Raw genomic sequence first — 144,179 nt, 5'->3', positions numbered from 1 at the left:
ACAATAGCTAAATTATGGAAGTAGCCCAAGTGTCCATTGATTGATGAATAGGTAAAGAAGATGTGGTATATATATATACATATAACAGAATATTATTCAGCCATAAAAAAGAATGAAATCTTGCCATTTGCAACGATGTGAATGGAGCTACAGAGTATGATACTAAGTGAAGTCAGTCAGTCAGAGAAAGACAAATACCATATGATTTCACCCATGTGTGGAATTTAAGAAACAAGTGAACAAAGGAAAAAAGGGAGAGAGACAAACTAAGAAACAGACTCTTCACTATAGAGAACAAACTGCTGGTTATCAGAGGGGAGGTGGGTGGGGCTTGGGGGAAACAGGTGATGGGGATGAAGGAGGGCACCTGTTGTGATGAGCACCGGGTGATGAACAGAAGTGCTGAATCACTACATGGTACACCTGAACTAATATCATACTGTATGTTAACCACACTGGAATTAAAATAAAAGCTTATAAAAAAGAAAATACTATAGTGACAAAAAGATACAGAGGGATACATCTATGACTGCCTCATCTGCCCTGACCATGGGAACATCTGTTGTAACGTGTGGGTTTCCAGGAACACATCTGCCACGTGAAACAGGAACGGACTGGATACGCGTCTCACTCAGTCCTACCGCCAGGCTGCAGGAAAGGACCAGCCAGAGGTCTCAGCGACCTCGGATTTCTTGTTACAGCGACAGACCGTAGCAACGTGGGGCCGTTAGAACAGCCCTATGTTGGCTGGCGTAGCACACGGCAATTGAAATAAAGAGTAACCGAGGCAAACTGACAGTCAGGCCGATTTACAAAGGTTGCCTGCCCTGTTTGTCATAATACCAACCTCCTAAGGTCAGTGCTGCTCACGGTCTGTCACCCTGGCTAACTCCCCCCCCCCCCGCCAACGTCCTGAGGGGCACAGGTGACAGGCAGGAGTGGTGGAGAAGGAAGGGAAGAGAGGTGGGGCAGCCCTGGGGGTGGTGAGCCAGCGCAGGGCCTGACACGGGAAAGCCAGCTGCTGAGAGGCTCCCGGCACATTTTATTGCATTCATAATGGGCCAGAACCCCACTCTTTGGGGTGTGATTGCTCCCCCAAAGTGATGGTATCCATGAGCTACCTTATCGGAATGAAGGTTCATGCCTCACTTGAACAGAACCTCCTAGAATACAGTGGCACCTGAAGGCAGGCCCCACATCCCATGTGAGACACACTGTGGGTGCCCCACAGCCGACCCCGAGCAGAGGGCAGCATGGGCAGTGCCCGGCCACCCAGCACTGGTCCAGGGGCTCAGGAAGCCCTCGGCCTTCCTCACCACGCCACCACAAACCCCTCAACTCTCCTTCCATCCCCTTGACGGGCCGGCCCAGATTCTCCGACGCCCCCTTCACCCCCCAAGAGGGTGGGCATGGCTCTCCCGGGGCTCCCCCCAGCCTTCCTACAGGAGCACACCTGGGCTGTGCCCTGGCCTCCTCTGAGCACCTGCTCTCCTAGCCTGCACCTGCTCTCCCCCCCTGCACCTGCTCTCCCCCCACCCCACCCCTCCGCCAGCCTGCACCTGCTCTCTTCTCCACCCCCACCCCTCCGCCAGCCTGCACCTGCTCTCCCCCCACGCCCATCCCTCCGCCAGCCTGCACCTGCTCTCTTCTCCACCCCCACCCCTCCGCCAGCCTGCACCTGCTCTCTTCTCCACCCCCACCCCTCCGCCAGCCTGCACCTGCTCTCTTCTCCACCCCCACCCCTCTGCCAGCCTGCACCAGCTCTCCCCCCCACCCCACCCCTCTGCAAGCCTGCACCAGCTCTCCCCCCCACCCCACCCCTCTGCAAGCCTGCACCTGCAGTGTCTGAGAGCCTCACTCAGCTGCCTAGGACAGACCCCCACCACCAGGAGCCGCTCACACCTTCTCCACCCCCCCATGCCCACCCACTTGCTGGTCCCCTGCACCCCCACCAGCTCTGCTTCCCCAATCACATCTGTCCCTCTCTCTGTCCCTCCTCAAGAGACAAGTGAACACAGTGACCAAGAGTCACAGAGCCTCGTGGCCATTTTCGGGGACATGAGGTAACGAAGGCAGGAGAGGGGCAGCAGAGAAGACACCGCGCAGGGGCTTTAGGGCACGCTCTGAAGCCACCTAATGAGACGCTGCCTGGTGAAACAGGGCCTACAGCAGGCAGCTGCAGGCAGGCACAGGATCATCTTTCATTTCGTTTCAACATGCTTCATGGTCAGAGAGGGAAACTACAGCCTGATGAGAAGCTTTGCCCTGTTAAACTTAGAGATCCCCAACAGAAAACTCTAGAAGCATATATTCTACGAGGGAGCTGCCAAGTTGTCTTGTTTGAGAGCCGGTCAAGTGGATCCACGGTCTGGTCAGAAACTCAGACACCAGGGGCTTCTCTGATGAGGCAGGGGGTCCCCAGTGTCCCAGGGCAGCGGCGACAGGGAGTCTGGAGGAGAGAGCCAGTACACAGTTGATTTAATCCCGTGCATGGCTCGGGGTTCTCCAGGGGCGCCCGTCTGGTTCCTACAGACCCAATCCTAAATAACTCCTCCTGAAAAACACCTTCAAACTGGGGCCCCACCCTAGAAAGTGTGGACGGGTCACTTAATTTTTTTAAAAAACAGTCCAGATAACACTGCCAGATGGTTTCCAAAATGAAGAAAGCCAAGCTGCAAACCTCTTCCTAAAGCCGGGCGCGCCCCCCCCCCCCCCCCCGCCGTGCACCAGCTGCCCGCACCCCTGCGGCAGAGTCGTCCAGGAGAGCCAGCCTCGCAGCGCCCACACGGGCCCCCTGCAGGAGGAAGCACCTGTTACAATGGCAATAATCCAACGTATTCTACTTTTTGCCCCCAGAAGGGATGCCATGAACTGGGCTTGACCGAGCCGGTTTTTTTATTTAGGAAAGTACACATAGGGTGACCCGAATTGTGCTGAGGGACGGGCGTTGAGCAGGGAGCCTTGGGCTCTGAGAGAAACCAGGGTCCAGGGAGTGTGCAGCCCGCGAGGAACCAGCCCAGCCGACGTCCTGATCTTGGCCTGCAGAGCCGCCAGACCATAAACCACCCAGTCAACAGCAGATTTTTATGGCAACCCTAGCAAACTAATACACTGGCATACAGTAGGTCCTCAATAAAATTTGAAGACTAAGTAAATAACAGTAGCTACTTGGAAAACCCCCAAAATGAACAACAGCCCACAGACTTCTTCTGTCATCCTTTCTCCTTCTTCCAGGAACAAGTCAGAGCTGACCAGTGTCCTTAAGCAAGGTGCACCCAAAGGCCGAGCATATTGCTAGAAGGCAGGCCCCTCGACACCAGCTTATCTCCTGATGACTGTCCCTTTGGAAGGAAGCCCCACGTGTTCTTTCTGCTATGTGCAGATTAGAGAGGAAAGCAACCTGTAACTGGAGTTCTCAGGGATGGACAATTTCTGCCCTGAGAAAAGTAGCAGATGAGGCAGAAAGACATGACAACAACACAGAAAATGGAGAAAACCCCTATTTGCTATTGCTGGCAGGTGGCTGGGCTTCTGTCTGCCCACAGCCTGTGAGGAAGCCCTCTGGGCTCGCTCCCTGTGTCTCCGTGTGCGCCGCCCCCCTGGGGCACGGTGCTGCTCAGATAACTGTGGGTCCCCACCTGGAGGCCGGCCCCAGCAGCAGAGCAAGCCAGACACTGTGTGAGCCTTGCCCTTGACAGAGCATCAAGAGCGTTCCAAACCCCTTAACCAGGTTCTACGATCTCGTTCTCATTGTGATTAAAGGAAGCCAACCTGTGATCCAGTCCAGAGTAGAGGCAGCCCCAAATACAGCACACCCCGGGGCCAACGGCACCTGACTGATGCACACCCGGTAATTAATGGCTTTACAGGCCTGCGTGAGAGTCTGCGGATACCGTGCAGAGTCCTATGACACACACCAAGGGGTTGGTGGCATTGAAGGAGAGAGAAATGTGTTCAAAGGAGATGGAATCCTAGTTGTATCTCCAAATCGGCAGAGGGGGAGATCTGGCATGCCCAGCCGTCAGTGGATGCCTCATCCCCAGCCCCCACGCCGTTCACGCACTGTGCTCACGATTATGGGGTTTTTTTTTAAAGATTTTATTTAGTTATTTGACAGAGAGAGACACAGCGCGAGCAGGAACACAAGCAGGGGAGTGGGAGAGGGAGAAGCAGGCTTCCCGCGGAGCAGGGAGCCCGATGTGGGGCTTAATCCCAGGACCCTGGGATCATGACCTGAGCCGAAGGCAGACGCTTAACGACTGAGCCACCCAGGCACCCAATTATGGTCTTTCTTATATAAAAATACGCTCAGGTTCCTCCCCTGCAACAAACGCTCCCATGGCCTCCACTGGCTACAGAGCAGAATCCCCACACCTGAGCTCAGCACTCCGCGAGTCCAGCCTGGTCCCCCCACTCCCCCTCGGGCCGAGCCATTCCCAGCCCCACCTCCCTTTGCATCATCCCTGTGACTTTGCCTTTTCACACAAGGCCATCTGGGAGCCTCCTACATCCTTAAAAGTCCCTAAAGTTTCAGGTCAATGTGACCCCCCCCCAGTGATCTTTCCATGCCTGAGGACATTCCTCCCGCCCCCCGTGTGCTTCGGAGCACACACCTCCGCACCATCGCCGGATCACAGGTCTGTCTCCTTCGTGAAATCTGAAGCTGCTTTGTCCGGACAGCTCCTGGGGAGCCAGCTCCGAGAAGGTATTAGCACATGGGGGTTTCTTGGGATTCACCTGCTGGGAAGGGCAGGGAGGGAAGGGGGGCATTAAGCCAGGGGAGAAGTTGGGCTGGGGTGCAATCTGAACAGAGACCTCAGCTGACCCTGGGCTGGGACAAGTCACTGGAGGGGGAGCGAGGGGGAGAAACAGGGACCAGGAAATGGGCATGGCCTGGGGGGGTTCCCACAGCACAGGCATTCCTGTGGGGGCTTCAGCCAAGAGCTGCCTGTCAAGGTGAGTCCTTCATTACTGGGGGTGGGGGGAGGTTAGGTGGCACAGCCCTGAATGCACGTTCCGACATCCACCTGTTACTAGCCACAAGAGCATTGAAAATGGCCTCTCACAAATACAGGTTCGTTGCCTTGAATTAAGTATCTTACAAGTAGGGGATCTTCTCATTTCTCATTATCTTTAGGAAAATAGAACATTCCTCTGCCAGGCTGGGTGCCGTGTGGCTGGTAATGAGCTCTGCAGACCTCTTATCTCCAAATGCCGAGCGCAAGGAACAGGGTTTCCTCGGCTGCCCGCCGCCCCTAGCTCTGGAGCCTGCTGGGCAGTGAAGAACATTCCAATTTTTCCAGATCTCCAAGGGTAAGACTGTGCCACCCAGGGGCATAAATCAAGCAGTACTGCATATATTTCTGAAGCCACGGCTCTGTGCCTAAGATGGGTGCATGACAGACAAGTCCCAAGAACATCCCACCAACTTTGCTGCTCTTCGTATCGAAAGCCTGATGCAGGTTGTATGTTCTTTGAGACAACTTCAGTTAGTCTGCTGGTGAAGCTCAGACGCTGGCGAAGGCGACATGATAGAGACACAAGGGACGGGAGGGCATACTTGGTCATCAGACCCTGCAGAGTGTAAATGTGCAGACACTGAGCTTGCAAAGCCATAAAGTGAGGTAAGCAGCTGACGGTTGGGGCTGCTGATGGATGGGGGGGGGGTCCTGGCCACTGTCAGTATTCGACGCTCTGTCTGTCCGTCTGTCTGCTGTTCCACCTGCCACGATTGGTGTCCAGCACGGTGTGCCTGTCATGTGGCCCGAAAGCAGTCTCCTTGGAGCCCCCAGCCACTGCCTCTCCAAGCTCTGTTCTTGTGGGACACAGGGGTGTGTGTGTGTGTGCACAGGTGAGCCCGGGGCTGCACGGAGAAAAGAGAAACAGAGCCAACGGGACGCACAACCACGAGGAGCCGCAGTTCAACCCTTGCCAGGCAATCCTACAGCCGTCAGACTCTTCCTCCGCGGCTTGGAAGAGCCGGGCTGCCACGAGAGGCTCCCGTGTCCCACCTGCCTCCTCTCCTCCTGGGGACCCTCAGCGAGGGGAGGTTTTGGCCGCAGCAGCAAAGACCTCCACCACCACATGCCCAGAAGCGTGAACGGTCACTGCTGCAGCCCCGACACACACACCAGACTTCCCCGTGGTGTCACCTCTCCATCCCCCTCCCAACACTCACCAACAACCAGAAGGCGTTGGGGCCATTTTTTTAAAACTTTGGGGGGGGGGGTTTAACACACCCATTAAAACCTACAAAGCACAGGAGACTTCCATATGATCCTTATCATTACAAACCAACTCAGCAAATTCTCAGGGTTCAGGGTGTCATCAATAAATAAGACTGTGCCGTAGTAACGTTTCTAGATGACTCGTTAGGTCTGCTTATGCATTCGCCAACACCTCATGTGAGCCGTGGTAACCTAAACACTTCCTTCAGTTGACACCAAGGCTTCACACCTTCGTCAGCCGTGAGCCCTGATCACACTTCCTCCTCATCACTGGGAACCTTCCCCGCGCACACTAACTACAGGGCTGAGCTGGTTTCTTCCTTCTCTACTGTCGAGGATCATCGTCCACAGCTGGAGGGCGGCCTTCGCTTCCCCTCTGATGTGCTAAGAGGCTGACGGGCTGGGCCCTCTGACAGGTGTGCATGAGAAGCCAGGGTCTGAGACGGAGCTCCGGGACCTCCCGTGGCCTGCCAGCCCTCCTGGGTTCAGGGCCCACCTCCCCGGCATATCCCACCCAGCCAGGGCCCCAGGCCTAAGAGCAGCAGAGAGGAGCAGGGGCCCTGGACCCTTTGCTCTTGCCTCTGGGTTCTTGTCTCCAAAGAGCTGAGAGGGTCTTACGGGCACATTCGCTCTGGAGGAAAACCGTTTGCTCTGCCACCTTAAATCCCATCTGGTTCCTTACCACTCCATGCAATGATAAGACTTTATAAAGTAAAGGCAACTTCGATTGCAACTCAGAGGCGACCTCGGCTGGTAGTGGGTGCAGCGCTGTCCAGCTGCACCTGCCCTGCTGCTGGGAGCCTGCCCGGAGCCTGGACGCGCGCCGGCCGAGCAGGTGGGTGGCGGTGTGGGGCGCCCTCTGGCGTCCTCGTCTGGGATAGGCAGCCTGCAAATCGCTTCAAGAGCCAGACCCCCGGTGATCACTCACCGGCCACGAACGCTGCAACGACAGGTGCCACTCGCCTCCCGGAACCAGAATTCGGGAGAACAAAGGGAGGAACGAGAGCGAAGGGCCCATGCCTAGCGTTGGCCCATCCCAGCCCCTTCGCATCCCTGCCGCCTTTTCCTCTCCCTGCAACCGTAACAGCTCCATATACATCCCCTAATTGGGAGACCAAGACACCGAGGCTCAGAGAGTTGAAAAAACACACTGAGGTTCACACAATTAATAAAGAGGACGGAGGATTAAAACCCTGGCCTCCAGATTCTCAGGTCAGGGCTTATACACACGATTATGAACTAATGAGTGGAGGAGAGCAGCTGGGAGGCACTGGGGGTTGAACCAAGAGGAGATTCAGTGGTTTGGACAGCATGCATGCGCTGCACCTTGCAGGGTGCTCACTAGTAAAAGGAAAGGAACACACCACCCCATAAGCACCGCCCAAATATTAGATGATGTCGTGTACAAGGAAGGCATTCCATTCAGCGGAGTTACTGTTCGTATGTCTGTCTTCACTTGTGAAATAGATGGTTTCGTTGTGAAATTATTACCAAAGATTAACCTACCCAATGAATCAATAATTCATTCAATTCTACAACCCCTTACACACACACAACCACACACATCTCCTCCAAAAAATGACGCAAACCACTGGTGAATATGGTTGCCACGTTTATTGCCAGGGCATCCAGGTAAATTTGAATTTCAGATGAACAATGAATAATTTTTTAGCATAAGTATATCCCATGTAATGTTTGGAATGTGTCATAAATATTGCATGGGATGTAATGATGCTAAAAAATACTATGTATTATTTATCAGAAATTTCCACTTAACTGGACATCCTGTATTTTATCCGGCAGCCCTATTTGAAAGTTGGCGGGAGACATCTTCAGGGCCCACAGCAGCAGCTGTGGTGTGCGGGGTACGTGAGGAAGAGAGCTGGAGCTCCCAGAAGCTGGGAGGTACGCAGAAAGAGAGGTAAGAGGAAACACCAAGGAACACAAACCTCGGGGCCAGCCCAGTTCACGAGGGAGACAGCTACACGGACAAACGAGCTCATGTGTTACGCCAGGAAGATTAGTACTATGGTGTCCCTTCCGAGCAATAGTCTTTCATATCTGACTACTGTATATTCAGTGGAGGTGGGGAGAAATGACTTTTCTATTGATAAATATTTCACACCTGTTCATATTCAAAATAAGACATTCATTAAGTGCCCTGAATGTAATATAATATTTTACCCTATTGGGAATTGATGGTAATGAATCTTTTATGGATCTACTTCTGCATAAATGGGGCTAAAAATGTACACTTTGTTCGTTATGTCGGACGTGGGGAAACTGGCACTGTGTTTCTGTGTTATTCAAATATTGTCTAAATACGTATTACAGATCAGTGCCTCGGGCAGCTTCCTGGCAAACCCACCCCTTAATCCAGATGTGAAGGGTATCTCGTTCAGAGAGTGTTGTTTATGTCTTTGCTGGGGCAAGATGTTGAAGAACATAAATATGGCAGATGGCTGGTGCTGGCTTCCGGGGTCTTCACGGACTTGTCTCCACCCAGTTCCCTTTCCATCACCATCTCTAACTTAAAAATCGTGAGTTTCCAGCTTTCCTTCATGGAAGGATATGAGCCTATCTCCCACTCATCCACAAAATCATCAAAACACAAACGAGAGGCCAGCCCCCCCACCAATCTTGGTGATGAGGACCAGAATCATTTCATTTGAATAGTGGGGAAAAAAACACAACAGAAACAAACAAACAAAAATGCTTATTCTTGGGGCTTTTCGGGTACAAAAAATAAAATGGGCCTTGTACATGCCAGCCAGCAAGTGCCTAGTCCATGCCTCAGTTTCCAAGTCTAAACACAGGGCATGACAACAGTAATTTGCAGAGTTTGGGGGAAGAATTAGAGGAACTGATTCACAGAAAGTGTTCAGAACATGCCTGGCACTGTACACATTTAAACCAGCCACGGTCATTAACAACAGCTCACGCATGCCCAGAGGGCGTCCAGGGGAGGGTATCTGTGCTAAGGGTAAGCAAAGTTCTGGTGTCTCCCTCTCTTGCAAGCTGACTAGGCAAAGGCCAAGGACCCTCCACCTCCGAGATCGCTGCGCAGTTCAGGGAGAAAGGTCACGGGACGTTTTTGCGAAGTGGCTGAGCATCTGAAATGGTGCAGATCACGGGCTGCTGTGGCCAAAGTCAGCATGCCACCATTTTGGTTTGGTCTGGCAGGTGCCGGCCTTTTTGAAGATTTCAAACACGAATACTGTATTCATTTGTGAGGGCTGTTAACAGAGCACCTCAAACTGAGCAGCTTAAAGACAACAATTCACCACCTCACACTTCCGGCGGCTGGAAGTCCGAGATCCAGGTGTGGACAGGGCTTCTGAGGGCTTCGGGGGAGAGGCGGCTGATCCACAGCGTTCCTGGGGGTGTGGAGGCATCACCCACCTCTACCCGCTTGTAACGAGGATGAAGTGGATTTGTGTGTGGACCCGGCGCATTGTAAATGCTGCATCAACGTTACCCCTGGTTATGACTGCCACTGTCCTGGGCTTTTACAAAGTCGAGCACGGACCATTGCAAACCTCAAGGCATTTAATGCAGCGGGGGAGTCAAGCACAAACTCACGGGAAGGTCGGTCAGGTTAAATCCTCAGATGGCAGAAGGCTGTGCACAGAGAGGCATCATAGTCGGCAGCTGATGTAGGATTTGCACTGAAGGGGAAGGCGTCTGAGGAGGTCAGGAAGCTAGAGGCCACGGTCAGTTACCAATGTTTAAATGGCACGCTTGAGCAAATTGAGATTGAGGGACATTTTTATGAGTCTGGACTTTAGGTACAAAAAACTCAGTCACTAGCAGCCCACAATCCGAAACGGTCCTGATCTGCGAAGGACGGTGCATCCAAGGTCCACTGCTCGCTTTGTCCAGCTCCCAGAACTGCCCCCCGTGTCCAGGCTCCTGAGTCCTTTGCCACCTGTACAAGCCAACAGCAGCCCCAGCGGTCACCAGCCGCCATCCAAGAGGCCGGCGCGTCCAGGAGCATCGGGTCGGTGCAGAGTCACGGCCCCCTGGTGCCCCGTCGGCACCGACCACAGGGTGAGATGAGCAGGGTGGGTGAGGGCCGCGGGGGACGCAGACCCAGCTCGCTCGCTGCAATTGCCTTTCTCTGCACGCTCTCTAAGGCATTTCAATGACTACTTAGGTTCAAAAAGCAAGCCAGCCAATTCCCCTAGTGCCGGAGATGCGTGCATCCGAGCCTGCGGATTTACATTTGCTTCAGACAGACCGCGAATTCCCTTATCTGCCTTTGGCAATAAGCTATTCTTGCAAGGTCTTCATTACTTCCTAATTGTCGGGATTTATTTGCTTCATTTTTCTTGTTAGGAAACATTTAAAAAATTAATCTCCAATCTTGGGCTGCTGTTAATTTAAAAGCTCCTCCTCATTTATTAATGGCATCATTTGTCATTCAATCATCCCCCACAACCGCCACAGCCCCCCACACAGCAGCACGCACGAGCACACCCACGTCCCATGGATTCAAGGTCCTTCCTCTGCTGTCTCCCCTTTCTGGTTAAAAACTCGATTTTCCATCCACCCAGTGAGCGCTGTCTCTGTCGTACCTAGGTGACTGGACGGAGTCGTTCGGTGAACGTTAGCATCAAAAACTGATGGAGCGGATGATCCCCAGGCTGCCCTGGCTCCAAGCTCACGGTGCCCGTGACCCACTTCCACCGCCCCATCGCCAATGCCACCCAGCCCCCGTCAACGCAGTTTATCAAGTGCAGTAGGCGGTGCAGGTGCCGGGGACTGGTGAAGCCGTCCCTGCCTCAGCCCCTTCCCCAGCTCTGCCCACAGCGAGCCCCCAGCCAGGTGGGTGCCAACTGCTCCATACTTCGGCATCAGAAACCCGCCAATGTTAGTGAAAAATTACTTAGAAGTACTTAATATGAGAACAATCATTGGTTTTATTAGCCAACAGCCATAAAGAGAATCCCATAAAATCAGAACGGCAAACAGATTTCCTCTCAAGTGCCAACTCTGAACGACTGTGTTCATGGACTCTTCCAGAACATTCTGAGGTCTGTCTGTGCTGTGCAGAGAGGGGCTGGCAGTTCAAGTGTGTCTGTGCTCTGCAGAGAGGGGCTGGCAGCTCAGGTGTGTCTGTGCTCTGCAGAGAGGAGCTGGCAGCTCAGGTGTGTCTGTGCTCTGCAGGGAGGGGCTGGCAGCTCAGGTGTCTGTGCTCTGCAGAGGGGCGGGGCTGGCAGCTCAGGTGTCTGTGCTCTGCAGAGGGGCGGGGCTGGCAGCTCAGGTGTGTCTGTGCTCTGCAGAGAACAGATCGAATAGGACACGTAGGAGGTACTATTTTAAGAAGCTGGCTCACAGTTGTAGGAATCGGAAAGTGTGAAATTGGGAGGGTTGGCCAGCAGTCTGAAAACTCAGGTAAAAGTTGGCATTGCCGTGTTGAATCTGAAATATGTAGGGCAGGATGCAGCCTGGAAGCTTGGGCAGGAGCTGCTACTGCAGTCTTGAGGCAGGATTTCTTCTTGAGGAACCCTCAGTCTTTGCTCTTAATTAAAGCCATCAGCTGATGAGGGGGCACCTGGTGGCTCAGTCGGTTTCAGCTCTGGTCATGATCTTGGGGTCGTGGGAACGAGCCCCGTGGCAGACTCTACACTGGGCAGGGAGTCTGCTTGGGAGTCTCTCCCTTCCTCTTCCTCTGCCCCTCCCCACGCCCCACTCTCACATGCATGCTTTAAAAAAAAAAAAAGCCGCCAAGTGATCAGATGAAGCCCACCCACATTAGGGAGGGTAATGCCCTTCACTTAGATTGTACAGATCTACACAGAGAACTGCGGTTGCTGGAGGGGAGAGGTGCGGAATGGGCGAGGAGAGGGGAAGGTACAGTGTCCCCATTACAGAACGAAGCAGCCACGGGAGTGAGGCTCAGCATAGCGAACAGGGTATTGTGATGAAGTCGTTCGGTGACAGACGGGAGCTGCACGTGTGGTGAGACAGCCTGATGGTTAGAGACATCAAATCACTATGTTGTACGCCTGAAACTGACGTCACCTTGTGTGTCAACGATACTCAAATGTTACCATTTTACAAATAAACAAATAACTATAAAAACCAAAGTCAACTGATATTGTACATGCTAATCACACCTACCGAATACCTTCAAGGTAACATCTAGACTCGTGCTGGACCAAACAACTGGGTGCCATCGCCTAGACAAGCGGACACAAAACATCACCCTGACTCTTCCCAGTTTTAGAAAGTGCCCCCTCCTCCAGCCTACACCCATCCCATACCATCTGCACCCTTGAAACAAGGCACCGGCCATGCATTCAACAGGCTGTCCACAGGATCAAGCTGACACTTGATCACAGAATTCAGAAGCCCCGAGGAACTCTGTGATCCAACCATAAAGTTCCCTGAGCGCCCAAGAAGCATCTAGTGAGCATCCGGTTTGCTCCTCTGCTTCCGGCAGGATTCCCGTGTGCCATTTCTGAAGTCCTAGAGTCTCCTCCCCGGCGCCTGAGAGGGGGAAGGGAGAGAGGGGTTTAAAGAAAAAGTGGAATTAATATCCAATATGCACTAATAGTTTAATAAGCTGAAATAAATTGATTTTCCATTAAAAGCCAGGAGCCAACAGTCAGACTAAACAGGCCTTCTCCTGATTATGCCCTGTACTCATAGTAATGTATGGATGCAGTAAGACTTAATTGGTTTTGTTGAGACTGCACAGAAGAAAAAAAATCACAGAACCCAATTGCTACTACTAATTAGAATTTCAGAAAGCGCCATTGCGGAAACAGATTACCCAATTCCTCAGTCATTTTCCAATCTTCTTGATCCAATTTATGCACCCGGCCTCCCCAGTTCCTCCCCAGCACACCCCTCCATCAGATCCGCACAATGAGGTCACCCTGGTGGGTAGCTGGACTCTGAGCCCTGGCTGACTGACACAGGGCAGCCGGTCGGTGAGCATCTCCCTTTGCTCAGCTTTGGGGCTCCAACTTACAAAAGCTGCCTTAAGTCTCTAACTCCAGGGGCGCCTGGGTGGCTCAGTCGTTAAGCGTCTGCCTTCAGCTCAGGTCATGATCCCAGGGTCTTGGGATCGAGCCCCGCATCGGGCTCCCCACTCAGCAGGGAGTCTGCTTCTCCATCTCCCTCTGCTGCTCCCCCTGCTTGTGCGTGATCTCTCTCTCAAATAAATAGACTCTCTTCCCCCACAGGGGCCTCCCCAGCCACAGAGCCCATGCAACCACATGCTGTGCTGACCCCTGGAGCCTGACCTGTGGCATCACTCGGGACGTCGAGTAGATGTCTCTGAATCAGAATCGCAAATGTTTAGAATGGTGGCTTTATGTCCCATTCTTCTGGCCAACAAATGCTCCAAGAATGGTGCTCCTTTACACAGACATTGGCCAAATTTAAGCACCATCATAAGAGCAGTGACTTTGCAAAGGGCACGCATTATCCTCACTGCTTCTCTAACATCCCTGCAAGGTAAGCTCCCGGATTCTTGTGCTGTCAAGATGGAGACTGAGTACCAGGCCTTTGGTTACACGGATCACAATCGTCCACACGGGCCTCATCCTGTGGCTTCAACATGCAGAACCCGGACTCTCTTCCACATGAAGCCGGGAGGATCGGATTCCCTTCCAGCTCCGAGTGGGCAGGGGAGGGGTCAGCATGAAACCCCCACGCGGCAGGACCACAAGTGACCAGAAGTGGGCCGAGTGTGCCCCTGGCTTCCTCGGCCTTCCAGTTCAGGCACCTCAACGCCCTCCTGCCCCTCTCTCCCTACCCTCCTGGAGAAAGGCCATTTGTCATTTCTCACTTCAGTCTACAGTCTCAAGCTAATTGCTTCAACAGAACATTTGCATTTTAAGTGAGTTGTTTCTAACTATAAAATTTAAAACTTTGATCTGTTAGACATTCATTCAGAAGTAGGTAGTGTGGACACCTTAAGCATACCCAGGGTTGTGTGGCAATTAGACTCAATAAAGGTGGGGAAAGCTAGTCTACTTGGGGGGTGCCAGTGTGGGAGGGGTCAGAATGGTGGGGCACTTCCTCCAGCTCCTTCGTGCCCCCCAGCCCTCTCCTGGTGCACAGGGCCCCCCACATTCCTCCATCACTCTTCCCCAGGCCGGAGAGCAACTCAGCCCTGAAGATGCTACCAGCCACCTCAGCCTCTCTGCTCCTCTGGCCAAGCACCTTGGAGCCAGGCCGAAGCAAGCACCCCGCCCTGTCCCTCTCCAGCCCACCCCATCCCTCCCCACCCTGCCCCCGTTCGGCCTTCTTCCCATCGGCTCCCATGAGAACCTCTCAACCATTAAACCAACAGCCTCTCCGAGTTTAAGCAGGGATCCAGCTTTGCCAGAATTATCAAAGCATGTGAGCTTCAGGCTCTCTTCCTTCCTCCTCCACTCTACTCTTCTAGGCCCGTTTCCCAAACTTGACTCTGCACACAAATCACCTGGGAGCCTATTAAATGCAGAGTCAGAGTCAGTAGTTCTGGGGCAGGACCTGAGAGGTCACATGGCTCACAAATTCCTGGAAGACGTCAATCCTCCAGTCCAAGGAGTGCCCTATGAGTGGCAAGGCTCCAATCGTCTCTGGACAATCACGTGGAGGGCCACTCTTTTACTCTAGGCCTCACAACCACGAGCTTTTGGAAAATTGGATCTTCTGATTTCTTTTCCTTCTCATTTTTCAAGATCTCGATGCTGCTGGAGAATTTGAAAGCTGGAGCGCGTGCAGGAATGATATTCCCCTAGTTAGTGCACAGCTGGGTCAGTCGGAACAGGTGCCGTCCACCAGCCCCGCAGAGGTTGGCGAGGGGCCCTGAACACCAGCCTCCAGTGTGGACTTGCGCGGTAACGGGCTGACCCGTGTCCCCCAAGAAGCTAGGTTGAAGTCCCAACTGCTGGTCCCTAAGAATGCGACCTCGTTTGGAAATGGGGTCTTTGCTGATGAAATTCAGACGTCAGTTAAGATGAGGTCACACTGGAGGAGGGTGAGCCCCTAACCCAGTACAACAGGTGTCCTTACAAGAGGAGAGACGCGTGCAGACAGACACACAGAGGGAAGATGGCAGGACCACAGGGACCCAGACACCAGCCCGGGGACCCCAAGGAGTGCCAGCCCACACCAGAGGCCGGCAGAGGGCACGCGGCCTGGCCGACACCTGATTTCAGACCTCCAGCCTCCAGAGCTGGGAGAACCCGCTCCTGCTGTTCAAAGCCCCCAGACGTGGCAGTTTATTACAGCAGGCCTGACAAACTAAGACTAATTGATACAATACTAACTCTAGGGAACAAACCGAGGGTTTCAGAGGGACGGGGGTGGGGGGCTGGGGTAACTGGGGGAGGGGCATTAAGGAGGGCACGTGATGTGATGAGCAAGGGGTGTTATATGCAACTGATGAATCACTGACCTCTACCCCAGAAACTAACGATGTACTATATGTTAATTAACTGATTCTAAGTTAATAAAAAAAGAAATCTTGGGGGCCATCCTAGAATTCTGCCTACTACAGAAGGGATAAAAATCTTTAGTAAATGTTCAGAAAAAAAAGAAAAGAAACTATAAGGCTGAAATGAAGGATTCTTCTCAGTACTTCTATGGCCTCGTTCCTACTCTCAGTGGGCTATGTTCACAGGGAGTTAAAAGCCAGCTGTGAGTGCCATCCAGGTAAGTGTTCTATTTCCTTAAGATCAAAGAAAAGAGCTCTAGAAAGCGTCAGTGCACCTGGAGGCTGACCAGATGGACTCCTGGGGAACAGAGCTGAATGTCAGCACCCCTGAGACCACAGGGCAGGGCGGCCCTGAAGCCCATGGGCTGGGAAGGAGGCTCAGCACCATTGTCCTTGGAGTCCTCAACACACCCTTTTTACAAAGAAATCTATAAAAATTGATCCTTCCACTCAGCTGTGGCCAGAGACAGCTCAGGACTGCCCAACACCCACTCCCCTGTTCCTTAATATTAAACCACGGATTCTTAGCAATGCCCGTGGCCATCCAGCTAAATAACTACATTTATCACCACCCCTTGCAGTCAGTTGCTGCCATGTGACCAAGTTCTAGAAAGTGTGGGATGGTGTTTCCATGAGGTATCCTAAAAAGGGAGAAGCCATGCTCTGTCACTTCCTTCACCAGGTGGCCAGAATGCAGGTGTGTCAGCTGGAGCTCCAGCCACCACTTTGGGCTAGGAGAATGGGGGCCTCAATCTAGGGCTGGAAGGTTGGAACATTGCAGGGAGCATGGGTCCCTGAGGTCTTCACAGAAACCGTGATGGTAGCCATGGACAGCTACATAAAAACAAACAAAAGTATGTATTAAAACTACCATCAATGCAGTTTTCTGTCATGTGCAGTCAAAATAAGTAGATTCTTGGGCGCCTGGGTGGCTCAGACGGTTGGGCGTCTGCCTTCGGCTCAGGTCATGATCCCAGGGTCCTGGGATCGAGTCCCACATCGGGCTCCCTACTCGGAAGGGGGCCTGCTTCTCCCTCTCCCCCTGCTGCTCCCCCTGCTGTGCTCTTTCGCAATCTCTGTCAAATAAATAAATAAAATCTTTAAAAAAAATAGATTCTTTTATTTGCAAATAAAAATTCCACTCTTACATCAGTCCAATAAATATGTGGAGGGAAAAAAAAAATGTAGGCCAATTAACTAACCTCCGCTATCCCGGGAAAGCTTGTTTGTAAATAATTAGATTCATGAAATGGGAATATTCTCTGACTTGCCTGACAGGAATCATTACTCACCCTGAAGGAGAGGTTACAGAGCTTCAAGATTAAGAACCACTTAAATTATTTCTTTTTGGTTTCTTCCTGCACTAATCCTTAGATTCGTCTTATGCTTCAATCGAACAGTAAACGTGGGCCTCTGTCTTCAGCTGACCTGGGTTCTCGCTGCTCCTGGTTCACAGTCACTGGGTAACATTTTTATTTCTAAAAGTGTTCGAAGAATGTGATGCTACAAAAAATACAGTTTAGTGCTGGAACTCGCGTTTATCTGTGTGTCCCTCGTGACGAGGGGACGGCTGGGCCAGCTACTCCCTCCCCTAACACCTTTCCCTCGTTCCTCCAGTGTTCTGGTCCCTGCACAAAGGATTCTGACGGTCCCTGCATTCAGGCCCTGTCCTTCGTGTGCTGTTCCCGGGGAGGAGCTCCTGTGCTTTTCACTGCTGCGGAGACACACGTCAGATGCACCCACACCGGGTATTGAGCAGTATGTTTAGGATTAGATTGGTGACAAATGAAGGTTAAAAAAAGAGCAAGGGTCTGGGGAAGCCCCAAGTAAACTGGGCCTTTCAACTGCCTTCCTCAAAGGCAGCAGAATGAGCCACTTACCCAGGAGACACCCCCTACCCAGAGGGCAGGGGGAAGCTTCTTCCTGACACACTTCATAACCCAGGCTGACACTGAAGCCTCACCTCCAGGCCACAGCCAAATATTTTTGGTAACAATAGAGATATACAGAGATGGAAATTTTTATTCCCAGAATTGCAGGGAGCTTCTCCCCACAAGAGAAAGATAGTGTGCGCATGGATGGGACCGTCCCTGCAGGGTGCCTGCAGCAGGGGGCCACTGTTGAAGACAAATGAGCACAGAGGGCCCAGGAGGTGAGGCACAGAGGAGAGACCGTGGAGGTGTGCTTATGGAAATCACTGCACGGGACGCACGCGACCCCACACCAAGCCCATCTGCGTGTGTCCTGCCTGGTCGGGACAGGAAAGCTAAGGCCCATTTCCCAGACAGCCTCGCAGCGGGGTTCTGGGTGGGACCAGGGTTTGTTGGGGCAGAAGTCAGATGGGCAGGGTCCACACGGGGAAATCTGGTCTCTGGCACTGTGGTGGGGGGTGGGGGGAGGGTGGGCAGCCCTGGGTTCTGTTTTAGCAGCTACAGCAGCAGAGAGCTGTGGGGGGGGGGGCGGCGGGGGTGGTGGATCTGCATTTCTGGTTGGATCCCAGACATTTCTCCTGGTAATTGTGCTCCTGGCTTGGACACACATGTGGTATCCCCGGCCCCCCGGGATTATAAAGCCACCTAACACTTGCTCCTTTAAAAAGCTGATTGGAAGCCCTGAAACATGAGAACGTGGTGATCAGAATGTGGTATCTTCTATGCAAAGCCCTGCCCATTCTTCAGGAATTCCGTGCTAAACCTTCCTGCAGTTGGATTTTATTTATGAAAGCATCAACAGCTTTCTGCTCTTGCAAGACTCGGGACCGTCAAAGCATTTCTTAATATCCCCTTCCCACCTAACTCTGTTGAGTTACCTCACTGTGTTTTTAGTGTATTCTGTCTGTAGCCAACACGCTCGCCAGTGGAGAGTCAGGATAGTCAGTTCTGAAGGACAACCTCAACGCAAGGCGCCCCGACTCCAACATTTACTAATAGGAGGCTCTTTGGGGATAAAAAGACAATCTTGCAAAAGTAAAAGGTACATAAATGTTGTTTGAATTGATCAATGCTTATACAAACTCTTGCCTGAAATCTGTGGACACGGTTGTTGAAATCATGTCCTTGCTTCATGTTATGAAGACAAGTCCCCCTTTGTCAATGACAGCCACGGTCCATAACCACCGGATACACTGCCAATAAAATGTACATTCTCACAGATTTTAAAATTCTGTACTTTCTGACTTGTCTGATACAACCACAGGTACAAGCTGGATAATCGATTTGTACTCGGCCAAAAGGAAAATGAAATTGAGTGGAGAAAATGAGTGGGCCCATCGCTGAGAGCGGCCTTGTGCCCGATGCTGTCTCTGTCCCACGGTTCAAAGCCATCAGGGGCGCCTGGGTGGCTTGGTCGGTTAATCGTCTGCCTTCGGCTCAGGTCATGATCTCCAGGTCCTGGGATCGAGCCCCATGTCCGGCTTCCAGTTCAGCAGGAAGCCTGCTTCTCCCTCTCCCTCTGTGTGTGCTTGCTCTCTCTCTCTCTCTGATAAATAAATCTTTAAAAAATAAAGATTATGATTCTAGAGCACAGGGACTATGTACTAAACATCTCTCCAGAGGCCACAGGAATCTGTACATCATAAACAAACGCTAAATACGTTTTAATAAATGAATGATTCCAGAAAGAAGAACCCTGCAGGTGATTATCATTTTCACCCGACAAAGAAGAAAGCTGCAACATGGCTCATGGCCCACTCAGCACCAAAAGCAAATCATGACAGAAGACAAATCATTGCTCAGGGCTGACATTATAACCTGACGTGTGTGTACCCAGGTTTGAGCCCAGCCAGGGGCAAAATGAAAGCCAGGATGTGTGTGGAAAGCCAAGAGACCACTTTCTACCAGTTATATTTACATGTAGGGGCTGCTCACAGGCAGGAGCTTTAGTCTGAAAATCAAACTAAGCGCCCAGTCTCCACCATGATCAACGTCCAGAGCACGACTGGCCGCTTGCCCTCGGCAGGGCAGCTCAGAAGCCCATCCCAACAGAGGGTGCCAGCAGCTGCAAGCCTGTGCTGTTGGGCTCCTCCCTTGGGGCGCCCCCACAGCACCCCTCCCGTGCAGCCCACAGAGCCGGGGCCGCTTCCCCAGCTGCAGCCCAGCACGCCCACCCTGCACTCCTCTTACTGCCTGCCCAGCAGATGGACTCGCCCCCCTCATTCCAGAAAGGCGTGAAAACAGACACTCTGGGGGACAAACTTTACGGGGGGGGGGCGGCAGGAACAGCGGATAAATGCTTCATCCTTACACACCCAGGGGGTGATTCTGAGACAGGGCCAAGTAGATTCCTGGAAATTCTTGGAATTTTGACCTAACAGTTCAGTCAATAGTGTTTGTGGGGCTTGGGGGGGTCCCCATGACCACCCTCAGTTTTGACAATTCACTGGAAGGACTCCCAGAACTCCCTGAAATCTGTTATGTTCACGGCTATGGCTCACGACAGCGAACACACACAGCTTAATGGCAGCCAAGGGAAGAGGCTCCCAGGCAGGGGACACACAGCTTGTCCCCTCCCAGGGCTGCTGTGCACAGTGCTACCTCCTCGAGGCATCCACATGTGGCGACGCGCACAGGGTTCTGCCGACCAGGGAAGCTCACCCAAACGCCGGTGCCCCAAATCCTCGGGCTCAGGGACTCGTAGCCATGACCTTCAATCAGGCACTGACTTTCAGTGTCCAGCCACTCTGGACCCAAGGCCCCCATCAGCATAGACCGTCTGGGGTGGCCCAAGGCCCCAGGGGAACAAAGACATTCCAGCAGGCAGGACGTTCCAGCAGCCTGGAGACACCTGAGCGGTGTCCAGAGCACGAGGAAAAGCACGAGGCTCGCAGGCAGCCCCACGGCTGCTCTGATTTATTATTCAAGTGTAAAGTGTAATGGACCCACTTAAGAAATTAAAATGTGTTTTTCAGCACCTAATTATTTCTCTTCTCCTCTGCTTTACCAGAAGACTCATGAATCAATAAGCACCACGGCCCAGACACCCCGTGGCACATTCATCCATGAGCTGTTTGTCTCCTGCCTGTGCCTCTGAGGGGATGCAGCACTTTTAATAATGGGTACCATTAAGAACTGAAGGGAATCAGTCCTAACTGGAAGCAGGATCCTACAGGATTGGTCGGGGGAGTGGATCTTGCTCTCCCCGTGGGCCCTCAGCTGGAGGCGGCAGCGGCGGGGCGGGGGGGGCAGTGGCCCTTATCGATCAAGTCTGGTTGTTTGGGGCTGATGGCTGTGGGTTGTGGGTGGGAGTTCTGTTGTCACACGCACTCTGGCTCTTGTCTGTTCATATACGGTAGTCTCTGCATTGGAAAAATGAAATGTTGAAAAATGTCCTTGTGAAAAGGGGAGTGTGGACGCTGACAGGTGCAGGGGAAGGCCATGAGGGGACTGGCGTTCTGCAGCCACGAGCCCAGGGACCACCGAGAGCACATCCTTCCCGGGCACCTGCCGGCGAGCCCGGCCACACCCGCATCTCGAACCTCTGGCCCCGGACTGAGGGATGCTGCGTTTCCGTGATGCTGCCCTAGGACACGAATCCAGGTCTGTCACAATCTTCAGGGACAGTCACAGGGCCCTCGTCATGTCCATTTCAACAGGACTCGAGTGAACTGGTTCCCCAGGACCATGCTGCAAGCTAGGAGCAGAGGGGGGACCAGAACTCGGGCACCCCGTCTTCTCAGAGGCCCTGTCACCATCCTGTGAGGCCACAGTTGGGAACCCAAATTCTTTCCAGGAAAGGCATGTTGTATAGTAGAAATGCCTCAGATGTTTCATTTAAATAATGTAGAATCAAGTAACAGCAACAACGGAGCACAGACCCAGGACAGACACGGTCGGTCAGCTTCCATGTTCTGAGTATTGAGGAATGTGGACCAACCATCCACATATTTTTCAACATCTCATTTTTCCAATTCAGAGACTACATATATGAACAGACAACAGCCAGACCATATGTGACAACAGAACTCTGACCCACAACACGCAGCCATCAGCCCCAAACGGCCAGACTTGATGGATAACGGCAAGCTGCCTTGGCTCCCCTCCCGCCACCGCCTCCAGCTGAGGGCCAACGGGAAAGCCAGATCCACTCCCCCGGCCAGACCTGTAGGATCCTGCTTCCAGCCAGCCGCCCCAGCGTCCCCGCGCCCACGGCCCCCGGCGGGGCGCCCCTGACCCCCTTTTCCACCGTGAGGCCGTCCCACCCCGTGCCTGCCTCTGCGTCCCCACCGAGCGCGCACGACGGCGGCGGACCCCCGACAGCCGTGACTGTTCTCATTTGTTCTTCATTTATTTCCACACCACAAAGCTCTGCCTTCTTTACCACAAATTATTTCTCCCAGATCTAAAAGGAAAGCAGTTGCCATTTTATTTTATTTTTTTTTTAAGATTTTATTTATTTGACAGAGAGAGAGACAGCAAGAGAGGGAACACAAGCAGGGGGAGCAGGGAGCCCGATGCGGGGCTTGATCCCAGGACCCTGAGATCACAACCTGAGCTGAAGGCAGACGCTTAACGACTGAGCCACCCAGGCGCCGCAAGCAGTTGCCATTTTAAATTTTCCTCTACAGTCTCCAGAAGAGATGTTGCCGTGACATAAAAAGGCCAGAGAGCGGGAGGCCAAGAAGCAGAGTTCTAGCTGGCTAATGGAGAGAGAAGACACAACACACTGAGAACTGACCCCAGCCTCTGAAGTTACAAATCAAGCAGCCATCTGAATGTAAATGATGGTCACAAACTCTTTGCCCTAACCACAAATACGATGCCCACTAAAACTACCAAAATCAACAGAAATTATTTTCCTCTTTAAGAATGTCCCCAGAGCACACAACTTAATGTAGAGAAAACTGGGGGATGGGTCAGCAGAGCATCATGTCATTCTTACTCTTATCCTGCTCATGAAAGGGGGTTGTTTCCACTAAAAAATAGAAATCAGACGTCAGAGTGATTACCACCCGGTTAATACTGTAGGAATCACTGGCACCTCTAAATCCCTTCCCTTTGGGGCATTTTGTTTATATTTGAGATAGAATTCTAATATATGAAAATTACGTCCTTAAGGAACAAATGTCTGCCTGAACGCAGTCTGGAGAGAGTAAGACAGAACGTCTGCGTTGCCTTAGAGGAGTGTGAGCGTAAGAAATGGTCAACTACAAAAAGAAACGGGACAGCCCATTTTGCTCATCTCTCCTCAAAGTATCGAAATACCCTCTGCCACTTAAATGTTCCTTACTTACCACCAGTGACCATCAGAACCACAATCACGATGTCTCTTCACAGCAAAATAAAAGTAATATTCCAAAGGAAAAAAAAAAACTCCTCTTTAGACCCCTCAACTTCTCTCTCACTCGACGGTCTACCAAGGGCAGGAACACGGGCAGCCCCCCATCAGCAGCCCCCTCTGAGGGCAGCTCTTCCAAGGGGACCCCTCAGAGATGGGTCTCCCAAACTGTGGCCTCTGGAGCCGGGGCCCAAGAGCCATCACCGGCCTGGCGGGAGGTGGCCGACACGGAGGCCTTCATACTACTCCACGGGGCTCCTGCGCAGAAGGACGCCATGCTTCCCCGCTGACTGGAAGCTCTTGTCCACTTGATGAAGAGACATGTTCCACTTGCACACGAGCCTTCTCAAGCAGGTTTGGCCCCGGGACTTGTTTCTCCTACCTCTGCTGGAGCAAGCACACTCAGAAGCCACCCCTTAGTATTACACCACGGCTCACGGTGAGCAGGACTGCCTGTAACTCGCTGGTCTCCTCCACTGGGGGCTCGCAGGTATGACTCCCATGTACCCAGCGAGCCTCCCACCAACCCACGCGCCATCGGTCACTTAGCACAGGTCCTCAAGAGGACGAGGTCATCGGGAGGGGAGGGAGCGGCGAATGGGCTGGTCTGACGGGCTGTGCTTCGTCATCCCACAGACCCATCTCTGACACTGGGGTGAGAACACCAAGCCCACTTCCCGCTCTGCTCAGACTGGCCACGAGCACCGCCTCTGGGCAGGGACTTGAGTAGACAATTCCAGTACTCCCAGCCCCAGGCTTTCCAGAGCAACCCATCATAAAGGTGGAGTTTAAGATTTAAGAAGAAAACCATAAGCTCAAAAATGTATGTCCTTTTGTGTGAATGTATCAATGGGTTTTTTTTTTTTTGACAAGCAAAGAACAAAACCCTGAAAAATAAAGCCCTATCAATATTGTTATTCACCGTGTGATCAGGCACCCACTCTTACCGCGTCATGAATAGAAGGACTTCCCGGGGCGCCGGCACCGCAAATCCCTCACGCACGTCACCGTGTGACCACACTACGCTATCGAGCACACTCCCACCTGGAAATCACGCTGTTTATAGTCTCCATGCAAGTGCTATCGGCCCTTTAAGAGCTACTTGATTGTTGAAATAAGTCAGAGAAAGACAAATACCACGTAATTTTGCTCATATGTGGAATTTAAGAAACAAATGAGCAAAAGGGAAAAAAAGAGACAAACCAAGAAATAGACCCTCAACTACAAAGAACACACTGGGGGCTGGCAGAGGGGAGGGGGGCGGGGGATGGGGGAGACAGATGAAGGGATTACAGAGCACACATACCATGATGAACACTGAGTTGCTGAACCACTATACTGTACACCTGAAACTAACAGAACACTATATGTTAACTACATTGGAATTAAAATAAAGACTTAATTAAAAAGGGGCTCCTGGCTGGCTCAGTCAGAAAAGCATGCGACTCTTGATCTTGTGGTTGTGAATTCAAGCCCCTCATTGGGTGCAGAAATTACGTTCAAAAAAGAAACAAACCTTAAATTAAATTTTCTAAGAAGTTACTCAACAGTCAATCAACCAGGACATAAGCTGTGTATTTCTATAAAGTTTATAATGCTACTGACCTTTGCCATTAGGGGACGTTTAACTCCTGTGCCTATTGCAATAACATTCTTGCACACTCATTCAGAGAGCTGCAATTCTATCTTGCAACAATGTTTCGAGTACCTATAAAGTTTAATTTACTGTGGACATAAGACCTAATGAATAAATGTTAAAACATACTGACTCAGTTCAAGGAAACCACTGCAAGTCAGAAACCCAAGTTCATATACGAGCCCAACTGAGACGAGACACGTCAGCGGAACAGCATCAGTCAGTCGTTAGCACCGTTATACCTCACAAGTTCTCTCTCTAGGTAGCTAATTTCTAATTATTATTATTATGAGTCCTTTCTCTGCACTATGCTGCTATCCAAAGTGCTTTGATAGCTCTCAAATATCACTGGTAATGGACAAATCACAGTAGCTTCTTCTGCAAAAAGAGCACCACGCTAAGGATACCAAAAGACCTTGCTATTTCTAAATACAGCCAGAGAAATTATCTTTCCATTTTAAGACTGAAAACTGCATCCACCAGCTACGTATTTTAGTATCCCTAAACTGCAAAACGTTTGCTCCCTACCTTCACCTAAAGATCACAGGATCTGGGCATTCTGATTTCTGACTCCCTCCTGACACTCCTCCTCAACTCTGCTCGTTGTTTTACAGAGTAAGACAGAAAGCTTTCAGCTTCTCCTTCCTGTCAATGCCTCCCAGGCCATCTGGTCTCGTGCAGACTTCTCCGGAGCTGCCCATTCTCGAGCTCCAGAGCAGCATTCCTGTCCAGCTCGCGTCACCTGCCCTGTTCCAGGTCTGCCCCGTGACTCAAGAAAAGCTACAGCTCTTGGTAGAAACTCCCAGGCGTGTCTGTGTAAATCTAAGAATCCCTCTGTACGGGGCGCCTGGATGGCTCAGTTGGTTAAGCGACTGCCTTCGGCTCAGGTCATGATCCTGGAGTCCCGGGATCGAGTCCCACATCGGGCTCCCTACTCAGCGGGGAGTCTGCTTCTCCCTCTGACCCTCTTCCCTCTCGTGCTCTCTATCTCTCATTCTCTCTCTCTCAAATAAATAAATAAAATCTTTAAAAAAAAAAAAAAAAGAATCCCTCTGTACTTCTTAAGGGCTTTATTCTTAAGAGAAAGGCCAAAACTCTCACCCCAGCCCCGCCTCGGACACCCTTACCTCCTCGCTGCCCTCCATATACCAGGCTATTAGCGCTGCCTTGAAAACTGCCGTGGTAACCTCCTCCTGGACGCCTGCTTCCCGCGCATCCTTCACTGGCCTTCACGCACTCCCAGGATCTCAGCTGAACACCGCTCGCTCGGGAGCCTCCACCCAGGCCCCCCAGACTCCCGTGCTGGCTCAGGTCCTGTGTGTCCACAGACCCAGCACCTCGCCCCCAGGGCCCCGCCATGGTCAGTCACAGTGTGTGACTCTGTAATTAGTGCCCATCTCTTCCCCGGGAGGGGACACCCCATGCCCCTCGGCACCGCGCCCCTGGCTGGCACACCGTAGCTCACAGGCACTTAGAGAAGTGACCTAGGACTCACGGGCCCAACGACCAGCCAGGTGTAGCACCGGGGTGTGAACTCGGGATCTCAGACAACCTGCTCTGTGCCCCACACCCCCAGCTCCACTGCACTATCGTGAGCCAACAACATAGAGCGCCCCTCGCTGAAGCCCTCTAACGTCCAGGCGCCACTGCCAAGCACAAACCAGAAGTGGGAAGAAAGATTACTCGAGGCCAGAGTAGGTCTGGTGGGAAACTATTCAGAATTTATCTGTAGTAAGTGCACATGCGGCCAAGGGTGAATTAAATGGAGCTCTGGTCAAGTATTACAGCTGATCTGACTCCTTAATATTGAAAATACAGCCAGAGCACATCATTTATATTTTGACATCATAAACCCTTAGGTTTGTGATTATTAATTTTTAATAATTTAGAGTTATATTCCTTTTTATCAATTACAAAGTTCTGGAATTTTTAGTAGCAAGTCCTACTAAACTAATATACATTTATTGCACGCACACACACATAATTAGAAATCATCCATAGCAGCCCAAGCTAAAAACAAAAGGGTGAAACCTGAGAAGTCAACCAGGGAATAAACCGCTGACTTCTGAGACATAATACAGGGTAGAAAGAACTAACATCTCAATATTAGAATCCTCCTTCCATGATACCAATATCAAGCTATAGTTTCTTTTCTCCTTTTTAAAAAGATTTATTTCCACCTGACCATGTGAAATTGATGTAATTGCCAATTAGAGACCCACACAATTATTTTGCCAATCAATTTATATTTCTACTTAACAAGCCTGACAGCAACTTTTAAAAGAAACATTATGAAATATTCTTCAATTAAGTAAAGAATTATTTAACAGATAAATATTCTTAATGGGGCTCTCTTGTGGTTTTAAATAAGCTGAGCACTTGATTAACCTCACAGGCTTGTTTGGCACAACCGTAATTTTTACAAATGGGATAGAACGGAGGGATCATAAAGAAGGAATTAATCACAGAACAATCGGTGCTTCAGTCACATGAGAGCTCTTTATTCATATTAGTTAAGTTGGAGAATGAACTGGCTATTACTACCATAAAATACACTCAGGTCTTCAAGATCACCGTGCCCACGCTCCGACACGTGCTACGGCTTCGCACTTCCACCTTCCAGGTACACAGAACGCCTACCAGGGTCACTGTTTAGAGCTAGATTTTATATCATTAGCAGTCTTAAGGTAATGACAGTTAACGTCCCAGACACTGGAAAACCAGCTCTCGTACAAGGTTCCCCAAACACGTAACACTTCTCGGTATAGAGCATATGCAGCCTAGAAAACCCAGTGAGGGAGTCTCCATTTGAACAGGAATTTGGTTCAGTATTTGCTGGGCTTTGGGAGGTGCCGGGCGTACAAAGATCAGTCCCCCGTTTTCAAGGACCTCAGTCTGGGGAGGAGCACAGAGCATCAGCGGTGCATGGGTAAGGAGAAGCTGGCTCAATGGGGGCTTCATCCACAGGGGGTGCTGGAGCACTCCAGGGAAACGGAACCCTTCTGGGGGCCGGTCACTCCAGGATGCTGGCACCGTCCTGCCGCCGAGATCACCCAGTGATATAAAGCTCGTCCGTGGAACATGCCTCACCCAAACCAAGGACATCTTCGTGCTGATTGTAGAAGGAGGGCTCACAGCACAGAGCTCGGTGGGAAGACAGTGGCTGTGCCCACAGCAAAGGGTGACTTTTACAAGGATAATAAAAGTGATTCAATTGTATCAGCAATGTAATACTAAGAAAAGGCCAGGTGATGTTTAGATCCTACAATTCTACACAGAGAGCTTTTTAAAATATTTTCTTACTGAAAGTTCTAAAGGCCATTTTGTTCACGAACCTAAAATTCTTTTCTCCCACCGAAACTATTTTTTAATGCAATTGTGATGAGTAGGGCTCTCAGGACACAATCACTGCTTTATAACGGAATAACAATGGCAAAAATTTATTGAATACTTACTGTGGGCCCAGCTCTAAGTGCTCAAACAACTCTTTTTATCTTACTTGTGAAATACAACAAAGTCAATGCATATGACAAAACATACACTGGCAAAGCGTTATGAACAAAAATGAAAATAATTCAACATCAAAATGTCCTATGTGGGTAGCTTCCTAGAACACATTACTTACCAAGGGATTTGGATTAGAGGGGGAATACTTTATAGCTCCTCATGGCCATTTCCAAACTCTTTTTATTCCAGTATCTAAGGGAATTCATTCGAGAGACTCATGCCGTCGGGTCTGACCACCCACTCTCCCACCTGACTCCCGTTATTCTCCTACTCTTACTGGAATGGTCATGGCACCCTTCAGAACAGATGGAGTCATGACTTCTCTGCTTCCTAGCTGGGCTCGTGAGCAGGCACTGAATTTCTTTCAGCCATGGTTTCCTATGTGAAAATGGGGATCACAGTAATTCTGATATCCTAGGGCTGTTAAGATTAAATAAGGTCCCACGTAGCCTGCACTTAGCCAAGTCGCACCACACACAGTGCTCCCGCGACCACGTGTGGGATGCATAGGTGTGTGTGTCCGAAGGCATACAGATCGGCCCGGAACTTGGTGCGACAGTGGCTGGAGAAAGCATGAGAAACAGTCTAGTGATCCTGAGAACCAAGTGGTCTGAGACTCTCCAGTGGGGAGGCCGAGGGTCTGGGGTCACTGACAATTAATCAGAAACAAGCACGGACTGCCTTCGGCATGGGAAACTTGGATTTCCCCATGCTCTGCAGAGAATTTACATTATTATTCTCATACTTGCTTCTAAACTTAAATAATGAAACTAAATCTTTCTTGATGAAGGCAAATTTTCAGAGAATAAAACCTACGTCATGACTTAAAACAAACACCGTTAACAGTTTAAAAAGTAATGTCCGTATTACACAAAGAATGGAGCAACCCTAAATCTCTCATTTAGCAAAGTACCTTTCAAGCCAGCGGTCTACGCAGCAAATGTTGGAGCAGTTACTAAAAGCTTAGCAAGGATTCTGAATTCCTAGGAAGGGCTGTTGGAAATCCGTAGGAGCATCCCACCCCCCAGCCCCGCCCTCCCACAGCACTTCCCGGACTCTCCCCGGACATTTCCACGGCGTGTCCCCGGTGGGACGGAGCAGTCACTGAGGACAGGCAGTCCTCCTCCCTCCGGGAAATCGCCTTCCGCAAGCTTGGTACCAACTGCCAAATCCTCTAGTGACGGGAAACAGACTTCAACCTTCTTTAAAAGAAGTAATGGGCACGGAGGGGAAAACCAAAAGACCAGCACGGCACAGCAGGAAATCTTTATAAAGAGTCTAAGTGCTTTTATTACGAGGGTGCAAGGCAGCATTTCATCCAACACTCACCAACAGCAAACCGGCATCTTCCATAAAACACTTCCAGAAAGTTCAAACAGGAAAATGAAAAGATACATTATCTGTAATGATTCTTGTACAACAGTGTTTAGTGTTGAAACTTCATGTCACTCCAAGAAAGTGTAATCATTTTCTAGCAAACGTGGCAAAAAAAAGTTTGCTGCTTTATTTTGTTTGCCTACAGACATATCAGAACATGCCTCACAATTAAAAACTTTTTTTTACGGCACTCCATGACACCAATATCTATTCGTGCTTAGGATCAGCCAGTTGTACCAAATACCAGAAAATACAAAATGATAGGAAATATAAACATCAATTTGTATTTCAAGTTTATAACATTTTATTTACAAAAATAGGCTGGGAGGAAAAGGGTTTGCAGCCCCATATTCTTTCCTGGGGGGACTATTTTGCGTCATCTTCTCCGTTTTTCCCTAACGATTTTTAAAGTCGCAGGTGAATTCCTCCAGAATTCAATTCGCCAACTAGAAGCCGGGGAGGCGAGGAGGGGGGTGGGCGGGGGAGGCAGGGGGCGGGGAGGGAAGGGCCGTCGGACAGCGGGCACACGGATGGCGTGCACTGAACTGCCTCATGCACTCGGCGACGCAAGCACGCTTCTCGACATCGACACCAAACGCCACTATTTACAGGAGCTGCGGTCTTGTGTGGGCCCTGACGGTGCCTGCTCACCGGCGCGACGTGACCGGGTGACCGTGTCGAGGCGGACACTAAGACATGACTCCGAAGACGGGGTTGTGGCGGCAGATGCTGGGGCCATACTCCTCGTAGTCCTTCTTGGTGTGGCACACCTGGAAGAACTCGGGCTGGGGGGCAGCGGTTAGAGGGCATCGAGAGACCTTCCCGAAAGGAGGTCAGAGTCCTACACCGTGATGCAAGCCAGAGACTCCCCTGACCCGGCACCCCACTCCTTAGCCAGACCCCTGCGGGAAGGGCTGCGCCCCTCCGAGGCCAGAGCTACGAACCAGGACTTCATTTCATTTCTTTAAAATGTACTCAGCCCCCACTTAGGACCAGCTACATGCTCACCCTAAATTAGCAATTCACTAGTTATTCACAAATTTGAGGAGAAAAAGGAATAATTACTTGAAAAAGTCACCGGAATTAATGATTAATGCAAGATGTCTGAGGTTGTTTCTGGATTTCACTTATCCATATTACCTGTAACCCCCTAATTAGCAAGGATTAGCCGTGCAACTGAAATTACCTCTAAGACATTTTTTCTATCTCCTGGAACTAAAAGTGCCACACACAATTCGAACACACACTATTTAACCTTCACAGGACAATATTTATTCATACTCAACAAAGAACGCAGAAATGAAAATACAGAGCAATCTAAAAAAGGACTTACAGTTGAAGCAAGCATGGAGCCTCCAAACCACACCGCGTAGCGCTGCATATGATGCGTTATCACCTGAACCTCCACAGGCTTCGGCTGGAAAGCAGAGTAACGTAGGGTCACTCGCCAGGCCAGACGACAGGTCACCTGATAACCTCTCCGCAGACGAGCACAGCTCCGCTCTGAGTGCCAACCAATGTGGGGCCTCCTCCCAGCTGATGGCACGAGGCCCTTCCCTTGTGCTCAAGTCCCCCTGTGGTGGCATCAGCCACATGTGGCTCTGAAAGGAAGCGTCTGAGCCACTCCCATGGCCAAATCCACCCAGGCCCGGCCCCTGTCTGGGTGGTGCAGGGAACAAAGCACACCAGTCAAGGAGGGTGTGTCGTTCACAACGCAAAAGGCATTTTTAAACAGTAAAAAATCCAAGCAACTAACCCAACTGATTTTTTTTTACTAAACAAATTAGATGTTTTAGCATCGTAGAGCTAATTCCAAGTAACAGTACGTGTCCCAAAACTACTGTGAAAATGACCCTTTGCCAAGAGTGTGATCCGCTAGGTTAAAGGGTGCATATTTGCTCCCACTTACCCCACACCAGAGCCCAGTCCTGCTTGGAAGCCCAGGGAACATCACCTGCTCATTAAGAACGATCACCTCAGAGGGACACACACTGAAACTCCCTCCTACTATTGGTTATTGTCGTTTAATGAGAATGTTTCCCGAGGACGTGAAGCCCCTCACGGCACATGAACCCCCTCTCCCTAGATGCTGGTCATCACACAACAGACCCCATCTCTCACAAGGCAGAGAAACCGGCAGGCGCAGGTCGGCGTGGGTGCCAGGCGGCTGCTGCCAGCCCAGTGCCCTTGGCCCTAGCAACACTTGGAAGGAGTCAGACAGCAAATCTCCGAACATAATCTCACGGTGCAGCTGAGACAGTGCCTCGAACCTGTTCCAACTTCAGGCCCCCGCCGCTCGCTCATCGGTCAGGGGGAGACCAGCCGTGGGAGCGGGGCAGAGCGGCCAGGCTAGCGTGCCCGTCCCACCCGCCCCCTACCTTGATCCGGCCTCCGCTGAGCTCCTCACTGAGTCTCAGTCGGGCGTCCACCACTCGTTTCAGGTCTCTCTGCAGCCGACGTCCAAAGTCCCTGAACATCGTCGAACCTCCTGAAAGAACGACATTCTAAAAGACACAAAGCAGAGGGGTTTCTTTTGATGAAATCACCCACCCACGCCATCCTGGTAACCCACCCCCTACTCCTGTGAGCAACACCCTGCGACCCACGTGGGAAGATAAAGCTAAAGCAAAGTCACTGCTGTCAAGGAGCGTCCACCGTGTCTTGTTCCTGCGCCACAAATTCGGCCTCTCGGTACTTTTCCTCAACAAGAACCAAGCAAAAGCAGAAAATCTGCTCCACGTGCTCCTTCAGCAATGAGAGAACTTCACAAGGACCAGGAGGCCAAAACACACTATGAACCAACAAACGGACTTGCTAGAATAATCTAAGGCCAAAGGAACAGTGGATCTTTAGTTATTTTGCCTTAATAATTACGTGGTGGGGGGGGAGTCTTCCAATTAATACTTGAACCTTTTCAGAAGGGTGAGGCCAGGGAGGGAGGGTGCCTTTGGGAGCCACTGGGAGCTGCCCACTGGCCTCCACCACTCACATTCTGCTCGGTGGCCAACAGAAGCCTGCGGGGCATGGGGGGCTTTACTAAATCTCACCAGATTTTGATGAGAGACAAATGTGTTCTTTCAGGCTACAGGATATTATTTAGGACAATGAAAGCGAAAGTAGGCATATCCTGACAATTTTTTACAGAAAACATCACTTGAGAAAACTGTACAGAAGGCTCCTTCCCGGAGCCAGAAAGCCCTACTTCATCCAGACCCCGCAGTGACACTAAAGGTGTGGGACCTGCCCCTGCTCTGGTCCCGGCAGGGACTCTGCAGGACTCCTCCGGTAAGCTCCGTCCCGACAGCCAATCCCTCCCCACGTGGAACAGAAGGGCGAAGCACACCTTCCTGTCCCCAACGGCCCAGACCACAGGTGACATGACGTGGCGTTAGAGTACCCCTTTCCTTACCCCCGCCGCCCTTGCGAACGGCGAGCCCAGCACCCACTTAGACTCGGGACGAGACAGGAGCAGGGGCCAGGAGAGGCCACTGGTGATCCTGTCCCCTACCTGTCCCCACGCCGATTCCACCCCTGAGGGTCTGCACGGAGAAATGCCACCTTCATGACCTGCCAGCAGACTGCCATCAATCAGAGCGCACCCTCCAGTCACTGGGCTGAAGAGAACTGCCAGAGGCTGAGGCTTTCAGGGGGCCTTAGCTGGGGATGGGCCGGGGAAGCCATCAGCAAGCGGCCACCAAACTGAACTCACATCTTCTAGCACCTTCAAAAGTCTCATGTACAAGCTACTTTTAAGAACTGATCTGCAGGCGCCTGGGTGGCTCAGTGGGTGAAGCATCTGACTCCTGATTCAGCTCAGGTCATGATCTCAGGGTCATGAGATCGAGCCCCTCACTGGGCTCCACACTCAGCCGGGGGTCTGCTCCTCCCCGCCACCGCTCACACATGTGCACGCTCTCTCTTAAATAAATAAATCTTTAAAGAGAGAGAGAGAGAGAAGATCTGGGCTTGGCCTCTAAGGCCAGGAATGAGGGGGGATTCTGACTTTAGATGTCCATGGCCCTCCCTAGTGGGAGAAGCACTATGGGAGCCCAGAGCCCTGACCTACACCATGATGCTGCCCTCGCCCCCCTTCTTCCAACCTTCTACTGAAAGGAAAACAACGCTGCACACTGCAGACACCCTAGGCAGGGAAGCCCTCCTCAGAGAGCATCTAGGAATAAACACATCAGATAGGCACCGCTGAAGGGTCTCGGCCACCAGAACGGTGCACAGCCAGTCCTCACCTGTGCACTTCAATGCACGCAAACCTGATTGCTCTTGGCAAAGCGGGTGCTCAGTCCCCAGGAAGCCCAGCCTCTTCCATTTCTTGAGGAGCAATCTTCTACTGACTGCCCCCCCACACACACACACACAGTCAGGCACCCGTCTGTTCTTGACAAGTTACAAACCCAGATCTTTCAAGCAACATCCCGTCCCAGGATCAGTGTCATGAATGATCACTGTTGTGCTAGGTCTCCTTGGGGAGAACTCTCTCGGAAACAACAAGAGAGGGTCTGGTTCCTGTCGGAGTCAAGGGGGCATCCCCCACAGCCAGAGCTACGGACACACAGACCTGCGGGTCACCCTGGGCACTGATGCTCGTGCACGACACCACCAAGAGGTAAGACCTGCAGGACCAAGTGCCCGATGGACCAGATAAAGTAAAACCCATCTCCTTTCAGAGAGCTGTTGTCACTTGGGGACACAAACTATGTATCTGTTTGCTGTTAAGAATCACAACTTAAGGGGCGCCTGGGTGGCTCAGTCATTAAGCATCTGCCTTCAGCTCAGGTCATGATCCCAGGGTCCTGGGATCGAGCCCCGCATCGGGTTCCCTGCTCCGCGGGAAGCCTGCTTCTCCCTCTCCCACTCCCCCTGCTTGTGTTCCCTCTCTCGCTGTGTCTCTGTCAAATAAATAAATAAAATCTTTTAAAAAAAAATCACAACTTAAAAGCATTCTTGACATTTTGGTCATCATATGCTAGAGGCAAGCCTCAACTGGCAACTGGTCCTGCTTTCTAAATGCTGGTGAGACCGGCTGACTATTTTCTGGAAGGAAAGACCTCAGCTTCTATCACAGAAGAATTCAGCAGGAGTGTGGGGGGGTGGGAGGGGCCCAAGGACAGCACCTGCCTGAAATCTGACATCTCTAAGTGTGCTTTTACTGACATGCCTTGTTTTCAGTTTTTTGCTGTTGTTTTTCACTTACTTTGATTTCTTAAATCCCACCACAGACAACTCCCCTAAAACCTTTCCAGGCCAAGATGACCACAGCCTTGCTCTGTGGCATGAACTCAAAACAACCCCGTGTCGGGCGGTGCCCCTCGGGTCCCTGAGGAAGCCCGGGTCTGTCTGGGAGCCTCTGATGGCCCATCTCAGTGTAGGGAGGAGGGCCACAGTGGCTCCCTGAAAGTCACAGGAAGACTCTGAGTTATCCTGCCCTTAAATGACTGTCAAAAGATATGGAACTGCTTTTAACTGAATACCCCATACAATGAACCAAGAATTTTCTGCTGCCCAATCTCCAAACTGGGTGGTGGTTATTTTGAAGGACAATGTGAAGAGCATGCAGCACATTCATGCTTCTAAGTGACCTCAGTGTTATTACTACATCAGAACAGGCCATCGGAGAGCTACCTGGGCGCTCGGTGTCCTCTTGGTATCCACCCAAAGAACTATTAATCTAGACTCCCTGCCCTCAGCACAGGCCACCAGACAGAGCAGTGAGAAATTCACTGCCTCTAGTAGAGATGGGTGGAGAAGGTACTCTCAGTGAAGGTCTGAGGAAGCAGCTTCTAGGAGCACCTGGGTGGCTCAGTCAGTTAAGCGTCTGCCTTCGGCTCAGGTCATGATCCCAGGGTCCTGGGATCGAGCCCCACATCGGGCTCCCTGCTCCGCGGGAAGCCTGCTTCTCCCTCTCCCACTCCCCCTGCTTGTGTTCCCTCTCTCGCTGTCTCTCTCTGTCAAATAAATAAAATCTTTAAAAGAAAAAAAGAAGAAGATTCTGGAGAGGTCAGAAAGTTTAGAAAACAATGTCATAAGATCAGAAGGTACTCAACCAATGATAGGAATGTGGAATAGGACAGATAGCAGAACAGCAGAACTGAAGAGACTCAATTAAGGGTGGTCTGAATCCAGGTTGTAATAAGATTTACTTACATAGAATATTCTGTGTGCAAATGTGTATTTAAACTTCACTGTATGACTAGAGATGAAGAAAAGCAAATCCCTGAACTAAGTCAATTAAGACACTCAGAGGGACAAGTGGTGAGATAAAACACCAATGGGTCCCCCTTGTGGACAAGATGGCTCTCACTGACTATGGTAAATGGACAAGATGGCTCTCACTGACCACAGTAAGTGGACAAGATGGCTCTCACTGACCACAGTAAGTGGACAAGATGGCTCTCGTTGACCACAGAAAGTGGACAAGATGGCTCCCGGTGACCACGGTAAGTGGACAAGATGGCTGTCGTTGACCACAGTGAGTGGACAAGATGGCTCTCACTGACCACGGTGAGTGGACAAGATGGCTCTCACTGACCACGGTGAGTGGACAAGATGGTCTCGTTGACCACGGTAAGTGAACAAGATGGCTCTCACTGACCATGGTAAATGGACAAAATGGCTCTTACTGACCACAATAAACGGACAAGATGACTCTCGACCACGGTAAGTGGACAAGATGGCTCTGACTGACCATGGGAGTGGACAAGATGGCTCTCATTGACCATAGCAAACAGCCAAGATGGTTCTTGTTGACCATGATAAGTGGACAAAATGGCTCTCACCACGGTAAGTGGACAAGATAGTTCTTATTGGCCATCATTAAGTGGACAAGGTAGCTCTCACTCTCCATTGCAAGTGGACAAAATGGCTCTCATTGACCAGATCAACTAAGCATCACTTTATGAGAACCTACTGGCTATACTGATTTCACTCTAAATCCTTTCCCATTTCTGCCCTAGAATAGATCATCTGTATCTGGCAGATTATAAGGCTTCTTCTGTTGATTTTGTTGTGGCAGAAAATAGATCAAATACAAAACATAGTTGGTAAAACACAGCTGGGTTGACATTAAGTCCCTGGAGTGATGCCTGAACTTAACAGTGATCCTGTCTTCTTGACTAAGACATACACAGGGATCTTGTGCACAGGGCTCTTAGTAACTTTAAATCACTCACATCAATCAAACTAGGTACTTAAAGATATTTTAAGAAATAGAAACTATCAACAGAAAATTTCAATTAGGACAGTTTACCCAACAGAACTCAGAGCTGGGTTTCAGAGACAGAGAATTTGCAACATAAGCCATCATCATAAAATACTTTAAATATTGAGTAGATTACATCTAAAATGGCCACTTATTTTTCAAGTAAATTTCTATTTACATTTCAAACAAGATAAGCACAGTAACCTAGCTTTTTTTAAAAAATCACCGTTAACGGCTATTTTAATACATTTAATCCTACTTTTTTGGAAAAGGCAAATACTAAAAATTGATGTAATGGATTTTTTTTTTACTTTTTATTTGAAAAGAAAAAACTTTCCATTTGGAAATAAGTAATTTCAAGGTAGCAAAAGTGGTACACACCCTTTATTCAGATTTACCTGCTGTGAATACTTGACCACATCTGTTCCATCGTTGGCACTCTACACACACACACACACACACACACACACACACACACACATTTCTTTACTCATTTGAGAGTAAATTATATGCATCACGGTCCTTTATTCCTAAACACTTTAGTGTGTGTCTATTAAAATCAGGGACATTCTCTTACGTTACCACAGCACAACTGTCAACTTGGTAAACTTACATGAACACAAAACTTTTAGCCAGTCTATTATCCCTATTCCAGGTTTGTCACTTGACCTATTAGCAGTCTTTACAGCATTTTTATCCCTCCAGTCCAGGATCTGGTCTAGGGTTACTGCAATTATTTGTCATATCTCTGTAATGGATTTTTTAATTAAGAAATAATTCACCAGAGTATGAACATGAATGTTCATTAAGATACTTCAGAAGCATTGCAAGATCTTGAGTTGCCTTCAGAGAAATAATATGTAAAACCCAATTTCTCATTCATGCAATAAAAATGCCACTGCATATATATGTAGCCAACTGATTTTAGACAAAGTCGCCTAGGCACTTCAATAGGGAAGAAACAGTCTTTCTCAAAAAATGACACTAGAATAACTGATATCCATGGAAGGATGTGGACACTCACTACCACCCTTCATATAAACAGTGTAACTGAAAATGGATCAGACTTAAATGTAAAGCTAGAACTATAGAATCTCTAGAAGAAAATTTTTTTAATCTTCATGACTTTGATGTTGGCAAAAAATTTCTTTGATGATACATAAAAAAAGTATTAGCCATAAAAGATAAAAATGGAGGGGCGCCTGGGTGGCTCAGGCGTTAAGCGTCTGCCTTCGGCTCAGGACATGATCCCAGCGTCCTGGGATCGAGCCCCGCATCAGGCTCCCCACTCAGCGGGAAGCCTGCTTCTCCCTCTCCCGCTCCTCCTGCTTGTGTTCCCTCTCTCTCTGTGAAATAAATAAATAAAATCTTTAAAAAAAAAAAGATAAAAATGGATAACTGGACTTCATAAAATGAAAAACTTCTGTTCTTCAAAAGATACCACTAAGACGGGTGCCTGGCTGGCTCAGTAAGTGGAGCATGTGACTCCTGATCTTGGGTCATGAGATCGAGCCCCACGTAGGGGGCAGACATTACTTAAAAATAAACAAACAAGGGCGCCTGGGTGGCTCAGATGGTTAGGCGTCTGCCTTCGGCTCAGGTCATGATCCCGGGGTCCTGGGGTTGAGTCCCGCATCGGGGCTCCCCACTCCTTGGGAGCCTGCTTCTCCCTCTGCCTCTCTCTCTCTCTCTCTCTCTCATGAATAAATAAATCAAATCTTTAAAAAAATTTTAAAAAAATAAACAAACAAAAGATACCACTAAGAAAATGAAAAGACGAATCATGGACTAGAAAAAAAATATTTGCCATACATATATCTAACAAAGGACTTGTATCCAGAATGAAAAAAACAACTCTTACAACTCAATAAAACAAATCAATAAAAAAATAGGCAGAAAGTTTAGACATTTCACAAAAAAAGGTACACAAATGATCAACATGAAAAGACAGTCAAAAGCCTCTGTAATCAGGATCATACTAATTAAGTCCATTACAGAGCAAGTTCAGGTTAAGATAGGAACAGATGGCACAACCACTCTGGTCAAAGTCTGCTGGTCTTTATACAGTTAAACATACACTTATCATATAACAAAGCAATTACACTCCCAGGTATTTGCCCAAGGGAAATAAAACACATATCCACACAGACTTGTACCCAGATGTTCAGCACAGGTTTTCTGTGGTAGCCAAAACCCAGAAACAAGCCAAATTCTGCATTGGTGGGGGGAAAAGATCCATTGTGGGGTATCATACAGCAGTGCTACCTGGCACAAAAACGAGTAAGCTGCAGCTCCAAAGCACAAACTGAGTACAGGGAACAGAGGATGCACCATATGATTCCACGTGCGTGCAGCCCCAGAAAGTCAAGTCTGACGTGCCGTGACAGACAGCAGGTCCGTGCTCTCCAGCAGCCAGGGCCAAGGGACAGGGATGGCCGGGGAGAGGGCAGGGACCGTGTACAGGCGACGGTCACGTTCTCTGTCTTAACTGTGGTGCCAATTCTATGGCTATGCAGACTTGCCCAATCTCCTCAAAAATGGGTTTGTTTTATTGTAAGTGGAATTTTTACACACAGGGCAATCCAGTAGAAAGCCATGATGAATGGAGGACTTGCCAAAGAGGCAGGCCCCACACCAGGCCACACGGGGGGGGAGGCCGGAGGGACCTGCGGTCTCTAGACCTTCCCTGCCTTACCACCCTCTGCCCGTGTGAGGAAGGAAGCGCAGGCCCAGATCCAAGTGCATCAAACACTGGACTCCCTCCCGGGGGCTGCTATGCACAGGGAGCTCCAGGCCTGACCCCAGTTCCAAGCCTCACTGGGAGCTGAGAAATTCTAATGTGGCCCAGTAATCTCAACGGACTTACGGAGGACCAACCCTTGACCTCAACCCACTCGCCCACAAGGAACTGCCCCCCCTCTGGACACAGAGCCGTCGTCCTGGAACCCCGCTCCGATGCCTCCCCACCAGCAAGCAGCTTCCTTCACACAGACACATGACACAGCAGCCCCGGGGGGAGGTCTGTGGTGCCCGGACCGCATCACGAGTCTGGCTCTCTCTCTCTCTCTTTTTTTTTTTTAAGATTTTATTTATTTATTCATGAGAGACAGAGGGAGAGAGAGAGAGAGAGAGAGAGAAGCAGAGTAAAGGATGTTGGCTCTACTGAACTCTGGAATAAAGGGGGGAAGGGAAGGAAAAGCACTCCAGCAAGTAACTCAGGAACCACGAATAAGAATATGTAATCGTGGCTACTAAATTCTTGACCCTCAGTAATCTCACGCTTCTCCCCAGGGCACAGGTTCTCAACCAAGGACGAGTTTGCCCCCACGGGGCATTCAGGATTGTGCGGAGATGTGTGTGATAGTCAGGAATGGGGAGGTGGGATGCTCCTGGCACCCAGCGGGTACACGCCGCGCGTGCCGCTGAAGTTCTCACCGTGCACAGGGCAGCCCCCACAGAAGAGGATCATCCGGCCCGAATGTCCACAGCACCAAGGCTAAGAAACTCCGCTCTGGTGTTAAGCAATAAAACCAAAGAGACCTGCGCAACAGCAAGGCGAGGGGCCCCAGGGAAGGGGCGCCCCACTCTGCAGCTGAGCCCAGCTCTACAACAATCCCCAAATCAGCAGCCGCTGCACAGAGAGAGCAGAGGAAACTAGGAAAATCCCTGGGAACTTGAAAAACAGAAAAGTCGATCATCTGAAGCCCACCGTGGGTCCTGAAGATCCATCAACCGGGCCTGGATGCGAGGGCATCTAGAACATCACCAGCCACCATTTACGGAACGTGGTAACGCTGCTTACTACGTGCCTGGTGCTGGTGAAAGCGCTTCCAAGTACCAACTCATGGATCTTCCCCACAGCAGCACCAAGTGGGGACCATATGCCCCATCTGCCGACGAGGATACTGAGGTCCAGTGAGGTCAAGCAGCTGCCGAGGTCACAGAGCTGAACAAGCCATGGCGAGGGCTCAGACCCCACCTCACACACGCACCCCTGCACTGCAACCACTGTGCACACAGCGTCCCTCCCGTCACAGGGAGTTCCGACCCAGCCGCACGGGACGGACAGGAGGTGGGACAGCTGCCCCCTGCACAGAGCTGAACCCCCCCCCCCACCGTGGCACGTGGTCTGGCCACCGGCACCACTGCTCACCCCTTTCCACAAGAGTGCCCTCAGGGCTCCCCACCAAATCTTCCTTCTCAAGTGCCACAGAGCCATTTCCTTCCATCTCCCTCCACACAGCAGCTCCACTAAGACCTCTCAATAACCGGGTGACCCCTCTCTGAACGTGCTGCGGACCTTGATAACAAGCCGCTTCCAGTGTGCCCCCTGCCCCCCGCACACACACAGCACAATCCCAGTGCGGGTGCAGCAGTGCTTAGTATAAACAACTCCAAAGGGTAAACGGAGTCCTGCCCCGGGGGGCCAACCAAGGCCAAATGACTTCCCTTCTCCTAACAGCAAAAAAACACATCGTGGCTATAAAAGCACGACACCCAAAGCAGCAGGAATTAGAGGACGTACTAATTCAAGCCCCCCTGGCGGAAGGAGGGTGAACAATTCTTACAATCACCAACCAGGCTGGACATTACAAACAGGAGATCGAAAATCCCATTTTTCCTTAACTAACCAAGGAAAAAATTTCTCAACATTCAACTATAAAAATACACCTTTCCGGGCGCCTGGGTGGCTCAGTCGTTGGGCATCTGCCTTCGGCTCAGGTCATGATCCCGGGGTCCTGGGATCGAGCCCCGCATCGGGTTCCCTGCTCCGCGGGAAGCCTGCTTCTCCCTCTCCCGCTCCCCCTGCTTGTGTTCCCTCTCTCGCTGTGTCTCTCTCTGTCAAATAAATAAAATCTTTAAAAATAAAAAATTCACCTTTCCCCTCACCCCAAGCAAAATTTGAGTGGCAAAGTTATACAAAGACAAGAAGTCAGACCTCACCTCACCACCCAGCCTCTAGGCCCCCTGCACCTGAGTCAGCACGCTGCTCCTGCCCATGAAGATGCCAGAAATAAGTTACTCAGGAGCCACAATGAGGCCGGTCCTCAGCCCCTCGGCCATGCCCGCCACCAAGCGTTCCTCATCCTTATCACCAACGTGCCATCCACCCTGCTGAGAGCCGGCCTGTCGCTCCTGACACGGGTCCGCGGGATTCCTGATGACAGGACAGACACCAGACGTCCCGGGAGCAGCGGGGCGTGACAAGGAGCCCGCACACGATCTGCCCGGACATTCCCTGGCACTCCTGACCTGCCAACGGTGGCCTGCGTGCAAACAGGGCTGGTTTCCTACCTGGTGTCTCAAGAGCAGCAAAATGGTACCTGAACTTGCTGGTTTTAACCCAAGTGAGTGCTCAGAGAGCTGTCCTAACAGTTCAAGTCTGGCTTTCAAGCAGCATTTGTTTGGTTTACTGCTTGTTTCCCTTTCAGAGTGGGGGCGGGGGGGGGGGCAGAAACAGACACAGAGGAATCGGTGAAATGACCAATAAACATATTCTCTCCATCTCATTGCAAAGAGAGGTGGTAAGGCTCACAGCAATGGCTCTGAGCTCAGAAGCACGGGCATTTACCCAGTACTGTTCTTGCTCCATTCCCACATGGAAGAGTAAGGAAACGTTCTTCGAAGGGAGTCTGTCCACAGGTCACCACAAATAATAAAATTTTAATATTCTAAAATCAAATCCTTTACTGACAGAAAAGAAACAGACCCATGAAGAGATTATCACAGCACACGAGTCTTGAAAGAAAGCTCACAGCAGAAACCTAGCACAGAGAAAGCATTCTAACAGCCCTACTTCTCTAACAGCATTTTCAAAGTTAAAAAAAAAAAAAAAGTGTATCCCACTACCTGCCCTGCCTGTAAAGCACAGGTCAACACGACCTCTTAAAGTAAGATTTTGAACTCAATGTTTATTTTGACAGCTGAATAAATATTTACTGAGCCTAGTCTTCAAAACACTTTTTTCACTAAGATTCTCGATTTGGTCTTAATTAAGTCAAATTTCCTTAGGAGCACATACAAAGGCCCTTCTTTGTTTTTGTTTTTAGATTTTATTTATTTATTTGCAACAGAGAAAGAACACACGCAGGGAGAGGGAGAAGCAGATTCCCCACTGAGCATGGAGCCCAGCATAGGTAGAGCTCGATCCCAGGACCTTAAGATCATGACCCTGAGCCTGAGCCCCCCAGGTGCCCCTACAAAGGCCCTTCCGATCTCACTCCCAGCTACCTGCCCTGCCTCGTGGCCACGCCCACCTGGCCCCTGCAGCTCCATGTCCTCCCCACCTCCACATGGTGGCAACTGTGCCAGGACGCCAGTACTCATCATTTTCAGGACTCACAACACCTCCTCCCCTGCCTATGTATAAGCAGCAAAGGCACCTGTCTCTGAGCTCACAAAGCTCTCCATGCTCTTGTGCATTATCCAGCAATATTTACTGAGATCCTACCATGTGCCAGAAACTGCTGGTCAGTGTTGAACCTAACAGGTCAAAATGGGGAAGGCAGCAGAGATAAGTGCTGTGCAGGACACACTAAGGCAAGGAAGGGTGAAATAGGGTGTAAGGGGCAGGGCAGAGATGCTATTTTCAGCAGGCTGGTCAGGAAGCCTCATGAGAAGATATTCGAGCAAGGAGTTGAAGGTACCAAGGAAGTGAGTCAAGTAGATACCTGGAAGAATCTCCCACAATGGCAGGGATTTTTTTCCCTGTTTTGGTCACAGCTGACCCCAGAGGGCCCAGAACAAGGAGCAGCACACAGCAGGTTCCCCACAAGCACCGCTCAATGAATAAATGAACTGAAGGATTGTGCATGACTCCCGTGCAGGCGCCAGGCGCACCCCTGCCTAAGGGTCTTCGCTCAGAGCCTTCCCTCACCTCAGCCACCCCTTTTCCCACCCAGCTAATGGTTCTTCTTCTGCCCTGGACTCTCAACCAATCAGCTTCGGCTAAGGGGGAATCTCTCTCCCCTGTATGTTCTTAATGCATAGTCTTTATGAAGGCCAAGAAGAAAAACTCAAAATGCATTAATCTGCTGAAAATCATATCAAATCTGATGGCTGCTTTACTAAGTCACAAAATTCCTCCCTTCCCTTGTAAATGAATCAACTCAAATAGAAAAATGCGTATTTCACACGACTACTTCGCTGGAATAAAACAGAACTGCAGCATTTCTGTAGCACTAAACCCACATCAATGTCCTGTCACGTCAGGTGGCCGGTCTGTCCCACTACGGACAGCAATCAGCACCCACACGCTCAGCGCGTGCCCGTTACCATGCTACAACAGGAACTGTCCCATTCAAGCCTCACAACAACATCATGAAGTGACCCTGTCTTACAGATTAAAGTACCAAAGGTCAGCGGTTAAATAACTGGCCCAAAGCCGCACAGCTCCTAAGTCGCAGATCCGGCTCCAAAGCCCATGGATTTGCAGAATATGATAAAATCATAGTATTTACTTAGTACTAAGTGCGTAGTATGCGCTGCGCTTTATCCTTTGTCAGGATTGTCTCCGCGCGTCCTCACAGTAATTCCATGAGACAGTCACACTAATTATGCCCATCCTGCACGGGACCAACAGTCCCCACCCTGTCCCGACTGCTCCCAAGTGGCTCAGGCAAAACAATAACCCAGCAGTTTGGCTCTGGAGCCTGCACTCCTAAGCATTACACTTCTCCAGAAATGTTAAAACAAATGCCAACATTCAGTGTGATTCATTCTAAAGGCAGTTTATTTTGGCAAACAGACCAAGTGATTCCCCACTACAGAGAACCAGAGCAGTCAGGACCGTCTACACAGATGCCTTCCCAATCACCTGCGGCGCCCCCATCCACAAATTCTCCCGTCAGAACCAGCCGGCTCAGACGGCGTCACTAATGACATGCCGCCATGAGGGTCAGATGATGTCCTGGGAAGAAAGAGATCTTGACCTAAGCTACAAAATATCAAAACCCTAATGTAAGAAAAGAGTTGGATACTGAAACAGACACAGGACAGAGCATTAGATCCCGTTAAAAATACTGTTTTTGAAGAATGTCGATTACTTAAGAAAATGTTCACAACATGATGCTACGTTATACAGGATACGAAATATACATGTAGCAGGACAGACCTGTTCATGTTTCAAAAACATGAAAAAGAAAGGTCATCAAAGTAATGATAAGCAATGATAACAGAGGCGTGACTTCGGTTTTATGAAAGATTTTGGTACTTCTCAAATTTTCTAAATGCATTTTAAGTGGTAAATAATCTTCTTTGCTCATCTATGGGGTCTAAGCTTTCCAGACTGAAGTTGTATCTTACGACGTGGTGCCCTGACTTGCTAAATGGCCACAAATCCTCACTGCACAGCACCCCTCTCACTCTGTGTTCGATCTGTTTATTCAGGTCACTGTGGTGGCTGGACTTTTCAGTGGCCCTCGGCAATTACAGTTAATACCTTACTTGGCTGCACAAATGCTTGTTTCATGAGAGCAAATAAAAGTCTCAATTATAAATCCCTCCACACACAGAAAAGTCCTGTCTTTATGATAGGGAAGACAAAGGCAGCACTTGCCGTTGTAAGCACCACACATCACCTCTTGGCCACCTGAAGCCTGAGTCAGAAAGACTTGAAATAACATTATTGTCAGTAAGTTCATTCCATTAACACCTAATATGGTATTAAAAATGGCAAAAATTCCCATTCCTGTAATGCTAAGCAGATTCTGGGCTAGAGACTCTATCCTTATTTTTAACCCAGTTTGACAGACATACACTGCCACCTATCCACCATCCTGTGTAACTTTAACCCGCTTCCTGGGTTCCCTGCAGTGCACAGTACAGTGCTCAAGGGGAGTCTCCCCCTGCCGCTCACTGCAGGTCAGGCTGACAACCCCATCAGAACCTCCTGGGAACCCCCACTGTACTCTTTTTTTTTTAAGATTTTATTTATTTATTTGACAGAGACACAGTGAGAGAAGGAACACAAGCAGGGGGAGTGGGAGAGGGAGAAGCAGGCTTCCCACTGAGCAGGGAGCCCGATGTGGGGCTCCATCCCAGGACCCTGGGATCATGACCTGAGCCGAAGGCAGACGCTTAACAAACTGAGCCACCCAGGCACCACCCCCAACTGTATTCTTGAAAGGCTGTCCCTTTTTTTTAATAATTTTTTATTGTTATGTTAATCACCATACATTACATCATTAGTTCTTGATGTAGTGTTCCATGATTGTTTGTGCATAACACCCAGTGCTCCACGCAGAATGTGCCCTCTTTAATACCCATCACCAGGCTGACCCATCTCCCCACCCCCCCTCCCCTCTAGAACCCTCAGTTTGTTTTCCAGAGTCCATCGTCTCTCATGGTTCGTCTCCCCCTCCGACTTACTCCCCTTCATTCTTCCCCTCCTGCTATCTTCTTCTTTTTCTTTTTTCTTAACATATATTGCATTATTTGTTTCAGAGGTACAGATCTGTGATTCAACAGTCTTGCACAATTCACAGCGCTCACCATAGCACATACCCTCCCCAATGTCTATCACCCAGCCACCCCATCCCTCCCACCCCCCACCACTCCAATAACCCTCAGTTTGTTTCCTGAGATTAAGAATTCCTCATATCAGTGAGGTCATATGATACATGTCTTTCTCTGATTGACTTATTTCACTCAGCATAACACCCTCCAGTTCCATCCACGTTGTTGCAAATGGCAAGATCTCATTCCTTTGGATGGCTGCATAATATTCCATTGTGTATATATACCACCTCTTCTTTATCCATTCATCTGCCTATGGACATCTTGGCTCTTTCCACAGTTTGGCTATTGTGGACACTGCTGCCACAAACATCGGGGTGCACGTACCCCTTCGGATCCCTACATTTGTATCTTTGGGGTAAATACCCAGTAGTGCAATTGCTGGATCGTATGGTAGCTCTATTTTCAACTGTTTGAGGAACCTCCATACTGTTTTCCAGAGTGGCTGCACCAGCTTGCCTTCCCACCAACAGTGTAGAGGGTTCCCCTTTCTCCACATCCCCGCCAACATCTGTCGTTTCCTGACTTGTTCATTTTGAAAGTCTGTCCCTTTTGAGGGACAAGAGCTTCTTGACTCTCGGGCGGATCCCAGAGACTGCAATCCCAGCCAAGTTTGAACAAGCCTATCTCTAAAATGTGGGCCGCAGGACACAGCCCCGTGGCCCAGAGAAAATCCAAGTGAACCTCCAGGGCTGGCTGTACACAGCTGCCTGATTTGGGGGATGAGACAGCTAATGACAAATGTCTCACAGGAATGTCTGCACACCCTCTCTCTCCCTCGTGGCCCCTCCTTCTCCTGCAACTGCTGTCATCATGTTCCTGCCCAACTCCTCCCAGGCTGCTCGCCTCTTCCCCAAAAACCCGACAGCCCCTTCTCCACCCCCATCCTGCGTGACCTCTCAGCATCACCTGACAAGGCTGGTGACAGTCGTCTTCCCTTGGCTTCCAGAGTTTTCTTTCTTCTTTCTTCAACTACTCCCTCTTAGCTTCTGTGATGGTTAATTTTATGTGTCAGCCTGGCCTGGCTATCACACCCAGTGATTTAATCAACATTAACCTAGACGTCATTATGAGGGTATTTGGAGATGCAGTTAATGTACGGAGTACCCTCAATAATGTGGATGGGCCTCATTCACACAGGAGAAGGCCTGTCTCAAGAGCAAACACCTAGGTTCCCACAGTAGAAGGAACCCTGCCTTAAGGCTGCAGGGTCAGCCCTTGTCTGGGTTTCCAGCCTGCCAGCCTGCCCTAAACATTTTGGACGTGCCAAACTGAAAGCAGGCCAATTCTTTAAAATAAATATATAGAGGGCTAGAGCAAGATCAGATAGATAGATAGACAGACAGGTAGAAAATAGATACAGATTGGAGAGGGGGGTAATATCCTATTGATTGTTCTTCAGGAGACCCTGACTGATGGCCTCCTTGGCCTCAACCCTTACACTGATAAGGGAAATCTGTGTCCTGAGATGGCCCACCGAGCCAGCAAGGGAGTCCCAGCCCGACCCGGGGCTCTTCCGGGTTCTTCTTCCTGCTCTGCTTCCTGCTCGCGCCAATCCGGGTTCCTCTCCCTGCCCCACTTTGTGCACGTGCCAAAAGTGCCAAGTATGAGGAAGTAGAAGTGTATAAATTACCCCCTTTGTTTGTGCTCGGGGCTCAGACCTTTGGAGACCATTCTCCTCTGAGCCCGCCAGTGTTAAACCTCCTATCCTCCAAGATCTTGGAGTGCTGCTTGGTTCTTCCGTCGGGCGATCCAGTCCAGGTTCCATAACATTTGGTTTCCTGACCAGGAAACCCAACCGCGCTGGCCCATTGTTGCCACCGGTTTGGGGGCAACAGCAGGGCGGTGACGGAACGAGACATCGTAATGGAGATGGCACGCCCTGCCTAATTTTCAGCAGTCTCCTGCCCCGGTCACCTCGGGCCAGCCCTGCTCCACTGTTCCCGCCAGACTCAAGGAGACTTGGCAGGTGAGGACCTGGTCCCGACGTCGGATTCCGGTAAGGCCTGGGGCCCCAGGATCCAAACAGGCCCACCCCCAATGGGGTGGAAGGGGAGCCTGATCACCTCCCAAAGACCTCTTAGAGGTCTCACAGGTAGGGATTCCCAGGGAGGGAATGTAATAACTTCTGGAGAGTGAATGTGTGAGTGATTGTGCAATCCGACCTGGCTTGCTCAAGCGGACTGATTCTGTGACTCCACGGGCGGGCACCCTTAAGGTCCCCAGAAGCCTACGGTGTCCGAGTGGGCCCATCTGCAATTCCGTGGTGAACGGCATACAGTCTATAGCGGCATTGGAATAGCTTCCGATCATAAGTCACAACGCTGAGACTGCTAGGGCTAAGCCTCACTTAACTCCTTCAGGACACGGCCAGATGGGCATCTGATTGGTCTCCTCACCTCAGGAGGTACCCCCTCTTTGTCTGCCTCTGCACCAACACACGGGAACATCACCGTGGGGTTAGGGCAGAGTAAACCTACGGTTCTAGAGACCATGATCAAAAATTTCAAGAAGGGGTTTTCGGGAGACTATGGAGTGAGGATGAACCCCAGCAAGTTGAGAACCCTATGCGAATTGGAATGGCCCACGTTTAATGTCGGGTGGCCTTCAAAAGGGACACTGGATGTCCCAACGATTCATCGAGTATGGCAAGTCATAACAGGAGAACCAGGACACCCCGACCAGTTTCTGTACATTGACTCCTGGCTAGGAATTGCTCAAACCCTTCCCGCCTGGGTGCGATTCGCTTACAATAGGCAGGGACAAGCCAAGGTCTTAATCGCCTTATCCAAGCAACCTAAAGAAAATCAGCAAAGCCCCAGTCTCCACAAATCCTAGCCAGAGATCCCAAGGACAAACCAACCCTGCCCCCACCGTACGTAACCCCAAGACCGTCTACACTTGGCCCTTCAGCTCCAGATACTCCACCGCCATCAGTTTCACCGGCACCCCCAGGCCCAGAGGATCCAGCGGCTGCACCCCAGGCCGGACGCAAGCACCCTCCAAATGCCAGTACAAGAGACATGGGAACCCGAGAGGCACAATGAAGACAGGATGGTCCAACCCGGCCGTTCCATGATGTATTATCAGCTCTTCTCCACCTCCGACCTCCTCAACTGGAAACATAACACCCCATCCTATTCTGAGAAACCACAGGCTATGGTAGACCTCATAGATTACCTCTTCCATACTCATCAGCCAACCTGTGAAGACTGTCAACAGTTACTCCACACCCTGTTTAACACAGAGGAAAGGAGGAGAATAATGAAAGGTTACGGCAGTACCTGGAAGAGCACGCACCAGCGGGAGTCATCGACCCTGCTGCCTGGGCTAATACAGCCTCACCCGAAGAGCACCCAGCATGGGACTTCACCACAACCGAGGGACAGGCCCACCTGTCCAGGTACCAGGAGGCCTTCCTCCAGGGAATCTAGGCAGGAGCTAAGAAACCCATGAACACTTGGGGCACCTGGGTGGCTCAGTTGGTTGAGCGACTGCTTTCAGTCAGGTCATGATCCTGGAGTCCCAGGATCAAGTCCCACATCGGGCTCCCTGCTCAGCGGGGTGGTCTGCTTCTCCCTCTGACCCTCCCCCCTCTCATGTGCTCTCTCTCTCTCTCTCTCATTCACTTTTTCTCAAATAAATAAAATCTTTGAAAAAAAAAAAGAAACCCATGAACATGACTAAGGTATCCTTGGTCACTCAACAACCAGGGGAGTCCCCCGGGGACTACTACAAAAGACTACGTGAAGCCTACAGGATATACATTCCATTTGACCCCAAGGCACAGGAAAGCCAACAGATGGTAAACACCTCCTTCGTGGCTCAGGCCGCCCCAGACATCAGAAAAAAACCAGAAACTAGAGGGTTTCGCCGGGATGAACATCACCCAGCTAACAGAGATTGCCAATAAGGTCTACAAGAACAGGGAGGGCGCAGCCGAACGGGAAGCCGACAAAAAGATGAAAAAGAAAGTCAGCTTCCTCGCCGCCGCCCTGAAAGAAAAGGACAACACAAAGGCGGGGAGACCCCGACCACTGAAAGGGGGGAAGCCCAGAACCCCCTTGGCAAGGGATCAGTGTGCCTACCGTAAGGAGAAAGGATATTGGAAAAACAAATGTCCCCACGGGGGAAAGGCTCAGAAGCCCAGCCGCTACCAGGAAGAACCCCGAGAGGAGGCCCTCACAGGCCTTGCGGGAATGGACTCAGACTGAGGGGACCGGGCTCTTTCTCCTCGGCCCCCATGAGCCCACGGTCAGAATGAAGGGGGGGACCAACCAGTGACTTTTATGTTTGATACTGGGGCCAAGCACTCTGTTGTCACCTCCCCAGCGGCCCCTTTCAGCAAAAGGACTGCGACCGTCCTTGGGGCCACCGGGACGCGGGCGATACAACAGCCCTTGTGCCAGGCTCGCCAGTGCGAACTCGGGGGCCACAAGGTCCGACACGCATTCCTTTATCTGCCCGATTGCCCCATCCTTCTCCCGGGCCAAGACATACTCTCCAAGCTAAGGGCTCAGATGGCCTTTGAGCCCACCGGACACACTAGCCTCCGAATGAACCCAAGGCAAGAGGAGACGGCGTCTCTGGTAGTAGCAATTACCATGCCGAGGGAAGAAGAATGGAGGCTATTCTGTGCCCAGGCCCAACCGAGCAGCCTACCGGAGTTCAGACTCGCCTAGCCTTCAGTATGGGCGGAAAACCACCCACATGGACGAGGCCAGAATTGGGCCCCTATCACTGCTGAACTGATCCCAGGAGCCCAACCTCAGAGGCAAAGGCAATACCCCCTTCCACAAGGAGCTAAGATCGGCATCCAAGAACATCTGGCCAAACTCAAAGAAGCAGGTGTTTTAGTCGAGTGCCAGTCTGCCTGGAATACCCCACTCCTGCCAGTCAAGAAGCCAGGAGGGGGATACCGACCAGTTCAAGACCTAAGGCCACCAACAAGGTGACCATCTCTCTGCACCCAGTGGTCCCGAATCCATACACCCTCCTCGGCCAAATCCCAGGGTCAGCCAGATGGTTCACTTGCCTAGATTTGAAGGATGCCTTCTTCTGCCTCCGCTTAGCTCCCCAGAGCCAGCCACTGTTTGCCACTGAATGGACTGAACCTGATACAGGGCGCCAGATGCAACTGACCTGGACGCGCCTCCCGCAGGGGTTTAAAAACTCACCAACCCTCTTTGGGGAAGCACTGGCCGCAGACCTCGCCAGCTTCCCAAGAGAGGCCACACAATGCACCCTCCTCCAGTATGTGGATGACCTCCTCCTTGCCAGTGACACACAAGAAGACTGCACAAAAGGCACAAAGGCCCTCCTACAGCTCCTGTCAGACTCAGTGTACCGAGCCTCATGGAAGAGGGCACAAATGTGCCAACAACAGGTCCGATACCTCGGTTTCCTCCTCACCCAAGGGAAGAGAGAACTAGGGCCAGGGAGGAAAAGGGTCATCATCTCCCTGCCATAGCCCCAGACACAAAGGGGCCTACGAGAATTCCCGGGGGCTGCAGGATTCTGCCGCATCTGGATCCCTGTGTCCTCGGCAATAGCAAGACCACTCTATGATCTCTTAGGGGGACCAGATCGAGAACCCCCTGCCTGGACTGAGGAAGCACAGGCCACCTTCAGAGAGGTAAAGACTGCCCTGGGGCAGGCTCCAGCCCTGGGCCTGCCAGATGTAGAAAAACCCTTCAATCTCTTTGTGCATGAAAAGGAAAAAATAGCGCTCAGGGTACTCACCCAGACTGTTGGACCCTGGCGACGGCCAGCTGCTTACCTGTCAAAGAAGCTGGACCCTGTGGCAGCCACTGAAATTTACATCAGTGCCACCATGCCTCAGGGCGCTGGCAGCCACAGTCCTACTCATCAAGGAGGCAGACAAACTTACCCTCGGGGTAAGAACTTAACGTCAAGGTCCCTCATGCAGTTGTGTCCCTCATGAACGCACAGGGACACCGCTTCCTTTCCAACCCTCGGCTAGCATAATACCAAGGGCTCCTCTGCAAAAACCTGCGGGTCACCCTCGAAACAGTAAGGACATTAAATCCAGCAACCTTTCTCCCCATTGAAGAGGGGGAACCAGACGATGACTGCTCCAAGGTGACTGATGAAATCTAAGCAAGCTGTCCAGATCTGCGGGATCAAGCCGTAAAGAATCCAGAGCTCATGCTGTTCAGCGATGGCAGCAGTTACCTACAAGAGGGTGCCCGGAAAGCGGGTTATGCGGCAACCACAACCACTGAAGTCCTAGAAGCTAAGGTATTACCAGCTGGATGGTCAGCTCAACGGGCTGAATTATATGCCTTAGTCCAAGACCTCACCCTCGGTGAAGGCAAGCGAGTCAGTATCTATACTGACTCTCGGTACACCTTTGCTACTGTACATACACATGGAGCCATCTACAAGGAAAGGTGCCTCCTAACCACAGCAGGAAAAGCTATCAAGAACAAAGAGGAGATACCTTTGAGACTCCTCGAAGCCGTCTGGCTTCCAAAGGAAGTAGCAATCCTGCACTGTAAAGGACACCAGAAAGGAGATGACCGCATAGTGCAGGGAAATCATCCGGCAGATAAGGCAGCCAAGACCGCAGCCAGTGAGGACATGAACAGAGCCCCTTCCCTCACCATGGCCCTAACAGGCCCGGAAGAAGTCCCTCCACCCAGTTACACTAAAAAGGAAAAGGAATGGGCCATGGCTGAGGGGGGCCCCCCTTACTGAAAAGGGATGGTGAATGATGCCAGATGGGCGCGTCTTTGTTCCAACAGCAACTGGAGGGCATCTGGTCAAGGAACACCACCAACTCACTCATCTGGGGAAAACTGCATTAGAGGCCCTTCTCAAGAGGCTGCCAGCACTATGCCAAGCAATGAGTGAATGATGCATAACATGTGCTAACAATAATGCTCGGTCTGCACCACGCTCCTCGCCAGGTGTCCAGAGGATGGGAGCAACCCCCTTTGAAGATCTAGAGGTAGACTCCACAGATGCGCAGCCAAGCAGGGGGTTCAAATATCTCCTAGTAATAGTATGCACATACTCTGGGTGGGTCGAAGCCTTCCCGACCAGGGCGGAGCAAAGCCAGGAAATAGCTAAAGTCCTCTTGTGGGAGATCGTGCCCCGGTTCAGCCTACCATTAACAATCCATAGTGACAATGGACCCGCATTCGTGGCAGACATTGTACAGGTCTTGACCAAATCTCTCAACATCACCTGGAGACTCCACACCGCTTACCGGCCCCAAAGTTCAGGGAAAGTAGAGCGAATGAATCGCACCCTCAAGGGAACCTTAGCAAAGTTTTGTCAGGAGACTAACCTCCCATGGCCGGATCTGCTACCCCAGCTCTCCTGCGTGCTCGCTGCACGCCCAGGACATCAGGTTTCTCCCCATTCGAATTAATATATGGACGGCCTCCCCCGTGCTTGGGAAGCCTTCCAAGAAACTTGAATCAGGTTGGAGATAAAGGGATACAGGAGCAGCTTCAGGCCCTGGGGGCCACCCTAAATAAATTATAAAAGTACACCATCAAGAGAGCCCCAATCTCCTTAGGGTCTCAGGTACACTCCTTCCAGAATGGGACTCAGTTTGGGTCAAAGACTGGAAGGAAGACCCCCTCAAACCGCAGTGGACAGGGCCCCACACTGTTGTTCTAACCACCCCTACTGCCCTCAAGGTCTCAGGTGTCACCCCGTGGGTCCACCACTCCAGAGTGAAGAGCTCATCATTCGGACAAGGAGCCACACCAGTGGAGAGTCCAGCCAGACCTCACGAACCCACTCCGGCTTCACCTTCGATGAGACCCCACCGACTGATGGACACCTGCTCACCGTGGTCCCTGGCTCTCATCAGTGTGATTTCCCTCATCTCGGGAGTCAGACTCTACACTGTTGCCCCTCCTGACCGGATTTTCCCCCCGAGGCTTACTATTCTCATTGCTTATTGGGTGACCCTAGGGTGTATTACTGCACTTACTTGTCCACGGGTTTCATCTGCTGACAGGTTAGCCACGATGGCTCCCTCTACCTAAGGTCATAGATCCCACTTTTACTGGCCCTCTGCTGTCTACTCCTGAGCGCATTTCACCATGGTTTTCCTGGCCCCAGTCAGTCCTGGTCTTCTGCTGCCTGGTGTGCTGTTCCTCCGCACTGCCTCTAGCTTGCCCGGCCAGGCAAGGGGGGCAAACTCTCGTATCACTGTTACTGACAAATGGACTTTCCAGTTTATCCCCCTCAATCCCGCACCAGCGCCCTCCCAACTTCTTCCACCTGGGATGGACACACACCAAAGGTTGACCTCCATTCTGATGGATGCCAGCTTCCTGACACCTCCTGGGAACCTCACAGACGGTGTTCCTACCATGGCCCTCACTCTGATTACTGGCTGGTAGATATCTATAGATATCTACATCTGGGGGGGGCCCTAAGCCTCAACAGCCAAACACCTGCCCTCAGTTCTGCTCACAAGCCTGGGGATGTGAGTCATGGGTGGCGCCTTGGCCGGGAATGGAACGATGGTCCACCAGGTGGCGCCTCAAACAGCGCAGTGACAGCCGGATTTCCTTGTCACGCAAGGCCACCCCATCCTCTTGCTCTAACGATCACTGTATACCGCTCCCCCTCTCAGTCCTAGAACCCAGTGCCACGTCATGGGCTACAGGAATCATTCTCCTGTTGGGTCAGTATCACTCTATGGGAACCGACCCCATGGCCAAATTTATGATGAAGTCCATGTTCACTCCAAGCCTTACAGTCAATCCCCAGAGTCAGACAGAAAATAACTCGCCCTGGCGCATCCCTGGGTCCCCCATCCACAGGCAGCAAGCATCTATAGCGCAACTGTTAGGTATGATTAACGCCTCCCACCAAGCACTTAACCACTTGAATCCACCCCTAGCATCTGACTGCTGGATCTGTAGGAAGCCCGGTCCCAACCAATACCTAGGTGTCATCCTCAACCAATCCACTGTGTCACCTCCCACCTCGGCACTGGGGACCTCAGATTATCCCTTTCTGGCTCCGGTACCACTGTATGGCAATTCTTCCTCTCCCATCACGGGCCACAGTTGGATCTGTGTGCCTAACAACACTTTTCTGGCTTGTGATCAAAGTGTATACATCTGCACCACCCCGCGCGATCCATCACGCACGCTTGTCAGTCTCTTACTCGATCTCTCAGTCTTCCCCAGGAGTGATGTCCCACTCACATGGGGACCTCCTAGCTGCCCTCAACACTCCCCCGCAGCCGTCCGTCTTATCGTGAGCCAGCTGGTGGCACCAGGTGTTGCCCTCGGCGCCACTGGCGTCGGGATGCCTCAGGTTCAGTACCAGGCAGATTTTTCTGCCCTCACTCAGTCAGCCCTGGCCCTGCAGCGCCAACTCGATTCACTGGCCTCAGTGGTCCTCCAAAAGAGGCGAGGGCTCAACTTGCTCACGGCCGCACAAGGGGGGCTCTGCCTCTTCTTACAGGAGGAATGTTGTTTCTATGTTGAGTCAGGGGTGTCCAAGAAACTCTGACCCAATTACAGGAACGAGTACATCGCCGGTGGGAAACACTCCAGCGGACAACTTGGCGGGATACCCTCTCACAACAGTTCCCTTGGTTCGCCCCCCTTGTCAGCCCCCTCCTAATGCTCCTCCTCATAGTAGCATTTGGTCCTTGTATTCTTAATGCCCTTACTAGGTCTATGACTACTTAAATTGCTAAAATCAGACTCCAGTTACTCCTCACTATCGCCCCTTAGAAGATGATGATGCCCTCTCAACTAGGTGTTTAAAGGGGCATCAAAGGGGGGAATGAGGGCGTCTGGGCTCAGACGTTAAGCATCTGCCTTTGGCTCAGGTCGTGATCCCAGGGTCCCGGGATCGAGTCCCACATCAGGCTCCCTGCTCCGCGGGAAGCCTGCTTCTCCCTCTCCCACTCCCCCTGCTTGTGTTCCCTCTCTCTCTGTGTCTCTGTCAAATAAATAAAAAAAAATCTTTTAAAAAAAAGGGGGTGTAATGATAAGGGAAATCTGTGTCCTAAGAGGGCCCACCGAGCCAACAAGGGAGTCCCAGCCCCCGTCCCAGGATTCTTCCGGGTTCCTCTCCCTGCCCCACTTTGGGCACGTGCCGAGAGTGCCCAGTATGCGGAAGTAGAAGTGTATAAACTGCCCCCTTTGTTTGTGCTCGGGGCTCAGACCTTTGGAGATCACTCTCCTCTGAGAGCGTTAAATAAACCTCCTATCCTCCAAGATCTCCGAGTGCTGCTTGGTTCTTCCATTGCGCGACCCAATCCAGGTTCCATAACAACACAACCCTGCACAACTCTTAGAATCTGACCTTCCTGTGGGCTCGACCCAGGGTCTTATCTTGTCACCTGTATACTCTCCCTCGGTGACAGTCACATCGATGATCCTCAAAAATCTAACTCAGATGTTCCTGAACCTCTAGCCTAGGTATTCAACTCAGCATCACTGGAAGCTGGAACTCATCTTCTGACTCCTCAGTGGGCTCCCCTTCTCCTGCACTTCCTATCCTAGTAAATGACATCCCCATCCTCCCAGATGTGCAAGTAAGAAACCCAAACCTCTTCCCCGCCTCCTCAAATGCCATCAGACACTCCAGAGCCTCTCTCTCATCTCTCCCCACCCACCCACCTTCCTCCATATCTCCTGCCACTTCCCCGGTCTGGGCACCCACCTGCCTGGCCTGCAGCCTTCCTGGCCCCAATCATTTCTTCTGGTGTAGCACTTCTAAAACTTAAATCAGATTGTGTCACCTCCCTGCACAAAACCCTCAATACCCTTAGGATAAAAATCAACTCCATGCAAGGTCCCTCCAGGCGGACAGGCCACACCAGCTCTGAACCCCGTTCAGTACACGGCAGCTCACATCGCCCCTGCTGTGGGCCCCACGCACATCCCAGGCTCCAACCTCCCGTGTCCGGTCCAGAGATGCTGAATGCCTTCCAGACCTACACGTGCTCTGCTGGCCTTCAGCCCTGATCCTGCAAACAGGTTTCTTCCACCAAGCAGCATATCCTTCCCCTCCTGTTGCTGCATTCCCTGCTCAGACACAGCCTTCAGGACACAGAGTGGGTCTGAGCAGTCCCTCGTGGCGGCCATTAGCCACAGACGGCCATTTATGTTTAAAGTCAACAAAACTCTAGGTGCTGTTCCTCCGTTGCACTACTCACATCCCAAGAGCGCCGCAGCTGCACACGGCTAGTGGCAACGCTATTACACCACACACAGACCAAGTCCACCATCACAGGGAAGTGCATGAGGACACGGGTCAGACACTGCTCACCAGGAGCGCTCCCTCACACCCCCGTCGGAGTGAGCGCCCTCACAGCTCACTGCCCATCTGTGTCCTCAGGGCCCACGGTGAGGCTTCTGTGGGTGCTCGTGCACATCTACTCGGCATTGTCAGCACAGTGGACGTGTCACTGATGCCTTCACCATTCGGGTTACAGTGAGCTTCTGAGAGTCCTCGGCTTGGCAAGTCAACATCCCGTGGTGGGACCCCCGTGATGGGCATCCCTGCTTCTCCCCAGTGACACGAGAACCTTGCAGTTCCAGATACGTCAGCAGGACGCACCATAGGGAGTTACCGGGAATACAAGTGTAAAATGAGGGCTGAGCCAGGAGAGTTCTGGAACCTTCTCTGCCCACTACCCTGGGGTTTGTTTCCCTCTTATCTGTTCACGTGTCAGACTCGAATCAGGATTTCATCTGAATAAAAGGCCTATTTAGAAAAGGGTTGGAAAAAAACAGTAATAACATGTATTTTTCTCTCTTAAATATTAAAGATATTTGAACTAACTCAATATTAAGAATAAAAATAATAAATATAATTCATTTACTTTGCAACATGCTTCTCTGATTTAAAAGGCATTACCGGGCGCCTGGGTGGCTCAGTTGGTTAAGCGACTGCCTTCGGCTCAGGTCACGATCCTGGAGTCCCGGGATTGAGTCCCGCATCGGGCTCCCTGCTCAGCGGGGAGTCTGCTTCTCCCTCGGACCCTCCCCCCTCTCATGCTCTCTCTCTCTCCCTCATTCTCTCTCTCAAATAAAAATCTAAAAAATAATAATAATAAATAAATAAATAAAGGCATTACCATAATTAAAATATGTATACCCAACTCAAGCCATTTGTCACAGAAAAATCATTCCTTGAACTATATTGAGATGTGTTCACATCTGTTTGACAAACATAATGAATAAGACTTTTTAACAACTCCCAACCCACTATGTGCTAAAGCACATTTTTAAATTTTTATTGTTATGTTAATCACCATATATTACATCATTAGTCTTTGATGTAGCGTTCCATGATTCATTGTTTGTGCATAACACCCAGCGCTCCACGCAGAATGTGGCTAAAGCACATTTAACAGTATTTTATCGCTGGCCCTGCCCTCCGTCCTAGATTTGTTTCCAACTACCTTCAGTACCACCTTAGGATCCACCCGAAACAGATTTCTGAAACACCTGCCCCGTTCTCCCACTGCCACCTATGAAGTTCTGTCTCCCCACTCACCCCCCGCCAGGCCAAGCCTTCAGACTCTGCTCAACTGCCACCTTCTGCAGCCTTTTGGGATCCCCTCCAATTAAATGCAATCTGCCCCTTCTCTCAATTACCATAATTTGCATGACTCACTTTAATGACATTTAGCTTGTAGTGGTTCCATTAAAATTATTTCAGTATTATTTGTAGCTTTTTTATAAGCTCTTGAAGACAAAAACCACCTCTCATAGACACATCCTCTAATTTAGCAACAATAGGGTCTTGCATTTAGTGGGGGACTCATGCATGTGACAAATGGAATTCAGAAGTAGAAGACATCCAGTTACACTACAAAGCAACTCAAACTTGGCTTTGCCCTCAAATAAAGATTAAAGTTACTAAACACTGACCAATCCGAGAGTGAACTAGTTGCTAACAGTGGTATTCAATTTAGTTGCACATTAGAATCACCTGGGAAGCTTTTAAAATCCAGATGTCCAGGCCCAGCCTGGTTATATCAGAATCTCCGGGGTGGGACCCGAGCACGTGTATATTTTTGCACTCTAGGGGTGCTGGCCATAAGCAGCCAGGGCTGAAAATTTCTTGTTTCCAGAAGCACCTGCTCCTTGTAAGGACTTGGCCTTTGGGGAAATCACAGGCCTAACCAAGACTGGACCCTCACCTGAGTCCCCCCATCCAGTCCCCACCTCCATAATGTAGCAGCTGAACAGAGAAGGAGGCATGTAAATACATATCCTTCTAATCTACAAGTCAGAATGAAATAAAAATTAGATCGGGACTACTTTCATCTAAAAAATTATGGGGTGCCCAGCTGGCTCAGTCGAGCATGCAACTCTTGATCTCGGGGTTTTGGTTTAAGCCCCACATTGGGTGTAGAGATTACTTAAGAATAAAAACCTTTTTTACCATAGCACATACCCTCCCCAATGTCCATCACCCAGCCACCCCATCCCTCCCACCCCCCACCACTCCAGCAACCCTCAGTTTGTTTCCTGAGATTAAGAATTCCTCAGCGCTGTGAACTGTGTAAGACTAATGAATCACAGACCTGTACCTCTGAAACAAATAATACATTGTATGCTAAAAAAAAAAAAAAAAAAAGATAGCAGGAAGGGAAAAATGAAGGGGGGGGAATCGGAGGGGAGATGAACCATGAGAGACGATGGACTCTGAGAAACAAACTGAGGGTTCTAGAGGGGAGGAGGGTGGGGGGATGGGTTAGCCTGGTGACGGGTATTAAAGAGGGCACGTTCTGCGTGGAGCACGGGGTGTTATGCACAAACAATGAATCATGGAACACTACATCCAAAACTAATGATGTAATGTATGGTGATTAACTTAAAATTAAATTAAAAAAATATTTTTTAAAGATAAATAAATAAACATAAAAATGAAAAGCTGTTTGGCTTTTATAAAGATTCTAAGTTTTCAAAGCCACCTCTTATTCTCATCTGGCCACCATTTCTGCTTTCTTGTCTACAGGCCTGAGTAAGGTGTTAACTCAAGGGCCAGGAGCGCCTCAGGTGTTTTCAACAGAGCCCGAAACAAGCCTCCTCCAAGAAACCACCAGCGGGGCGGGGCGGGGGCGCCTGGGTGGCTCAGTCGGTTAAGCATCTGCTTTCGGCTCAGCTCATGATCTCAGGGTCCTGGGATCGAGCCCCACGTTGGGCTCCCCGCTCAGCGGGGAGTCTGCTTCTCCCTCTCCCTCTGCCCCGGCTCCGGGTCCTCACTCTCTCTCGAATAAATAAGTAAATAAAATATTTAAAAAGGAAAAAAAAAAAAAAAAGAAACCACGAGCAGTTACCGGGAGCAGCGGGTCCGGTAAACCCCCTAAGCCCTGGCCGGCTGGGCTAGCGGCACCACTGGGCGCAAGCCGGCCACAGGAGGACAGCTACGCCCGAAGCCAAGGGCGGACCCTCAGGGCCGCGAGGAGCTGGCTCGGCGCCCCTTCCTGCCGGGTCTCTAGGGTCTCACTGCTGCCAAGTCGGCCCCCACAGCAGCCCAAGTGAGGCTGCAGGGACTGGAGGGGTGGTGCACAGTGGCTCCGGGCTCAGGAACCCAGCACCTAGAGCTTGGAGGGGCGGCCTACCTACGCGGCTTGTGCGCCGCCCGGAACATCACCTCTTTGGGCACCTCTGTGGCGCTGACAGGCCACCCCAGCTCTCCTCCATGGCCGCCCCGTCACGTGGCGAGCCGGGCCGCCGGGCCCTGGGACCAAAAGAACAGAGTGAACCTGAGCCACGAAGCCCCAGGAGAGCCATCGTGACCTTACACGGTGGCGTCTCTCCTAAAAGCAGCCCAGGACCAAGGGCCAACGCACGGAGGCCACACCTGGCATACACAGCCTGGTGAGGCCTGGTCTGGACAGTGTTAGGGTTGGGCTTTCAAAAGTAATTACCTCGACCACAGGCTGATGTTTTCAGAGGCTCCTCCTGCCGTCCATGCGTCGTCCATGGCAGCTTTGGCAGAACTGAGTAAATGCGACACAGAACCAATGGCCTGAAAAGCCAAAAATGTTTACCGTCTGGTCCTTTGCAGAAGAATCACCCTGAGGAGCAAGCCCTGCAACAGTCCCTTGCTGGCAGGTGTCTGAAGGGCCTCTCCATTAAACCTCGATGTCCCCATGAAGCCCGTGTTTTGGAAACAAGCCCCTTTCGTGGTGGCCATAGAGGACACAGCGGTGCCCAGCGGACCTTCCACCACCCTCCCCACCTCCCGTGGCCCAGAGGCACAGCTGGCCACGTGACAGGGATGCCCATGGAGGAGAGCTGGGGTGGCCTGCCAGCACTGCAGGGTGACCAATGAGGTGACGTTCCAGGCAGTGCCACCCCACACCGAGGTGTCCCTTGAGCAAGCAAGGAAACCTGCGCTGCTGAGCACAGAGATCTCAGGGTTCAGTCTTCCCGTAACACATTCTAGTCCCCTCTGGTACCTCACAAAGGGGGCAAAGGGGTGCAGTCCCCTCTGCGTCCCTCCCTCCCCACAGGGCACAGAGCCTGGCCATATGACAAAGGCTGCGATAACCCTGCAGAGGCCGCCACAGAAGAACTCGTGTGGCTGAAGGAGCGCAAGACTGACTCAGCACAAATAACCACGGCCAGGCTCACACCCTCCCCACCAGAGGAGAGACGACAGTCCTAAGGGTGAAATGTCAGGGACAGGCTTCCCCTCTTTGGAGAATCATCCCCCTTCCACATTTGATGTAATTTTCAGTGTCATGTGCTGAAAGATGTGGGACATGGCCTGGACTCAGACCCCAGCCGCACTGCTTAGCAGCTATGTGGCCTCCCCTGCACTCAACTCCTCTCCAAGCTCAACCTTCTGATCTGTAAACAAGACCATTGTCCTCCACAGATGTGTGTGAGGATTAAAAGACCAAGTCCCTGCCCATGACCAGCCTCGGCAGACACAGCAGGGCTGCCCGAGCCAGCGGCCACCTCGCGGGAAGAGGAACTGCAGTTACCTCACAACACGGCTGTGAGGAACACGCTTCATCCAGTTCTAGACACGGATCAACACTCAGTAAATAAGCTGTTGCTATTTATTAAATGATCTTTGAAAGTCTGTGAATAACATGATTTTTTCAAGAGAAATCTGTTCAGAGGCGGAGATACTCAGGCTGTTTCCGAACAAGGTCAGGGACATCTGGATAGCAATTAACCACAAAAAGGGAATCTGAAATTTCCTATCGTTCAAAAAATTACATTTAGAAGCTCAATCACTTTCTCCAACTTCCTGAGCACAGGACTGATAGAAATCTGAGACTTTAAAATATGTTGGGATGAGGCGCCTGGGTGGCTCAGTTGGATAAACATCTGACTCTTGGTTTCAGCTCAGGCCATGATCTCAGAGTCACGGGATCGAGCCCCGAGTTGGGCTCCACCCTCAGCAGAGTCAGCTTTGGATTCTTTCTCTCCCGCTGCCCCTCCCCCCACTCACACTCTCCCCCCCCCCCCCGCCGCCAAATAAATAAATAAATAAATAAATAAATAAACAAACAAAATCTTTAAAAAAATACATTGGGAAATGCAAGTCGTCAGGCTAATGTCCTTGCATGAGTCCCACTGCCGGTCCCGACCCTCCCCCGCCACACTGCCCCCCAGCCTCCGTATCCATCACCCAACCGTCTACACCAGCTCTGCGTTCACCTCCCCCAGCCCGAGGCCCGGGGAGTGGCATGCACAGCCACCGGCGCCAAGGGAAGGTCTCCGCATGCGTCTCCTCCGCCCTCAGCCCACACCCAGCAGGAGGATGACTCCGAGGCAAAGTGACGAGCTGGTATCTCCTCACTCTCACTCCGTGAGTGTCACCGGGTCTGACCAGCCTGGGGCTGCTGGTGACACAGCCCAACCCTTCTGTCAGGTGAGGACGGGGAGACCAGCTGTAAGCAGGGACTGTGCAGCACGTATAGCTTCTGTGGCCGCTGCAGGGGAGTCACCTGCGAGGGTCTAGAAAGTGGGTGGAAGTGGAGGCTAGGTCCCCCAAGTGGTGAGAGGCCAAGTACCCGACCCGAGCAGCCTCTGCACAAGACTTTCTCATTCCCAGCCCCCAAGTCTCACTCTCCCTCCCTCCACTTTATAAGTCATACCCTCTCCCACGTGTAACCCTTCTTCTCTCTGCTGACTCTGTTATGAGCACACTGCTGTTAGCAACGTAAAGACCCTGCACCTGGAAATGGCACCCCAGTGCAATTACTGGTCGGACAGGAAGGAGCAGGTGCCCCACAAGGGAGGACACAGGAGGCCGACTCCCTCAGGGACCCGGGGCAGAACACGGTGAAAGGAAAGACGGTGCCCTCTTTTCTGAGCCGCAGAGACTGTCCTCCCCGCCCAACCGCACCAGTTCCAGTCACCGGGGTTAAGGAACCCGTCCTGTGACAAGAGACGTTAAGCGGGAGCAAAGGAAGCCTGAGAGCAATCTGCTCCACGTGGCCCAGGCACCTCTCGCTTTGCCTCCTTCACCCACCTCTGGGTCAGTCCGCACAACCTCCAAGGCCATCTCTTCCTTCGAGAATCCTAGAAATCACTGAATGGGAACCACAGTGTCATGAGGAAGACCTCACCGCACATGAGCAATCCGTAGCCACTGCTGGGAGCTGTGCACACCTGCCCCTCACCTTGGGGACGAGGGGACACAGCTGGCCTCTGGTGAGAGTTAAGAAGGGGGAGCAGGGCACGTGCTACTCGAACAGCAAAAACGTGAGGCCTCAATCCCCCGGTCTGTCCTCAGTTTCCCTTTCTTGCACATTTTACTTGAGAAGAAAGATGTTAAGAATATGCAACAAATAAAAATAGAGTTATAATTTTTTTTACCCATAAAAAGTCACCTACATAGTGAATTTTTTCTAATAATAAAAATATCATTTGTTAACCATGAAATTTCCAATAATTTTGAAACACTGGTAGAAAGTAAAAGCTATCCATTCCTCACCCCCAAAGACACGGCACAATCATTCAACTCCTTTTCTCATATACACACGCAAACTCTATTTTTACATAAAATAACATAATACTATGTGTAAATCATATAACTTGCTTTCTCGCTTAACAATACACACTGTAGACATCTTTTAATTTGAACTTACACGATTTACCTCACTCTCCTTAAAAACTGTGTAGTATTCCGCTGCACAGATGAAACAAGACTTAACAGCCTTCCTCCCTGAGCCTGACTCTCTCTCCTGTCACACACCGCCACCCGAGTCCGGGTGAGGTAGGCCGGAGCTGTGAGGCCCACGGCTGACAGCCTGACGCGCTCTGGCAGAAGCCAGTTTACGATGAAGGCCAACAGACCTCCACCCTCTGCTCTCAACACGTGGCTGTCAGCAATTTTTCCTTTTATCCTACAATGACATGGACTAGATTTTTCTCATTTCAAGGTCCAAAATTCCTCGCAATCAAAGAATTTTGGAGAAAATATTACGTGGCCATTTTCTCTTTGACTGTTTCATCTCAGGCTCTAACTTCTGGCAACACCACATTTGGCACCAAACCTAAATATGCATGAAACAAGACCAGTGGATTTCATGGAAAGCATGAGGGGAAGCATCACTTCTTTCAACCAATATACATGGTTAAGGTTGTCCAGTTTAAAATATAGCTTGCCAGATGAGAATAGAAAATCCTAGAATATTTAAATTAAGTATCTCTAGTTAACTGAGTCGTATTTCTGAATCTTTGAGTCATCCGCAGTCTAAGAAAGATATTTTACCATCACACTGGCCTTCAGCAAAGCCTGCTGAGTAAGAGTGAGACAGGAATGTCTGCATGTTCTTTACTGCTGGAATGAAATCAAAGCACCTTACCCAGGCGGCTTATACCTTATACAGCGGGCGGCGCACATCGATGGGGCAGTTCTGTATTACTTCATCAACGACGTCTGAGATGGAGTCCATAAAATCTGGGTTGGCAAACTGAATTTTATATAAATATAAAAGAAACATTATACATTTCTCTCAATACGACAAAACTCTTTTTAAAAAGTAACTTTAACAAATACAGGATTTATCATTACCTTTCAAAACTTTAATTGGAATGTATAATACGTCAAATGAATCCCATGTGACTGTGTGTAGTGATGAAGACATATGTCCCCTCAAGAGAGGAGATGGCTGGGTTTAGTGAAGGAAAACTAGCAAACTGAACAAAGAGACCAGCCCTGCGTTAGGAATACACGGTGTATCATGCTGATAAGAGACTATAAAAGCACATTCATGATACATAATGAGAAACACCATGAGTACATAATGAGCATAACACTTATGAATATTCGTATCATGAAAGTAATTAGCCAAGATATTACCAAAAAAAAAAAAAAAAAAAACCACGCTCAATGAAAGAAAAGATCACTGTAGCGGGCTAGAAGATGGGCGGGGGGGTACCCTATCTGATGACGGTGGGTTTATTTTTTTTAAGCAGGCTCCACGCCTGGCTCACGACCCTGAGCTCAGAACTCAGGACACTGAGATCAAGACCTAAGCTGAGATCAAGAGTCAGACGCTTCACCGACTGAGCCACCCAGGTGCCCCCGACCCGATGATGGGGGCTTTAAGATGACATAACCAGCATGGTGATGACCAAGCTGCGGAGTGAACAATCTTACACTTAATTCTCTAAGTTAAATACGCTAAGGTATAAATCAATTGCATTTTAAGCAGACTTTAAAAATCAAGAAAAGCTTTCATGTACATTAGTCTCCAGGAAAGAAGGTAACACCCAGTTGCTCTCTAGCTATTCACCAGACACTGTCCATCTCATGTCTGTCTTAAGTCATTATCACCAAAGGCATATGCGTGAACAAGCATGACGCTATTAGATTACAGTAACTCAGACATCCGTGCCACTTCCTATACATACAAAACAGTCATATATGCACCTAAAAATAGGCAGCAATTTGTAACCTAGTGAATATAAACTGAATTAGGCAGGAAAATATACCAAAATACAAATGAAATGCCTTTTATTTAAACCTTAAAATGTTGCCTCATACTTAATGCTCCTGCAAAAGTAATAATTCTTCGTGACTAATAGTTAAAATGGTGACATAATTCTCGCACTACGTAACTAACGTCAAGGCTCGTCCTCTTCCGACAGAAACTATCACCAAGTGTCCTGGGTGAGAACCTGGGACTAGGAAGGACAGCCATGAAAGGAGGGAAGAGTCCACGTTACCGCACTGTCAGAAACCGGCAGCTTTCCCCTGGTCCCTGAGACTGACTAGTTTTCCTATCAGGGTGAGATTGATTTTAATTCCATTACCTTCCACCGCTCTTCCCAACCACCCACGGTATGGTCAGTCATGAACTATCTGACAATCGGGTCTGTGCAGAGGCAAACTGAAACCGCCGCCCAGACACGCGGCAGACGGCCCGGGGCACGCCAGCCTTGCTCACACTGCTCCCCACGCACACAAGGTGGCAGCAGTACCCCACGGACGCCCGACTTGCACACTCAAAGGCAAACCTGATCTCACCTCTGGGTGAAAGAAAATTTCAGGTCCCAGGAATCTTTCATAGCCAACATCTATGATGAACTTCTTCTGGTTGATCGCATTGATACCTGTGTACTGCTTGATCCATTTCCGGGGATCCACGTCATATTTGGCAAATTCCTTGACTATGTCAGGGCAAATGTAGCAGTACTTCTCCTGCAAACACGAACACAAAGAGAGAGATGTCCACAGGCATTAACTAGGCAGAGTCTCCGCCCGCTAACGAATACCCAGTGACTCCATGCCTTAAACACAGCACAACTGCCGTGTGGACGCACCGTCCGGCCTCCCACTCTGTCCTCCTTCACAGCCGACAGGGCCATGCTTCCATTCTGGACAGGTAAGCTGGCTTTCTCAGTAGCTCAGCTATAAATCTCAGCCTTCCTTTAGCACATTTTGTTGCCATATGATCTGAAACAATGTCTAAATGTGTCTACTAAGTGTCCTATCTCGGGGCGCCTGGGGGGCTCATCTGGTTGAGCTCTGCCTTCAGGTAGACCTTGAGTCTACCTTCAGCTCAGGTCATGGTCCCGTCAGGCTCCCTGCTCAGCGGGGAGTCTGCTTCTCCCTCTCCCTTTGTGATCTCTCTCGCTCTCTCTCAAATAAAGGAAAATCTTTAAGTGTCCTGTCTCATCTTTCCTTTACTCCTCTGAGGTCCCCCTCTGGACCAGCAGACGTGCGCTGAGTGCAGTAGACTAATCCTCACGCCTACCATGACCAATAATTCGGTTGTGAGCCCGCTGTGCAGTCTGACATGGCACGGTCACGGGCTCTGTGACAAGTATTTACTGAGGGCCTGCGCACACGGGAGGTACAAAGGAACAAAACACACACAGACCCCTGCTGCTGGAACACACGCTCTGGCTGAGAGCTGGACAGTAAATGCCGGCCATGGTAAATAAGTAAATGACACAGTATGTTATAAGGTGGTGGATGCCCCCGAGAAAACAGAACAGGCAGATGTAGACGGGAGGACCGGGGGCCCTATAAGCTACTGCTGCATGAGAACCCGCTGATGCTCCGCACCCCGGCACCGGCAGCCAACCTGAGATGCGCCCAGCGTTCCCTCGGCATCTGGTAACGAGTGACTGGGAATCTTTGTCCCCAGAGCTGACCTCAGCAAACCAGCAGGTGGCACGGGGGTACCAGCTTCTGAAAGTAAGCGTTCTGTGGGCAAGAACCAAGCGGGTTCTGTTCACCAGCGGCACTGCGTCGGGCGCACGGCTCGTGCTCGTTACACATTTTGGGAGGACCTCTGCAGGTGTTTTCCTGATACTAAGTGCAAAGTTTTTTAGAATTCCCGAAATGTATTCTAATACCATCCTTAATATACTCTTGCACAATTCTAAGACTTGACAAGCCAGGGTTGTTACCATCCCTGTGTTCCCTGATGCTAGAGAGAGGTAATACAACTTTAAAGCTACCAGGCTGGAGACAAAGACGTTAGGCTGCCAGAGGCCTGGTCCGTTTCCTGCAGCATCTCAACTGGCTTCACAGATCCATAAAGAGCCTCAATCGAGTTGGCTGGAGGGTGGCAGTGTGAGTCTTAAATTCTGGAACCTGCTGCAAGGATGCTGTGTGCCTACTCACGACCATGGGGGATGGCCACGGGAGTAACATGACACTGGGGTACCTCCCAACCACTCTTGCCAGAATCTTTTCTTTTACAGAAAGCAGAGAGGAGACAATGAACAGCAGGCTAAGCCACACAACAGGGCCAGCACAGCTCATCCGGAGGGCACAGGAGGACTCCCAGCCTTCACCGCTGAGCGAGACATGGTCACAACCTGAATGGCAAGCTCCAATTTCAGGGCCACAATTGGACCCCGGACAGCCTGTGAGCAGAGTACACACTGCCACAAGGACCAGGACAGCACAAGTCATCATACTCAGAAATCTTTACTAAAAATGGAAATTTCACACTCACCAGGTGGACCCCTGAGTGTCAGGACAAGAAGTTCAATCCTGATTCACATTAGTGACAGATTTGGGGTGACAAGGGAACATGGATCAAATATCCAAATTTCTTTCGTTAACGAAAGGCAAGGAAAAAGGGAAAATCTTGGGAAATATTTTAGTCTAAAAAGAAAGTCTTATAATACTGCTGTAAACTCTGCCCCCAGGTTTGCCCAGGGCAAACTGTTCTAGCCCTGGGGGTACCCAACCCCTGACACTCCAGTCCCAGGGACGCTGGGGCAGCTAGCCATCCTACTAGCAAGAGCCCTGGCCTATACCAGCGCACCCTGTCTGAAAAATACCAGTTGTTACCAAGAGTGGCATGCAAAACATGGGGTCCTCACTGACGACTTTTCTTCGACCAGCCTGCTCCTGGGTGCTTAGATGGGAGGTGGGGGTTTAGGCTCGCCTCCCCTTAACAAGCATGTGTTCAATGAAACAGGAGATGCTCATGGTCACAAGTCACACTTCAAAATTACATTCCTCTCCAAAAACAAACAAAACCCTTCCCTCTTCATCCACGATAGTTATCCTTGTATTACTAAAAGTCTCTTGCATTTTGGTTAAAAAAATTTGTCTTGATTTTGAAACCTAAAAAGAGAAGTTCCTTCAGAAAGGGTTTGTCAGCTGCCACATACAGAGTAATACAAAGACTAAACTGATGGATCAGGTCACGTGGACACTTTAAATAAGGACCAGTGAGGCATTTTTCTTCTAATCTTACTGATTTAAATTGCAAAACGTCCTGTGACTTCTCCAGCGGTGGTACCAGAGTCTAGAAAATGCAGATGGATTTTGTTTAATGACGTGAGATTCTAGAATGGCACTATTCTCAACTGTCATTCTCAGGACACAGAACCTCACCCAAGTACCAGCCATCAGTCTAAGTACTGGCTGACTCGGCTGAAGTCCCAACACCGCTGTTGCTGGGGTTTGCTCCTTATTCCAGACATGAAGCACAGAGGGCGATATGGAAGGCACATTCCGTTAATTGAAGGTTCCATCTAATTAGGTTCCGATTAAATGATGCTGTACTACATGCACCTGTGCTCAATACCAGTTATCAAGCTGTTCGCATTTACAGCCAGAACCGCCACAGCATTCACACGCTCAGAGGAAAAGGCTAAGCTCTGAGGCTTTCAGCCCCTTGACTCAAGTGGCAAACAGAATAAGACCCACATTTTCGGGAGGGGAGAGGAAGAAGGGTGGGAGCAGGGGTGATGGCAGAAGGGGAAGTGTCCAGACACCATCTCTCTCTCACCCCCAAACCGGCCCATTTCCCATCTGTTTTTACCTTAATGGCTTTTGCGGTCTCCAGTGATTGCTCAGGAGGGATTCCCACCTCCCTCTCCCTTAGCAGCTGCTGAATGAAATACGTAATATCTCTACCTGCAATCGGGATGTGTTTGATGCAGCTTCCAATGACATAACCTTCTGCCTAGGGAAGAAGAGGAGGCAGAACGACGGGAATGAGTAACTCCAGCGGGCAGAGCTCCCCAGACTCTCTGCTTCCTACCCCCTCGTAGCACAGCATTTACTGAATCCCCACGCTGGGCAAAGCTCAGGACTGGAGGTCTTTTAAAATGACTGCATGCACAATTCCCTTAATGTGACCTGAGACTCTCTGGAAGCAACCAAAATGATTACATCAGAAAAGTGAAGAGAAAAACCAGTGCATTTCCAAAAAGTCATGCCGTCTGTCAGAACAGCAAACTGTTTTACGTTCCTTTAACAAGGAAAAAACTTTACCTATAAACTGTTAAACCAACTATAAACCTACTTATATTTAAGAGTCAACAATCTGGTTAAGTACACAGGGCTTAGACTCAAACAACCTGGGTGCAAATCCTGGTTCCACGACTGTCCGCTGAGTGACCACGGACAAGCCTGTCAACGCGTTTCAGCCCCAAAACCTTCATCCACACCATGGGGCAAACAATACCCCACATGTGGTTTACAACAGAGACTTAATGAAACAGTAAGTCAAGCACATAGCACTGTTTGGGGGATGTACTCGGTACTTGATAAATGGTCCCATTTATTGTACCAAGAGCTGCACTTGTTAGCAATAATTCTGATAAGTTACCCTAAACCCTGTGCAGTTTGAGACCAGTGCTGGTCAGGAGTTGGGACCCTCTGGCTGGACTGCGGGACCAGGAGAGTACTGCAACGCAGAGTTCGAAGGCCAGCCCCAACCCCTCACCAGCCATTCTGGGGGCACAAGTTGTTCCGGAAGCCAGGGCTTGGGCCCACAGCCCGCTCGCTCTCTGGGGGCTGGTGGCCATAATGGACGGCTTCCTACCACAGTTCCATCTGAAAAGAGGAGACACTCCAGGCTCCACATTCCAGCACCACTTCTGTGCCACGTGCCCATGGGAGACGGGGGACGGAAGTGACTGCCAACCTCACCTTATGGGCAGGTCGGAACTAAGGATTACCAGCACCAGACCCAGTCGGCAGTTAAGCTGCAAGGACAGGTGCCCAAATTCCCCTCGTGTGTTTTCTGATGTACCTGAACTCTAGAAGTAAGAAAAGATTTGGCCTCTCCACAGTGTCCAAGCTATTTGTGAAATATTTAAGATGGAAATAAAAGATATGTACAAATTATTAAAGTAAGAAAGATTAACTTAAACTCACAAGAATACTAGCTAACACAAACTATTCACAATTATTATATTCTATGCATTACATGTAGCATTTTCTAAAACGAAGTCAACCAGCGTTAAGTATTGGCTTCATCACAACATTAAAAAACATTAAAAAAAAAAAAACCTACATGTCCTACAACAGGAAAATAAATGAGTAAATTATCCCATACCTACATGATAGGCTATATGCAATTATTAAATATTCACAGAATATTTAACCATAAGAAAAAATAGTAGAGATAAGTTAATATGCAAAACATAACTTCAGGATCGTATTATACAATTAGAATACACAACCAGACATAGAATATTCCAATTTTGCTTAAAATGTGCATCCTTGTGCACCTAAGAAAAAGAACTAGGAAGGTTCTCCAAACCAAAGCATAATGCGGTTCTCTGGGCAGATTTATGGGTCATGTTACTTTCTTCTCCACATTTCTCTGTTTTACACAAATTTTGTACAACAAATGTAATTTTTATAATCAGAAAAAAACTGATAAAAAGACACAGATAAAAATTTTTAAAAACACTTCCTCAGTGGACCTGTACACTACATGAAATCTGTTTTCTCTACTTCTCCTCATTTGAGACTATGGGTTGGGCCAAGCAGCAGGCCTTCCAGCACCTCCACCCCCGGGGCTCTGTCTGCACTGAGGTTTGAGGGCATGATCTCAGAGAGAAGCCTGATGCTAGAATTTCCCAGTCAGCATTACAGATCGAGGAGCACTAACTCTTCACAATGACCCAGGAGAGGAGTAAGTGCACTGACACAGGCCTGGTGCTCCCAGCCCAGGATCTGCAGGTGGCACCAGCGCCTGCCCTGTCTCTCCCGACCCCTCTCCAGCAGGGGTCCCAGGACGGAGCGTGGGACAAATCCGGTGTTCCTTCTTCCTGACTACAGATGTCTCTTGAAGACTGAATGAGGAGTCACTTCTCTAATGTTTTGAAAATTAAAACCAAAAAGTGACACTGCAGAGCATTCTGCGAGTCAAAATGTATAATCTCTCCATCTTTGTTCTCGAATACATTTAAAAAAAACAAGAAGTAATTCCTCTAAAGCATGTGGTGGTCAAAGCCATACGCATCCTGTCACAGAACAAGTGGTCGTGCCCCACCCCGACAATCTGGTCTCCAAGATGCAGCTCGGCACGTAAGCCAGGAAAATCCCACAGGTGATGCTACAGCGAGGAGCAGGCAGAGGCCACGGAGTCCAAACCACGGCGGACGTCCTGACTGCAGACATCTGCCACTGCAAACTGAGAATTGCCAATGCCATGGTGAAGGGGCATCTGTCCTTTCTCCTACACCTGGGTTTCAAACCTCTCGTTACCTTTTCTAAGTATAGCCATGACTGTTAAAGTGGTATTTTAATTACACAAGGGGTTTTTTTCTTTCATTTCTTCCCTTACCTCAAAATTAGGTGAGGCCTACAGAGAGTGAAGCATTGACTATCCTGCTTACCACTGGGATAGCGTGAGTGACCCCATCCCCGCTGTCAATGACGATCCCTGTTAACGTGCGTTCCCCAACTTGCCGAGAGGTCCAGGATGCAGCTAAGGCCAGCACTGCCTGGATAAAGGATGCAAAAACCGTTAGCACACAGGGAAATGTTTCTCAAGTCTTCTGCCTGCTTGTTCTCAGGCTCACTGACAAGCTCTTTCTTAGTTACTCCAAGTACCTCTCAACCTTCCCTACCCTCCATCCTCCCCCTGCCGCTCCAAAGTTCAAATTCCAAATTGCACAACACACAAATTTAATAAACTTAAACTGGATGGATCAAGTTTTCAATAAAGTAAATCAAACGTTTACAAAGGAAAGCCCAGGGAAAAGGAACTTCACTATGGAGTAAGAGGATTTTAATTTCTAAGCCACTAATTCCCAGTGTGGGTCCACAGATGGGCTGCGGTAAGATCACTTGTGGAGTTTTTTAAAAAACAGATTAGTAGGCCTCACACCCAGAAACTCTAATCTGGTAGGACCAAGGCAGTGGTGCTCAGCCAGGGGATCTTTGCAACGTCTCGAATCATTCTGGATTGTCGCGCTTGGAGAAGGGGAGGCTGGTGGTAGTGCTTCTTCTAGTGGGTAGAGGCCAGAAAGCTAAACATCCTGCAACACACAGGTCCGCCCCTACTACGCAGAACTACACATTCCGAAGCACTGAGGTTGGAAAGCCTTGGTCTGAGATGAATTCTGAGAATCTGTTCTCATATAAAAACTTCTCCAGGCAACATTGACACACTGGCTGTGGCTCAGTGTTTTCTAAAGTACTTCCCTACTCCATGGGATGTAAATAACCTGGGGAAGAGGAGACTTCTGGTTGAATAAATTCGGAAGTGTTGGAAGGAACAGATTTCTTCAACGCAGGCATTCTCAGGGCCTTTACTCTGCTACTCAACTGTGAATCACCACGTGCAGGCTACAGCACGCAGGATCTCCCAAATTATTTTCCTATGCAACTCCTCCTCCTTTTCCTTAAAAGGGACTAGTCTGATGCAGAAAATATTTTGGGAAACACCTATCTCACTATTCCCAAAATTTCAGCCAATTCCTTTATACAGGATGGCAGACAAATAACCAGCAAAACCAACAAAAATCCCCACGCTATGAACAAGTAGCTTCAAAGGAAGCTCTGTAAGTTCACGGAACCACAGGAGCCCAAAATCCATAGGGGGCCCTTTAAAAGTATTTTTTTATTTTTTAACAGACTCTATAGTATCTTTCCTCTATTATGATCAGGAGTGAAAGAAGTCAAAAAAAGAACCACACCTACTTCCCGATCTTGTCACCCAAAGAGAAATACGTTGGATTTTAATGCATGTAAAAATAGCCAGATAAATCCTATATCAACAGCACAAACGTAAAAACTAAACCACGGAACACGTTCCCTACAGTGCTTGAGTTCAAACCTGAGTGGGGTTGGGGTGTGAGCTGAGGGAGTGGGAAAGGGAAGAACACAGAGCACCATCATCCCACGGAGAGCCTCCGGAATCACCGTTTCTCCCACCGCCGGACAGCTAAGGTCTGTTGGGAATTGTAAAAATAACTTTGTTTTTACCTGAACCGCAATGTAGAGTCCTGGTACATTAAATGATTCAAACATAATTTCTGCAAGATATTCTCTGTTTTCTGGCGTATTCAGTGGAGGCTCTGTCTGTAAGAAAACATTCACTATATTTAGACTTCACCCAAATTTCCTGTAATTACATCAGAGCCATGAAAAAATTAACCCAAAAGCATGTTAATTAGGATGCTGTACCGTTCCCTAATTTTACAGATAGAATACATTTACAGTGATTAATTAAAGAAATCTGGTGTGTGTCTTAAAAGCTTTAAGATGGCAAAGGCCTCTCAAAACATTTCTGCTCTTATTAACCACCCCAAAACAAGAACAAGTTACAGAAAAGGAAATTCTTTCTTCAAGAACATAATATCTAAAATACCCTGAAACTGAAAAGACCTGCAGCAAGCTGCCAAGTGCAGTAAAAACTCAACCAAGACACGTGAAGACAAACACCAAAAGGGAACACCAGTGACTCTGGATCCCAGGCAAAGAACAGAGCTCTCCACAGAAGAGCAAAAGCATGAGTCAGCCCTGGCTTGGAACCGGAATGTCCGTTTGAGCAGAAGAGCTGGAGCCGCCTCCCAAGCCCCACCTGCCCTCAGAGCGCATGAGGCAAGGTCAGAGGAAACATCCTCCTTGTCAGCTACAGGGCAGGGAAGTGCAGACGAGAGGCAGCTTCACCCAGACTCCGCCCGGCCCCCAGCCCAGCCTGAGCTCAGCACACAGTCCAGGAAGAACTCCCCCAGAGTTCGGAGGTGAGGAAAGTACACACAGAAACCAGCCTGACACCGTATGGAAATACTAAAAGAAAACAAGAGGGGAGAGGGAGAAAACAGGAAAAACAAACAGCAGGCAAAACACGCATGCCCAGGAAGATACAAAAACAAAGGAGATACAAATCAAGACCAAGAACAGCTCGAAGATGATGGACTCTGAAGAACACACTGAGGGTTCTAGAGGGGAGGGGGTAGGGGGATGGGTTAGCCTGGTGATGGGTATTGAGGAGGGCACGTTCTGCATGGAGTACTGGGTGTTATGAACAAACAATGAATCATGGAACACTGCACCAAAAACTAATGATGTAATATATGGTAATTAACATAACAATAAAAAATTAAAAAAAAAAAGAACAGCTCGAAAAACTCAAATATCCATTTTAAAATCATCATTATCAAACAGGAGGATTATGGAAAGATAAAAAGAATAAATAACCCTGCTTTTTGTCAATCAGCAGTATGTGGGGAACATTAATATGGACATACATCACATATTTAACGCTGCAAAAAGAAAAAAAAAGAATAAATAAAAATTCTCTGGGCCTTTTGGCAAGAAAAAAAAAAAAGTCCACATGACCCTTCATTATAGACTGAACTGTGTCCCCAAAATTCGTATGTTGAAGCCCAACCCCCAAAGTGACTGTATTTGGAGATGGGGCCTCTAGGGAGGTGATCACGGTTAAACGAGGCCATAAGAGTAGGGCCCTAATTTGCCATCATGAACGCCTTCATGAGAAAAGGAAGAGACACCCGAGAGCTCTCTCCGTCCCTACATGTCAACACAGACAAAAGGCCACGTGAGCACACGGTGAAAAGGTGGCCACCTGCCAGCCAGGAAGAGAGCCCTCACCACAAACAACCCCGACAGCCCCGGGATCTTGCACCTACAGCCTCCGGAACTGTGAGAACACAAATGCCTGTTGTTGAAGATACCCAGCCTGTGGTTCTTTGTTTCAGCAGTTTGTGCACACTTTGAAACCTTTCAAGCGGGGAAAGCACAGCTGGCCCCGGGGAAGGGGCAGAGCTTCATTTAACAATGGGACACATGGGGCCATATATATAGTCTTCTGAGCAGGAAGGTGTGACCCAAGAATTCTATATCTGGTCACACTGCCAATCAAGCATGTTACAAAAACAAAATTACCTTTAAACGTACAAGAACTTGGAAGAAGTAAATTAACTCTACCAGAAGATAAAGTTCAGCCAAACAAGAAGAATGCACAAAGTACAGCCAAAGACTTACAGTGAGCAATTAATCCATGTAGGATGTAGAACTAAAGACTGTTCTTTTCTGGGGTTTATACAACAGAATGCAAATGTTACAAATTAAAACAGCAGAAATAATATCAAGCTGAGAGGTATAAAAGAAAAGGAGAGAATATAAAGACAGTGATATCTTCTTATCATGGAATCAAACACATTGTTCTAGACTGATCACATTAGTACACATAATGTTATAAATGTTGATATGAGAACAAGTTCAGTAACAACCAATCAAAAGCAGGAGGTAGAAGGAAGGAAGGGGAGGTAAAAAAATGTGGAAATGTACCAACTTGCTCACTAATCACAGTAGGAAATAGTTAATCACCCCTAAACAAATACCAGGTAAATATATACAATCATAGTTACACTAAAAAATGTTTTAAAAAAAATACCAAATTATTAGAAAGAATACACACTCACTACAAAGCAAAAAGAAAACCAAGCCAGAGCGTTTTTTTTTTTAACATTTTATTTATTTAGTTGAGAGAGAGAGAGAGACAGAGAGAGTGACAGAGATAGTAAGAGAGAGCACGAACAGGTAGGGAGAGGGAGAAGCAGACTCCCCACTGAGAAGGGAGCCTGATGCGGGACTCGATCCCGGGACTCTGGGATTATGACCTGAGCCGAAGGCAGACGGTTTACTGACTGAGCCAACCGGGCACCCCACCAAGCCGGAGTCTTAAAAAATAAACACACAAATAAAACACATTAAACAGAGAAAGCATAACATAGTGTAAAATAGCTCATCAAAGAGCAAGCATGTCTGTCACATAGCAGCAGGCCAGACCAGTGGAGTTCACATGACGGTTCTGAAGTCCCAGCAGTTGGGTTAAATCCCAGCCTTCAATTTTATTGTGTTTGGAAAGTGATTTTCTGGGGCGCCTGGGTGGCTCAGTCATTTAAGCAGCCAGCTCTGGATTTCTGCTCAGGTCATGATCTCAGGGTGCTGAGATGGAGCCCCACATCAGGCTCTGCGCTCAGCAGGGAGTCAGAGACTGCTTGAGATTCTCTCCCTCTCCTTCTGCCCCTCCCCCTGCTTGTGTGCACACACACTCTCTCTCTCTCTGATATAAATAAATTAATTAATTTTATTTATTTTTTTAAGATTTTATTTATCCGTTCATGAGAGACAGAGGGGGAGAGAGAGAGAGAAGCAGAGGGAGAAGCAGGCTCCCGAGGAGCAGGGAGCCCGATGCGGGACCCGATCCCAGGACCCTGGGATCATGACCTGAGCCGAAGGCAGACGCTTAACCATCTGAGCCACCCAGGTGCCCAATAAATTAATTTAAAAAAAAAGGAAAGTGATTTTCTCTCTCTGTCCGGAATTAGCACCTACCTCACAGAGGTGGAAGGATGGACGGAGTCTAAGTAAACTGCGTACAGCAGTGCCTGGCACGTGGAATCGGCTCAATGAAAGTGAGTTATTTTTACTAAAATCATTAGCAAACACAAGTGAGAAACTCACCTACTAAAAAGAAAAATGTCTCTCAGCTAAGACCATGAAACAAAATCAAGTTACATTCTGTAGGCAAGAGAGCCATCTAAAGCAAGATGGTCCAGAGAGGGCGAACGTCAGCCCTGGTTGGATGAGAAGATGAGAAACCTAAATGCCATCTTGAAGGGAGCGATTAGGTAAATTATGCCACGTCCAGAGAGTAGAACACTCCGCAGCAATTAGGAAGACCGAGCTCTCTCTATGCCTCCAGGAAACAATCTATGAGAAGCTGCTACATGAAAGAGAAAGGCGTCTCCAAGTCGTACACATGCTCAACTGTTCTTTGGTGTCAGTGATTTTTAACAAAAACTTTTTAGAAAACAGAGTGTGGGGAGGGAAACGGGGAGCTGCCCCACAGGCACGGCGGCTGCTCGGCAAAAGCGGACAAGGACCAGAGTCCCGCTTCACAGCAATGTGAACAGGGAACATGACAACTACACATTTACAAACGGTCGGGAGGGTAAATTTCACATTACATGTTTGTCACAACATTTTTATTTCCTTGAAGAAAAAAGAAACAAGGTGTACATGGTGTATACTTTGTTACCATGTGTATAAAACGAGTTTATGTATAATCCATATGCCTGCACACAATTACCTCTGGAAAGAGAAATAATTAGCTGGTTAAGAACTGATAAAGGCGGTTTCCTCTTGGAGGAGGGTCTGGGAACCAGAACAGAGGGGAGAAGGAAACATACTTTGCGCTGGAAATCCTTCCACACCTTTTGAATTCTGTGCTTTTGTATTACCTCATCAAACAAACAAACCTAGCGACCCACCAGCTGCATGCTTTGGTTCAGACTCCTGCACAGCAAGTGGTACGAAGCTCAAACACAGTGCCACAAGAAAGTTTTAATCACTGTAATTAGAAGCAATATATTCCCTGGATGGGAGAGAGAAAGCAATCTTAAAACACAGGAGAGAAATAATGAAATCATATGCAAAAGCAGGTTGTAAGTAAGGGATCTAAAAGTCACTCAACAATGTATTACTTATGTTAACATGCTTATTAAAGGCAGAGAGTAAATTTGTTAATACCTGTAAAGTGCCCAGCACACGCTTAACGCTATAAATGTTAGTGTTTATTGTTATAGATTTCTTTCATTTAAAGCACATGATCAATGGCTACAGAGTCCAACAATATTGGCTACAATGTCCCTCTCTCAAGGAACCTCCTATCAGTCTAAAAAGTGGGGCTAATAACTAACTACCTACACCTCAAGGTTGTTGGTAGAATGAAATAAATGAGTTAATACATGTAAACACTTGGGAGGCAGGGAGCCTGGGCACATAGCATGTATTCAAGAAATTCAGCTGTAATTATCAATAAATGTTATTCAGACCAGCAGAAATAACATACATTAACTAAAGAGATCTACACTTTTTTCTCACCTTTAACAGGAATCTAAGCACTTTAATAAGTTTATTTAAAAAAAAATAAGAGGGGCATTTAAACTGCATAGAAGGGGGAGAGAAAGGTTTAAAATGTCGGAAGAGCATGAGCATAGGTCACATAGGTCAAGGAGTGCGTCCTGCCTCCCAGGTAGGAGCTTCCTGCATGGTCTGGAGCAAAAGGTGAGCCTCCAGGAAGACACCACCAGCAGGGAGTAGATTAACCCTGGCTCCCCGGACCTCTCCTGGGTTTAAGTTCTGTGTCAAATCATGTTCCAAATAACCCCAAATGAAGACTGAGTATAAACATCAAAGGAAAATAGATTTACTACATAAAAACTTGAAGTTATAGATGTTCAAAAAACATAGCCTACAAAAGCAAGGAAAAAAATCAACTGAGAAAAACATAATCTGGTGCTGACAAAAGCTTCCTATTATCTGCAAGAGCTCACAGAATAAACAAAACGCAGGACATGCATACATCGGGATCTTACTCAGCCCTAAAAAGGACGTCCTGACACCTGCTATGACACGGATGAAACGGAGCATCACACGAAGAAATATAAGCCAGTCACAGAAGGACAAATCCTGTGTGATGCCCGCTCAGGAGGGCCCTGGAGTGGTCAGATTCACAGACCCAGAAAGTAGAGGGGTGGGCGCCAGGGGCTGGGGGAGGGGACGGGGATGCGTGTTTCATGGGGACAGAATTTCAGTTTGGGAAGATGGAAGGTTCTAGAGATGAGTGTGCTGATGGTTGCACAGCAGTGTGAATGTACTTCATGCCCCTTAATTGTACACTTAAAAATAGTTAAGATGGTAAATTTTATAGTGTGTACATATTTTATCACAAAAAAATTTCTAAGAAAAAAGTTCATAGAAATCATAGCAGTAAGCGAAGCAATAAAACACTGAAATGCACGAGAGCAGAGGACATGAACCAGCAATTCACAGGAGGTAATACAACTAATACAGATGTGAAAAATGTTTACAAAGTCTCAAAAAATGCAAATTAAAAACAAGGTGAATTTTTACTCCATCAAATAATCAGAAATGGTATCAACCATCACTGCCAGGAGTACAAGCAGAGTGGCCTCTGTACATCGCAGACAGAGCCTGAGGCGGCAAGCTAAAGACTCACACGGTATTAATACTTCTGGACCCTGAAATCAACACTGGTAGTTCTTTTTATAGAAAAAAAATGCTCTAAATGTAGAAAGAGACTGTATGTGCAAAGACCATATTGTTTCTAACAAAATCAAGAAATTGGAAACATAGTAAACATCTAAAAGGAGCGGAACCGCTGAACAGACAGGAAGCACCCACTGGACAGATGAGTGCAGGGCCATTAAGCAGGAATGATGGAAACTGCGTGAGAAAGGCAGGGGGGCGTACTGACTGCATCATCAAAACACATGTGAAAATGCCAGATGTTGTCATTCGGTTCCTGTGACAGGACAGTGCAAAGTCCCAGAGATGGCCTCCACACGTCCTGGCATAATCACAGTTCCGTAACGGGAGGGGTGAAGCGCTGGGTCGCGGCCTACTGGGGAAAGGCCACAGAAACTCCTAAGACAACCTCCTGTCTCATGAATCCACATAGAAAGACAGCAGGAGCAAGAGAGCCACCGCGCAGGAGGAGAAGCAGCACACCCTGACAGGGCCCTTCCCTGGCCCGTGGGCTCCCCGCAGTGGACGGCCCTCTGCACACAGGCACGACCCCGCCAGGGTTTCGTCAACAGCTCAGTTCTTGTTTTGCCACTGTCCTCATAGGCAGTCACATCATATGCAGTATCCATTCCCCCCTCTGCCATACTGACAGAGCACCGATCACTCACGGGAGGTGGCAGCGATCCCAGAGGAAACGCATTTCTCACACTTCCTTGTGGACAGGGATGACCAAGCAAGTTCAGGCCAATAAGAAGCAAAAGCTGGTAAGAGTATGGCTTCTAGGAAAGCACCTTATAAGGTTAGGACTCGAGTAGTAAACTCCCCTTGCCCTTAACCCCTTCTTCTCTCCTGGAATGCAGATGTGATGACTGGAGCTGCAGTAGCCAATTTGTGATCATGAGGCTTCCTTAGTGTGGGAGCCATATGCTAAAGATACCAGAGCCCAGAGATCTCTAATGACACCAGAGAACTGCCGCAGCAGCACTGGCCTCCCTACTACTGCCATCAAAGAAAAATAAAACCCCTAACTTGTTTAAGTGACTGTTTTTTACACTTTTATTACTTACTGCCAAACAATTCACCATCTGTGAAGAATTTACACTAAAATCTATGTATTTCCACTTAAGGGAAGGTTTATATTATAATTAGGTTCCTGAATCAAGTTCAGCATTATTAAGGGCAACGTCCTCAAAGGTTCCGAGAAACATAATCATAAACCCATTTCTTCCTCAATCCTCCATTTCCTCTCCACTTCCTGCCGGTATCTGTTCCTTTAGGAGATCCAATTTATTTATTTATGTGTTTTTAAATGTGGAACACTCCACAACTTTGCATGTCATCCTTGTGCAGGAGCCATGCTAATCTTCTCTGTATCGTTCCCACATTGGTGTGTGTGCTCCCAAAGTGAACACAGATCAACTTAAATAAAACTTTCCCAAACCATTATGTATAACAAGACCTAAAGTTTAAGTATTGAGTTTTTATTTTTTTAAATACTAAAGCATATGATTAAAATATCACAGGAATGCAAGCAACATAAACATTTTTGTTCATAACAATGGTAGAGTATCATCTGGTATTAATTCAGAAATGAATAATTAATCAGGACCATAAAAATCAATCCATATTTCTGGATAAAGATAGCAAAATGAACACATGTACCTAATATTGCTCCACTCCCATATGCCTCTATAACAGCAATAAAGAAACCTTTTTAAAAATATAAATCCTCAAGGAAGGAGAGAGGGAGAGGATAGTATACTGGAGTCGGGGCAGCAGAGGCCGGTGGGGACGGACTTCGTGAGCCCGAGGACGTCCAGCGCTGCCCCGGCTGGTGGCTACAGCACTGTACAGAGCGGGTCTACATCATTCACAAGTCAGGACATACCACGTGGGACAGTTAATTTTATGTGCCAACTTGACCTAAGGGATGCCCAGAGAACTGGTTAAACATTATTTCTGGGTGTGCTGTGAGGCTGTTTCTGGAGATGAGCATTCAGTAGACTGAGTAAAGAGATCTGTTCTCACCAGTGTGCGTGGGACCAGAATAGAACAAAAAGGCAGAGGATGGGAGATTCTCTCTCTCTCCGCCCCCTGGGATGTCCATCCTCCCTGCTCTTGGGCTGGGATGTCCATCCTCCCTGCTCTTGGACACTGGAGCTCCTCATTCTCAGGCCTTCTTGAGCAGCATGTGCTGCTTGCTTGTTCTTGCTTGATTCGTATTCAAAAAATCTGCAAATCTCTTCTGAAGTTATAACTCAATTTCTACTCAAGAGCACTGCAATTCTTTAAAATACATGATTCTATTTTGAACCCTGGGCAACTCAGTATTGAAAGGAGTACAATTCCCATTTGCTATCTGCTCAACCCACATGACCAATATGACTGGAGTCTCTGAAACTTCTTGAAAGATATGAGCTGTAATGAGCTCATCCTCACCCTGGTATGTTCAGATGTGTGCTCACAGAGTCAGAAAGAACAATTTTGTGAGCTACCGAGGGACCTATAATTTAGACCTCTGAGACTCTAACACCAAGAAGCTCTTATCTGATGTAGCAGATAAATGTAAATGTCTTCAATTAACTTCTCTGACTTGGCCATAAATCTCTATACTTGCTTTACTCCCCTTTAACTGTTCCATTAACTGATGATTAAGGGTATAAACCTGAAAGAAATTTACCATTCTCACCACTTCCTCGAGCACCTCCTGCAATGAATGGACTTGCAGGATTCAAAGCACATTGTGTATAATAATATAATATTGTCTTATCTTTAATAAACTTGATTTTTTCTGAACATTCATTACAGATACTCCTTTCTGGCCAATGGACTTCAGCTTTTCCATATTCAAACACCTCTGATTCCTTCCTGGCAAGTGGTTTTGCCTTACTGGCCTATATGTGCCAGCTAAATTAGATAAAAATTCCTTTCATCAGGAAAAACTTCCTGTGTGGCCATGTCCTGGTGTCCTCCTGCGTGTGGAGAGAAGGGGAGAACGCCAGGCCCAGCGAGCTGGAGAAGACAGAAGGAAGCAGCTGGGCATGGTGCCTGCTCCTAAAATCCTATCCAACAGGTAGTTATGTGATGTGCTAGAGGAGGAAAAATGCCAAGTGTGACAGGTGGGAGCCTGTGATTTGTTTTGGCTATAAAGACACACTGTCAGTTTCCTGGCTCTGTATCTTACATAAACCACGGTAGATAATATACAGTGGCCTGTAAAACACAGGACCCATCCTTGGCAATTCCCAGTTGTGAAGACACAGCCAGAAAGAAGATCAGAGCACTTTCAAGGACTTGCTTTAATAGACATTAAATATATAGATTCCACTACCATAACAGTCTTATAGTTAACATATTTTAACTCAGATAATTCTAAAGAACACTCCATATTTAACATTAGAAAGAATTAGATAATTGGATCTGGGACCATTTGACAATATACTTGTGTGGAAAAAATCCAAAGCTAAATTATGTACGTTTTAATATGCAGCTTATGTTACAGGCAATTGCTCTCTATAAAGCAAGTGTTGTGAACATGTAATTAATTTTAACTTAAAAAGAACATTTCATGGAAGGAAACACATAATGTTGAGTAGAACAACTAGAACAGACTCCATAACCGAGAGACATTTCTCCTCATGTCTTTGTAATGTTTTCTTTTATCTGAACAAGATCAATTAAGTACCATAATCAGGGCCCATAACTCAGCTCAATTTTATTTTATAATAAGATTTAAACCCTGGGGCGCCTGGCTGGCTCAGTCAGAAGAGCATGAGACTCTTGATCTCGGGGGTCATGAGTTCAAGCCCCATATTGGGTGTAGAGATTGCTCAAAAATAAACAATAAACTAAAAAAAAAAAAAAAAAAAGATTTAAACCCCGGCAAAATAATATTCTGACTCGGTTTCTTCTGCTATAAAGCAAAAAGCATAGTCATCGAGTTACTTCAGGAGGATATCAAAGTACATAGTTGTTTCCTACCCAAATGCGTTCCTCCCTCCACCTTGCTTACAAATGGAGGCCTGTTTAGGTACTTACCCTCCTGGGGCCAGGTGATCAGAGATGGTCCCCCACCCAGCCCCAGGGAAGAAATGTGATTAGTCTACGGTAATTCCATTCCCCTTGCTAGTGACCAGGCCAGGCAGGGACAGACGGACACATCTGCTGGGAACCTCATTCTTACAAAACGCTGCTACCTCTGAAAGTGTATAAACTGAAAGGTGGTGCAGGGGCTTGGGCGGCCACCCTGGGACCTGCAGGGAATCAACACAAGAGGCCATGCTAGAGCCCGAGGGTAATCAGCCCTGGAACCGCCCGGCTCTGGCCTTCCTCTTCTGAGAGATAATGAGCCCCTTTTGATTTTGGACATTTCTGTTGAGTCTTCTGTTATTTGCCAAAAAAGCACCCCAATTCATACAAACAGATTTAACAAGAATTAAAAACTCCAGAGAAGAATATCTTGAGTTTAAAATCTAAGTAATCCGAGGGCGCCTGGGTGGCTCAGTTGGTTAAGCGACTGCCTTCGGCTCAGGTCGTGATCCTGGAGTCCCGGGATCGAGTCCCGCATCGGGCTCCCTGCTCAGCAGGGAGTCTGCTTCTCCCTCTGACCCTCTTCCCTCTCGTGCTCTCTCTCTATCTCATTCTCTCTCTCAAATAAATAAAATCTATAAAAAAAAATAAAAATAAAATAAAATAAAATCTAAGTAATCCGAAAAAAAAAAATCTACGTAATTTGGAATTTTGAGGGATATAGTCCCCTTAGTTCCAGTTACTCACCATTAAAAAGTAATGATCCTCAGGTTCTGCTCGAAGATACTTAAAAATCACTTGTTCCATGAACCTTTCCATAAGATCCCAGTCTTCAATTATTCCATGTCTTATTGGCCACTATGTCAAGAGAAACCAAAATACGTCAAGCTTCAGTTCACAGCAGTAAGACTAAGAGCCCCACAACGCCCGCCCAGGACAGACTGGGTTAGTGGAGAGTCCGGCCTCCTGCACAGGGACTGACGCGAATTCATGGAAAGAAACAACACGCACTTTAGCAGAGAGATTAAGCTACACTACTGTTTATATTCTACTGCACCCACTTCTAAGTACGGAGAACCATCCCAACAGACTGAAAAGCGCAGACAAGCCATGATACCATTCGATCTGGAGGTTTTTTCTTTTTTCTAAAACAAATGTGTACTTAATTTTAGTCCTTTTTTTTAATTAATCAATCTGTAACTTCCCGTACCTGACAGGTTAATTAGTCAACCTGCAACTGCACAGGAGCAGATCTTGCTTCTGCGTGTAACCCAGCACTGCTGTGTCAGTTGTGCCTTCCAGAGTTTTGTAAATTCACTTGATTGCCCACATCAGAAATACCCCATTCAAAAACAGCATACCTTCTTTTTAAACATAAAAATAAAAATAGACCCCTAACTCATAAGTACATTTCCAGATACTCTGCCATTTTGCATTATGCATTCTACCTCTCTGTTCTTGGCTACACACTTAAAGAAGCAAATTCCTCAGGAGCTCACCTTCGTGGCATACGTGGGCTTATCTATGGCCTCATCCCCTATGAAAAAGTCCAGGTCATCGACTCCCCTCAACACCCTCCTTTGGGCTTGATCAACTACCTTTGCCGACTCTCTGATGGCAATACCTTAAAAAAAAAAAAAAAATCACAAAGATTTCCATCACTATTCACATTTATTTGAATGATCAAGAAAGGACACTGTAATCCCCATGTATGTACAAGTACATTTTCAGTGCTAGGGTTTTATCGGGGGTGGAGGTGTTCACAGAAAACGCACTATCAATGAGTACAGAAAATACAGTAACAAGTTTTCTGTCGCAGCGTTCTTTTCAGAATGACACAAAGGAACTTCACTGATCTGCTAATCAGACAGAAATGACATCACTAAATCTCTCAATTTCATCTGGAGAAATCCCTCGAGATAGTAAATGAAATGCCCATGGAGTACAGTATATATCAATAGGTTCCAAATTTTAAAATACAATACAGAAGTAGACAAAGTTAAAAATATGATACAAAAGACTAAACTGAAAAATAATACCTATACACTCTTAAGTCATTTCACTAAAACTCTGCATCAGATTTAAAATATTTATTTTTAATCTTATCATAGGAAAATAACTGACTTCATTAAAAGGAAAAATAAAGAGATTGCTGGCTAATATCCATCATGAAAAGTACAATAATCAAATAGCTGTATTATATAAAAATACCAATGGCTTTATGATACATTATTTCATTAAGAGGTTAACCTCGGTATTTGGGAGTATACTCAGTAGTAAATAATCAAATAGGACTTCACTCCAGAATTTAACATCTAAAGAAATGTGGAAGCTTCGCAAAGATTTAATTTCCCATTTAAATTCCTAAGCCTTGATCACCCTCTGAGCTCCCATTAATTCATCTTCATCAAATTTATTCCAAAACAAATTAGTAAACATATACAATTATCTTTAAAGTAGATTATGTGAAATCCCCAATTTATTACAAATGAAGAATCGCAACAAAGCTTCACAAGTGACTGAATCCTTCCTCTCAGAAAGGCGTCTCTTGCAGTAACAGGTGGAAGAGGTGAAAAGGGAAAGGTCCAGGACAGAAACCACTCTGCCCACCTCCTTTCCTCACTCCAACTCACTGCCACATTTAGACTCAAACCTTTCGAATTACAAAAGGTGGCACAAATCTAAGGGACAGGATTTCTGCTGGACTGAAGAAGCAGGTGTGGTGTGGAAATGCCAGGGAAAGAGCCTAGCAAAAGTGTCCAAGTCGGAGGCGGTGAGCATGTCCAGAGCCCTGAGGCTGGTGACAGGGCAGAGAAGTCTGGTGGGCCCTAGCTGGCTGAGGCGATCTGCAGAAACAAATAAAACCACCTCTGAAAACTGACCACTCCACATACAGACAGACACACTGCACCACCCGATGCGCATGTACTGGGAAGGGCCCCCAGCAAGATGGCTTGCAGCAGACCTCACGGTCCTCACACGGTGTGCCAGTACAAGTGACAGATTCTATCCTCTGGGCAAGATCAAACTTAATTATGCATGAATTTAGAATTAAACTGCCAAGTCAAAATAAAAAATTGTGAAGAGACAAGGGCAAAAAGATTCTGCAATTCATGACATCATTCAAGTTTACCAGGAATTTGGGGGCAATATCTTACCCCAAAGAAAAATCATCACCTTGAGGAAAAAATGCCAGACTGTGAGGTGACACTACCACACTGAAAAACCTAAATGAAAACAAAGTAAATCTTTTCCCTCCCGAAAAAGGTAATCAAAGTGCTCTGGCCCCAAATCAGTAGATCTATGTTTTAGTGGCCATTAGAAATAAGAAAAAAAATCTTAAAAACCATAAAGCATACTTCTTTTAACTATTATTAACTATTATTATACATGAAGCAACTGAATCCATGAAACAGAGTAAAGGTATATAGAGCTTTTATTCACGATCTTTTGTTTATGCTTCTGAAAAGCAAGATGTGGTCCAAACAGCCCTTGTGAACATGACAGAGAAATGTGTACAAGAGAGTCTCTATCAAAGACTATCCACGAGTACTCACAGATCACGTGACGCACCACAGAGTAAGGATCCCCCCCTGTGGCCCCAGCAGCGATCTCCAGCCTCCACAACACACAGAACAGACCCGGACTCAGAGGTAAGCAGAGAAGACAGTGAGAAGAAAAGGACCATAAATAGAACTGATAAGAGAGTCAACACTGACACAGTCCAACTGGTTACAGAGAGGAGGCATCTCCACGCAATGGAGTATCATGAAGCCATAAAAAAGAATGAAAAAGGTCTTCATGTATGACTCTAAAAGGATCACTAAGATATAGTGTTAGAAAAAAACACAAGGCGCAGAGCAGTGGATGTGGCAAAATGCCACTATGTGCGTGAAAACAGATGCTGTGTATATTTGCTGGTATGTGCAGAGTATCTCAGAAAGGACACACAAGAAACCGGCAATGGCAGTTGTCATCTAAGAGGGGAAGTAAGTGAGAGACATTAATTTTCACTGTGTATCTTGTTATACCATTTAACTTCCATGGCATATGAATATATTATCTACAAAATTAATTAAACTTGGGCTTTTGCTTCTGCAAGGATAGTTAAAATATTTTTCCTGTTGCTCTCACTAAGTACAGCCAGAACCTCTGGACTTCCTATACGAAAGAAATGGAGAGGCTGAAAGGTGAAGAGCAGCTAGTCTAGGGACTGCAGGACCCCAGGAACAACACACCAGTGAGTTTTCTGGGCCTTCTTTTTGTCTCATACGGCTCATACTGGGCGCTGGGCAAGCTGGCAACACAATGAGCTCAAAACAAAAAAGGTATCTCCAAAACAGCCTGCTATCTCCAGCCAAAGAAGATAAAAGGGGCAGTCTGAAAAGATAAAAAAAAACAAAAACTTCTAAACAATACCTGCTTGACTCCAGTCAAACCACCCCTCCCCCACAGCGCAGATGTCTCCTGGAAGCTGGACTTCCAACTCACCCAGCAGAATCGATCCATTCCTCTGCTTCCAGCACTGCGGTTTCGTCAGAGGAGGCCTAATGGAAAGTCAGGACTTCAACCACCACCAGCAGTAACAAGGCACCCCTGTCCCTCCTGGCCACAATATACCACCTGCTGAGACTAGTGCGGAAGCTGAACTCGCACCCTCAATGAGCAGTAACATGGAGTCCTCCCCAACAGAGTGTCAACAAAGGCCAAGAGGAAACCCTGAACTTCAACCTCAAAATGGTATTAACAAGGGGCATCCCCCTCTCCTTGCTGAAGTAGTATCAGAAGTAACCTGCTAAAACATCAAATTTAAACAAGATCCAGAATCTCAGAATATAATATTTAAAACATCCAGGTTTCAATAAAAATAATCTCTCACTATAGCGAGAACCAGAAACATCTCAAATGAAATGAGAAAAGACAATCAACAGATGCCAACACCAAGAAGACACAGATAACAGAATTATTAAACAAGACTTTAGGAGCCATCTTACAATGCCTCAGTGAGCAATTACAAACACATTTGAAACAAAGGAAAATACAAGAAAGTCTCAGCAAAGAAACACAAACTGAAAGCAAAGATAGAAGACAGAGACAAACCGCATGGAAATTTTGGGACTAAAAAACACAATACCTGTAATAAAAATCTCAGTGGATGAATTCAACAGCAGAAAAGGGCAGAAGAAAGAATCACTGATCTCGAAGATATAACAATAGAAATTACCCAGTCTGAACAACAAAGAAAACAGACTAAAAAGCAAATGAACTGGGCCTTAGGGACACATAGGATATATAATAAAAGCACGAACATTCGTGCATTCCAAGTCCCAGAAGGAGAGGAGAAAGGAGATAGGACTGGAAAAGTATTCAAAGAAATAATGGCTAAAAATCTGCCAAACTTGACTAAAAAAGAAATAAGCCTACAGATTCAACACTGAACAAACCCCAAACAGGATAAACCAAAAAAATCCATGCCAAGACACATTACAGCCAAACTTCTAAAAACTGAAGACCGGAGAAAAAATTCTGAAAGCCTCCATCAAATTTCTCATCAGAAATCAGGGCACCCAGAAAGAAATGGCATATTTTTCAAGTGCTGAGAGAACTGTCCACTCAGAATTCTATATTCAGCCCAAATATCCCTCAAAAATGCAGAGCAAATCAAGACATTCTTAGATAAACAAAAGCTAAGAGAATTTGTCACTAGCATACCTACTCTAAAAGAATGGCTCAAGAAAGTTGTCTAAACAGAGGAAATGATAAAAGGAATCTTGGAACATCAGGAGGGAAGAAAAATGGAAAGAACAAAAATAAGCATAATTACTTTCCTTCTCCTCTTGAGTTTTTCTAAATTATGTTTGGCAGTTAAAGCAAAAACTGTAACGCTGATGTCCTTCTCAATGTATGTAGAAGAAATATTTGAAGCAATTATATTAGAAATGTGGGAGGGTAAAGGGACCTTTCACTCAGACTGGTAAGGTGTTGACACCAGTAGAACAAGAAAAGTTATGTATAGATAATGTAATAGCCACGCCAACCATTTAAAAAGCTACACAAAGAGATGTACTCAAAAAAACCAATACATAAATCAAAATAAAATTCTAAAAATGTTCAAATAATCCCCAGAAACTTAGGTAAAACAAAACAAAGAAACAAAAAAACAGGAAGAACAAACAGGAAAAGCGCTAATCAATAATTACAATAAATATAAGTGGTCTAACTATATCAATTAAAAGACAGACATTGGCAGAGTGGATTAAAAAAATCTGAAAGGATTCTATGCTGTCTACAAAAAATTCCCTTCAAATGTAAGAATATATGTAGGTTGAAAGTAGAAGAACAGAAAAAGGTATCCACACAAACGTTAATCAAAGAAAGTATGAGTGGCTATACTGTGATCAGAAAAAGTAAATTCTATAGTAAAGAAAGAGAAGATAAAAAAAAGAAAGAGAAGATAGAGAAGAACATTAAAAAAGATAAAGAGTCAGTCCATCAAGAAGACACAGCAATCTTAAATGTGCATGTAACAAAGAATGGAGATGTAAAGCATGTGAGACAGAAACAGACAGGAGAAACAGACAAATCCACAACGATAGCTGTAGACACCAATACCTCTCAACAGTCGATAGAACAAGGACAGAAAAACCTAACAACACTATGAACCTACGGGAACTAAGCAACGTCTACAGACCACTCCACCCAATGAGAACAGAGTATACACTGTTTACAAGTGCCCACGGAACCAAAATAAACCTTATACTGGGCCATAAAAGAAACCTTAATAATTTTACAAGAATTAAAGTCATACGGGGCGCCTGGGTGGCTCAGTTGGTTGAGCGTCTGCCTTCGGCTCAGGTCATGATCCCAGGGTCCTGGGATCGAGTCCAGCATGAGGCTCCCTGCTTCTCCCTTTCCCTCTGCCTGCTGCTCCCCCTGTTTATGCTCTCTCTCTCTGTCAAATAAATAAATAAAATATTTTAAAAATAATAAAAAAGTCATACAGAGTGTGCTTTCTGACCACAACAGAATAAACTAAAAAATCAATAACAGAAACGTAACAAGAAAATCCCCCAAACAATTGGAAATTAAACCACATACTTCTAAATGAGTCAATGACAAAATCTCAGGGAAACTAAAAACTACATGAACGGGATGGAAATGAAAATATAGAATATCAAAATGCGTTGGACACAGCAAAAGCAGTGCTAACTGGGAAAATTTTAACACTAAATGCTTACAGCAGAAAAGAGAAAAAGTCTCAAATCAATAATCTAAGTTTGCACCTTAAGAACCTAGAAAAAGAAGAGCAAAATAAACCCAAAGCAAGAAAAAGGAAAGAAATACGGATAAAAGCAGAAATCAATGAAATTTAAAACAGAAAAACAGAGAAAAACCAACGCATCCAAAAGCTGGTGTATAAAAGTTAAGCCTTTTGCTCCGCAGAAGACCTTGGGAAGAAGATGGAAAGAGAAGCTACACAATGGGAAAAATTATTTGCAAACCACATATACAACAAAGGACTCCTATCTAGTATATATAAAGATCTCTCAAAACTTCACAGTAAAATTATACGCAATCCAATTAGAAAATGAGCAAAAGAGATGAAGAGACATTTAATGGAAGAAGATAGTCAGATGGAAAATAAGCACATGTGAAGATGTTCAACAACATTGGTCATTAGGGAGATGAAGATTAAGACCATGATGAGATATCACTACATACTTATGAGAACAGCTAAAATAAAAAACTGTGACAATACCAAATGCTAGCAAGGATGCAGGGAAGCTGGCTCTCTCATACACAGCTGGTGGAAATGCAAAATGATACAGCCACTATGGGAAATACATTGGCAGTTTCTTAATAATACTAAACATAAGCTTGCCATACAATGCAGCAATTGCACTACACAGCATTTATCTAGAGAAATGAAAAATTATGTCCACACAAAAACCTGTAATTTTCTTTGCAACACAATTTCCATAGCAGTTTTATTTGTAATAGCTAAAAAGTGGAAATAACCAAGATGTCCCTCCACAGATGAATGTTTAAACAAACTGTGGTACATCCATACACTGGAATACTACTCAGATAAAGATATAATCTATCGATACATGCAACAACTTAGATGGATCTCAAAGGCATTATGCCAAGTAAAAAGCCAATCTCAAAAGGACACATACCGTATGATTCCAGTTATAAAACATTCTCAAAAAAAAAACAAAGTTACAGAGATAGAAACAGATCGGTAGATGCCAAAGGTTAGGAATGGTGGAAGGGAGGGGAGGTAAGTGTAATTATAAAGAGATTGTCCAGGAGAGATTGTTGTGGTGATATGACAGTTCTGTATCTTGACTGTAGTGATGACTACAGGACATGGGATAAATGTACAGAACTGCACACACATTGCACTCGTGTCCGACTCCTGGGTTTAATGCTGTGTTGTAATCACCTAAGATGTAGTCTGGGATGAAACAGGGAGAAGAGTACACAAGACCTATCCACACTCTTGTTTACACTGCCTGTGAATCTATAATTATTTCAAAATAGCATATTTGAAGACAAATATAGTTTGCAAATTATTTAAACAAATTAAAAAATAAAACCCCTCAGTTAGCTGTAATGATGAACCAAAACTCGTAAGATTAAGCTTAATAAGGAAAAATGTAAAAGTTCTGCAGATAAAAAAAATGTATATGGGTACAGAATAAGAGAAGGATACCAGAAGAGATGGATTATTTTCCAAATGCCAAAAGGTCATCTGAGGGTAATCCAAGGAAGATCATCAGAAGAGTGTATCTAAGGCAGAGTACATCTGACTTAGATATAAATTCTGTATCTTAGGAACACTTGCTACAGTAGTTACCAGACAATAGTAATGTTTTAATTAATATACCCAGTACATTTCCCAAAAGAATGTCACATGTTTGACTAAGTCTTCAGGAATAATAATTCCTATCTTAGGGGCGCCTGGGTGGCTCAGTCATTAAGCATCTGCCTTCGGCTCAGGTCTGGTCCCAAGGTCCTGGGATCGAGCCCCGCATCAGGCTCCCTGCTCTGCAGGAAGCCTGCTTCTCCCTCTCCCACTCCCCCTGCTTGTGTTCCCTCTCTCGCTGTGTCTCTCTCTGTCAAATAAATAAAATCTTAAATAATAATAATAATAATAATAATTCCTATCTTACATAAACTGTTTCAAAGAACAGAAAAGAAAGCTGAAAACCTCATTTCTTAAAGCCACTGTAATTTTGATTTTCAAACCAGACAAAAACAGCACAAGAAAGGAAAATGTAGACCAATCTCACTTTTGAACATTGATGCAAAACCCCAAATAAATACTGGCAAATACAATTCAGCAGGTAGTTGGTATTTCATAACCGAGTAGGGCTTACCGCAAGAATGAAATAAATGACTATTCGATATTTGAAAATATATTAATGTAATTCATCATATTAGGACCTTAAATATCCAAAACCATATGATCATCTCAACAGATACACAGAAAGCCTTAAATGTTAATATCCATCCACAATTTAAAAAAAAAACAAACTCTTAGTAAACTAGGAACAGAAAGGGCACTGTATTAACCTGAAAAAAGCATTTCCACAAAAACCAAGTGTAATCACTAATGGAACACCAATATCATTGTCTTTAAAATCAGAAAGACAGGGGCACCTGGGTGGCTCAGTTGGTTAGGCATCCAACTCTTAATTTCAGCTCAGGTCATGATATCATGGTCCTGAGATCCAGCCCCACATTGGGCTCTGCATTCAGCTCAGCAGGGAGTCTGCTTAAGATTCTCTCTCTCCCTCTCCCTCTGCCCCTCCCCCCCACCACCACCCCCCACCCTGTGCTCACACATAAGCGCGCGCTCTCTCTCTCTTAAATGAATAAATAAATCTTTTTTAAAAAAGGTTTAAGACGAACCATGAGAGATGACGGACTCTGAAAAACAAACTGAGGGTTCTAGAGGGGAGGAGGGTGGGGGGATGGGTTAGCCTGGTGATGGGTATTAAAGAGGGCACATGCTGCATGGAGCACTGGGTGTTATGCGCAAACAATGAATCATGGAACACTACATCAAGAACTAATGATGAAATGTATGGTGATTAACATAACAATAAAAAAAATTTTATAAATAAATAAATAAATAAAAAGGTTTAAAAAAATTAAAAAATAAAATCAGAAAAGACAAAAACACCCACTACCTCCAGTTCTAGTCACTATGGCAGGGAAGTTCTAGCCTGTACAAAAGACCAGGGGAAAAAAAACATGAAATATTGGGATTGAAAGAGACAAAATAACCAGTATTTGCAGTTAACAGTCTACGTAGAAAACATAAGAATCTGCAAGCTAATAGAACAAATAAGAGAAGTAAGCAAGATTGTTGGATTAAGGGGCGCCTGGGTGGCTCAGTTGTTAAGCGTCTGCCTTCGGCTCAGGTCATGATCCCAGAGTCCTGGGATCGGGCCCACATTGGGCTCCATGCTCTGCAGGGAGCCTGCTTCTCCCTCTCCCACTCCCCCTGCTTGTGCTCCCTCTCGCTATGTCTCTCTCTGTCAAAAAACAAATAAAAAATCTTAAAAAAAAAAAAAAAGATTGTTGGATTAAAAAACAGAAAACCTCAATAGCATTCCTATGTGCTAGCAATTACTAATTAGAAAATGTAATTTTAGAAAATTCACAACAGCAACAAACACATAAAGGTACTTAAAATTAAATCTAGCAAAAGATGTATGAGCTTGGGGCACCTAGGTGGCTCAGTTAAATGGCCGACTCTTGGTTTCAGCTCAGGTCATGATCTCAGGGTCCCGGGATCAGGCCTCCTTGTCAGACTCTGCGCTCAGCAGGGGGTCTGCTTGGGGATTCTCTCTCCCTTTCCCTCTGATCCTCTCCCCACTGGTGCACTCTCTCTCTCTCTCTCTCTCTAAAATAAATAAATAAATCTTTGGGGAAAAAAAAAAAAGGTGTATGAGCAGGGCACCTCAGTGATTCAGTCGTTAAGCATCTACCTTCAGCTCAGGTCATGATCCCAGGGTCCTGGGATCAAGCCCCACATCGGGCTCCCTGCTCCTTGGGAGCCTGCTTCTCCCTCTCCCACTCCCCTGCTTGTGTTCCCTCTCTCGCTGTGTCTCTCTCTGTCAAATAAAATCTTTAAAAAAAGAAAAAGGTATATGAGCTTTATGAAGACTATTACAAAACATGACTGAAAAACATGAGAGTCATGAATAAACAACAAATATACCATATTCATAGACAGAAAAACCCAGTTCATAAAGATGTCATATTTTTCCCAAATTAATCTATGAATTGAATGTGTCTCTAATCAAAACCCCATTATAATTTTTCAGGGAGCTTAAACTGATTTTAAAATCTGTAATAAAGAGTAAGGGCCTAAGGGTGTCTGGGTGGCTCAGTGGGTTGAGTGTCTGCCTTCAGTTCAGGTCATGATCCTGCAGTCCTGGGATAGAGTCCCACAGTGGGCTCCCTGCTCGGCAGGGAGTCTGCTTCTCTGCCCCTCCCCTGGCTCATGCTCTCAATTTCTCTCTCTCACTCACTCACTCTCTCTCTCAAATAAATAAATAAAATCTTAAAAAAAAATAGTAAGGGCCTAAGAATAGCCAAGGTTATTCTGAAAAAGAAAAAGGAGGAAGAACCACACCTACCAGATATCAAGACACTTGCTAAATTAATAGTATTTTAAGATAGCACAAATTTGGAGCAGAGATAAATAAATGCATACATGAAACAAAATAAAAACACCAGAAATATTCCCAAGCATATATGGTACCTCAATATGATTAAAAAGGAATGACAAGTTAAAATGCACTCTTTAATAAATGGCCCAGGGACAAGTGTCCTTCCTTTTGGAAAATAAGTAAAATAACTACCTCACACCATATTCAAAAAATAAAGTCAAAATTTTCTCAGAAGAAAATTTAGAAAGTCTTTATGACTTTGGAGCAGAAATGTATTTTTCAAGATGGAAACAAATTATAAAGGGAAAATACTGAATATTTTAACTATATCAAAATTTTAAATTTCTACATTTAAAAAATCATTTAAAAAGATGTCATAAAATAGGAGACAATATTTGCAAAAAAATTAATATTCAGAGTATACAAAAACAGCTCCATAAAACTCCATAAAAAAAGACTAAAAAATGCAATAGAAAAATGGGCAAATATATGAACAGGCAATGAAAGGTGCTCAACCTTACTAGTCATCAGAGAAATGCACATTCATTAGACGGGCAGAAATTTAAGTCTACCAACATCAACTGTTGTCAAGGCTGTGCAGAAACAGAAACCCTCCACTACCAGCGATGGGAGTTTAAATCAGCACAAGCACTCCAAAGAGCCACCTGGCAATGGCTGAGAAGGCTGAAGAGGTGCACACCTGGACAATGCGTGCATTATTTTCTCTTGGGAAACTCGCATGTGTGGACAAAGAGAGATTTACTGCACCATTTTGTATATTAGAGAAAACTGGAAAATGCCCAAATGAAAACAAAGAACTGTTGAGATTCAAATGCTAGAACCGTGATCAAGAACTGTATATATCAACATTGATAAATCTTAAAAACACATTATTGAGGGATTTTTTTTAAAGGACAATGCAGAAAGTGACTCACAGTATGGTATCATTTGGAAATATAAACAACAGACCAATGTTACATACAGCTAAGGAGCTTTGTACCTAGAAGGTCAGGGTAGAACACAATGGCCTCAGGAAGTACCTGGCAGAGGAGGGAGCACCAGGGAACGGGGTCAGGCTGGAGGAGAAGGGAGAGGGCTGCACCCACTCTGATGTGTGTGTTTACTATGTATGTACAGGATGAAATCATGTCAGCATTTGTTCATTCTGGGTGGTCGGTACATGGGTCTATGCCATATTATCTTCTGCAAAACTCATTGGCTGAAATAAAAATTAAAGAACTCTATTCACTAAAAAAAAAAAAAGAAAAGAAAAGAAAACACCTCTGGGCTCAGTCTCTATCTCCAGTCTAGACCTTCCCTTGAGCATGACGCCTTTTGCCTGGTGCCTACAGGACCTTTATACCCCAACTCTTCAAACACAGAATGTCTGAAAGGTACTTACTTTCTCCCGACCCCTCCCTGCACCCCCCATGTGCTCCTTCTATAGACATGATCACCACACACACACTCACTCCTCTGCTGGAAACTTTTCAATGACTCTCAATATACTCTAACAACCTAAAGACAAAAAAAGGTAAGGAAAACCTTTGTTCAAACAATCAAGAAAACCCTGCATGCAAGTGCAAACAAGTCAGATACACGTGGAGCTGCCCGGCTAGAGCGGGATGGGGCTCAGGGCTCGGCACCGCTCTAGTCCAGGGGGCAGGCCCGACGGGGCCCCTCAAGGAACAATTTGAAAATTCCTAGATGCCAAATACAACTAAGAGAACAAAGTCTCTCATCGCGTGGCCGTCCTCCACATTTCCAACCACGCTTCCGCCACCCTCTGTTCAGAGCTGGGATCTCCAACCCCCTGAGAGCACTTCTCCACACGCCCAGTGCGCCTTGCCTCTACGTCCACCAACATCAGAGAGCCTGACCGCGTATCCGGACAAACTCCACCTTTTCTCTCAGGGGCCACTTCTGCACATGTCTTGAACTTCACCTTGTGAGTGGAACCTCTCTAGCCAGAAAAGTGATCCAGCTCTCAGAGCTAAGATGAGCAGCGAAGCCGACAGCCCGAGGTAGTCGAGGCCCTCTACTATCTCAGCATATCCTCACTTCTGCCCAAACATCTTCCCATCTCGCCTCCTGGGGCTTCTCCATCTCCTGCAACAAATTCAGCCAACAATGTAACTGTTCTTTTACTCCCACCTCTCTGACATTTTTATGCTCTTTCTAGCTTCTGCTACTGTGAAAGTTCTGACAGCACCCATCTGAGGGCTGCCTTGCTATCTGACAGTGAATGAAATCCTGCTACTGAGTGACTTAGTTCTCCTCCCTGTTAATGATGACAGGTTAAATGGGCCAGCCAGCTGAATGCTGCTGCCAGTTTAAATGGCAATGCATTAAAGCAAAAGGTGCAAGGTCAGCCTTTTAGAGTTGTGGCACTTAACAAGGTTAAAATCCAATCTGCTCTGAAAAGTCAGAAAGCCCAATTTATCAATGCAGCATGGAATGATCAAGTTCTGGGGCACTCGTAATAATAAAATTCACAAAAGACTCATCTAGCCTACAAAGTGCCAACTGTGATGGACTTCACTGTGTCCCCTCAAAATCCTATGTTGAGGCCCTTGACCCCAGGGTGATGGCATTTGGAGATGGGGACTAGAAGGAGGTAATAAAGGTTAAATGAGGTCATAAGGTGGGGCCTTAATCTAACAGCACTGTTGCCTTTAAGAAGAGGAAGAGATAACAGAGATCTCTCTCTCCGACTGAGCACAGGGGAAAGGCCGTGTGAGGACCCCGTGAGAGGGTGTCATCTGCAGACTAAGAAAGGGGGCCTCACCAGAAACCAGTCCTGACCGCACCTTGATCTCGGACTTCGAGGCACCATTCGGGGATCCAATACATTTCTGTTGTTTAAGACACCCAGTCTGTGGTATTTTGTAATGGCAGCCCTAGCAAACTAGGAACCAAATTATGAATTTTAAATAAAGATACAGCAGACAGGGGCGCCTGGGTGGCTCAGTCATTAAGCGACTGCCTTCAGCTCAGGTCATGATCTCAGGGCCCTGGGATCGAGCCCCGCGTCGGGCTCCCTGCTCCGTGGGAAGCCTGCTTCTCCCTCCCCACTCCCCCTGCTTGTGTTCCCTCTCTCGCTGTGTCTCTCTCTGTTAAATAAATAAATAAAATCTTAAAAAAAAAAAAAGATACAGCAGACAAATCATGCCTCTTATTGAAGACACCGCATCATGGTACCAAGGTATTCAAACCTAGAAATCAAATGCATGATCAACTTCAGCCAGCCAGCAAGGAAGAGAATGAGGTGAATAAAATGTGCCCAAGGAATCTGAGAGAATACATATACGTACCCAAAAAGGCTTTAGTCTTCCCTTGAACAAATGCTAAGCTCCTTGTCTCCAGCTCTCCTAAGCTTTCCCTGTTCCATACTGCTCACAAGAGCCGGTCATTACAATGTCACTGGCCCCAGAACGACTTAGAATTCTAAGATCACAACTCATCTTACAGGAGCTACGTTTTGGAAGCAGTGTTTCCCTTCACTCTGGATGGACAGACGTTACTCTGGTAAACTGTCTCCAAATAATAACTCAGAATTTGAACCGTTTCAGAGAAAAATTCTACCCTACAAACAACTGACCTGTCCTTGGAGGCTGTTGTAGGAAACAAAGAGTGGGGAGGATGCGCTCTTGCCAAAATGTGAGAACACTTCTTTTAAGTTTATCATTCTCTACTAACTAAAATTTAAACAAAGGCAGATACTTTGAACGCAATAAAACAGTCATCAGGCCTCTCATTTCAAAAAAAAAAAAGGTCTTTCGATAGAGTGAATGGTGCAGCACAATGGATATTCGGTCCACGGAATTGCTAGTAAAATTGTACTTATTTAAAATTACAAATTAACCTTAAAGGACCAGATAAGCTTCTTCAAAGTAGCTCTGATATTTATGATTGAATGAAAAGCCCCTGCCAACCAGCCAGGCGGAAACTCCAATGACAGTGACAAGGGGCTTATCAGAAGACAATCAGAGGGTCAGAAAGTCGGGGGCTTTGTAGGCCGCAGGCACAGTCCACAGCAGTGTTCGGCCACTAGGTGTGTCAACATTAAAAATCCTCCCCGGTCACCAGAACAGTCTTCTAAAAGCAGGTGGCAAGTCAATTAATATGCCTTGAAAAACAATCAGAATGTTGAGAACCCCAATCCTTTAGGAACGCAAGGGTGGGGCTGTACTTACATGAAGGAATAATGAACTGTGGCTCAGTGTTGCCTGCGTAGCCAAGCTTGGTGTACCTAAAAGCACAAAGTCATCAACACAGGTTTAGACAGTAATACTCTCCCCTGGATCCCATTAGCGTCTTCTGTTATAAGCTCTCCAAGTCTGAAAATATCAAGCCTCAAAACAGTCACTTGAAATTTAAAAAAAATAAAAATAAAAAGCTTATGATGAGAATCAAAGCCTAATTTCAGAGAAGCAAGCTGTTATTAAAACATAATATGTTATGCTCGTTTCTACTGGGGAAAATCTTGCACACATGCATTAACACATACATCACATTTGTGTATCCCTACCAACTTTACAAGTGCTTTTACACTCTTTTACTTTTTATAAAAACCCAGTAGAGAAAGTAAATATTATCCCTATTTAGCAGATGAGAACACTGAGGCACTGGGAAGTTAATTCAGCTGCCCAAAGCCAAGCAGCTGGTGAACAGGAAAAAAAAGAAAAAAAAAAAAAAAACCCAATCTAAATATGCAGGCTAAATCCCAGAGCCGGCTCTCAAAGAAGTGTACTTACTTCTCAAACTTCATGAACTTTTTTTGGGGGGGGAGGTTAAAAATGATTATATAATTTTCTGAAAATGTCATGGCATATGTCTAGAAACAGTTACTGCCACCTCCTGAGAATATCTGACAGGAGCATCTCTTTATCATCTCATTTCAGAAGGAGCCCATTTTCTGTCAAGATACTCTGTGTGATGGATTCCAAAAGTCTTAACTAAAACAAATGCCAAAATACTACTATCTGTTCCAAAAGCATTTGCTAATCCCTTAAATAAAAAAAAAAAAAAAAAAGTGGTGGGGGGGGACCACCACTGAGAACCATCTGCTGGAAATAAAAAATTGAAAACCGAAAAGACTCATCAGCTCTTCCTTTCTTATTAGGCTTTACTGTAACGAACAGTAAAGTCTGGACAACTGAGCCATCGTTCCGCAGTAATGCTTGTAATGAAGAAAAATACCCCCCAGCAGTGTTGAAAGTAACTTTATTAATTCATTCTATTTTATAAATTATTTCAAGATGCTCGATACTAAAAATTTTTGATGTGGCATACATTCCAAATTCTAATAAATTAATTTTATGGTTTTTCAATGTATTTTACCATATGCTAATTTTACTATTTTTGAACACACAGTGAATGAATAAGCTTTGGTGAGCCAAAAACAGCAAGTTAGCTCCATTTAAATCATGCCTTACTGCTCAGTCTCCAAGGATCTGACGTCTTGGTGCCACAAGAACCTGGGCGAGCTAGGCTCTGAAACCCAACAGGCCCCACAAGAAGTTTCCAAGACCCATCTGAGAGCCCCCCAAGTTCCACAAATTCCCAGACACACAAACCAAGTGGACCCCACTCCAGGGCTCACCAGACCCAGAGGGAGGTTCAAAGCCAACCCAGAGCCGGGGACTTTCCAGAAGGCAGGCAACATATACTAAACTTCTAAAAAATTCCCAATTCAACCATCATTCTGGAAGTATCTTCCAGACAATAAATACAAATAAACTGAATTGCTGACCCAAGGCTAAAGAAGCCTAGCAAGGTCAGAAACACTAAAATCCTCAAATTTAAGACTATGGTTTTTAAAAGGCCACATCACCCACCCCCCAAAAATACACAGCTTGCGCTTAATCTGCCTCCCCGCACTGTGAGATTTCAAGTCGTATGATGACAGAACGTAGTCCTTTTTCCTGATTGCACCTGCACCCCTGGCACTGTGCCTGGCACATGGCAGGCACTCCACAGAGATCTGCTCAGTGAGCTCTTACCAATGTAAGGAAAGGTCATTGCTGTCCAACTGCTGGGCAAAGGAGCGGCGTTGGAAAGGGGGATGCTTAAAGTCAGAAACACAAGGTGATGGGGCCACAAAAGACCAGACCCATCATCTAGCATAATCTTTAATTTTATAGGTGAGAAAACAGTTGTTTCTGTGATGAGGTTATTTTCAAAAAAAGAAAAGAAAAACCTGAAACAAATACAGTAAAATATTAACACTTTTTAAAATTAGGTGCTAAGTATCATTTCTATTATTTTTTGTATATCTGAAAGTCAAGAGTGTGTTGTATTGGTTAAAACCATGCACTCTGGCATGAGACTGCTCAGGTTCACGTCCCAGTTCTGTTTTTTGCCAAATGTGTGACTTTGAGCAAGCTACTTTTACCTATCTGTATCTCAGTTTCTCCATCTGTAAAATGGGGATAATAATACAACCTATTTCCTAGGGTGAGTTTTGTGTATAAATAGGGAAACAGAAAGCACTAGAACAGTGCTATCTACATAAGTTTTATTTTTTTACTATTGTTATTTTTCTGTACGTTTGAAATATTTCTTAATTTAAAATTTTGAAAAGCTCAGAAAACACACCCATGGTATGGTCTGTGGCTGTGTTCAGTCTTTCTGCTGTACACGAGTCTATACACCACAGACACACTCCTTTGCATTGTGGTGGAAATGAAATGAACAAATGGTAAACCCAGCAGATACCAGCTATCCTTCCGCAACTGTGTCTTGTACCCTGCAATCATGAACTACATGTAACCCAGAGCAGCAAAAGGTCAGACTGCAGAAATGGGCTGGTGCACATTTAGACTCACAGCTCCAAAATTCAATTGAATACTGATGATACCACCACTTCGCGCCACTCGCCGACCGTGGCTGGAATGCTGAGATCCTGAAGGCGCGACGCTCTCCCGGGGAGACAGCCTTCAAGGGAGGCCTTCTGTCATCGAGTCACACAGGTAACGGAGCATCAGTAACATTAAGCAAATGATTTTCATGACTGAGGCAAACTAACATTAAGACATATTAATGTTTCTATGTATAAACAAATTACTATGAGATCCTCCCTATCTCCTACCAAAACTGAAGCCATTAAAAACAATGGCAAAAGTATAAACTATTCAGGTCACTTAACGTAACTTAGTATCTTTAGATTTTTTCTGCTACTCCTTATAGAGCATCAAATACACTTGAGGTTTCGTTACTTTGAATAATCACAATGTAATGAATGTCTAACAAGACTTCTTTAAAGAGACATTCAAATTTAAAATTTTAATAAAACCTTTATCAACCCAGGCTCACACCAAACTTTAAAGAGAACATATTAAGTGTAACACTGCAAATGTAACCTAACAAGTGCTCACCCTATAATCCTCTCCTAGGAGGACAATCCAATACTAGACTGGCATGCTCCATTATAGGTAATCTTATAACAGTTCAACTATATAAAGAGCAGAACCAAAAAAAAAAAAACAAGTAAAACACAACTATTAAATATGGACCCTGTTTGGGGCGCCTGGGTGGCTCAGTTGGTTAAGCAACTGCCTTCGGCTCAGGTCATGATCTCAGGGTCCTGGGATCGAGCCCCGCATCGGACTCCCTGCTCGGCAGGAAGCCTGCTTCTCCCTTTCCCACTCCCCCTGCTTGTGTTCCCTCTCTTGCTGTCTCTCTCTCTCTCTGTCAAATAAATAAATAAAATCTTTAAAAAAAAAAAAAAAAGATGGGCGCCTGGGTGGCTCAGTTGGTTAAGCGACTGCCTTCGGCTCAGGTCATGATCCTGGAGTCCCTGGATCAAGTCCCGCATCAGGCTCCCTGCTCGGCAGGGAGTCTGCTTCTCCCTCTGACCCTACCCCCCTCATGTGCTTTCTCTCTCTCTCTCATTCTCTCTCTCTCAAATAAATAAAATCTTTAAAAAAAATAAAAGAAAAAGAAAAAAGAAAATAATGAAACTGCTTTAAAAAAATATGGACCATGTTCAAGACACCATTTATGAAAACAAAGAAGCATTTTTTTTTAATCCCAGTTTCCTAGCTAGAAACATGTAGTAGGCATACCATGAGGATACTAAGAAGGGAGGGGAAAAGCATGGCCCCGGTCCTCAAAATATTCCTCAAAATGTTTACCTATTAGAAATCAGATTTCAAATTGATTTTTTTTTTTTTTTATTGCAGCATGGCAAGTTTAAGTTCACCTGGGTAGGCTTCCAGAAAAAATGTACCAAACCTTCTGAACAGATCATCAGGGTAACTTCTAAAATACATACTCCCAGTACCCACCCCAAAATCACTGATGGGAATCTCCAGAGAAGGAGCCTGGGCACCTGTATTTTTAACATCTCCTATCCCAACCCCATGGTTCTGATGGTCAACGTGCTTAGAAATCACTAGACAGGGGGCGCCTGGGGGGCTCAGTCGTGATCCCGGGGTCCTGGGATCAAGCTCCGCATCGGGCTCCCTGCTCCGCGGGAAGCCTGCTTCTCCCTCTCCCACGCCCCCTGCTTGTGTTCCCTCTCTCGCTGTGTTTCTCTCTGTCAAATAAATAAAATCTTTTAAAAAAAGAAAGAAATCACTAGACAGTACAAATCACAAAGAACTAAATAAAAGGAGTAACACTGGGAAGGAGAAGACAAAAATGTATTTATAAATGATAATTGCAGACTGGACTATCTAAGGAAATTAAGTAGAAAATTAAAGGAAATAGGGAATTCAGTAAGATGGCCAGTTACTAAATAAATAGACAAAAATCAACAACTTTCCTACCTGATGAGAAGTGAGAATACACACTGAGTGAAAAGATCCCATTCACAACGGCAACAACACCGTATCATATTATCTTCAAGACTAAACGACACAGAGGGAGATACGGAGATGGGGAGAGGGATGTGTGCGAAGGACTCTCGATACACAAACAGGCAAATAAACTGAGACGGGCCTTACTCTTACACAGGAAGAGTGATATTTTTTTAAGAAATGTCAAATAGCATTAAATTCACCTACAAATTGGTTTCAAGACCATTCAACCTCTGGGCCAATACTAAAGAAAGTGGTGGTAAATTATACATGGGTGGCAGTAAAAGCCTGAAGAGTCATTATACAGGGAAGTTTCACATTATCTATCAGAATTTTAAATGCATATCCTCTGTTGTCCAAACAGCACATTTCTGGGAATTTACCCCACAGCAGCACTTTTAGATGTAGGCAAAGACAGGAACAAAAAATGTTCACTGCAGCATTATAATAGCAAAACAACAAAGCGCTAGAAAAACACCCAAATGCATCAACACAGGACATACTAAGTAAATCATAATAATTCCATAAATGCTATACAGCCATCAAAAATGGAGATTTATGTTACTGCCACACACAGATAGGCAATATGTACTGTTTGAAACAGTACATATTTATGATGTGAGGGAGTTTAATGGGGCTGGCAATGCTGGGTTCAAAACACAGCACTATGTGACTTTAGGCAAGTAAATTAATCCCTCCATACTTCAGTTTCTTCATCTGTAAAAGGTAAATAATAATAATCCCTACCTAATGTTAAATATTATCATTTCCAGAAAATATTAAATATTACCATTTCCAGAAAAAATTTCTAATTCAAAAAGTAAAAGGATCCATTATTTGATAATTTTTTTTGTTACTATTAAATGTTGAGGGGCTCCTGGATGGCTCAGTTGGTTGCGTACCTGACTCTTGACTTCAAAAGTCACGATTTCAGGGTTGTGAGATCAAGCCCAGCAAGAGCCCACACTCCGGGCAGAGTCTGCTTGAGTTTCTCTCTCTCTGCCCCTCGCCTTGCACACATGCACACTCTCTAATAAATAAATACATCTTTTTTAAAAATGTTATTTGAGGTGTATGAGCCATCTATATTTTTCCACATACTACCCTTAATTTTCTACTAGAGCTTTAGTACCTTATCAATTTGTGCAAATCCTTATGTCCTGAGGATATGAATCCTTGCTCTTATACATCACCAATTTTTCCCAGTTACACATTTCCTGGAATATAACTGTTGACAGTTTAGACGATCAAATCTACCAATTATCTTCCTGAATAACTTCCTGTGTAGTTTCTACTTTGAAAGTCCCTCGCTATACTAAAATTTCATAGTTTCTCTTCCAGTTCTATGTATATCTTTTCATCCAAATGGGAAGAGCTATGTCAATCAAATTTTCCCAAAGTACATAAGGAATCAAGACTAACAACTTTTATGTTAAATGCCCTTGATTTTTTGTTTGTTTGAACACTCTCTTCCAAAAGGATAGCCGGCATAGTAAAGGTAGGCACCCTTCTCAAAAAAACATAAACTATGCCACATTCTCAAGCTCAGGGCTACTTCCGTGCATCCCTTGGCCTGAAAGTCTTTCTCACATGCCAACATAATGAGGAGCTGCATAGAGCAAAACCCATAGTCACCACTCCGCCTCATACACAAGTATGTCCTCCTAGTTCAGACTTCAAAACACCACAGAAAGGTATCCATTAAGAAGTCTCACTCCCAGGCCTATACCGCCCACCCCACTTCTGCCTTCCACCACCTCCTATTCTTACGTACCCTTCCAGAGTCTCTTTCTGTAAATACAATATATCCTCATTTGCCCCAAACATTTTAAACAGCCCTGGTACAAAGCTTCTTTCACTCTTCTGTTAAACGCCACTATTTTTCCACAGCAGTAACACACAGACTTTTCAATTCTGCCGTCAAGAGAATTAATCTGACTACTGTCAACTCAACATATTTATATATAGTTAAAATTCCTCCTACAACCATGTGTCTAGAGCAGAAGGTGACAACTTAAGCTCAATTAATCTATGTTTAAAAGTGGAAATGTCACATCCTAGAACAGTGTTTTTCAAACTGTATCCTGTGGGGAGATTCTTTTGGTTGAGACCCCTTATGAGGTCCAGTCTTAAAACCCCAAACTCCAGCCAAAATAGCTCTACTCCTTCCTAAGGTTTTCAGTTTTTAAAAAAGTGACTACACCTGCCTTAGAATATGGTTCTGATAAAACTAAAGTTATCCCCAGATCTCAATTACAGTTTCTAAATAATACACACCCTCTCTACACTGTATACTGTAAATTAATACACGATCAAGTTCTTCAAACATTCCTTGGGTTACTGAATAGAAAAGGGTAGTCTCTGTTTATAGGACAAAAAGTTCAATATATAACTTCAAATTTACTAGTTATTTTATCTAAATCCAATATCCTTTTTTTTGTCTATGTGATCTGTGAATTTTACATTACTGAATACACTTGTTCATCTGTCCTTCTATAAGCAGCATTTTTTGATCTGTGTTTGGCCAATATAAGACCATGAGGTATGGTCTTTTTGTGGATTTCGGTCATTATAAAGTGAACTCTAACTTTCAGATTAAAATGGTGGACTAAATATATAATTATTTCACTCCATCCCAAAGCCCCACTAAAATCAAAGCAAAGTGATTTTTTGAAAGATGTATTAAACCACAACAGTAGGAAGAAAAGAAGAGGCGACAAGCAAAGGTTTGGTTCTGGAAAGCGCAAGATCAGTGGTAACAGGCTTTGAGGGAAAAAAACAGGCAGAGGCCAAGCTGAGAACCAGCCCAGCACACATGCCTGCATCCTTAACGGTTCCAGAATGGGTAGCTGCACAGGGGCCTGTGGAGGTGAGACTGAAGGGCCCAAATCAGGGGGCCCGGGTGAGATTCCCCTCCCCCGCCCCACGCTGGGGGCCGCGGCTCCTCCCAGACACCAGCATTCTCCAGAAGCTGATTCTCTGGAGACGGTAAAGCAAAGGGTCTCTGGACTCCAAGTCACTGGGCATGGGGGAAGCCAGCACCATCCTGACAACAAGGGCCCTCCCGACTGCATCCGGTGTAAACGCTGACGGCTCAGATACATTCTCCCACGCCCTCCCCTCTCTCCCCCTTTCAGTTCTCAGAACACCAGCACCCAGGCCCGGCCCACCAAGCAGAGGATCCCAGGTACAGTCTCTGGGGAAACGACCAGTTCAAAAGGAAAGATCGAAAGACCCTAATGCCAGGAGACTCCACAACAAACAACCTGCCCATATCACCCCTGGTGAAGCTCAAAATCAATAAGCAAATCTACACATTGTGAGTCCAGTGACTCTTCATCATGAGCGGGCAGCCAGAAATTACCAACATCTGAGGAAAGCCTCTACCACAAGATAGAGATGAAAGCACACAAGTCAAAACCCAACTTGGAAGAAACAAAACCTACGTAGGGAGAGACCCCACCAACACAACCACCAAAAAGCACCACCGTCCTCAAAACCCTATGAGAAGAGACCGTACCCAAGAAACAAAATGAGAGGCTATTAGTAAACGGAACATTTAGGAAACAAAAGGAATTCTTGGAAACTGAAAGTAAGAGCAGAATGGAATCAATGAAGAGAAGGGCTAAGGAGACAAGACGCACCCTGGAAGGGACCAGGACCAGATCATCCTGGAAGGGACCAGGACCAGGCGACGGGGAACGAGAGAGGCAGGAAAAGCAGAGAGGCGGCCCAAGAATTCTACACAGAAACCACAGGAGTTGCAGAAAGCGTGCACATGAGCACGAGACACACACACACACACAGCGGAGGAAGAAATAATCTAAAAGAATTATCCAGAATTCAAAGATGCTCGTTTCCAGACTGAAGGAGCTCACAAAATGCCCAGCACAACAGAGGAACACAAACCCACTTCAAGGCACGTGGTTGTGAAATTTCAGAAACCAGCGACAAGGAGGAAATCCTAAAAGCTCCCAGAGAGGAGAATGGGGGCGTCAAAGTCATTTACAAAGTCTTCAGACTTCTCAGCAGCAAAACCAGAAGCAAGAAAACAAAGAATCAGCGTCTTAAAAATTCTGAAGGAAAATTATTTCCAACACTGAATACTACACTCTAACAATCAACCAAGTGAGGGATTAGAGATAAAACATTTCAGAAAAGCAAGACATTTTAAAATTTACCTCCCACATGTCCTTTCCCAGAAAGCTACTGGAGGATGCCCTCTACCAAAACAAAGGAGAAAACCAAAAAAGAAGACATGGAACAGACACACAGGAGAGAGGTTCGTGAACCCTCAGAACAATGGCAGGAGACGCCAGGATGACAAACGTGCATGGGTCAGAGGGGTAGCCATGAGGCTCAGGACCCGGGCACAGCAAAGGCACTCACCACGAACCCCTGCACCACTGGGTTACCTTCCCTGCTCCACAAAGCTGGCTACTGGAGGACCACCAGCAGGGAGCAAAGCAGACAGCAGGAAGGAATGCACTCGGGAAACACACTCAATCCAGCAGAAAGGCAAAGGAAAGGCCTAGAAGATTGTAAGGTTATAAGGAAAGTCCGGGGCTGTGTGGCAGGCCTGGGAAGCAACCACCCCAGAGAGGAGGACAGAGGTCTGCAAAGTGGAGGTCTCCAAAAACAAACATACTCTGGTAGGGTGTGCAATGTGATTAGCCTTACGGAAAACTGTGCTGAGAAGGTGGCTACTTGAAAATATGGAAAATAATTAGCAGTGGATACAAAGAAAACAAAACAAAGAAGGCAATCATTAAATTCCATAACAACAAAATTTAAGAGAAAAAAATACTATGGCACGCTTTCACGAATGAGGACATGTACTTGCACAGCCATAGTAACATAAACAGTGATCACAAATTAAGCAGAAAATGTCATAATGTATCTCTACCGGGAGAACAGGAGAGGAGAAACAGGGCAAAGGCAGGATGAGAGACACCATCATCTAACAACAGTAAATTAACAGATAACGTGAAAAACTGATAATCAAAAGATAGAGCCACATGCCCATTATTTAGAAACACGGAAATCCATAAATGCTGGAAGACACAGAATGAAAAGCTGAAAGTAGCCGTTTCTGGGCAAAGACAGAACAGCAGGCAGGACAGCAGCCCATGTCTGCACATTAGCCTCTGAACATTACTTGACTCTTAATTAGCATGCATATTACTCTGAGATAAAGTCTAAATTTTTATCAAAACTTTTTACATTGTGTTTAAATAATACTCCTGCGTTCTGTTGGTTTGCATCTGTTTGGTATGTATTGGACCATCCTTTTACTTTCTGGCAAAGCAGATCTCAGACTCTCAGGAGCCCGAAAGGCCCCCAGACACAGGATGCCATCACCATGCTACAGCAACAGCTGGGGGAGACACCCCAGGAGGCAGCAGTACCGGACCTTCACAAAGCAAGGGGAAATAATGACAGAAGACCTAACAAGCCACTCTCAGCCCAACACACAGTAAGTGGGGAAAAAACTGCAAGACGTAAATAACACCACACGTAAGGCAGCTCACGTCGAACTCTGAACACACTAACAGAGAACAGATCTTCGCGTACAAGCAGAACATGCGCAGAACGGACTGCGTCTTAGACACCATCAAGTCCAAAGAATAGAAATAAAGCAAACAGCACTCTCTGAACATGCTGCAATAACACCAGAAATTAAAAACAAAATTAAAGAAATAAACAGGCCTTTGTACCTGAAAATTTTAAAACACGCTAGTATAGAAATACTAGTTGTGGGGGAAACTCAAAAGAAAAATACATTTAAATCTAAGGGATACATACAGCTTAAGATATAGCAGCCAAAATTCTGTAGTACTAACTACCTTCAATTAAAGGAAAAAATAAAAATGAATATAACATCCAATTCAAAAACAGACAAAAACAAAGGAAAGCAGAAAACAAATAAAGATAAAAGCAGCATAAATGAGTCAAAAAACAGAAAAATCACAAAACCAGTAAGTAAACCCCAAAGCTCATTCTTTGAAAAAAGACGCACAAGAAAAGTCACTAGGTCAACCAAGAAAAAGGATGAGAACAAAACACATAAATTTGAGTGACAAAAGGGAAAATAACCATAAATGCAGAAGACATTTTTTTAAATCATGAGGCTACTATATACATTTGAAAAATCTAGGTGAAATGAAAATTTTTTGGACAAATACAACACAAAAAAATTGATTCCACTTGAGATGGAACGTCCAACAGGCTTTTAAGAAATAGGATGAGTAGCAGAAGTCTCCCTACAAGCAAGCACTAAGTCCATCCAGACAGTTTCTTGGGGTAATTCTACCAAGACCTTAAAACTCGGGTAATCCCAATACTACAACAGACTACTCCAGAGCACGGAAAGAGAAGGGAAATTTCTTAATTTCTTTATGAACAGAGTGTGACACTGATCTCAAAATCTGACAGGGATTCCACCAAAAAACCAAACTATAAATCACTCACACTTATACCGATGCAAAAACCCAAATAAAACATTAACAAACACAATCTACCTACACAGCAAAAAATAATGCATCATGATCAAACGGGGATTATCCCAGAATGCAAGAGTGGTTCACTATGAGGAAATCCATTAATACAACCCATCATATTAACTGGATTAGGAAGAAACTACATGTTCCATTTATGATAAAAGTATGTGACAACGTCCAACACCCATATAAACATTCCAAAAGAATAGAAATGGACTACTAACATGATACATGCACACACACAGCAGCAGCAGCAGTGGTCCAAAAGCCAGCATCTTTTTTATTTAAATTTAATTTAGTTAACATACAGTGTATAATTAGTTTCAGAGGTAGAATCCAAGGATTCATCAGTTGCACATAACACCCAGTGCTCATCACATCACATGCCCTCCTTAATGCCCGTCACCCAGTTACCCCATCCCCCCACCTCCCCTTCAGCAACCCTCAGTTTGTTCCCTAGAGTTAAGAGTCTCTCATGGTTTGTCTCCCTCTCTGATTTAATCTTATTTTTTTCCTTCCATTCCCCTATGTTCATCTGTTTTGTTTCTTAAATTCCACATGAGTAAAATCATGTGGTTGTCTTTATCTGACTGACTTATTTCACTCAGCATAATACCCTCTAGTTCCATCCACATTGTTACAAATTGCAAGATTTCATTCTTTTTGATGGCTGAGTAATATACCATTGTAGATATATATCACATCTTCTTTATCCATTCATCTGTCAATAGACATCTTAGCTCTTTCCATATTTTGGCTGTTGTGGACATTGCTGCTATAAACATTGGGGTGCAGGTGTCCCTTTGGATCACTATGTTTGTATCCTTTGTATTAAATACCTAGTAGTGCAATTGCTGGGTCATAGGGTAGCTCTATTTTTACCTTTTTGAGAAACCTCCATACTGTTTTTCCAGAGTGGCTGCACCAGCTTGCATTCCCACCAACAGAGTAGGAGGCTTCCCCTTTCTCCGCATCCTCGCCAACATGTGTCGTTTCCTGTCTTGTTAATTTTAGCCATTCTGACTGCTGTGAGGTGGTATCTCATTGTAGTTTTGATTTGCATTTCCCTAATGCCAAGTGATGTGAAGCATTTTTTCATGTGTCTATAAGCCAATTGTTTGTCTTCTTTGGAGAAATGTCTGTTCATGTCTTCTTACCATTTCTTTAGTGGATTTTTGGGTTTTTCGCTGTTGAGTTTGATAAGTTCTTTGTAGATTTTGGATACCAGCCCTTTATCCAATATGTCATTTGTGAGTATCTTCTCCCATTCCGTAGGTCAGCATCTTATTTTAGAAACACCAGAAGCTGCCACACTAAAGTAAAGAACAAAAGAATAATGCCCACTAACTCCATTCCTATTTAACATTATTTTGGAGGTAATGGTCACTGCAGTGTGTCAAAAAAACGCAAATAAGAGTTCCTACCAATAAAAAGGAAGGGGTAAAACCCTCTCTGTTTGCCAAAGATTCCATATCTGGAAAACCTTAAAGATCAAGGGAAAAATTCATACAAACTAAGAGTATTTCGTAAAGTAGGTACAAAATTGACACAAAAAAACTAAGAGCCTTAATGTATTGAAGAAAAACAGAAAACGTAATGAAAAAGAAGATACCATTTATGAGAGCAAAACAGAAATCACATACTTAGGTGTAAACTTAACAAGAAATCCACCTGAGGGAAACACAGGATTCCTAAAAGACACAAAACAGACGTGATCTCATGGAAAGAGATGCCATGTTCTTCCATGGGAGGACTCACCATCACAAAGATGAGGGTCCTCATTAAATTAACTTATAAATTTAATAGAATCCAAATAAAAATACCATCAGGCATTCTCCCTGTGGAACTAGAGAAGCTGAGTTTAAGTTCATTAGGAGGAACAACAAGCACAAATTTACCAGAAAGCCCTAAAAAAGGAAAGGGACATGTAGGAGAGGCCAGCCCCACCAGGTATGAAATCATTCTAAAGCCTCAGTAATTAAAACTCTGTGGTGGCGGTGGCATACGAATAGATTAATGCAACTCGAAACAAAATCTAGAAATAAACACAACTGCATAGACAAATTTAGTACATGACAAAGGCAGAATCTCCAAGCACAGGGTTGTTTTTTGTTTTTTGTTTTCCATAAATGATGTTGAGGTAAATGAGATAGCCAGAAGGAAAAAAGACAGAAATAGTTCCAGCTGGGTCCTTTCCTCATACTATATCCCAGGATACATTCCAAATGCATTAAAGATTTAAATGGGGGGGGGGTAATGAAACCATGAGGAAAAAACACCATATAACCTGGGAATGGGGGGGGGGACTTTCTTAACTATGACTCAAAATCTAGAAACAATAAGAAAAAGATAAATAAATTTGATTACTTTAAAAAACCTTTGCGTGGCAAAAGACAAATGATATATAGGGAAAATGTATTTGTGACTTAAATCATCAAGAGCTAACACCCCAACATGCAGAAAAGAGTTAACAGGCCCAAGACGGCACTCTTTAGAAATCCTGCTTGCAAGCTTGGCCACTCAGCTGGCATCTGCCGTCAGGAGGATTCCCGCCATTCCCTCAATGGTATTCACTGTGCCTAAACCATGCAAACAATAGTTTAAGCTGAACATCTGCTTTCCCTCTGGGGCTCTGCAATTTTGTTATGTGCTAGGCAGGGGTGCCGTGGCCAGCCTCAACAACGCTGGGCATGGAGTCTTTAAGGAGCTTCCTTGATGTGCTGTCAGAACTGGAGACTGACGAAGCACGTCCGTGTGGTTCCAGTGAGAGAGGACTCTGGAAGCTTGCTCCTGGTTTCCTCCTGACTCTGCTTCATGTGCCTTTTCCCTTGGCTGATTTTGCTTTGTACTTTTTCACTACAGTCCTGGAATTGCTCCTAGCAAATCGCTGAAGCCAGGAGCGGTCTGTGGGACTTCCAACACACCCTAATACTTCCGAAATCAAAGAAACACAAAACCAAAAACACACGGAAAAATGGGCCAGAGAAATGACACGAAAGAATACAGAAATGTAAATGTCTCTTAACCAAATGAAAAGATGCCCATCTTCCCACATAAGAAGAAATTCAAATTAAAACTATAATATTTCTTACCCTCTAGATTGGTAAAAATAAAAAAAATTTGACTATATACTCTGTTAGTGAGTCTGTAAGAGGACACAGGCAGTTTCATACATTACTGGTGAGGATACACACTGCTGAGTGGGATTTCACACCCACTAGCAAAATTACATATGCAGTGACTCTTTGACCCAGAAATCCCACTTCTAGAAACCTATCCCAGAGATACCCAGCAAAAAGTACAAAAATGTATGCACACACAAGACTATCATTGCAGTCTATTGATAATAGCAACATGCTCAAAAAAAAAAAAAAAAAGACAGGGACATGTCTAAAGAACACCAGAAACAGTTTGAATGGGCTTTTATTGGTCAAATCTCAAACAATTTAAGCATCAAAACAAATAATGGCAATAACAGATAATAACCCATTAAATACAGTAAGAACAACCTTTTGAATAAAATAATAACCCATACAAATGATAAATAAATAGATGAGAACTATGGGAAAGTGTGCCCTTAGAGTAAAACATTAACTAATAAATGTAGACATGACACTAGAGTATAAATAATCACAATTTGGCCACCATCACTGCAATTATCAATTAGGGCAAAAATCACCAACGGATACTAAGACTAATGGGTGAAAGTTTAACGAAGAACAGGCATTTACATGATCTCAAAATATCTCTCCATAAATGACATTAATTACAAAGGGAAAAATTAACAATGCAGTGAGGATATCTAGTGGACATCACCCTATCCAACTAACCCAAGTGAACTTCATCAAGGAGGAGGCATACCACTATTTTAAGCCTTCTGACTAGAGGGTCTCATGTACTGGACTGTACTACTGTACACGGTATTATATACTGTAACATACCCTATATGCTGTAATACTGTATCATAAACCTGAAAGTTGCTAAGAGACTAAAACTTAAATGTTCTCACCACAAAAAAGAAATGGCAACTATGTGATGTGAGGGAGGTGTGAGCTAAAGCTATGATGGTAATTATTTTGCAATATATAAATATATCAAATCAAAATGTTCTACAACCTTAAACTTACACAATGTTATATGTCAGTTATATCTCAGTAATGCCGGGGGTGGGGAGAGTCGGGTGGGATGCCCCAAGAAAGATGGGCGTTGCTTCTGCAAAATTCCTGACAAAAATGCATACCCTGAATCAATAATGGGGAAACACCAGACAAGCGGACACTGAGGGACAATATACATGGCAGCTGGCTCCCAAAAATGTCAATGTCCTGAAAACCAGAACAAGGCTAAGGGACTGGTCCAGCTGGATGAGACTTAAAAGACAGATGCAGTGCTGGACGAGGGAGGGGAAGAACAGTCCACAAGACACAGACGGGAACATTCACGGGAATCCAGACAGCGGATTAGAGAACACCACTGCGTGAATGTCAAGACTTTTTTTTACTTCAAATCATTGGTCTCTGATTATATAAGAGGAAGTCCCTCTTCTTAGCATGCACTGAAGTATTTTGGTATAAAAGGGCACAATATCTGCAACTTACTCTCAAACAGTGCAGAAAACTAATAATATGTATAGATCATACAGAGAAGGATAAAGCAAATGTTAATAGTTGGTGAAAATGGATGAAGAATATATGGTAGAGGCAGGGGTGCCTGGGTGGCTCAGTCAGTTAAGCGTCCGACTCTTGATTTCAGCTCACTTCATGATCTCAGGTTGTGAGATCCAGCCCCACGTTGGGTTCCACGCTGAGTGTGGAGCCCGCTTAAGAGTCTCTCTCTGCCCCTCCCTCCACGCCTGCCCCTCTCTACCCCTCTCTTTCCCTCCCTCCCCCCTCCAAAAATATATATAGTAGTGTTTTTTGGTACTCTTGCAGTTTTTTAGTAAGTCTGAAATTTTTTCAAAGTAAGTTTAAAAATGCAAGAAAAGGGGCATCTGGCTGGCTCAGTCAGTGGAGGTGCAACTCTTGATCTTGGGATTGTGGGTTCAAGCCCTGTACTGGGTGTAGAGATTACTCAAAAAAAAAAAAAAAAAATCTTTTTTAAAAAATACCAAAAAAGGTAAGAGAAGTGACACTAGAATTTGTGGAATAGTCTCTGAAAACTATGCAGCCCAGTAATTCCTTTAAATAAACAAAGCTTTATCTTTGGATCAAAGAGGTACCTTGGTGCACGTTATCCTGCCCCCCTCCCCGGCACACTGGTGCCCACTGAGGTGGCCTCAAGGACTCTTAGAGGAGGAGGCACGCTACAAAAACGAATTTTATTTACTATAAAAAAAAATAGTACTTGGTACACTATTAAATGACTACTGTTCACTATGTGTAGTTCCACGTGAATTTTTCTTTTAGAATTTAGTACTAGAAAAAAAGCTTTTTCACCTGAGAAGCAGGCATTTCTCTTCCTTCTTGATGACGAGAATTGCATAACTGACGACTCTCTAATAATTCTGTCAGACAGGCAGACGAAGGCCAACCACCGTGACTACTGGTCTACAGTTTAGGATGACTACCTAGGTCTTTTGCCTTCGTCCCGGTTATTTTTATGGGCATTTTACCCTTTTTTTAATCCTATTTTGATGTAAAAGTCAAAAACAATTTCCGCTCTCTGGGAAATATAAGAACTATTGATATGCTCAAGTAAATTTAAGCCCTCCGAGGCTGCTCCTTCTGACCGTATACTGGACCCTGGGAATTCATGGTAAATCACAGTCATTTCCACGACAGAATATGTCCGTGGGAAACCTCGCGGGACGATTCCCTGCCACTGTCTACAACAGACAAAAGACAAGTGCATTGATTTGGGGTCATAAAACAGTGATACACGGAAGTTATATCTCCACGTGAGCCAAGTTACATTTACCACTTACCTCAAAAGGTCAGAAGAGCACCACGGTTTAGACATTTATAGCAAGAATGATGAGTAAGGCCCCCAGCTCACTAATATTAAAGGTATGACAAACTCTGTGGCCATTACTTTAATGCTACTACCAAGGAATGCTTTAGATTTCAATAGGTTTACAAGACCAAAAATACAAAAGGCAAAATTTCACATGCACGTGTGGAAAAAATACATTTACCTGCTGCCTTCACTCTTGACACAACCAGACCTCAGGTGGGCATGGGATGAATATCCATATTGTGGGAGAAGGGAATGCATAAGGAGGCAACAACGGGGGGGGGGGCGGTGTTCACATCAATTTTGGTTTTGGCTTGTGTTCTGGGTAGCAAAACAACTTCTAAAATAAAGAGCCACAAAACTTCTGATACAATGCTTATTTCAAAAAGAATTAGCACAAGCCAAGAGGCCATTTTTTCCAGCCTGTAATCAATGCTAGTGGCTTCAGCAGCAAAAGGAAAGCATGATCAGTAGGAGATGGACTGTAACAAATTAAAGAAGACACCCCCACAAGGTTGTCAAGGAAACCAAACCAAGTGCATTTTTCTACAGAAAGAATCAAGGCTAAGGTGAACATGCCATGGAAGATTTTCTGACAAAAATATGTAAAGTCCCGTGTCAAAAAATCTTTAAGAGACTAAATTTACTTCCAGGCTATTTCATTAAGCACTTCATCTATAATGCAAGCAGGCATGCCTAAATTTCCAAACTACCAGCTAAATGGATTCCCCTTCCTAAAATCAGCTAAGCTTGGGCCACTGAAAATACAGGAAATTTCCTAAGATCTCTTCTGCATGTTGTAACAACATCAAAAGAAACAATCTCAACCAAAAAAGTAAAGAGGAAAAAAAAAAAACTATACCACAAAGAGGCTTTCCCAAATTTTGACTTTGTTTTTCAAAATGGAGCCTTTTTAACATTTGTTTTTAAGCGAAAAGGCAAGTGAACGCAAACTGAAGCAAGAGCTCAGCCCGAGTGAGCCATTCGATACTGGAAGAGAGCAAAGCGGGCTGCACAAAAGGTGTCAAGTTGGTAGAGTGATGTGAAACCCTCCACAAGTAAGTGGGCAAGAATCATGAGCAAGAAGTGACAGGCACTTGGGGGCACAGAGGGGCACGGCTGGGCAGGTGGAAGGCAAGTAACGTCAGCAGGGTCTGCAGCAGCCCGGCGCGCGGGAGGAGTGGGAGGCGAGGTGCGCGCACCGCTGCCGCGATCCGCGCCCTTAAAGGTGAGCGGCCGCAGCGCGTGGCCCCGGGGGCCGGGAGGAGGGGGCGGGGCGCACAGGTGGCCGGCCGAGCGCCGGGCCCGGGCCGCGCGGCGGGGCGTTGTGCGGCCGCCAGGTGTGCCAGGGCGGGCCGCGGAGCAGGTGCTCGGCGTCGGGGCAGGGGCGGGCCGCGCGGGAGCGGGGCGGGCGCCGGCGGCTCTTACCCGGTGCCGCAGTCCACCACGCAGGGAGGCAGGGAGCCCGCCATGCTCGGCACGCGTGCCGCTTGGCCCACGCGGGCGGCCCGGGAGGCGCCGCCGCCGTCCGCTCGCCGCGCCGCCCGCTCCCGGGAGCCTCCGCAGCGCCGCCGCCGGGGGCCCGGATGCTCGGCGGCCGCCCACGTGACGCTGCCCAGCCGGCCAATCAGGTTGCGGGCACGCCCCGCCCCGCCCCGCCGCCCGCCCGCCATCTTTACTACTGGCGGCGAGGCCTCCTCGCGTGGACGTCCAATACCGCTGCTGAAGCAGTTGGGGGCTATTTTTAACTGACTTACCATGAACGTGACCTCGTTTCCGGGGCCTGGCTCCTTCTCATCCTTTAAATCTGGGCTGGAAAGTCACCTTCTCAAGAAGTTGTCCCTAATCATCCTAAGTAGGCCCCCTCCCTGCACCTTACTCTATCTCGAGGACCTATTACTTTCATTGACAGCGCTTGGAGCAAATTTTTAATGCTAATTTATTTGTGGTTCCCCCAGCCCCGCCCCACGGGACTGTAGGCCCCGCCGGGATAGGGCTGGTGTCTGTCTCACCTTAGGTGGCCTGGTGCTCAGCACGGTAGTTAGTGCATGCATGGGAAGCACCTAAGTGTTTGTTGAGTGAATGAACAACCTTCACCTTAAAGATGAAACAATGACCGTCAGAGCTGACGGAATCAGTGACCTTAGATGGAGGTAATACCACAGCAAGATCATCACGGGAAGATGTTTTCAAGTATCAAACATGAGATGATGCTCCCAAAGTTCTTAGTGAAACCGGGAACCAGGGGTGCCTGGCTGGCTGGGTCAGTAGAGCATATGGCTCTTGATCTCCGGGCCCTGAGTTCAAGCCCCATATGGGGTACAGAAATAACTAAATAAACAAACTTTTTTCTAAAAGGAGTTAGTGGGGGAGAGGGGGGCAAAGCAGGCAAGTATCTACCCACTATGTTATGAAGGCATGAAAGCCCCACTTGCTTCCAGCTCCCTGCCCTACCATAAATTCTTGACAATTTTTTAGGAGCTTCTGGAGACTTAGTTTCATGTAGTATAACTAATATTTAAAGCAATGTGTTTTTTCCCTAGAAGAAGTAGTAGATGTGTGGGTCATTCTAGGTAATCCATGATCGTTCCTTTCCCCTCCCCCACCCCAAGTGAAGTGGCAAAAGGAGCAGAAGATGAGAAGGAAATGACAGGTCAGGAGGGGGAGGAATCCCCAATAGGAGCCCAAGGCCAGGGACAAACAGTGACTTGCCTGCGTTGTGTGTTGCCAAGGGCCTGCCCAGCTCCTGTTCTTTGAAGGCCCTAGTCAGAGTGTTGTAGGTAAACTCTGGGTTGCAAACTGTGGCACTGCCTTGTCTCTTATTTTCCTTCACTTAGTACGTATTTGTCGAGTGCCTACTGTGAGGCAGGCTTTGCATTATATTGGGCATGAAACAGGAAGCAGAGGACTCAACAGTGTTTGCCTCCAAACTGTAGAGTCTAGTGAGGGGTAGAGACTGTAAACGGGCAACCACAACACAGTGTGGTAAATGCTAAGATGGGGGAAGTCCAGGGTGCCCAGAAAGCCAGTAACAGGGCACCTGACCCAAACCTGGGAGTCAATGAAGTCTTCTCAAAGCAATGGTATCTAAGCTGACACCCAGAGGGTGGGTGGACAGTAGCTACATGGTGGAGAACGTGGGGTGGGAGAGTATTTCTGGGATGAGAAATATATACAAAACCCAGCAGGACCTCAAGGCTCATATATGGCTCAGTTTGCTTTGCCAGAGAAGAAGCCTCAGTGGAACTGGGACTAGCTAGTAATAAAGCATATGTGCGGGGCACTGGGGTGGCTCAGTCGGTGAAGCATCTGCCTTCGGCTCGGGTCATGATCTCAGCGTCCTGGGATCAAGTTCCGCATCGGGCTCCCTGCTCAGCAGGTAGCCTGCTTCTCCCTCAGCCTCTGCCCCTCCCCCTGCTTGTGCTCTGTCTCTGTCTCTCTCTCTCTCAAATAAATAAAATCTTTAAAAAAAATAAAAATAGGGCACCTGGGTGGCTCAGTCGGTTAAGCGACTGCCTTCGGCTCGGGTCGTGATCCTGGAGTCCCGGGATCAAGTCCCGCATCGGGCTCCCTGCTCGGCGGGGAGTCTGCTTCTCCCTCTGACCCTCTGCCCTCTCGTGCTCTCTATCTCTCATTCTCTCTCTCTCAAATAAATAAATAAAATCTTTTAAAAAAATTAAAAAATATATAATTAAAAAATAAAAATAAATAAAGCATATGTGCCTTTGTGGGGAGTGTCCCTTCTGCATAGGACTCATTGGGAATGGTGGTCACAGTCAGCAGCTGGTAGGAAATAAAAGATTTCCTGACCCTAATTATTTCCTCTAGACACCACTAACCCTTCATTATCAGCTAAGATGTTTCCATATGCAGATAACAGAAAACTTAAGGTGCCACAAAGAATGAGCACATTTTATTTCATACAATAGGAAATCCAGAAACTCCAGGATAATTCAACCACTTGAATTCAAACATTCAACCAAATGACATACTGTAGGCCTGTACATTCCATTCCACCAGCACATTGGCCTTTGTCCTTTGACTTATCCCTTGCTGTTGAGAGATGGCCATAGCCACTCCACACACCATAACTGTAATGGACGGGGACCGGGGGAAATGCCCCCATCTTCCTTCCTAAGAGGGAGAGGGAGGAAATGCTTTCCCAGAATTCCCCAGCTGCTTCCCCTCATGTTTCATTAACCTGGCTCAATTAGTATCCTGGGGCTGCTGAAACAAAGCCCACAAACTGGGGTGCTTAACACAATAAACACTTGGGGTGCCTGGGTGGCTCAGTCAGTTAAGTGTCTGACTCTCGATTTTGGCTCAGGTCATGACCTCAGGGTGGTGAGATCGAGCCCCACATCAGGCTCCACGCTCAGAGCAGAGTCTGCTTGAGATTCTCTCTCTCTCTCCCTCTCCCTCTGCCCCTCCCCTGACTCACACTCTCAAATAAATAAATAAATAAAATCTTTAAAAAAAAAAAAGTCATTTATTTTCTCACAATTCTAGAGAAAAGAAGGCCAAAATCAGGTGTTGGCAATGCTGTGTCCTCTCTGAAGACTCTTGGGGAGAATCTTTCCATGTGTTTCTCTTAGCTTCTGGTGTCGCCAGCAATACTTGGTGTTCCTTGGCTTATAGATGCATCACTTCAATCTCCGCCTCTTCTGTCACACAGTGTTCTCCCCGTGTGCCCACATCATCACATGGCGTTCTCCTCTTCTTAGAAGGACATCAGTCATATTGGATTCTGGCCCACTCTAATGACCTCATCTTAACTTGATGACATCTGCCAAGGCCCTCTTACCAGATAAGATCACATTCACAGGCACCAGGGGCTAGGGCTTCTACATGTCTTTTAGGGACACAGTTCAATATCAGCCTATGCTAAAAGCAGCTATTGGTATGGGGAACTGATGGGCTGTGATGGGCTTACACTATTAAAGACCACCTCCCTTGGGCTGGAAAGGGACCTGTGTCCTCTGAAGCATGCGGCTGCCAATACCTGGTTGGAATCAGGTTTGAGCAACAAGAAGGGGAATGACAATCAACAGTTGCTGTCTTGCTTGTAATTTTCCCAACTAAACCATATATTCTCACTCATTCTATGCCTTTTCACTCCTCTAGCCTCTGCTTTGGATGGTCGCTGAAACAAGTCATCCTTGCTGACCCAGCTCGAACTGTGCCACTTCTGTGAAGCTATCCATCTTCTCACCACTGTCTCCTCTGTGCTCCCAGAGAGCCTTGTGCGCCCTTCCACTCTGCCTTACTGGATGGCATCGTGAGGGTGACGCTTCCGTCACTCCCAGACACAGGAGCTCCCCGATCGTTGAAGCGTGTCTTTTATATACTTCTGTCTCCAGTTCATTAGACACTACCTAGCATCCTGTCGCCACTTTCAATGAATGATTATGGACTAAATAAAAGCCATCAGGAAATTTTTAAAACTCTCAATTACACATGACTTTTGCTTCTACTTACTTTTTGTCGTCATCAAAAGCAAAGGAAAGCAAACCTTAGGCATAACGTCTATGTCCGTGTTCTTGCCATTTTTTTCTATATATTATAATATATGCATCTGTGTCATTCTTCTTAGATTATAAATGATACATCAGATACTAATGGCTTCGCTTGTGACAGTGTTAGAACAAAACACCCACAGAGAAATAAACTTCATGTTCTGGAAGAAGCGCTTCAAGGACAATCTCTAGTAATAATATTGCCAAAGGGGTTTGTTCCCTCCAATATACTTTGCAAAATCTACTCATTTGGTTTGTTGTTAGCTTTCTTAAGCAGAAAGAAGCATCTCTTTCTTGCCCTTCTCCCCAGCAATGACTCCCACTCCCCCTTCCCCCAACCGGCGGAAATGTGGAAGCCAGAACACTTCCCGAAAGGTCAGCATGTGTACGTGATGTGAGCGTTTCCCAACTGCTATCCTGAGTCCTGAATAACTTCAGGACCACTTTTTTTTTTTTTTTTTTTTAAGATTTGCTTATTTATTTGAGAGAGAGACAGCATGAGCAGGAGGGGCAGAGGGAGAGGGAGAAAGAATCCCAAGCAGACTCCACACTGAGCACAGAGCCCAATGCAGGGCTCAATCTCAAGACCCTGAGATCACAACCTGAGCCGAAACCAAGAGTGGGTTGCTCAACTGACTGAGCCACCCAGGCGCCCAGGACCACTTTCAAAAGAACTTTTAACAAACACCTTTTGATGCTGGGGATGATGCATATTTATGCACACGAAGACAACTTTAAAACAAAACAATCAGGGCTTAGAGATTGTCAATCTAATGCAGCTTAATCAGTGAGCACCCAGACAATGTGATCTTAATTTCCTGTGTTTAACTAGTTGTGCTGGGCCAAGAAGGAAAAAGAACACAAAAACCAAAGGCTGCCTTCAAAACCTGCCCACCCCGCCGCTCTGTGAATCTTAAATCGTAGAGCTGTAAGCAGGAACGATCTGTGTGTTCCCTGTTGCCGTGAGATTGCAAATAGAGAAGAGTACCAAAAAATCAGTACCCATTCCTTTGAAAGTAGCTGGCATTCTCCTTTAAGAGGAAGGGCCTGTCACTACACTCAATGGACTTCCCGGAGGTCTTGGCAACCACTGGAGAAAATGGTCCAAACCAGAGCTGATTGGCCAGAGTGTGTTGAGTGTGTCAGAGAGTTGATAATAGACCCAAACCATAGGACGGGTACGGAAATCACCAAGATCGTGAACACATTCAGACCAACTCTGCTGTATTTCTGCCTCCACCCGTGGCACTTGCTCAGGCCGGAAGCCCTCCTCTGCTGCCCTCCTCCCATACTGTTCGGCGGCCAAGTCCAGCTCATTCAGTCCGCCCACTTGCCCTGCGTCTGCAGCCTGGCTTTCTATCCCACTATCACTCTGACTGAACTATTCGGTGGCCTCCCACTAGCCGCCCTGTCTCCATGCTTCGCCTGTCCAAGACAGCTTTTGGGCAAGTTATACTGTTATGAGAGGTGTCGTGGCAAAATACAGAAGGTTTGTACATCATGCCAGCAACCTCTTTCCCCATAGCCTTTGGTGAATCCCTGTGAATTACTGTGGAATTCGACCCAAACCCTGACTGTGGCATTGAAGGTCCTCCACAATCCGCTCCTGAGTTACCTGTCTAATCTCATCTCACGTTACGCCCTTGACACATCAGGGCAGCACACAGACCACACACCAAATGCTCTGTATTGTCAAGTCAGTCTAGAACGTTCTTCTTCACCTACCCATCCTCTTCATCCTTCAAGATTCCATACAAAGTTCACTCATCCTTCAATTGCAATTCAAAACCACTTCCTTTATTTACAAAGGAACAAAATAAGGTGAGTGCTTCTTTATGTCTCTAATCAGATCAATCACTAATTCTATGTCTACCAGTCAGAATCTAGAAAAGAATCTATAGATGTGCATATTAATAAGACCCTCTGTTCTACCAAACAGTATTATAATTTTATTTGTAATGATGTCCTATCCAACTCCGATGGAGAACTGAATAACAATATTGTCTTGGTTTACAAAGCATTTTCAGGACATTGTCACACTTACTCTCCATCACATTCCATGAGGTAGGTATTATAAATACCTCTTTTAATAAAAAAAGAAAACTGGGGCTCATACTTTTCAAATTAGGATATATTAATTCATTAATTCATTTCCTTTCGGGGTACCTTGTTTAGACCCTCTTGAGAAAACAAGGAAATGCTAACGTGTCATAACACCAGCATCTGGAAGCACAGAGATAATGGGTGTGGGGAGCCGGGAGGGATCCCAACAGCCTGCCCTTCAGACTGACCTGGTCCTTTGATCATTTCAAAGACACTTAGAAAATTTTGAGCTCTTAACCTTGAATGTTTTCTATTTCTAGTAACAATTGCCCATGAACTTCCATTAGGCAATGACTATATGTTCTAGAGACTGAGTAGCATCCAATAAAAATCTAATTCTTTTACCAATAGGAATGAAACCACTGAGTAGTGTAATTGGACGCCAGGCACTCTGGACAGAGCATACTGCCAACAGCCAAGTCCAAATGTCTCTTGCCAATCTCACAAGCAACAGGTTTTGGAGGAGTTGACTGCCCAGGGCCCTCTCCTTTCCTTATTGATGTCCATTCTAGAATGTTTTTTCAGAAGCAACACAGCAGGAATTTTTATGTAACTGGAATGAATGAAGCAAGACTGTGCCACTTCAAAATATCTTCACCAGATGTTGACTTGGTCCTTTTGGGCCAGAGAAGTTGTGCAGGGAAACTCGAAGAGGGCATAGTGAATGATGTGGAACACCTGAACAGTGGCACGTGAAAGGGCAGGGAGCAAGAACCCAGGCCAGCTAAGTTTGAGTCTTTTCATCCAGCCAAAATTCTGGTTGCAACAGTGTGTTGCAACTGGACCATGTCTTAGATTACTATTTCTTGTGCTCGCCTTACTTACCAAGGTACAAAATGAATTCTAAGCAAGAATGGTTTGCAGAAGGAGAGGAAGAATGAAGGGGAGTAAGTCAGAGGGGGAGACGAACCAGGAGAGATGATGGACTCTGAAAAACAAACTGAGGTTTCTAGAGGGGAGGGGGTGGGGGGATGGGTTAGCCTGGTGATGGGAATTAAAGAGGGCACATTCTGCATGGAGCACTGGGTGTTATGAACAAACAATGAATCATGGAACACTACACCAAAACAAATTATGTAATATATGGTGATTAACATAACAATAAAAAATTTTTAAAAAAAAGAATGGTTTGCAGAAAAAGAGTCACTGTGTTCCCGATAAATGTAACTGATAACAAATAGCTATCAGTTAATGTAAAAATTATACTGTATTCTTAATCCAGACACTTTTTGGTTGCATTAATAACAATAAAAAATGTATAAAATTAATTTTCTTTGTTAGCATATGGAAAGAGCCCAAATTTTGAAGTCTTTGTGGATGTGTTCAAATGCCATCTCAGAGACTTAAATGTGTTTCTGCATGAGTTATTCACTATCTCTGAGCTTTAGTTTCCTTATCGGTAAGGAAGGGTTTTTCTGAGCTGCACGGTGAGTTTACAAAAATGCCAGGCACTGTAACAGGGAAAGTGTTCACTGTCCTCACTGTCTCAGCTCTCAGCAGCTGCTTTTCCCTCTGATTAGTAATTCTCATGTTCTCAGATTTGTGTGCCCACAATCTGTGATCTCTGTTCTGACTATTTGGATGATGACTAAGGTCTTAAAAAGGGTTGAATAGACTGATCCTCACTGTTACTTAAGATTGGAGACATTCTTTTCCATTCTTAGACATGAGCTGTATCGAATCATTCATGCCCTCTCACCGGCTCTCCCTATGACCAGGCTCACTTAATTCTCATGATGCTAAAAACTTGTCTAATTCAGAGTTAAATGGTTTATATTGGTAAAAGGTATAGCTATGAAGTCAAATGGCCTGAGTTTGAATTTCAGCACTGACTTTACGAATTTGTGATCTCGGGCAAGTTATTTAACCTCTCCGTGCCTCAATTTCCATCTTGGTAAAATGAAGGAAATAATATTACCTGCTTCATGAGGGCTGGTGCAAAGAATAAAGAGATAATTTATGTAAAATGCTTACAATGGTGCCTGATACCTAGCAAGTATTAAATAGTTATTATCATCATAATGTTATAATTACTGTTGCTATATGGGAATCAAGTGTTCCAGGTTGACCTCATTAGTACTTAGATTTTTTGAGAGAGAGAGCGCGTGCTCATGTGCGCACACAAGCAGGGGGGTGGTGTGCAGAGAGAGAGGGAGAGGGAGGATCTTAAGCAGTCTCCACGCCCAGCTTGGACCATGACGTGGGGTTCAATCTCATAACCCTGAGATCATGACCTGAACCAAAATCAAGAGTCAGATGCTTAACCAACTGAGACACCCGGGCACCCCAGTACTTAGTTTTTAACCCATCCAGCTATAGAAAAACTACCACTGGAAAATGTTCCAGTCATTCCAAGCTGAATACCTCATTTCTGCCTTGAAGAAGAAAGTGAGCTCTATTTAAAAGTGCTTAGCACCCGTGGAAAGCTGTGTTGCTTTTGCACTTGCAACATGCAAAAGGCTATGGGCTTACTCGTGCTCACCTTGGAAGCAGCCTCATTCAAAGGAGCATTGGTCAGGTGTTTAAAATCACTGAAAGACTAAAGTAGGTGGCAATCATTCAAGCAAACACTAAAGAGGGGGATAGCATGAGTGCCTTGCATGACCCCCCCTCCCCGTGCAGACTGGCGCGAAGCCCCGTCTACAGGCTCACTCGCTCAGTCTGCCTGCCCCAAGCTCCAAGTCAGCCCGCACAGGCCCCTTCCTCCTACCACGACTCGTTTCTCTCATCAGTAACTTTGCCCTTGCAAAATTTACCCATCTAGCTCTTGAGTTTTGTCTTTTTTTCCACAAAACAAATAATAAAATGGCAATAAATACATATCTATCAACAATTACTTTGAACGTGGGCACCTCGGGGGCTCAGTTGGTTAAGCGTCTGCTTTCGGCTCAGATCATGATCCCAGGGTCCTGGGATCGAGTCCCGCATCAGGCTCCCTGCTCAGGGGGGAGCCTGCTTCTCCCTCTCCCTCCACTGCTGCCCCTGCTTGTGCGCTCACTCTCTCGCTCTCTCTCAAATAAATAAAGTCTTAAAATAAAATCTTAAAAAAAAATAATAATACTCTGAATGTAAATGGATGAAATGCTCCAATCAAAAGACATAGGGTGACAGAATGGATCAAAAAACAAGACCCATCTATATGTTGCCTAGAAGAGACTCATTTTAGACCTAAAAACACCTGCAGATTGAAAGCGAGGGGATGGAGAAATATTAATCAGGCAACTGGCATGCCAAAAGAAAGCCAGAGTAGCCATACTTACATCAGACAAAATAGACTTGACTCTTTTCATTAGTAGGCTCTAAGCCCAATGTGGGCCTTGAACTCAAGACCCCATGATCCAGGAGTTGCATGCTCTACCTACTGAGCCAGCCAGGCGCCCCAGATAAAATAGACTTTAGAACAAAGACTGTAACAAGAGTTTTGTCTTTTCTGTTCCCATCTGCAGTCTTGCTCACGGAAGAGAATGGTTATTGACAGCAGTAGTTCAGACTGATCTCAGCTGAAACCCTTCCCAACACTCTCCTTATTGGGCAAAGAGGAGGTTGCTAATGTTTTTTCTACCCCAGAGTTCATATATAAATATGAATATTTATGCCATCATGAGACAGAGTTCTCTACCACTCAGGAGTCCGTATAAGCGCAGTTTCACACTTTTGAAGTGGCTGGATATTCAATTGCACGTAGAACCTGGTTCCCACCAACCTGCTGACCACAGGAGCTGGTCACTTGTGGTTTGGTAACTGTGAACCCCATTGTCTCTATACGGACATCCGTCTCACAGCCAAATACACAGCTCCGTTCAGAACTCAGTTAGCTGACAGAATTCCTGCCAGTCAAATTCTTGCTGGCTAGTTTTGGAAAATGCCATCTTTAGCCAAGTATCAGAACTTTCTCCCCTTTCTCCACACCCCTCCTCACATGCTTCCGCCTCCCAGCCATTCTCCTGACCCAGCTTTGGTGCATAGAAATCAGAAGACAGTGTCCTCCCCTCTGCAAAATGATAAAAACCTGGAAGGATGACCGAAGGTCCTTTTGAGATGTGATTCTGCAAATAATCAAGGGGTCAAGATACTTACTGTAAGAAAACAGACAAGAGGCCTTTTGTGGGTGATTCGTGTGAATGTCAGCCTCGGACGGCTTCAGTTACCTTCTTCTCCCCTCCTTTTGTTACAGCCTCTCTCTTGCCTTCCCCTCCCTTCTGTCCCTGGGTCACTGGGCAGGAACACCGTGCATGGCAGGGCTGGCTCTGTTGGCCGCCGTCTGAACGCACACACTAGAAGGGCCCCATGCCTGGTTCAGTGCTCCACTGCGGCAGCCGTCCCGAAATTCTTTACCATCTTTTTAACCAAGGGCCGGGCATTTCCATTCTGTAGCTGCTCCTAACGCCTGGTCTCACAGCGGTGACCCTCCAGGACAGTCATCCTGATTTACATCCCTAGCCAGCATGGGAGAAGTGGAGGCCAGGCTGCTGGCCGAGGGGATCCTACCCTGCCCATCTCTGAACCCATCGCCAACACCCAGCAGGGGCCTGGCACGCGGGGCAGATCAACCACTCTGTGTGGGGGGGAGGGGAGAGGAGAGGGAGGGCTAGGGCGGGGGGGGGAAGAGAAGGGTGGAGGGGAGGGAAGGGAAGGGCTATAGGATTCACTCAAGCACCATTTTTTTTTAGATTTTATTTGTTTAGTTAATTTTTTTAAGATTTTATTTATTTATTTGAGAGAGAGAGAGAATGAGAGAGAAAGCACATGAGATGGGGGGAGGGTCCGAGGGAGAAGCAGACTCCCCGCCGAGCAGGGCGCCCGATGCGGGACTCGATCCCGGGACTCCAGGATCATGACCTGAGCCAAAGGCAGTCGCTTAACCGACTGAGCCCCCCAGGCGCCCTGTTTAGTCAGTTTAAAGAGAGAGAGAGAGAGAGAGAGAGAGAGCATGGGCAGGGGGAGGGGGCGAGGGGGAAAGAATCTCAAGAAGTCTGCCCTGAGCACAGAGCTTGATCCCACATCATGATCTGAGCCAAAACCAAGAGTCGGACACTTAACCGACTGAGCCACCTAGGTGCTCCTCACTCAAGCACCATTTTAACTGAACACTCCCCAAAGAGAAAATACCCCTCCTCTGAGTCCCTTTTGTTGTGTGAAATGAGGGAGGACAATGGGTCTTCTGCCTGAGAACCAGAACCGAACCTGGTCACCTCTTCACTGATACAGAGAGAATTTCCCCTTAATAAGCCAATGGAAATGGCCAGGATGTAGCCATTTAATGGATTTCTGTAGCTACCGGCCTGAAGGCAGCCGCACACCCCACATGGCCTCCTTCGGTGCGTCATCCCCTCCGCTGAACAGAACATGTTCCCTCCCACTGCAGACAGCATTCTAAGCTTCCGCTTCAAACGTCCTTCCCCAGTTTCCACCTTCAAGACTCACTTGCAGAAGCTTCCAGACCTTTCCCTACCCCGCCTGGACTTTCTGCAGGGGGTGCGGGCACAGGGCCACCACTGGGGCTCCCTCTGCTCTTACCCTTTGTTGAGCCGTTGCTGATTTACTTGCCTCTGTGAGGACCACCATTCTGTCCCTCATCTCTCTTGCCCCTGAGCTCACCCACATCTCTCCTCTCCCATATGCAGACTCTCCGGTCCTCTAGCCTGGCCATAGCGCGCAAATGTCACCATTCTTTTTAGGTTTAGTCAAGAACGGAGCTTTCCAAGAGCCCACTATTGCACTACGATTGTTTGGAGATGAACGTCACACTAGCCCAGCATCCGTGATTACTGAGTAGGAATTAGCACAAAGTGAATCACTCTTGAGAGTAAATGGACATAACACAGCAAGGGGCACGTGAGAGAACGCAGGGCCCCACAAACTCCCCGCGCAGGGGAGTTTGGAGCAGGCAAGGAGTTGCCCCCCAGGCATTAAAAAGGGCCACCGTGGAGAGGAGAGAGCATTGTGCCCTGAGGCAGGAGGTGAGGGACGGGAGAGCTGTGGATGCCAACATTTGTTTGCCTGGTTGGAAGTGTAGGGGAGGGGGAAAAAAACGGTTCCTCCACCCTCTTAGGTTAGTGACTGAGACATGTGAATTAACAGGAGAAAGCTTTGTTTCTTATACACACAGGGAGCCTCCCCCCAAAAAAGTGAAAACCCTAAAAAGCAGTGAGACCTGGGAGCTTAGATACCCCGTTAACAGAGGGCAATACCTGGGGGAAAGTGACAAGACAAATAAAAGAGGTGTGGGCTTCTAGGGGCGGTACATTATGGGAAGGTAAATATATGGGGGAAATTAATGGAAAACAAGGGTTATTTGTAAGGTTTGTTTATGCAGACCCATCTCCATGCTGACTTTCTATCTCCTGGGATCGGGCTGTTCCCTTCCCCCTGGCTCAGGAAGGGGGCGGCTCCTGCACAAAAGGAAATTTACGTCCTGCTTGCAGGCAGAAAGGGAGAAGGCAGAGAGTTCCTCCTGCATCTGCTGTTGCTTAATTGCCTTCAGCTCAAAATAATCATGTGCCAAAGTGGCATCTTTTGGGGTGTCATATTCTGGCCCAAACTTCAGAGATATGAAAGAAGATGTCCCCAAGATGCAGTTGCCCTCTGCCAAAAGAAAAGATTTTCAACACATTTTATACACAATGATTAAGTCCCTTTTAGATGCTGGCTAAGGGATTGGGGTCTAGAGATGAACACCAGCAGTGGTGTGTAGAGAAGGGGGCGCACACAAGTCGGTTTGCGAACATGGCTGGGACGGAGTGGGGACGTTTTAGGGAGCACCAAGGAGAGAACAAATAAGTCTGATTAGGACAAGCTCCACTGAAAATAAAATAATGAAAAGCAGGAAAAGAACAGCATTTGCAGAAGCACAGAGGATTTCAGGGAGCGGCTAGTTGCCCCGTGCGAGCTAGCGCAGGATGAACTGATTGAGATGAAGTTGGAAAGAAAGCTTTGAAACCAAGTTGGGAAACGTCTTCGATGCTATTCTATGACATGTGTACATTATTCTCGACAATAAATACCCAAAAGTGTTGTAGGAGGGAGGGGTGTGTGCGTGCGCGCATGCACCTGGAGGAGGTGGGGAAGGGAAGAAATTATTTAGGAAACTATGGAGGTGGTCTCAGTAGAGGATCTTTATGGCGCTCGGGATAAACAAGACATTTTCATGGTAGAAACAAAAGGTCTTGGGGACCAGTTGGGTTTAAAAAAAAAAGCGAGGAAGAAGAAGATGAAATAATTGCTATTTTTAGCTCAGATGGCTCTGTGCGTGGCGAAGCCATGACCTCAGCCTGAAGAAGGACCAGCAGAATCATTTTGAGGCACTTCTGGGGTATCCAGGGAAAGATACTTAAGAAGCCGTTGGAAAGGTTGACCAGGAGCTAAGCAGAGAGGACAGGGCACCGTTCATGGCTCCAGTACCATAAAAAGGATGTAACTAATTCTCTGTTATGTTTGGAAGGGGCACAGGGCGTGGCTGGGTCGTGCATCCCTGTCTCTGCCTATGACCCGGGGATAGAGACCTGTCAGTCCTGCCTGCTGCCCTGCCACCCGCCCCTTGCCAGCCACCGCCTAGCTCTTTCAGCTGCCCTATCTCTGGCCTGCATCCCAGTTTCAATGATTCAGCCCCACTGTCCCCATAAATTTATTTGTATTTGTCAGATTGTGTGTCCCAATTTTTGGTTTGGACAATACGAGTACCTTAGTCATCAGTTATCCATAACCCACACATTCTGTCACTGGCTTGGACATACTCCTTGTGTCCCACAGATAATGGGCAATCCTTGGCTTAGTCACTGACCAAGCACGTATCCCATCTGAGGTCCCAAAGTCTGCCAGAGCCCCTCCACCTTGCAGCTTGCTGAGAAACTGCTGGGGCTCTTGGAGAAACTGCTTTAAGGAACGGGAGACGGAAAGAGGTGATGAAGACAGGGAGGCCAGCTTAAGGGAGAGGATCCCCAGGGACCAGCTGCTCTGCTTCCAAGTCCTGCTGGCAAAGGTGTTTTATAAGAAAACAGAGGAGGGGGCAGTTAATCCTGTTAGAGGAGCCCCAAAACAACGTTGTAGGAAGGGCATTCTTAACATCCCAGTGCTACAGATCCTGGGCTCGCGCTCTGTGTCACCGCCTGAAATTCTAGATTCCGTTTCTTTAAAAATGGAAACAACTTTGGGAAGGTGAAGGAAGGTGAAGGGGATCCGGGGCATACACATATCATCATAAATTAGTGGTTGCTTTCCTGAGCCCGCTACTGAGGACATGGGATATTGGACGCAGGGTGCACAGGTTAAAGGTGGCAGGGAGAAGACGCTGTTTATTTTTTTAAGGTCTGAACAACTGCCAGAGGCGCTGAATATTTCATCACCGCTGCAGGAAGAGAATCAGAGTGAAGCAGAAAACCTGCCGTAGAATGGGGGCTGAAGGCAGCTTGCAGGCTCTTGCACTCAGCGCCCTGAGAACAGCCCTGGGGTGTGGTGGATGGGCCCTGCGCCCTTCCCACGCTGCAGAGCCCCGCTTGTGGGATGCACATCCAGGCTCCTGCTCCATCAGCAGCACTAGGTAGTATTTATGGGGAATCAAATCAAATGCCTGATATTCTTCACGTGGGCAGATATGTTCGGAGTTCAAACAGCTGAAAGTAAAACGAGCTTTTGGAGCCCAAGCCATGTGTAAGTTGGGAGTGGTCTAATAATAAAAATAGCGAACATTTTTTTTTTTTTTTTGAGAAAGATCACCTCTTCTAACCCCTTCACTTTACAAACAAGGAAGCTGAGACTTAGGGAGGCTATGTGCTTTGCTGAAGTTCCCATATTTTGAAACTGATAAAGGACATTCAGAATTATTTTCTCAGTGACTTACTATTTCAAGTCCCTGCTCCTCCACAGCTCTGTCCAAGCACAGAATTGAACACCTGTAGCCATTAAGTCTGGTCCTGCCTAATCCCTGAGTTCATGAGAAAAGAAAACTAAAAACTCTTGGGGATGGCTCCATTCATCCCTAGTGGGCGGGTGAGGAATTCGTTCACTTGCCCTCACTCACGGGACCTGCTATACTGCAGTTATGGCTTGGGGCTTGGCAGCCTGCCGAGCAGCCCCCTCTCAGCGTGACCCTTACCACCATCATGCTAGGTTACAAGCCTGAGGCTTGGTGATGGATCCTTTACAACCTGTTGAGTGCTTGACACCTCCCTTTTCCCGGAGCATCGGTCTCCAAACTAGGGTATATGTCAGTCAATCTGTGAGGTTGCAGGGAAATACAAAGAATTCTGATTGAGGGCACCTGGGTGGCTCAGTTGTTAGGCATCTGCCTTTGGCTCGGGTCATGATCCCAGGGTCCTGGGATCGAGCCCCACATCAGGCTCCCTGCTCCGCGGGAAGCCTGCTTCTCCCTCTCCCACTCCCCCTGCTTGTGTTCCTGCTCTCGCTGTCTCTCTCTCTCTCTCTGTCAAATAAATAAATAAATAAAAGACTGCTACTTAGATAATACATATAAAAAAAAGAATTCTGATTGTACCTATTTTTTTATATAAACAGAAACAAAACACAATTTTGCTAATATCTAATAGCTTCGTGGACACGGGTCAGTGCCTTAGCTGGCCATGTGTCCCTAATGGAAAGCAAAGAAGAGTGGGCACTCACAGGGCTGACAGTGGCCCCTGTGAAGCCCCCCTGTTTATGTGCATGGGGGTGACGGATGACACTATCTTAAATTGTGTGATCATCACAGAAGTTTGTAATGAGATGCAGAATGACCCTGAAAATATTTTGAACGGCACATAGGTCCAGGGGTTATTTTCATTGCGGAGTACTTCAAAGAATCTTTGCATTTAAAGACAAGCCATTCATTTCTCCATTTCTGTAAAAAATATCCTTTTCAGCAATGCAGGCAAGTTTCAGTAATGAAAACAAGCACAGAAGGAAACCAAATTTGATACCAGACTGAATAATTATCATAGTGTTAAATAAAGATCTTGTGAAATAGTGAAGCATAATCGATCACAAAGTAAAATGCTTTTTGTTCCATTACTGGATGAAATTAAATGAGAATTATTTAAAAATATTATTTCATTCTTTCATATTTTTGTTTTTCGTGTATGTTTTACAGTAATATTAATACAGTAGCATATACATGCAACAATATATGTGTATAAATATAGGGCATACATACGCACAAAAATATGTAGTTCAAGTTCAAAAAAATTTTTTTAATTTAAATTCAAGTTAGTTAACATACAGTGTAGTATTAGTTTCTGGAGTAGAATTTAATGATTCATCACTTAAATATATATAGCACCCAGTGCTCACCACAGCACGTGCCCTCCTTAGTGCCCATCACCCACTTACCCCATCCCCCCACCCACCTCCCTCCAGCGACCCTCAGGTTGTTCTCTGCAGTTCAGGGTCCCTTATGGCTTGCCTCCCTCTCAGTTTTTATCTTATTTTTCCTTTCTTTCCCCTGTGTTCGTCTGTTTTGTTTCTTAAATTCTACATATGAGGAAGATCCTTATAAGGATGACTTATTTCGCTTAATACAATACCCTCTAGTTCCAGCACGTCGCAAGATCTCATTCCTTTTGATCACTGAGTACTACTCCATTGTATGTATATGCCACATCTTCTTTATCCATTCATCTCTTGATGGACACTTGGGCTCTTTCCATAATTTGGCTGTTGTGGACAATGCTGCTATAAACATCGGGGTGCATGTGGCCCTTTAAATCAGCATTTTGTATCCTTTGGATAAATACCTAGCAGTGCAATTGCTGGGTCGTAGGGTAGCTCAATTTTTAACTTTTTGAGAAACTTCCATACCGTTCTCCAGAGTGCCTATAACAGTTTGTATTCCCAGCAACAGTGCAAAAGCGTTCCCCTTTCTCTGCATCTTCGCCGACACCTGTTGTTTCTCAACATTTGAGATTTTTGCAAGTGGCTCTCTGAATTTTTTTAATGATTTTATTTATTTATTTATTTATTTATTTATTTGACACAGAGAGAGGGAACACAAGCAGGGGGGCGGGAGAGGGAGAAGCAGGCTTCCCGCCGAGCAGGGAGCCCCATGCGGGGTCCCATCCCAGGACCCTGGGACCATGACCTGAGCCGAACGGAGGCAGATGCCCAACGACTGAATCACCCAGGCGCCCCCCCGGCTTTCTGAATTTTTTAGGAATTGGAATTGAGTGGACCGGACTGGAATCTGTACTTGTACTTTCTCCTCATTTTCTAAATCCAGGTGCTGCATTTGTCTATTGGCACCAACGCTTCCCACTGTGGATTCCTAATAACTGATGTCCTTCAGGACCTTACATCCCACAAGTTCCCACATGGAGTTGATCCAGAGCTGCCACCAGACCCTCAACATGTCAATAGCAAGGGCGGGCATCTCGCTCTGATAGAACGAAAAAGTCTGGAGAAAATGTGGACAAAGATATGCAAGAAGTGTCCTATCCCCTTCTCCTGAAGGAAACCTTCCCATAGCTTCCGATTTCGTTACTGCCTGTAAGTAGTAAACAAGGAATGGCGGGGCTTTGCTCAAATATTCCCTTCTACTCAGAATATGTTCACGTGTATAACCTTATGGCTTGCTTTCCATTATCAACATGAGATGAGGAAGAAACATGTATTTTAACTGACCATTTATTAAAACTGCCTGTTCTCAGAAATACTAAAAAGCAGCAAGGTTTATTTTCAGGTGCTTTTATTGTCTATTCTCAGCTCACCTTCAAGTGGAAGTTCTAATGGTTTGGGGTTTGTTTTTTTTTTAAGATTTATTTGTTTATTTGTCAGAGAGAGAGCACACCCAAGCACGGGGAGTGGCAGGCAGAGGGAGAAGCAGGTGCTCCGCTGGGCAGGGAGCCGGACGCGGGACTTGATTGCAGGACCCTGGGATCATGACCCGAGCTGAAGGCAGACGCTTAACCGACTGAGCCACCCAGGTGTCCCAGTCCTAATGCCTTTAAATTCTCATCCCATTGGCTCTTAAGAGGAAGAGAAGCAAGAAGCCTGAATTAGCCTCAAACTTAAGACATGTAACTAGCAAGGGACCATTTACTCTTCTTACTTTATGATGCCATATCTAGAACAATAGCATGCACTCAAGGCATTTAATACATAGTTTTTAATTTATAGCTACTACTGTGTTATTCAAAATATGAAACTTCAATGCTCCATCAAAACCAAATATTGCATATCTTTTGCTTCGTGATATCTAGCAATCAGAACAGTCACTCCATTGGAGAAGAAAATTAAAACCCACTGACAAACCTTGTTCTCATAATTGTGCTTTATAATTGATTGATTGATTGCTGTCAGCCGCTGATATCATTCTATTGTCGGTCAGTGTCTTAGACGGATAAATGGAAAATTAGAACATTGAATTAGCTAATACGATTACTTACAAGGATATAAGTGAAATTCAACCGAAATAGTACAATATTTCCTTAATTTCCTTCCTTAACAAGGTACACCCTCAATTTACAACAGCTTTTTGTGGGGGAAAAATGCTTTAAATAGTGTTTAGAAAATTTAACGAGTGGGGAAAAAAAAACCTTATAACTGAAGAAAAATTTATAGTGCATATATTCCTGCAAAGTGCCAGGCATTTATTCTAGAGCCTTACCCTTGAGTGTACTCAGTAGTGAAGCCTGAGCCAGAGTGCATTGCCCCCGATAAACCCCGGGTGAACTTTCACCTCTTTGTGCCTTTGAAAGGACATGCCACTCACCTTTGGACGCTATTTTCAAGTTTTGGGTGATTTTTTATTTTTTTAAAAGATTTAATTTGAGAGGGAGAGAGAGAGCACAAGCGTGCGCACATCAGTGGAGGAGGGGCAGAGGGAGAGGGAGAAGGAAGGTCTCAGGCAGACCCTGAGTGCAGATCCCCGATGCGGAGCTGATCTCACGACCCTGAGATCATGACCAGAGCCGGAACCACGAGTCAGACACTCAATCGACTGAGCCACCCAGGTGCCCCAGATAATTTTTTAAATAGTCTCCTCCCCCCTGACAAATAATACCTGCAGATTATATTTTTATTATTTATTCTGATGACAAGAAAAGGCTGGTCTCCTTATGTTTAGTCTGATTATTACACAGTTGCTGCAGAGGGTTATATTAATTTGTCAAGTGCAACGCCCCAAATATCTGAGGTGGAAAGTAACTAGTCTGCTGTTTAAGTTGACTTTAAAATTACTTGGAAGACTCTCCATCTCAGTTGTATGAAGCTTAAGGAGCCCTCCATTCCAGGGTGTGAAAATTGTCCAATTAGTGGTAGCTTTGTCCTGCCTCTGTGTGTGGCTCACCATGCTCAGTCACTTGTTTGGAGCCTCTGAGTTCCCAAAATTGTCACAGCCTCATTCCCCAACTTCTTTCCTCTCCTGTTTGGGTGACCCAAGGGCACCTCCAGTTCCAGCACATACAAAGAGATAAATTATTATCTTTGCCAACAAACTCAATCTTCTCTCTGTGGGAAATTATCACTGTCTACCTTGCCATTAGAGTCAGATACCCAAAGTCAGGCATGTAGCCCAACTAAAGTACAATTTTCTTTTTTTTTAAGATTGTATTTATTTATTTGAGAGAGACTGAGAGAGAGAGAGAGCACAAGCACGAGCGGGGGAGGGGCAGAGAGGGCGAAGCAGACTCCCCGCGGAGCAGGGAGCCTGACACGGGACTTGATCCCAGGACCCTGAGATCATGACCTGAGCCAAAGGCAGATGCCCAACCAACTGAGCCACCCAGGCGCCCTAAAGTATGATTTTCAAAGAGATAAAATCACAACTTATGTGTAACTATAAAATGAATGCTTGTCAAATATTTTATTCAACTCACTAATTACCACACAACATAGATGAATTTCACAGACATGCTGAGCAAAAGAAGCCAACCAAAAAAGCACAAACTGTCCAGTTCCATTTATATGAAGATTAAAACTAGGCAAATTATGGTTATAGAATTCTGAACAGCTCCTAGCTCCAGCTAGGGGAGGGTGGAGATGAACTGGGAAGGAACACGAGAGAACATTCTCAAGTGCTGGAAATAGTCTAGATCTTGTTCTGCGGGGTGATCATGCCACTGTACACACGAATGAACAAATTCACCAAACTGCATATACTGAATGTATGTCATATCCCAGTAAGAAAGCGTAAATAAGAAGTGATAAATTTAAACAACACATTTCCAATCCTTAGTTGCCACGTTAAGGTGCTCTTTTTTTTTTTTTTTTTAAAGATTTTATTTATTTATTCGAGAGAGAAAATGAGATAGAGAGAGAGCATGGGGGGGGAGGGTCCAAGGGAGAAGCAGACTCCCCGCTGAGCAGGGAGCCCGATGCGGGACTCGATCCCGGGACTCCAGGATCATGACCTGAGCCGAAGGCAGTCGCTTAACCAACTGAGCCACTCAGGCGCCCACGTTAAGGTACTCTTACACATTTCCATTTTTTTCAATTTTTTTTTCAAGATTTTATTTTTAGGGCGCCTGGATGGCTCAGTTGGTTGGGCGACTGCTTTCGGCTTGGGTCATGATCCTGGAGTCCCTGGATCGAGTCCCGCATCAGGATCCCTGCTGAGCAGGGAATCTGCTTCTCCCTCTGACCCTCTGCCCCATGTGCTCTCTCTCTCTCTCTCTCTCATTCTCTCTCTCTCAAGCAAATAAATAAAATCTTTAAAAAAAAAAAGATCTTATTTTTAGGTAATCTCTACACCCAACATGGGGCTTGAACTCACAAGGCCAAGATCAAGAGTCGCATGCTCCAAATGAGCCAGCCAGGTGCCCCTTATCGTTTCTTTATTAGCATTTCATATTTACCCTACAAATTGGCCTACAAATTGGGTTACAGTTTGGTTGCAATTTGTCTTATCTTTAACTCTAAACAAGTCTGCAGCTTCCTCCCTACCCTACTTAGGTATAAAGAGTCCATTATTAACAAACCAAAACCAAAACCATCTTTCTAGATGAACACCCAGACAGTGGAAGTCAATAAAAATGGTCACATCTTGGCATATCTTGGTCATTAACTGGCAGATGGAGGCTAAAGCCGAGTCCCTTCATCCTCATGCACCAAAAAGACAGACTAATACCTATGATGTTGGCCTATTTCAGCAGTTATGCAATGAAGTTAGAAACAATTATGAACACACTTTAGAAACAAGTGATGCACTTGCCACATGTAAGATTTTGCTACTGGTGCCACAAAATAAATGCTCATTAAACCATTGAAAACTGATCTTTATTCACCAGCCAGCCAGGCTGCTTCAGAAATCCCCATACAGATGCATACTGAGGATGGGGAGTGCTGTGAATTGTGCAAGACTGTTGAATCACAGATCTGTACTTCTGAAACAAATAATGCAATATATGTTAAGAAAAAAAAAGAAGATAGCAGGAGGGGAAGAATGAATGGGGGGTAAATCGGAGGGGGAGACGAACCATGAGAGACGATGGACTCTGAGAAACAAACTGAGGGTTCTGGAGGGGAGGGGGGTGGGGGGATGGGTTAGCCTGGTGATGGGTATTAAAGAGGGCACGTTCTGCGTGGAGCACTGGGTGTTATGCACAAACAATGAATCATGGAACGCTACATCAAAAACTAATGATGTAATGTATGGTGATTTCTGTAACAATAAAAAAATTTTTTTAAAAAAAGATGCATACTGAGGGTTCATTTCTGTATCAGTTAGGGAGGACGTTAGGTTTGAGGTTGGTGTTGAGGAGAATAACTACCATGACTTTCATTGCTTTGACGAAACCTCAGATGCGAGGCCTTCTGGCCAAGCGTCTGCGATTTCGTATTGTTGGAGTGTTCGCTGTGTCCCTGGGGATTGCAGCTTTCTGTAAGTTTGCCGTGGCCAAACCAAGAAAGAAGGCGTATGCAGATTTCTACAGAAATGATGATTCCATGAAAGAGTTTGAGGAGATGAAGAAGGCCGGTATCTTTCAGAGTGCAAAGTGATTTTGGAATGTAAAGAATTTCTTTGGGTTGAGGTCCATTGAAGTCTGTCACTGACCTGTGTTCCTGAACTCTGAAACACGAATATTGGGTTATGGAATAGTTTGTCTTGATAAATAAACAATTAACAACAACAACAACAACAACAAAAGATGCATACTCAGAACAATTTTTTTTTTTTTTTAAGTAGGCTCTATGCCCCGTGTTCGGCTTGAACTCACAACCCTGAGCTCAAGAGTTGCATGCTCTACCAACTGAGCCAGTCAGGCACCCTCAGTACAAATTATTTTAAAACACTTCATTGTCAACACCAATACCAAACTGTTGATCTTGCTAGGTTTCCAAATCAACCTTAGAGTTTTTACATGAGAGTCAAACGTTCGATTGATCTGTTCAAGTGGGTAATGGGCCAGGATGGGCCGGGTGAAGTCAGAGAAAGGACTGGGCAGCTGCATGTGGGTGGAAGGCTGTTCCCACCGCCTGAGAGCAGGTCGATAGCCTGGAGAAGGAGGCGGGAGCCGCTGGGAGCAGTGCAGAGTGCTCTGAGGGGCCTTACAGAGCCCAGGCTGTCTTCTCCCTTAAAGGCAGCTGGACTCTGGCTGTGGCACAGAGATACTCTTTCCCCATGTGCGTGCAGTAGTCCACAGTTCTTAACCTCTAAAACAACCCCCCCATTTAAATTCTAGCTGTTCTCTATGGTAATATTAAAAATCCAGAAGTTGAGGGACACCTGGCTGGCTCAGTCGGTAGAGCACGCAACATTTGATCTTGGGGTCATGAGTTCGAGCCCCACATTGGGTGTAGAGTTGCTTAAAAACTTAAAAATCTTGGGCGCCTGGGTGGCTCAGTCGTTAAGTGTCTGCCTTTGGCTCGGGTCATGATCCCGGGGTCCTGGGATCGAGCCCCGCATCGGGCTCCCTGCTCAGTGAGGAGCCTTCTTCTCCCTCTCCCACTCCCCCTGCTTGTGTTCCCTCTCTCGCTGTCTCTCTCTCTCTCTCTCTGTCAAATAAATAAATAAAATCTTAAAAAAAAACTTAAAAATCTTAAAAAAAATAAAGCTAAAAAAATCTAGACGTTGGCAGTAATAAGAGGAGGGTGTGAATTTGAAACTACTCATGCCCATTAATTTTGTAAAACTAACATATTTCTCTTCAGGTTTGCACAGTTGAGATGTGGCGTCCATTAATAGACAGTTTTCTCCCCCTTTCCTTTCTCTCCTGCCCTCATGTGTCCTCCTCTTACCCCTTCTATTTCCTGAGGTCACCAGTCCACTGGAAAAAGTTTTAAGGTGTTACTTACTGATAACTAGAAAGACTTCTTAGTACCCACTTCTTTCTTATGCAGACCGCAAGACTGAAATTCTTTGCCACTTACTAGCTAACTGACCCAGATCAACTCCCTCATCCTTGCTGCCAACGAGCGAAACTAGTAATGCCTTCCCTATCTACTTGGAGGGACTATTGGAGGGTCAGGTGAGATCATAAACGTGAAAGTGCTCTGATGAATCGAGAAGAGTGATAACAAATGGCAGGTGTTGTTATTAATAATTCATGAACCGAAACACTGACTTATACTCCCTAACCAGAGTAAATTGGGTCTTGGATTTTTTTTTTTATTCCATTTACTCTTATGAGACCATAGTTTTTACTAAAACTAGAAGTGTAGGGGTGGCTCATTCTCAACAAGTTGTTTGCATGTAAGACACTATAAATTAAAGACTTAATATGTCAACAGAGACAATGAACTCGAGGCTAAAGCCTATTGTACAACATCCAAAAAAAAAAAAAAAAAAGAGTTGGAACAGCAGGCTTTTAAGAATGTTCTCGTTGAAGCTTTTGGGAAGGTGCTGATTGCCGTGGGGAATCAACAGTCATTTAGCGGGATTATATGACATCAGTCTGAGTCATGCTAGTATGTAAAACTAGTATGAGGTCATTTTAAGCTAATCAAATGGGTGGCTGGAGAAAGGTGCCATTCACTATTTATTACCTCAACCAGAAACAAAAGAACTGGATTTAGTTAATGGAAACCAAGGGCCGAATGAATCAGACGAAACAAGGAGGGTGGTGTTAATTGTGTCATTAAAGCCTTAATACTGAGAATCTGTCTACATCTTATATTGGCCCTAAGGCAACTTTTCCAAAGGTGATTCCATGGTCATTAAAAAAGCTTTCTGCTTTCAACTTGTAGAGCTTTTCTTATTGAAAGTCACTGAAAAGTGGTTTCTGGGTTACTGAGAGTTTGTTCTGGGTCACTGGGAATGTTCGTTATTGGTCTGCAAAAATGTTGGTAATGCCCATCAAGTTCTCTTCCAATGGCATATGTCTAAGCCAGTTGATGTGACTATAAAAAAAAAAAAACAAAAAACTAAAGCTGATTATATTGAATGGCTTCTGGAAACCAGTCTCATATTCTTACTGTGCCATCACGTCAGACAAGCACACAAATTACCACAATTCAAAGAAGGGGCCCTAAAAGGAGCCTAGAGGGCTGTGGGGGAGGGGAGGACCAAAGGACCGACATTTTTTCTATCCGATTGGTGGGCTCGGGAGCCGCTCGGTAGAAAGGTGAGTCTTCCAGCCATTCACGGGGCAGCCTGAGGAGCCGAGAGAGGGGCAGGGGGAGAGGGCTGGAAGGGTGGGGGTCTGAGAGGACCGGTGTTAGAGCCAGGAGAGCAGGGATGCGTGAGGGAGAGCTTCTGCACCGCAAAGGGATTGAAAGGGAACTTTGGCTCTCAGTCTGAGTACGTGGGAGAGAAGGGAAATGATGGGCCCAGATGCAGGAGTGAGGGGAAGGACATGTGTGAGGTGAGAGAAGATGACTTGGGTTTGCGACGTGCCACCCCGAAGCTCACGGATTCCTAGGTGGAGAGAAGACCAAAAAGCAGGGACCTGGAGCCGGGGCGGTCTGCCCTCTACGGTGGCCACGTGCCCACGGAGCAGGAGTGAAGAGGCCATGATTCAACAGGGGACCGTGCGACAGCCCCAAATCTGGCTGCCAATTCCAGGATGGACAGAGAGGGGAAGGCAGGCCGGGATGGGGCGCCATGTGGGATAGAAGAGTGGGTGTCACGCACAAGTGCGTCCCCTGAAGGGCGATGCAAGGGATGGAGCCCCACCTCGGAGTCTCTGATTCCGTGGATCTGGACTGGGGCCTAGAATCCGCACGTCTAATCAGTGCTGAAACAAACTACTTACCTCAAAGAGTAAGGGGTATG

General features: G+C 46.6%; 1 protein-coding gene, 1 non-coding gene and 1 pseudogene across 10 annotated transcripts; 1 reads left to right on the top strand and 2 right to left on the bottom strand.

Moving 5' to 3' along the window:
- Positions 1 to 29,350: 29,350 nt before the first annotated feature.
- Positions 29,351 to 118,969, bottom strand: ACTR3B (actin related protein 3B). 9 transcript variants are annotated; one of them, XM_028089247.2, is made up of 12 exons: positions 118,851 to 118,969; positions 100,363 to 100,418; positions 85,973 to 86,097; positions 85,221 to 85,331; positions 74,346 to 74,441; positions 72,752 to 72,859; positions 69,937 to 70,080; positions 66,669 to 66,842; positions 65,017 to 65,109; positions 31,840 to 31,965; positions 30,795 to 30,878; positions 29,351 to 30,246 (listed from the first exon to the last, which is right to left on the bottom strand). In XM_028089247.2, the coding sequence occupies exons 1-12, from the start codon at positions 118,892 to 118,894 to the stop codon at positions 30,151 to 30,153; spliced, it is 1,257 nt and encodes a 418-aa protein (XP_027945048.1). In that variant the 5' UTR covers positions 118,895 to 118,969; the 3' UTR covers positions 29,351 to 30,150. The 9 variants fall into 9 exon arrangements, with proteins under 9 accessions (XP_027945048.1, XP_087874542.1, XP_027945046.2 ...); XM_088018416.1 differs by lacking the exon at positions 100,363 to 100,418 and adding an exon at positions 112,353 to 112,783 and having other exon boundaries at positions 118,851 to 118,935; XM_028089245.2 differs by lacking the exon at positions 118,851 to 118,969 and adding an exon at positions 117,604 to 117,623.
- On the bottom strand, positions 81,750 to 81,856 carry LOC114198033 (U6 spliceosomal RNA). The gene has a single exon (XR_003607010.1). It is a non-coding gene; the product is annotated as a U6 spliceosomal RNA (small nuclear RNA).
- A 21,768-nt stretch (positions 118,970 to 140,737) lies between the features above and the next one.
- Positions 140,738 to 140,965, top strand: LOC114197981 (cytochrome c oxidase subunit 6C pseudogene; annotated as a pseudogene).
- Positions 140,966 to 144,179: the final 3,214 nt, after the last annotated feature.

Source organism: Eumetopias jubatus, unplaced genomic scaffold (genome assembly GCF_037043125.1).
Source record: "Eumetopias jubatus isolate StellerSeaLion01/CBP00866 unplaced genomic scaffold, mEumJub1_p1.0 scaffold_14, whole genome shotgun sequence".
Classification (NCBI taxonomy): Eukaryota; Metazoa; Chordata; class Mammalia; order Carnivora; family Otariidae; genus Eumetopias; species Eumetopias jubatus.
This window is presented reverse-complemented; position numbering and strand designations above follow the sequence as displayed.

Bases quoted from the DNA above. Each gene is read 5' to 3' on its own strand.
- ACTR3B (XM_088018416.1), bottom strand. From the start codon at position 112,617: ATGAACAGACATTTCTCCAAAGAAGACAAACAATTGGCTTATAGACAC. The intron at 72,860-74,345 runs GTAAAAACAAAG...TCCTTTATCCAG, and splicing joins GACTCTACATTGCGGTTCAG to GCAGTGCTGGCCTTAGCTGC. The intron at 30,879-31,839 runs GTAGGGGGCGGG...TCTGCTTTCCAG, and splicing joins TCAGCGGAGGCCGGATCAAG to CCGAAGCCTGTGGAGGTTCA.